At 37.9% G+C, this 144179-nt stretch overlaps 1 protein-coding gene across 1 annotated transcript; it reads left to right on the plus strand.

Annotated features, from left to right (window-relative positions):
• Window positions 1–47257: 47257 nt before the first annotated feature.
• LOC131039408 (WD repeat-containing protein VIP3) lies at window positions 47258–111340 on the plus strand. The gene is made up of 2 exons (XM_057972158.2): window positions 47258–47797; window positions 110386–111340. Exons 1-2 carry the CDS (start codon window positions 47459–47461, stop codon window positions 111013–111015), a joined length of 969 nt encoding a protein of 322 aa, XP_057828141.1. The 5' UTR covers window positions 47258–47458; the 3' UTR covers window positions 111016–111340.
• The last annotated feature ends 32839 nt before the right edge of the window (window positions 111341–144179 follow it).

Consider the following 144179-nt stretch of genomic DNA (forward strand, 5'->3'; position numbering starts at 1 on the left):
ACTCCTTAGCAAAATAATTATACTATTCGCATGCTGCATTTCAGAATGTAGAAGATAGACATATTTCTAGAGAAGTTTCTAAAAATGTTGTTGCCTTGCTTGCAGAGGTTTCAAAATGAAATGCATAGAAGGTGCAGCTAAATTCTAGCATAAGGAGATATGGCTGAAGGTTATAGATGACATGAAGTAAAATAGATTCCAGAGGGTTACTAAATTAGCCAAAGATAACCACTGGGGTTATTAAAAGGCTTGAGTGCAAATGCAGGCTTTGCCTGTACTTGCAAATAATTTCGATCTCTCTGCCAACTGCCATTTTCCCCTTATAATTGGTAGAATCTAGAGAGAAAGTTGGGTGAGGACACAAGAGATGCAGTTTTGGAGTCAATCATCCCTGCTTGATCAAAACTATCAAAGTTCTCCTCTACTAGGAAATGCAATGAGAATCTTGTATCCTGGTATTCTCTACATCAATAACCACAAATGTGTGATAGTGACATGGCTCATAAGGTAGTTGGCATTCATTGAAGATTTTTGTGTCTCGGAACCAAAGCATTCATGTATGTTGGCCTAGTGGTTTTACAACATCCTATACATGCAATATATGCTACACATTATTGTAAATGGCCGGTAGCTTGTTGCATTCCTTATGATTATAAAAGGAATACCAAGGCCATAAAGAAGGATTCTAAAAAATTTTTATCTCTAGAGAGAGTAGAAATAGGGATTTGTCTTTTCTATTTGTGTAGGGTGGTTTCATTGTGAAAGAGATTTGAATGTACACTTTCTCTCAATAGTTTTTTGATTATATTGTTTCTAAGATTGTATCAATTTGTACTTTTAGATGTTACATGAATGACAAATCATAATATTAAGGATGTTTTGTTTTGTTTTGGCAATTTCCTTGTCAATGTGTTAACGTTAGGCATTGATTCTCGAGTGGTTCACTCATTTGAAATGATCTACTTATTAATCTTAGAGGATCCGGTTAATACTGGGAGGGGGGGTGAATCGGTATTAACAAAAACTGAAACTTTCAACACCAAAATAGACTTATCTCAAATCTAAAAACATTCAACACTTAAACCAATTCTTCATAACAAATTCCCTTATCATATCTAGATTACCATTTCCACTTATGCAAACTTCTTAATCAGATTAGCCATCAACTCAATATCAGATCAACAAACACTATTACCAACTTATTAACTGATCAGAATGCTTCATCAACCATTTAACCATCAATACCAGTAACCACTTTAAGATCTCTGATAAACAATCATAAATTGTCTTAACCGGTAATCAAAAATAAAACATGAACATCACAAGAAAAGCATTCCACACATGAACACCATGATTTTCATGTGGAAACCCAAATAAGGAAAAACTGCAGTGGGAATTGGTACCCACAAATATTTTGCAATCTTTCAGAATGCGCCTTGTTAGGAGCCAAGCCCGGTTAGAAGCTTTCAATGATGCCATGTTAGGAGCAGACCCTATTAGGAGTCACCCGGTTAAGGGATTTACCTTAGCCCTAGTAGGAGCTTTGATCTATTAGGATCAACCTCACAAGAGGATTTAGAACTCAGATATTGAGTCACCCTATTAGGGGATTTTACAATGTGAGGCCTGTTAGGACCTACCCGGTTAAGGGATTTTAGCTATTGTAATTGTTAGAGAACAACAATGAATGATCTGTGTATAGCACTCAACTGCTTGCTTGATTAGATCCAATTAAGATCTAAATTTGTATCACTCTAGTAGATCTTCTCACACACCCTGGTTCGGCTTCACACACTTCTCAAAATCAGCGACACTTCAAAACATCAACCTTACCGACATAAATAACCTTTACAACTAGACCGACATAAAAACCTTAAGACTTACTACATAGATCATTATAGATATTTAGAACTCATTACAGATCATCATATGGATCATTAAAATCAATTGCAAATCAATATCAGTTGTTAAATGATCATAAATCATCACAACAAGTTGATCTGGTACAAAGTCAAACCCTTAGCATATTTCACTAAGCACTTTGCACATTCCCAAGAAATTTGCTCTCCAAATGCGCCAAAAAATCTTTCAAACACATCACACAGTTTGTGTCACGTTATCATCAGAATGTGAACTTGATGTAGATCACCACCAAACCAAAAATCATTACTAGTCAAGAGAATTCTTTATCAGTCCTTAAACCCTGGCAAAAACTCAACAAAAATTCAAAACATGCCTTCTAGTAACCATCATAGGATGTGGTTTTGGTTACATACTCAAATCCATCATAAAAGATTATGTTTCAAACCACAAGTCACCAAACATCACCAATCACCCGATTCCATCAAAACTTATTTGCTTTACTAGTTAAGGTCCTAATTCCTAGTCTTGTTGGTAAACCCTGTCAAAGTGTCAAACTCTAACTCTGGTAGACCAAGTCACTTAACCAACAAGTCAATCATTGAAAACCATTTGTAAACATCATCAAACATTAGTTGACCCTAGTTGCCATCAATGACAACACAAATAATTGATCATGCCATCTTTCCTCTACTAGTACAGTCATCCATCATCATCTCATCTTCATCAATTATGCTAAACATGCCAACAATCTCCCTTGTTGGCATTGATGGCAACACTAAACATCAACATACTCAACTCATACTGATGTGCTCTATTTTGGACCTTCTTTGCAACTCTTCTCTTCTCTGCTGCACCTCATATGTCAGTTACACTTTATCTTCAATTACACATCTTCTCCTCCTGATCGTATGTCTTCTCTTATGACTAATCATATTTCTTCTCCCCCTTTGACAAAAATGCCAAAGGTGCATAAGAGATCATCAAATCTGTTGTTGTTGTCTTCAACATGTCTGCAAACTCATCTAAGTTTCTCCCCTTGTGGAGTAGCCTGCGTCTTATCAATCCAAAGTGAAAAATAGTCATGAAGCCCACTGGATTGATGCATCTTGAATTCTAGTTCTTTCTGAGTGGGGTCTGACCCCTAATTTACCTCTGAGATACTCAAAGGTTGTCTTCGGCGATGATTTTGTGAAAATGTCTACTAGCTACTCTTTGATTGTCACATACTCCATTCTGACTGGTTTTTCCAGTACTCTTTCCCTTAGAAAATGATATTTCAATTCTATGTGCTTTGTTCTTGCATGTAACACAGGATTTTTTGAAATATTAATTGCACTAGTATTATCACAGTAAATAGTTACCAATTCAGACATATCAAATCTGAATCCTTCAAGCACATGTCTCATCCAGATTGCCTACATGTAATTCATTGATGTTGCAACACAATCTTCCTTTGTGTTTGACTAAGAAACACAAGTTTGCTTCTTACTTGTCCAAGCAACCAATCTGCCTCCAAGAAGAAAAGCTCCACCGATAGTACTTTTTTGGTCATCAACATTCCTACCCAATTTGCATCAATAAACACATTCAAAGAAAAACTTCCTTTATAAGGATACCATAAACCATAATCTACTATGCCTTTCAGGTACCGAAATATCCTTTTCACCGCTACCCAAGTGAGTCTCCTTGGGATCCTTTTGAAATCTAGCAACCAATCCAACAACATATGCAATATTCGGTCTATTATGAACAACATAATGCAATTTACCAATCATAGACTTGTATTCTTTCTCATCAGCAGATGGTGAATCATCTTGTTTAGACAACTTACAACATGTCACCATCAGAGTACCAACTGGTTTATAATCCTCCTTGCCAAATGTTTTCAACACCTCTTTGACATACTTACTCTGACAGATAAAAATCCCACCATCCAATTGTTGGACCTGCAACCCAATAAAAAATTTAATTTCACCAATAAGAGACATCTCAAATTTCTTTTTCATCTCCTCAGCAAAATCCATGCATAAGTCATCATTGCCACCAAAAATTATGTCATCCATAAATAATTCAGCTATCAATACTTTCTCTCCATTAGTCTTTAGATATATGTTACTGTCCTCACTGGTACGCTGGAATCCTATCTTGATCAGATGTGCATGCAACCTTTCAAACCATGCTCTCGGTGCTTGCTACAATCCATAAAGTGCCTTATGTAGTTTTCAAACCATATCTTTGTCTTCAGACAAAGCAAATCCATCTTGTTGTTTTATGTATACTTCTTCTTCAAGGATACCATTAAGAAAAGTTGATTTAACATCCATTTGATAGACTTTAAATCCTTTAAATGCAGCATAAGCAAGTAGCATTCTTACTCCTTCCAATCTCGCCATAGGTGTAAAGGTTTCACCATAATCTTCTCCATCTTCTTGTGCATAGCCTTTGCAAACCAATCTTGCATTTTTTCTCACAACCTTGCCTTCTTCATTTAACTTGTTTCTAAAGACCCATTTAGTTCCAATCACATTCTTCTCTATCTAATCCAACTCATCATTAATTGCACTAATCCAATCATCATCCTTTAATGCCTCTCTTACTATTTTTGGCTCAATAGTAGAAATCAGATTGGAATTTTCTCTGATTTTCCTCCTTGTTTGTGCTCCTGCATGTTTATCTCCAATTATTTGTTCTTCTGAGTGATTTAACCTGACATACCTTGGAATAACCAGTTCTGGTGTTGTGCTTCCTACTTCATGTTTTTCATCTTCTTCATCTCTCTCTACATTTACCGATTGAATATATATTTCTGCAACATTTTTCTCATCAATCTTCTGCACTTCCAGTTCTATAAACACAAGTCTTTCTTCATCTTTCTCAGGCTTAGATCTGCTAGTCTCTCCAGATTTCTCAAAGAATTCATCTATCTTCACATTAGAACACTCAATGATCTTCCTAGCTCTCTTATTATAACATTTAAATGCCTTACTCTTAGTAGAGTAACCAAGAAAATGCCTTCATCACACTTAGCACCAAACTTTTCAGTGTAATCGTCTCTCTTAATATAAAATTTACTCCCAAAATTTTTGAAATAACTTACACTAGGAGTCTTTCCATGCCATAATTCATAAAATGTTTTGTTATTACCTTTTTTGACAAGTACCCGGTTCAAAGTATAAACAACAGTGCTGACTGCTTCTCTCCAAAAAATCTTTGGTACTTCACCTTGAATTATCATGGTTCTAGCAGCTTCAACAATTGTTCTATTCATTCTCTCTACTATCCCATTCTGTTGTGGAGTTCTAGGAGTTGACATCTGCCTCTTGATTCCTTGTTCATCACAGAACTTCACACACTCATCAAAAGTGAATTCACCTCCCTGGTCAGATCTCAAACATTTTATATTCTTCCTGGTATCTTTCTCAACAAGAGCTTTAAATGCTTTAAACTTACTAAATGCCTCATACTTTTCTCTCAGAAAAGTTACCAACATCATTTTGGAATAATCATCAGTAAAGATCATAAAATACTTATCACCAAAATAGCACTTAGTTCTCATAGGACCACAAAGATCAATATGAACCAAATCAAGAATATTCTCTGAAGAGAAAGACTTACTCTTAAAAGATACAGAGGTCATCTTACCCATCTAAAAATCCTTGCATAACACATTGTTCGGTTTCACAAGCTGGGACAAACCTCTCACAATACTGGACTTACTAGCTTTAATCAAATTGTCAAAATTAACATGACAAAATCTCTTGTGCCACAACCAACTGTCTTCAATCTTTGCCACCAAATGATCATTTACATTAGTATTCAGATGAAATAGATTACCTCTAGTCCACTTCCCAGTAGCAATCAATTCTCCATTATTTCCAAGAATACTGCACACTCCACTTTTGAATTCGAGTAGATATCCCTTATCATTAAGTTTTCCAACACTCAAGAGGTTATGTTTTAGTCCTTCAACCCAAAAGACATCATTTGTGTTACTCTTATCATTTAATTAAATTGATCCTTTACCTTTAACCATACAGGGAGAGTTATTACCAAATCTTACAACACCTCCATCAAACTCTTCAAGGGATAAGAACTTACTTTTGTCACCGGTCATGTGGTGTGAGCAACCACTATCTATTATCCATTCATCGATGTTATCCATGTGAGACACCAAAGCCTTCTCATCAGTCAGATCCTCCTTCACAACAACAAATACTATCTCCTCATTGTCACCTTCTTCTGATTCATCATCGGTCACACCTTCATCCACTACAACATAACAATCTTTCTTGCTTTTTACTCTGAATCTCCTAAACTTCTCTTTCTTATCAGTGTTAAGGAAGTTAGCATATATGTGTCCAATTTTACTACAAGAGAAACATTTCAAGGGTAATTTACCTTTATATTTACCTGTTCCTCTAGGGAATCTTTTAGCCAGTAATGCCTCAAGTTCCATCAGATGATCTTCATCATCACCATTACCTCTGCTACCACCATGACTAGACTTGCAGTCATAATTATGACAAACATCTTTTCATTTTCTTGTTAATGCACCGCTTACAAAAGCCTTAAAAGAAGATTCAGAAGGTTTGGAAACACTATTATCAAAACTGTTAAGTTCAAATGCAGTTAACTTTCGAAATAGAGAATCAACAGTAACTTTATCTTTTGAAATGGATCTCAGTTCTTGAATAGAAGACACTCTGATAGAATACTACGGTAAAAGAGTTCTAAGCATTTTACTAACAACAGTATCATCTTCAATCTTACCTCCGACATTCTTTATACCACCTACAACTTCCTTAATCCTTTGTCCATATTAAGCTATGTTCTCATCGTCAACCATTTTCATATCATCAAATTTTCCTCTCAAACTCTCTTCCTTTTCCCTTTGTACATGTTCATCTCCTCCATAAATTTAATTTAATTTATCCCATACCTCATTTGCAGTTTGTAATCCATGAACATCAATATACTCAGAGTCAAACAAAATACTTACAATTACTTCAAGAGCCTGAATGTTTTCCTGATGTTCTTTGAGTTTATCCATTGTCAAGGGACTGGTAGTAGGAGCAACATACTTGGTTATCACATGATTTCAGTACTGTGAACCCATTCCTTTAATGTATATCTTCATCCGATCAACTCCATATTCGGTAGTTGTCTTTGGTAAACTTGGGACCCTCCTTCTTCATCATCTTTCACAAAATCTTTCCCTCAAGTTGTTAAGCTTTCTGCACATAGAGGACCAATGCTCTGATACCAATTTTTAATCTTAGAGGATCTGGTTAATAATGAGAGGGGGGGTGAATCAGTATTAATGTAAACTGAAACTTTCAACACCGAAAGATAAGCATTTCCACTTATGCAAACTTATTAATCAGATTAACCATCAACTCAATATCAGATCAACAAACACTATTACCAACTTACTAACTGATCAGAATGCTTCATCAACCATTTAACCATCACTACCGATAACCACTTTAAGATCTATAATAAATAATCATAAACTGTCTTAAGCGGTAATCAAAAATTAAATATGAACATCACAAGAAAAGCATTCCACGCATGAACACCATGATTTTCATGTGGAAATCCAAATAGGGAAAAACCACGGTGGGAATCGATACCCACAAATATTTTGCACTCTTTCGGAATGCGCCCTGTTAGGAGCCAAGCCCGGTAAGAAGCTTACAATGATGCCATGTTAGGATAAGAGCCTGTTAGGAGTCACCCGGTTAAGGGATTTGCCTCAACCCTGGTAGGAGATTTGATCTGTTAGGATCAACCTCGCAAGAGGATTTAAAACTCAGATATTGAGTCACCCTGTTAGGGGATTTTACAATATGAGGCATGTTAAGACCTACCTGATTAAGGGATTTTAGCTGATGTAATTGTTAGAGAACAACAATGAATGATCCATGTATAGCACTCAACTGCTTGCTTGATCAAATCCAATTAAGTTCTAAATTTGCATCACTCTGGCAGATCTTCTCACACACCCTGGTTCGGCTTCTCACACTTCTCAAAATCACCGACACTTCAAAACATCAACCTTACCAGCATACATAACCTTTACAACTAGGTCATCATCAAAACCCTAAGACTTACTACATAGATCATTACAGATCTTTACAACTCGATACAAATCATCATATGGATCATTACAATCAATTATAAATCAATATCAGTCGTTTAATGTTCATAAATCATCACAGCAAGTCGATCCGGTACAAAGTCAAACCCTTAGCACATTTTGCTAAGCACTTTGCACATTCCCAAGAAATTTGCTCTCCAAACATGCCAAAACATCTTTCAAACACATCATGCGATTTGTGTCACATTATCATCAACATGTGAACTTGATGTAGATCACAGCCAAACCAAAAATCATTATTGATCAAGAGAATTATTTACCGGTCCTTAAACCCTTCTTAAACCCTGGCAAAAACTCAATATAAATTCAAAATATGCCTTCTAGTAACCATCATAAGATGTGGTTTCAGTTACATACTCAAATCCATCATAAAAGCTTATGTTTCAAACCACAAGTCACCAAACATCACCAATCACTTGATTCCATCAAAACTTATTTGCTTTACCGATTAAGGTCCTAATTCCCAGTCTTGTCGGTAAACCCTATCAAACTATCAAACTCGAACTCCAGTAGACCAAGTCACTTATCCAATAAGTTAATCATCGAAAACCATTTATAAACATCATCAAACATCAGTTGACCCTGGTTTCCATTAATGAAAACACAAATAACTGATCATGTCATCTTTCCTCTACCGGTACAGTCATCCATCATCATCTCATCTTCATTAGTTATGCCAAACATGCCAACACTGCTGATTGGGTTTACATTCTTGATCTCAAATTCAACTTTAAGCCCTGGACATAAGAACTGGTCTGTTGAAGCTACTCACTATTTTTTTGGAAAATAACCCATATAGAAAACACGCCATGATCATTGTAACTTGTATAAAAAATTAGAAAAAAGAAGAAGATATATACTATTAATATATACCGCACAAGGCAACTTATGGTAATTGTGCATTTAATGAGACATTTATGATGAAGCCGATCGAATGCCTTTAAATTGGGCATTGGGGTATTACCGTATTTCCACATTACTTGTTCGAGTTGGAAACGCTAAGGTGGGAGTGATGGACATATCGATTATGCTTAGGGCAACAAAACAACAGACAACGTTTGTAGGTAAAATCATTGATAAATGGTTAGGGGGGGTCTTGGTGAATGATCACCCGTACATAATGCATGTTGTCAAGATAGTATTGGGGTTGGAGTTTCTGATGGCATATCATAGGCATAGGGTGAGTTCAGACATTCTGGCCTTTTTTCTTACCATGGTGTTATATATTAGGGTTTCCAAGGAGTGGCATGGGAGAAAAAACTCACCCAAATGTTGTTCGAGCATGCATATTTTTGCGACATTGGTGCAGTGGTCGATAATATGGATGAGAACCTCCTCATTCCCCTCCCACGGAACTATTACATTGGGAGGGTTTTTTAATTTTTGATTTGCAAACACAAGATGCACAATTGCTACAGGGTCGGAGGATTGATATACTATGTAGTATCAATTTCCTTTGGCATGTAGCCAAAATCAAGGAACTTAAGGAGGCCGATTGGCATTGGGACTACCTGACCACTGACGGGTTACTAGATGAAGTTAAAAATGATGAGGCGGATGCAGTTGAGATTGTAGGGGCGTTGCAGCTGGGGAGAGGAGAGGAATGGATTGAGGATGATAGACATAGTGTGGAGAAAATTGCAGCAGGTGAAGCTCATGCTAACTGCAAACAAGACTTCTCGCTCATCTTACAAGCCAAGAAAGTCAAGCAAGACAGAATGAAGGAGGAATGTGAAGCCACGAAGGTGAAAAGGCAGGCTTAGAATGTTTCCTAGTCTTGAAGTATGGTGCAACTACTTCGTTTTGTTTTGAATTTTGTATTATGGGTTATGGACCTTGTTAAGTACTTGTGCCATCTTTTTTGTCACTATTGGACATATGTAGTGTGATAATTGGAAATGCTACCAAAAATATATTTTTGGCTACAAGCCAAATACTGTTGTATCTTTGTTTTTAATCTGATCTTAATATAGTGGGTGTTGGCCCTACCCAGCTATTAACTTATAAAAAAAAAATTGTTCAAATGATTTATATGAATGTTATTGATGAAGTGATATGTCATATGAGATTTTATTTTAGCTGAAGTGAAGTGTGAGATCAAGTTATTTCATGATAATATCATATCTAGAAATTTTTTATGTCTGGTTTGCTTCATTTTGGAAGTTGGTGAAGCTATATTTGCATGAGACTGGTTTCAATTTTGGTTTTGTTATTGGATTTTTCCCTACTACAATGTTAAACCTTTTTTTGATTTAATATAATGGGTGTTGGCCTTACCCAACAATTTACTTATTAAAAAACAACTATCTAATTAGAATCATGAGATTAAAATTGATATAAAATTTTATTGTTGGCAATTATCAGAGTTAGGATTTATATAAATAGATACAAGTAATAGCAAGGGTTTCAAAATAAAACTTAAAATGATTCACTCTACAACTCTGTTACTGTAGATGATCAATTAGGCTCATAAAATTGAAAGACACAAAGAAAGCAATGATTAATGTAATGAAACTATAGCCCACGCAAACAATCCTAGAGCATAAATCCTTACCATGTTAAATTTAAATTGTAGGCACGTGTAATGGTTTAATGTCTTTAATTTTATTATTTTTTATTTTCCATAGTTTATAAGAAACCTTAGACACTGTGGAGTTAACTTCAACGAGCACTTCTGGATAACTCCACAATCACGTGAAGATCCTAGCCATTGATCTTACAGAAGACAATCACACATCATCACACTTAGGAGATGAGCATGTTGGACCCATGTCCTAGCCATGTTACATGGCTTTCTACATGTCATTCATTTAGTAGTCCAAATGTATGTCGTTACTATTGGTAGGGCCCTTGTGGGTAGAGTTGTGGAGTTAGTTTTGGTGAGCAACTTTGATTAATTGTGCAACTACGCAATGATTTGGGTTGTCGGGTAAACAGGAGGTGATCACTCAATACTGTGGCTTACGAGGAGGATAGATCGGGCCAACCCTTTCTGATGTGTCCTTTGACCTCCAGCATGCAGAATCTTATTGGTCCATTTAAGAAGAGCCTGACGTCAATAGGGCCCATGTGCCATGTATGCGAGCAGGGTTGCAGAGTTAAGGTGGATGAGCATCTTGATCTAACTGTGCAATCACGTGGTAATTTGGACCGTTAATCTCAAAGAAAGTGCACGATGGGTTAAAAACTTGAAATTCAGAGTGACTAAGTGACTAACAAAAGCGGTTGGTTACAATGATGATGAAGGAGACTCAAGTCATAACTAAAAAACTAACTACTTGCTACAACTGGTCAACGAAAAATCTCTGGGGATTGCGGAATAGAGACATGGTCACATGTGTGCATATTGTTTAATTAACTATACTAAATTATATAATTAATTAACTATAAGACTATACTTAATTAATCAATCAATTTAATGACCATTGGATGATCGCAGATCAAAAACATAAGCTCTATTTCAGGCTGAAGTTCTAAAAGACACAGGTTTCTTCAAAAGTCTTTGGAATAGAGACACGTGTGAGCATTATCTAATTATCTATCACAAATTATAATTATTTAACTCTAAGTCTATACTTAATTAATTTTAATAAATTTAATGATTGTTGGATGATCATAGATCAATGACATGGGCTCTTTTTCAAGCCAAAGTTGTGAAGGACACAAGTTTCTTCAAAAAGTCCTCGGAATAGAGACACATGTGAGCACTATAAGAAATGAAAGGTTTTAATAAATGAATGAATGAATGTTTTTAAGAAAAGAAAAAAAGAAAAAGAAATCAATTTTAACCACAGTTTTTTCCTTTGAGGAAGCTCTTGAAATTAAGGGAGATTGGACTTTGGAGTAATCAATTAACCAGGGAGATTCAAAAATTATAATCCAGATTTGGGGATGCAATAAATTTTGTCTGCACCAGTCCGTTTATTCATATTTCAAATTCAAATATTCGGGTAAGTTCCTGAGAGAAATACAAAATACCTACATCCCACATTTTTATTTTTTTCAATCTTGTAGTTTAGATTGTATAATTAGGGGATCAGTCGCTAAAGGTTTACATTTTCAATCTTGTCTACCATCACTATCGTACCAGGCTACCAGCGATGGGGAAATACAAAGAGATACAAAAAATCGACTATGCCCAACTAGTTAAAACCCCAGCTTTCACTGATGAATTCTATGATAGTTATGATCCTGTAATCCATGGTAGGGTAACCACACAACTTAGATTTTCATGTGAGAATGAGGTTGTAGGGGGCATGCCCAACAAGACATGAAACATTGTGTATAATAAAATATTAGGCCAAGAAATAAATAAAATTGTAGCGTGGAATGTTGGATTGGGACACATGATGCTACCTAAGGTTTTTTTTCCCTTGCCCAAAAATTGTCATGGTCTACGCCCAAAATTATGATGAAAATAGATGAGAAATTGTTAATAAAAATATTCAAAAAGAAATTTTATCCATTACCAAGAAAGAATTTAAAAGTATATTGGACCCTTGGAGCAGGATATTTTGGACACTCAAATGTCCACATTCACCTAGAAAAGCTTGCCTGTGATTATGAAGCAATCAACAAAAAGGGGAGAAATAATTATCTCAAAGCGATAATAATGAATGTTAAACAATTAGATCAAAATCATAAGTCTCTTTATAAAAGAGATATTTTTATGACATGGGTTCAGGATACTATTGCCATGCTAACATTTTGCCTGGGATTGGAAAATAATATGGAAGTGGGTACATGCCTCCTTGAAATGGTATTTAATATCCATTGTGTTAGTCAACCTATTAGATATCATTTTGTTGAGCACATCGTTCAATTTATGCATGAAAAATTTGTTTGTAAAGATAAAAGAGGCTTCTCTAAGAAATTTAGGTTTACAACCTACCTGTGCCATTTTCTTCTAGTGACACATAGTAGAACATTCGAATCCAACAAGCTTTAGATTCAGGTGTATAAGGATGATGAGGTGAGAAGAGTGTGCTCAATATATGAATGGACCAGTAAGATAAAGATGCATGATAAGAGAGGGAACTACAACCATTTTGTGTACTTTTTTTTGGCTCCAATGTATCATGCAATTACAAACACTCCAATGCCTAGATTGCCCAAGACTTTAGAGATTGCATTCAAACGGGACTTAAAATACAATTGGCTGACTAGTACCTCATGGAATAATAAACTGTGTTAAGGTTTTATGGATCAGGAGTAAAGCCCTACAAACTTTGAATACATGTGACATAGAGGGTTTTTGGATTGAAATATGTACGACATATGGAGAGTATAGATAAGCTCTACTTTAATGGTCAGCAAAAGAAAGGCATATTTCCTTCATTGCCTTTTTCATGCGAAGGGTATACATGTGAGAGAAAAACATTCAGTGTGGTATATGAAACTTTGAATTTTTTTAATTTTGATGTTGACAATTACTGGTAGTATGATCAATGCAACGTCATTAAAGAAATGGTTGTGGCGAATAAGAACTCTGCAAGTAAAATCCAACATGAAAGTAAACCCTTGTTAGAAATGTTGAAAAACAAGAATTATTGTGATGAGGTCAAAAGAGTGATAGAGGAAATTGTTGCTGAGAAAAGTATTTCTCTAGAAAATTTGTCAGCACAAATTATGACATTGCACCCACAAAGAACAATAGAGAAAGAGATCCAAACTAGGAGGGAACAATAGAGCAAGAGATCCAAACTAGGAGGTTTGACAATTTTTACAAAAGAACTAATGTTCTATATATTATAGATAGTATCCCAAAATCTCTATCAAAGGCTTGTGTAGAGGCAAACTGGACACGAAACAAAATTAAAGATTTTTGGTCTATAAGGAAGAATCTAGGTGATCCAAAGACTATTGCAGATTTGAAGATATCGCAGATGATTCTAAGTTTAGCAAATTGTGGAATATAGAGAATCCCTTTGAAGCATATGATGATAGTGATACGAATAATGATAGAGATCATGATAGTGATAATGAGATACCCTTAGGTCAAACTCCAACAGTTGTTACAGAATCTGCAAAAACATCTATTTTGAGTGAAACCATGTTAGAAAAATGTTCATTATGGGCAGCCATAATGGAAAAATTAGGTTATCAAGGTGGTGGTATGGGGTCCAAAGGACAAGGCTCTTGGACGCCACTGGAGGTAGAGTTACCAAGAAAAGGTACATATTGTCAAGGCATTGGAGTTGTATCAATAGGGAAAGGTGATAATTATACACCTGAACCTAGTTTTGTTATAGCTTCAAATCCTTACACTCAGATTCAACCACAACCAGAACATGGTGGAGAATCAAGTGCTACTGCCACTAGTGGGGATGGTATGGGTACTAGTACTAGTTGTGGACAACAACTGCAAGGACAAAAAGACATTCAGAAGAGGCCAAGAGTAGAAGATAATATACATAATCTCAGTGATCAATGCATGATGAAGAAGCAAAGGCTTATGACAAGAATGACAAGTACAAATCCAACTACATCAAGTTCCACTGTTAAGGTATTGTTTCCAACTCTAGAACAAGCCCTTGGCCCTCAAATGAGTCTGATAACCCCAACTGTAAGTCAAAGTGTCAGTGGAACATGATTAGGAATGGGTTTTGCATTTTTTTCTAGACCTCACAATGAAATAGTTAGAGCCACAGTCATAAGTGGAGGTGCCTACATCACTACAAGTGTTATTTCACCATTCAAACATTCAATTGTGTCAACAACCCCAAATTTTAATTACAATAATTTCATTGATCAATTTAGAGAGAGAGCAAAAAAAATAAAGAAAAAAGGAAGCTAATGATGAAGGTTGCAAGTACTACAGCTGTAGAGGAACAAGTTGCAATGAACATGGTATTTCCCGCATATGACCCAAATAAAACAATGATGGAGTACTTGTTGTTATGCCCCCAATTCCAATCAAAATAAACTAGAGAATCAGATTGATCCCTCCCAATTTCACTTCAGCACCATCCAAATGGATTTCTCAAGAGTTAAGAATGTGGACAAAATTAATGTATCAAGAAAGACCAACGAAGCGATGTACACATCATTGAGAGAGAGAGAGAGAGAGAGAGAGAGAGAAATAAGTTGGAGAGACAAATACAAAATTTACAAAGAGACCTAGAATATGAGAAAGCAAAGAGGAAACCTACAAAGAACAATAGCAATGAATTATAGAAAAGGATAAAAAAATCTACCTCTCCATCTACAAGTGCAGAGAACGAATAGTTAGAGGTGGAACTGAATGAACTGAAGAAAAGCTTAGCTGAAAGCATCAAAAAATTTGAAAGTGAAAGAGCCTCTTTAGTAAAATTATACAAAAATTTGGAGAACACCACTGTCTCATCATAAAATTTGGAGAATGCCACTACCTCAACAAAAAATTTACAAGACCAATTGAACAGTGAGAAGGAAAGAGAAAATCAGTGAGAAGAAAAAGCAGAGGAAGAAAGAAAAAATAATGGAATACTCACACAAGAGCTACAAAAGGAATAAAATGGTATTAACTTTCTCAAAGATAAATTGAGTGAATCTTGGAAACAAAAAATGAGGTTTATAAAACAAAAGATTTGAAGGTTAAATTAGGAGGTGGAGGTGGATTGGCACCACCACCATGTCCTACCATATTGACCTGGTAGACTACAAGTGCAACAAAAGGATTCTCTACTATAGGTTGTTCTGGTGGAGGGAGGAGATTTTCTAAGGCATGATTGTTCAAGTCAACAAAAAGTTGTGCAAAGAGATTACTTTCTGGTTCAATATGTTGGTCCACAACTAGATACTCCTTAGGTTGATCTTGAATTGGAAGGAATCTCCCAAGAGCATCTCTTCTTCTATGCATACAGACATATTTCAAAAATCATTAAGCCTACATAAGTGAAAATGGCATTGATATAACTAAATATAATCTGAAATGGTAAATTCTACTCTAACAATAGTTAACAAATAAAACCTATACTCCCATAAACCCTTAGCTTGACACCATCCTCGACAACGACGCCAAAAATGTTGGTCCTAAATAATGGATGAATAACTAAGTACTATACCCTAACTCAGAGACGTGCATTCTTTATTGAGCAACAATCGAACCCCGTCATTAAGGTTCATTTCAATTATCAACCTGAGAACGTTTAACTTGAAATGGGACAACACAATTTGTGCACTAAGAGCTCCTAAGAGATACTTTCATTCTAAATTTGAGTATTGAAATATTGGAATAAACCTTCACAAAGGGAATACTACTAACTATACTGTTGTGCAAAGAGATCCTACTACTTATTCTAAAATGGAAATTTCTTATTTAAACATAAACAACTACTCTACTCTGTTTGGGATGTAGGAACAACCACACAATTATAGTTCAATGGTTGTGGGAGCAGACAATGAACAGTTTGCTAAAAACATAATTAAAATAACATGGAAGATGAAAGTGTAGAAAGTAAATGCGTCAAATTCTCACCAAGTGGGCTCCCTTGGATGAGTCTTTTGAATTAGTAACTACAAAATTAGATTGATAATCTCTCACAACCACATTAGATAAGGAACCAAATGAAAACTAAACTTTATTCTTCTCAAAAATACTTGATCAGTACAGTAGACATAAACATAGTTCCAACTAACTTATTAAGCAGACCAAGGAGAGTTTATATAATGACTAAATCCTAACAATCTTCCATAACAACCACTTCACTCCTAGTATATAGGAGGAGGAATTTTTTTGAAAGATAAAATTGAAGAAGCAAAGAAGACCAAAACAGAGTAGAAATTTGTTCCGAATTTGCATTCATTACAACCTTTCCTAAATCTACTCCATCAACAAGCATGACAATTAGATGGAAGAGAAAATACCCTCCTAACTAGTCCTTGAAGTCTTTAAACAACACAAACAATTGGTATCTACATTTAACAGTCTTGACTTCTTCCTGCTTCGTTGTTCAAGACTACTTCAAATATCTGCCACCTTTTGTTGATAGATTTAAATCCCACCTTAGAAACATATGACTTCTTTCAACCAATTGCATCATCAAGGTTAATGTACCAAAAATCTAACACATTCATGATTACTTAAAACACAACATTTCATATCATCCAAAGATAAATATATATTTATATTGCATCATTAAATTGTTATAACACCACCATAAGAAGTTTTAGGATATAATGATATGTTCATCATATTGACTCAAAAAGACACAACCACAAAGTATATACACCTAATAATATTAAAACAAAAGTCTTAAAACATCATGAAATGTTTGTAATAAAGATGCATAAAACAAGCCTCATCAAAGACCACCATTGAATGTAAATAGATTTGATAGTAATAATAATTAAATATTGTAACGTCAATAATTGCACCCTATGCAATTCCACGTCACATATGCATCTTCACTTCAAGACGATTGGGAACATTCATCGCTTGTTTGTCCTCTTGTCCACATGGATTGCCTTGTCAGCTTAGAACTTGTCCTTTATCGAGCATGTTGACCAATTGACCTATCGACTCTAGCACGCCATAGAGACGTTTGTGTGCCATGATAGCGTCCCATGAATCTATCATTCTGCAGGTGGCCATTTGAGCATTACGCCTACGTTCGAAAGAGTTTGTAATACCTCAGTTCATGGACATCGACGTCGAGATTCACTTTGGAGGTTATATCTCATGCATTTTTGTAATTTAGGTGGATTCTTGATCATTTTGAGAAGTAACTTGAGCTCTTGGTGTCCACTATTATTACCATACATAAATTTTCTAGCATTTGAAGACTACCAATGTAGCAACTTCTTGGAGAATCTGTGGTGTAATCTTCACAAGTGTTGGAGGGGAGTTCATTCTCTTTCTTAGTTCATTTGCATATCTATGATTTGTCATTTCAACTTATCTATTGTCTTAATTGTCCATTTCTTATCTTTATCATTTTATTTCCTATCGTTGCTACTATTTGGGTTGTCTGTGGAGATGGAAACACCGAAATAGGGGTTTGACTAAGGAAAACCTCTAAACATAACCCCCAACATTTTCTTTTCTTATTCGTGTGCAAGTTCGTGTTCAAAAGGGAAAATATCTATCTTGAGGGAGGCTTCAATTATGGACCGGTTGTAAGCTTCCTCTATTTTTCTCACTTTGTTTTAGTGTCACGTATTCCGTATTACTTAGCTTAGCTTACTATTACATTATTTTCTTCGTAATATAGTCATATCTATCATTTTTCGTATGATTTTTGTACTCTGTCCATACAACTTGACAACGTGTCGTACTGGTGTCCCAATTTTGCGCGCTCATCCCCAAGACAAAGACTTAGTAGGGCCATCTGGGAGCTTTATTTGTTGGTTATTTATCTTATTTTGTACTTAGTATCCCCTAGCTCACCTTTAGTGCCAGTTTAAGTGAGGTAGAGTGGAGGAAGATTTGTCCCTTGAGGTTCATCACCTCGAGGGTGACAAATCCCATCCTCTACATTTTGGTGATCTTGACGTGAACTAGTTGCATTGTCATTTTCTTTAGTATTTATTTCATAATTTCATTTAAAATTTAAAGAAAAGTAAAAAGTGAGAACAAAAAGACAAACACAAATACATTTTTACTTTTAAACACAATTTGATTCAACCTTATTCACCTTTGAGAATCGTAGACTTGCGACATCCTTGTAGTGTGGTTGAAGTGTTGTGGAGCTTGTCCATGAGCTTTACGACCCAAACTGCCACATGAGTTGTTGTAAGAAGGACTACTAGGAGGAGTATTCCTACGAATTGTTACAGTCCTCCTAGGCCATGTTCGATGTTTAATGATTCGTTTCCTTATCATAATGACTTTATGGCCTCTCACCCTATTAGAACTCTTTTGATAGGGGGACAGTCTCCACCTGATTTGTAATCAAATGCTCATAATAATGCTTTGAGGAATTCTCCTTCATCTTCTCCTCCTGCTATTGCTCGTGATTCTGCTGTCACCATTGATTTTGAAGAGATTAACATATTAGAGCAAAATTTGAGAGACTTTGAGGGTTTCTTAAACCGAGAGAATGTCCTCCCCTGGGCTAGAAATGTTGTAAGCGTTATGAGAGACATGTTGATCTTAGATAGAAGAGACCTAGAGATGTTGAGGGAATTATCTATGATTGTCAAGAATCACGTGCCCTTGGCTGGAACCTCTCCCAAGGATAACCAATCTGACACTTGTGGTTCTCAGCTTGGTGTTGACATACCTAGTTTGACGGTACACATAGTTGATCCCACACACACCATCCCTAATATAAATGCTTCTACCATTCCCCTAGGTTATACCGGTATGGCTAGTGTAGACACCTAAAATTGTCATGTCTAATTAAATAAATATTTTATTTATTTAATTATCTAAGCCTAATTCTTCTATTAATTAAATAAATCCTTATTTATTTAATTAATTCATTTATCCTCTTCTAGCCTTATTTCTCATTTAAATAAATACATTTATTTATTTAAATTATCATTTTCCTAAATTAAATAAATATCTTATTTATTTAATTGATCCCACTTCTACTATTAATTAAATAAATCCTTATTTATTTAATTAATTCATTAGCTTTTTCTACACATGACACATGTCATTCATCTCTTAATTCATACACTACCTACCTCTTTCATTATTTTGCTATTTCTTCTACCTACCCTCTAATCCTAGCCGACCTCCTTTTTACACCTCTCAATCTTAACCCTCCATTTCATATTGTGTCTTCTATTTAAGAAGATGCTTTCTTCATTGTCAAACCCTAATGACCCTAATCACTCATGCTAATGATCTTTCATACTACGATCCTACTTGCAACCACATTCCGTTCTTTGTTGAGCTCTTGTGCATACAAAAATCTGAGAGCAAATATATCAAGCAAGATCAATGGAGATAGGAAGAATGGAGATCAAAACCCTATTGGACATGTGATGGTATAATCTTTGTGATTTCATTCGATTTTGCATTGTCTTAGGTAATCTTCATATGTTATGGTGGATCTTTGTTGATTGTTAGGCTAGGGTTTAGTGGTTGAATCCATTTAGCCTTTCAATATTGTTATTATTGTTATCCATTTTCACCATATACATTTTGGCACGCCCAGTGGGACTCTTGTCCCTTTGCATTTAACCTTTTTGTTTTAGATTTTGCGTTTTTGAAGTTGCAGATCGGACATTTTTTTTCGATGACATTTTAGGTATTTCCGCGTCTGCGAGTGTTCGGATCGCGTCTCTGAGTTTCAGGAGCGTCTGCGGAGGCGGGAATCATGTCTGCGTTTTCAACAAATTTTGTTTTGCAGGTCTCAGACAGGGGCGTCTGTGTTACATAATCGCGTTTGAGTTACTTATGATCGCATCTGTGTCCGATACGGGCGTCTGTGTGTTTTGGCCGCGTCTGTGAATCACAGAACCGCGTCTGTGTCATAAAGACGCGTCTGTGTCTGGTATAACTGCGTCTGTGTTTTTACTGTTTCAGAATTTCAAACTTTCTTTGATTCAGTTTTTCGGATTTCGTACTTAGGGTTTTAGATCTGGTTTATTTTTGGACTAACCCTTGCAGATCTAGCTAACCAAGTTTGTGCAGCTTGTTTTGGAAGCAAAAACGTTTTTGTTGAAGGCCCCTTTTTCACAAAGTTTTTTTTTGGGGGTTTTTCTAAAATTCACCTAACTTGTGTGCTTGCAGGAAGGGGTGATCATTTGAAACAACCCAAACTACTAACAAATTTTGTTGCAGGTCCTTGACTAGGGTTTTGTAATTTTGTTGTGTGCCTTGTTTTCATAGATTAGCAAACACTTCCATTGGTGCACTAAAATTGAACCATTGTCTTTTGTGTCTTGAGCAATAGGCTCTTTTTGTTTAATCTTTAGAGGGTCTGTCTTCCCGTGTGGTCATTAGGACTACTAGTGAGAAGAGAACGACCCAAGTGGTAGCGAGGAAAACCCACCTCATCCGAACCACTATAATCAAATGTATTCATGGTGAAAACTATGGATAACGTGTGCTGATTAGTTCATACCGACACTATGTCTCCCCATAAACCCGTTTGATCAAATTTATTTGATCATTTGTAGGGCGTAACCCCTATCGGCTGGGAGCCTTCTGTATTTACAGAGCTGAAAGTGCCGCATGTATGGCCACACGAGCGGATGCCCTTACTAGCACCATTTTGTTTTAGAGGCCCAAATCCTTCTAGTTGTTGGGGCAGGAGGTCGGACCTCTGGTAGCAGCCCACACACATACGGTTCTTAGTAGAGATACAAAGTTCGCCATGGGGAGTTTTCATGGGGACTGATGCTTGGCTGACCCGAGAAGTGAGTGCCGAGGGTGGAGCCAGTGAGGTCAAGCATCTAAGTATCTGCTCTGAATAGCGTAGCCTCGGGGGTAAAACCCTATGTGGGATCAACAACTATTGTCTTGGCCAACCATAAGAATTGTGCTTGACTTATGTTAAACATTCAAACATTCAAGACCAAACAACAAAACATTGTGTCTTTTGTGTCTTCAAGTGTATGCAAAATATTTTACATCAAACAACACACTTTTGAAGTCTAAACACTTGCAAACATTGAGTCCTCATCAACATTGTGTCCTCTTGTCACGAAAAACAGTCAAACAGTCGGATTTGGTCACAACAAAACAATTTCACAGATTGGAAAAATTGCACGAAGTTTACAGAAACGTGTCTGTGTCTGTTTTGACCGCGTCTGAGTTGTCTGAGCGCGTCTGTGAAGGGCAGAATAGCGTCTGTGTGTCTAGCAGCATCTGTGTCTAACAGAGACACGTCTGTGTCTGTAAATCGCGTCTATGAAGTATACAGTCGCGTCTGTGTCCAGAATTGCAAAAACTTTACAGTCCAGCAAACATAAATAAGAAAATCGCAGAAGCGCGTCTGGGTTAAACATAGTAGCGTCTGTGTCCGGAAACCGCGTCTGTGCAGTATATAGGCGCGTCTGTGTTCAAAATTGCAAGAAAAAAAAAATTTCAGAGTCCAACAAACAAGAGAAATCAGTTTCGGAATACTTGAGCTTCCTAGGTTGTTTCTTCAAGTTTCATCTAGCATTCAACCTGTCTTTGGGTCTCATACAGTCCATCATTGCTTTACATCTCATTTTACATTCATACTTGTCCAAACTTGAGTCACAAGGTCACTTGCTTGTCCTCATCATACTTTGTCAACATACTACATACAACTACACTTTGCTAAGTGGTCCCTCATCAAGGTTTCTTACCTTTGGGTCTCATTTGGTCTTACTTAGGGTCAAGGTCAGCTTACCTCATCAAGAGAAACTATCCTCTCTTTGGAAGTCACACCTACTCCACTACATACATACTTGGTCTTACACTTTGGACATTGCAAGTACACCTCAGATTCATTTACACTCCATCCAACTCTTGGTCTTCCATACTCTTTCCATTTTTCATCTAGTCTTACACATCTTGGTCAAACACCTAGTTCATGGTTGAAACCCGTCTTCAAAAATCTAGGAGAAAAGCTAAAGAAGCTCAAGAGTCCACCAACATGAGTTCTTATGAGTATGACAATGATTTATTTTTCAATCCTGAGCACACTACATTACCTGACATGGAGGTTTATAGAAACAATCCAAATGTTGAGAACATAGACACTACAAACAACAATGCTACACACAATGACAATGTGGACAATTTTTCAATACAATCAGCAGATATAGAAGAATCCATAATGAATCCTCATTTCAATAGATTGGTTGAAGAGATAATGAAGAGGGATAGACAATACTTCTTACACATGATGGCACAAAGTGGAGCTAAAATACCTCATGACTTTGACATGTCTCAACTTATGGAAAATCGACCCTCGCAACAAACTCACTCCAACATGGATCAAAGGAGACCCAATAGTGGAGGAAATAGAGGACCGCATATGGTACCTGAATCACCATCAGCTTTGCTTCAAAAACCAGAGGTCTCACATACACAAGCTCAAACATATGATACTTACCTTCGAAGACCATTATGGAAGCCTTATGCAGATAGATATGCTCAATCACATGCTCTAGCTATGGATCAATCAAAACAAGTGGATACTCAAAGGCATCCTCAAAATTTGGACATAAGGAAACCTCATGTCAAATTTGGGGGCAACACAATGGAAAATGAAATGCCTATTGAATATGGTATATATGCACAAAATAGATATGGGGTTCCTCAACATGAAGCTATGCCAAGTGCTCCCTATATGCCGCATCAATATAGACCTCCATATGGACATGTCTATGATCAGTATCATCCATACATGCAACAAGCTCCTCCTCAAATTGGCGTCCCAAACATGGGGTATGCTACAAGAAATAGATCTCCTCCCAAGAGCAATTTGGAGCAACAAATCAGAGATTTACAAAAGAAAATGGAGGACATGAGTACACCAAAACCAACATACACTATGAGAGATATATGTCCTTATCCATTTGATAAGAGCATCCCAATGCTTCCATTTCCTGCACACTTTGTGACACCAAAATTTGACAAGTATAGAGGAAAAGGAGACCCCAAGGCACACATACGACAATTTTTCATAGCTTGCATTGAGGTAGCGACAGAAGAAACATATTTGATGAGGTTGTTCCCGCAGAGCTTAGGCGATCAAGCTATGGAATGGTTTTCTCAATTACCTCCTGGTATTAAGTCATGGGGCGACTTGGCAGAGGCATTCATTCAGCATTTCTCCTACAACATAGAAACAGATATCTCAGTCACTACTCTGTGCAACACCAAGCAAAAGGAAGGAGAATCTTTTGCGTCATTTTTACAAAGATGGAGAAATCTAGCTAGCAGATGCTCTTGCGAAATCCCACAGAAACAAATGGTAGAAATGTTCACTCAAAACATTAACAAGGATATTGGCTATGATCTAAGGAAAGCTTGTTTGTCCACCTTCAAGGATGTTATTGAAAAGGGCTTAGCAACAAAAAAGGTCCTAATTGAACAAGGAGTCATCAAGCTATTCAAGGAAAACAAAGATGACTTTAAAGGAAAAGACAAGCCAAGATTTTGGAATAAAAACAAGAACACAGTCAACGATGGCATTGTTGATGCCAATACAGTGAGACCCAAGTTCATCTTTTCAGGATCAAGTTCTACAAACAATCAAGTGAATACTCAAACAACTTCCAGATCACGAAGGAAGTACACTCCATTGGGAGAACCACTTGAATCAGTCTTCAAAAAGCTAGTGGCAAACAAAGTGATCACAGTTCCAGATTTTCCTCCATATAAACCAAAGGTCAAACCAAATTGGTGGAATGATGATGAGTATTGTGAGTTTCATAAGAGCAAGGGTCATAAGACAGGAAATTGCCATCAACTAAAGAATATTGTGCAAGATCTCATTGATAGAGGTGACATTGAGATTGAGGGACATTCGTCTAATCAAGAACATGAGATGTTTAAGGAACCATTCCCAAAGCATGACAAAGGAAAAGCCCAAGTCACAGATGATCAGGCCAACTATACTAGAGCACCTTACAACTATGACTCAACTATCAATCACATCTCAATGGATAATCATATCTCTACTATTACCATCAAGAACAAAAATCCTGAGAATCCTCCTCAGAGACCCAAGATTGTTCTAAGAGGTGTTGGATCTTCTTCCGAGCCTACCTCTGAATGTCATGTTACAACTCGTCGAGGTAAAATTACTTTGCCAGGTGCCTCCGCTAAAAATACTGCTTCTTCATCAACCAAACCTGAATATGACCTTGTAGAACAATTAGGAAAGACACCTGTGCTCATCTCTATCCTTGAGCTATTACGCATATCTCTCGCTCATAAGGCTATTCTTGACAAAACCTTGAGAGACACCGCCATTCCTACTGATCTGAACGTGGACCAGTTTCAAGCCATGGTGGGATACCTATCCATTCCACATTCCCTTACATTCACAGAAGCCGATGACGCCTCCATAAGTCAGCCACATAATGCACCATTACATATTGAAGCCTTCATACACAAGCATCGAATAAAGTGAGTCCTGATAGATGGAGGAGCTGGTCTAAACATTTGTACATTGAGCACCATTAAACAATTGGGATATTCCGATAAAGCTGTGAATTCAAAGAATCAAATTACCATCAAGGCATATGATGATGAAGAACGCTCATCCAAGGGCACAGTCACCCTACCTCTAAGAATTGGGCCAGTCACAAAGGATGTGGTTTGTCAGGTCCTGGATTTGGATCTCACATACAATATATTGCTAGGACGTCCTTGGATTCATGAAATGAGGGCAGTCCCATCGACATATCACCAATGCATTAAGTTTCCTCATAATGGAGTCGAGGTAATAGTTAACGGTGATCCTAATCCGTTCATATACTGCAATAACCTGAGATCACATACGGAGACCATCATTCCCAGTAATCGTGAAGTTGTTCCTTCTTCGGCATACATTGACCCTGAGTCATTAAAACCTTCGACATCAAAACAAGGTGAACTCAAAGGCAAATTTCAGGACAAAGGCATGGGAGAATACACTTTAAATCAGACCATGTATTTATGACAAGTCATGAGCTCTCCAAAAGAATTTGGAAGGCCACATCCTAACAAGCAAACATTCATCATGACGCTCGAATGGGATCCTACTACCTTTCAAAGATGGGGCGAATTGGAAGAAGAAGATTTATACAAAATGCTCTATAAAGACATTGAAGATGACACACATGATCAGATCAATATACCTTGTGAGAAATATGGCAAAGGCTTCAAGATTCTACAAAAATTTGGGTATGATGGAAAAAGCCCTCTTGGGTTACGCAAAGAAGGCGTCATGGAACCCCTACAACCTGAATTGACTGTAAGAAGAGAACGCTCAAAGGGACTTGGTTTTCTGACTTCCAAAATCCACACAAAAAGGACAGAAGAGGCATCACGAATCAAAATTGCCAAAATTCAACAAGAGGATTGCTATTCCACAGACTCCAATGAATGGGAATGGGGTTCAGACAAATCCTCCAGTGACTACGAGCTCACCGAGACATTCAGAGAGCCAGATGAACCCATAGAAGAGGAGGAGTTTTATAAAAAGTTCAGAGTTGGTCAAGAAACAACCCATAAGGATTCCACACAGTCTTCGTCTCAAGGTTCTAGGTCGAAATCACATAGGATGAGGACACCTGTCCCGGAAGGCGCTACTAGTGACGACAATTTGGATTCGCTTGCGATCGAAACTGACGAGGAGAGTGCCATCGATGACCTCGATGATTGCCTCGATATACCCGAATATAACCACATCTTCACTCTTAGCCCTGCAAACTCTGAAAACATTAAAGGCCTTCCCCTTGTTCATCCCCAACTCATTGACTGGGATTATGAAGGATCAGCACAATTTGACACATTTCAAAATGACGAAGCTATTATCAACTATCTTGGCATACGAGATGATCTTCCCCCTGGAGACCACAAAGCAGGATACATCATAGAACTCAACAACATGGCATATTTTGGTGAGGGTGTCGGACCTTCCAGTCGCAAAAATGTGAAAATAAGAACAAATCAAGGGTCTTATGGCGAAAACCACACTGTGGCGCTATCTGACCCCAAAAAAGTAAAAAGAAAAGACGTATCTGAGGGCAAAAACCTCTCTGAGGCACCCGAAGATGGAAGGCTCGACATTCTCCCATCATCATATGAGGAAAAGTCATCCATGTTGGTAGAGGAGACTATCAAAACATACATTGGTACAGAAGAGGTTCCACACAACATATTTCTAGCTCAATCATTAACAGAGTCTGAAAGATCAAAATTCATAAGCTTCTTCAAAGAACGACAAATCAACTTTGCATGGTCATACGCTGATATGCCTAGACTGGATCCGGATTTGGTAATGCATCATTTGACAGTCAAACCGGGGGCAAAGCCAGTGAAACAGAAATTAAGGAAAATGCATCCACAAGTGGCATTACTAGTCAAAGCAGAGCTGGAGAAATTATTCGATGTCGGATTCATACGCCCAATTGATTATCCCGAATGGATCTCCAATTTAGTACCTGTCAGTAAACCAGACCGCAGCATCAGAATATGTACAGATTTCAGAGACATCAACAAAGCTTGTCTGAAAGATGACTTCCCATTACCAAACATTGACTTGATTGTTGATCTCACAGCAGGTCATGAAATGCTATCTTTAATGGATGGGTTTTCTGGTTATAATCAAATCAGGATTGCACCCGAAGATCAACACAAAACATCATTCACTTGTCCATGGGGAACTTTCTGTTGGAATGTCATGCCCTTTGGGCTGAAAAATGCAGGTGCTACATATCAAAGAGCAATGACTACTATTTTTCATGATCTCATGCATGTAACTGTGGAAGATTATGTTGACGATCTCTTGGTCAAATCAATAGATAGAAATACACATTTGGACATACTTGCAGTTGCCTTTGATCGATTGGAAAAGTACAAGGTAAGATTAAACCCCAAGAAATGTGTCTTTGGAGTAACCTCCGGGAAACTCCTAGGATTCATTGTATCCAAAAGAGGAATTGAAGCGGATCCAGCAAAAGTCAAAGCTATCTTGGAAATGCAACCACCAAGAAATATCAGTCAACTTCGATCCTTACAAGGCAGACTCCAGTCCATCCGAAGATTCATAGCACAACTTGTAGATAAGTGTAACCCTTTTCAGCACCTGCTACATAAAAATATCAAGTTCAAATGGGATAATAACTGTCAACAAGCTTTTCAGACGCTCAAAGATTATCTTTTGAATCCGCCAGTTTTGATGCCACCAATTCCAGATCAGCCTTTGTTTCTATACATATCAGCTACTCCAACAGCACTGGGGGCACTCTTAGCGCAACAAATTGCTGATGGCAAGGAAAAAGCAGTATACTATATCAGTCGCACATTGGTGGGATATAAGCTAAACTACACACCAATCGAGCGGGCATGTCTCGTTGTGGTCTTTGCTTCACATAAATTACGACATTATATGCTCACTCACAAGACTAAGTTGATTGCAAGAATTGATCCATTAAAGTACCTTCTCAACAAAGCTACACTTACTGGGCGGCTGGCCAAATGGGTAATGATATTGAGTGAATTCGACATCGAGTATGTGGACAGAGAAACAATAAAAGGACAAGCCATCGCAGATCAATTAGCAGATGCTCCCATGATAGATGATGTTCCTTTAAATTCAGAATTTCCAGATGAATCCATTTTAACAGTGTCACGTGCAAAGCCATGGCAATTATACTTTGATGGTTCATACACACAGCATGGGGCAGGAGCTGGTATTCTCTTTATAACTCCTCAAGGCGATTCTATACCAAAATCATACCGCTTATCATTTCCTTGCACCAACAATATAGCGGAATATGAGGCATTAACAACAGGATTACGAATTGCAGTTCAATGGAAGATCCAGGAACTTCGTGTTTTTGGAGACTCCCAACTTGTTATCCGTCAAGCAACTGATGATTACCAAACAAAAGATGAAAAATTACTGCCTTATAAACAAATGGTGGATAATCTGAAACAACACTTTACAAAGATAGACTTTGAGCAGATACCAAGAGAGCAGAGTCGTGCTGCAGATGCCATGGCTACAATTGCTTCACTAATTGACCTGCCTCAAAATGAAACCTGCTATGAGTTCCTGATAGACAACCTGTTGGTTCCTTCATATGAGATAATGCCTACTGAGATGATATGCGTTGTTGGTCCTGAATCCCAGTTATATGGTTCCATATTCACATACCTACGAGACAATACCTTACCTCCCGATCTATCAAATAACCAACGTCGCACTTTCATTCGCCAATCCTCTTGATATGTCATTTTAGCTGATATCCTATACCGACGAGGTCTAGATGGCACTCTTCTTAGATGTCTAGAAAGCGATGAAGCTCAAATTGCGTTACGTGAAGTACATGAAGGGATATGTGGTCCGCATGCTAGTGGTCCTACCTTGGCCAAGAAACTCATCAGGACTGGATATTACTGACCCAATATGGAAAAAGACTCATATCAGTTTGTCAAGAAATGTAAGCAATGTCAAATTCATGGAGACCTCATACATGCACCAGCACAAGAACTACAACCACTTGCGTCTCCTTGGCCCTTTTGTCAGTGGGGACTCGATCTCATAGGCAAGATTCACCCTCCTTCTTCTAATGGTCATAAATTCATTATCACAGCCACAGAGTATTTTACAAAATGGATTGAAGCCGTGCCTCTCACACAAGTCACTGGAAAACAAATTGCTACTTTCATCCTGAACTACATCATTTGCCGATATGGTATTCCCAATTCCATTATCACTGATAACGGGCGTCCCTTCAAAAATCAGGATGTTCGTGAACTTTGTGACCGCTTCCATATTTCCCATCGTTTCTCCACACCATATTACCCCCAAGGTAATGGCCAAGTTGAGGCGTCTAATAAAACAATTCTTAAAATCCTCAAAAAGACAGTCGACGACGCTGGCCGTAACTGGCATATCCAACTCAATCCAGCACTTTGGGCCTATCACACAAGTGTTCGCACACCTATAGGAGCTACACCCTACTCACTTGTCTACGGCGCTGAAGCCATCTTGCCTATTGAGGTCGAGTTACCTTCTTTACGGGTCTCTTTGCGAAACATCATCAACGATGAAGATTACAGGGTCTCTCGCTTACAAGAACTAGAACTGCTGGATGAACGGAGACAAACTGCTTTTAATCATCTTAAGGCTTACCAACAGCGAATGAGTCGCAGCTACAATCACAAAGTCAAGCCTCACACATTTGAGGTAGGTGACTTAGTCCTCAGAGAAAACCCCAAGAATCAGCAAGACAGAGATAAGAAGGGCAAGTTCGAACCAAACTGGCTTGGTCCTTACATCATCACAGCGGTATATGGATCTGGGGCATATCAGCTCTCAACTACAGAAGGTGAACCTTTGGAGGATCCTATTAACAACATGCACCTTTGCCAGTTCTACACATAGCTCATCGGAATATCCTAATTTCAAAAATACAAAAAAAATTATAAAACAAAAAAATCGTTACTTGGTGAAAACCTGGCAAACAGGCGCCTTGTGACACAAAAAAATTGAAAAACCGAAAAAAAGTAAAGAGAAATAATTTCGTCCAACGGTGAAAACCACTTCGGTGGCGCTCTGGGCAAGTACCATGGTGAAAACTGGGTCACCAGCGCCATGCGTAGAGACTTTGCTCCTCCCTCCTTCAGGATTCTCTTTCATCATTTCACTTTGCACACACTCACGACCAATTCGTTCATAATAAACTTACCCATTCCCATCATGGCTTGTTATTGATCTACCTAAGATTGGTTAGCCATCCACAATAAACCTCCCTTTCCATCCATAATAAATCAGATCCTATCTGTGGCTAAGGCAATTCCTACGTCTAGTGATGGGTGTGGAACTGAGGACATCACATGTTTCGAGGAGTACAGTTTCTTCCAGCTTCCTTCAGTCTATCCGCGCACAATCCGCAATAAAGCAACATTTGCATCGCAGATCCGCAATAAAGCTTCATCTTCTCCGCAATAAAGTATCAGTTTCATGGATTCAGTCAGTTTCAGACGAGACACAGTAGCAATAATGGGCTTCAACAAATCAAATCTTTCAATAGACTCAGACAACATTATGGTTCAGTGTTAATCTATCCCTTTTGTGAAAGTGAACATTGTGACCACAATCAAACATGACTTATACAAGTGACAAGGGACACTAAACTTGAGGACTACAGTGGATGTTGATGTCGAGTCTTGGTTTTCTTTTGATTTTATCTTTTGGTGACATGTCTTTTAGCTTTTCAAGGATGTCTTTGACTAGAAAGGCGAGGATGGGGTATCGTCACCTATTTGTATTTGTTGTCTGTGGATTGTCTCTTAGTAATGCTATGACTTGTCCAAGGATATGAGGACATTGTGAGTCTAGTATGAACTGGGGCATTCCTTGTTTGTGACTGTCTTATCTCCATGCAAACAGGTACAATGACTTTCTGGGTCGAACTCATGCCTTGATTGTCATAACCTACTTGCCATAATAAAGCTCAATGATGATAACGCACAAGAAGCTCTTTCACTTTCATATCTTCTGTCTTTCATCCCCCCTTTCTTGATTGACTTCCAACGTCCTTCTCGAGTCCGCGTAGCCTGCTATCACATGACTGAGTATAATGACACACCAAAAACATTTGCATTTCATGTAGTTGCACCTGCATTACCACATATAAGTATTTCATACATACATATAGATATCACAACTGCATCAAATCCTGCACACAACACCTGTTAGCACAATTTACACTTACATTATTATATTCATTTGCATTACTTACATTCACATTTGCATCATGCATACACATATAAAACATAAAAGAACAAAAATATATTGCATTGCATCATATACATATTTGCATCCATATCATAAGCATCACATAAGAACATCTCATCACATAAGTACACATGCATATAGCTGTCGCGAAAATGAATCATCTCTCATATATAATCAAAAATGTCATGATACAATGATGTCAAAAAATCATATGGCTACAATCACCCGCAGGTGTCTACAATACAAAAAATGGTACAACTACTGATACAAGGGAGCCCTCTATGGCTATGATGAACTCCCTCCCTCGGAGCCGCCTGGCCTCGACGGAGTCTGAGCTCTAGAAGGACCCGCTCCAGGATCACCCTGCCTATCTGGTGGTGGTGGAGGACCCATGACCCCACCACTAGATGCCTGTCTCCTCCGGCTCCCTCCCATAGCCGTCGTTGTCCACGATGGTCTATGGAAGCTCCTCGCCCGCTGATCTGCTGGCACGACATCATAATACAGGTCCCTCCAGTAGGCGATCTCCTCTCCGGCTCGCAGCACATATGCGTAACCTGCTCCTGTGTCCTCCGCCGCCTGCCTCCTTGCCCTCAGCGCTGTCTCAGCCTCAGTGTAGCGTTGAATCGCCTGATCCCTCTCCCGCTCAGTATCCCTGAGCCAGGTCCTGAGCTGATCCCTCTCCCTCTCCAGATCCTGAATCTCGTCTGCCTGGCCCTGGCAGATCTCCCTCAGATCCAGCAACTCAGCCTCCACTGGGTCAACCCCCTCTGCCTCTGCCTCTGCCCGTGGCTCTCCCTCTGCGGGTGCCTGCCCCTGTACCCCTCCCTGTACCTGTACTGGTGCCTGAACGGGTACCTGTCTCGGTACATGCCTAGGTCCCTGTACCTGTCTCTGTCCCGGTGCCTGTACTGGCACCTGTCCCTGTCTCTATCCTTGTGCTCTAGGACCCTGTGCTGCTGGTACCTGCAGGGGCACTCCACCGCGACCCCTCACCACCTGGGCTTGTCCCTCCTGTCCACCCTCTCTCCGAGGTGCCACCCTCCTCTCTCCAACTACTCCCCTCTGCCGCCGTCGACCTCTACCCCCATCACCCCCACCATCATCATCATCATCTCCTCCTCCATCTCCATCCAGTAGCTCCCCTGGATCTGTTAGTCGAGGGAATGGATGCTCTGCCCAGTAAGCTGTATACTCTGCATCCATACCTGCATCCTCAATCTTAGGCCACATGTCCTAGGGAAGGGGTATCATCTCTGCCAGCTGTGTGACTGCCTGATCATATGATAATAATGGCCCAAACTGCGCCTGATCCCTCACTGTACGAGCATACATACCCGAGCCTCGTGGCATCCTCTGGATCCTGCCAAACTGTCTGCCAACCCTATCCACCAGTTGTCTCTCCAATATATAGGGCGTCCGCCCAATCAAATATCTGCTCCTGAAGGTATAAGGCAGCTCCACTGCGTCATCCTCCCACTCCTCGCACCCCAGGTACAGCCTCCAGATGACTACATCAATGTCATCTATCACACGCCTCCAGTGCTCTAACCTGCCAATCCGAGGCTGCGAAGTAATCATGTCATAAAGATGCACAAAGCTCCGCCCCTGACCTCTGCCCCTGAAGTGTATCGGTCGTGTGATAGGCAGATGCTTCATATGCCCACACCTGTAGCAGTGTCACTCCACAACCCAGTCCCACTGATCCATGGTAGACGAACTGGTGAAGCTCATAATACAGATGTGCCAAGACACATGGACCCCATGCATACCTGGTGTGCTTAGTCAACAATATCTCTAGTGCTCCTCCCCAGCCCACTGCCAACCCCCGTGTTGCCCTGTCCGGACACAGGAACCCACTGATGGCTCCTCCGATCACAGCTGGCAAGGCTAACCCTGTCGCAGTCATGGTATCCCATGCCACGTGCCCTGCTCTCATCTCTAGCCCGGGATCCTGGAACACCCGTCTCAAAGCCTCCCTATCTCCGTCATGATCGTATGGGATCAACTCTCCATCGATCGGTATATGCAATATCCTATAGACATCCTCAAGGGTGACTGTCATCTCACCCATCGGCAAATGAAATGTGCATGTCTCGGAGTGTCATCTCTCCGCCAGCGCAGTCAGCAAACCCATGTTTGCCCGAAACTCAGGCACATATAATACGTGTCTCAATCTCATCTCCTCAATGGCAGCTCTATCCTGAAACGACAACTCTGGTCGCAACCTCTGTGTGGACGGGAATCTCTCCCGTGACTCTAGCATAGGCAGATACTCCTGCAGTCAAACAATCAATCATGTCAGTTATCGTGGCATTCCCTGTTCATCACAAAATGTTACTCGCTATCCAAATGCATATGGTTATCTATCCTAGTGACACTCACTGTTCATCACAAAGTGTTGCTATCTATCCTAGTAGTGCTCCCTGTTCATCACAAAGTACTACGTGTCTGACATTCCCTGTTCATCACAAAGTGTTACTCACATTTAACACTCCCTGTTCATCACAAAGTGTTGCTCATCCTTTGGGTACTCCCTGTTCATCACAAAGTACTCTATCTTGGTGCTCCCTGTTCATCACAAAGTGCCTTGATCTATCCTATTCTTCCTAGAGGATCTGCTTGAGTGTATCCTCTCAGCAGCTTATCCAATCGACAGCGTATGTTCATCACAGAACTGCCGATTTGACCTAGAAGACTAAAACCGTGCATTTTTTTGACATATACGCACTTTAAACTCACAAACGCGCCTGAAGACTGCATAGGCGCGCCTGAACAACACAGATGCGCCTGTTTGACATAAACGTGCCTACATTTGTCACAGATGCGACTTTGGAACATAAATGCCCCTACAGGACATAAACGCGCCTGCATCAAGCACAAACGCGGTTCCAGACGCAGACGCGCTTGACACCGACACAGACGTGCCTGGCGGACACAGACGCGCCTGGCATCGACACAGACACGGTTGCACGTTTTTGCACTTTTTTGTGCCCTATTCCTAAGCGCATTTATTGCTAAACTACCATGCATTAATGACAAAATTGAAATGCGTCAAAGTACGAGGAGGTTTGGTGGTACTTACCGGCTATCCTGCCTCTGCTGGTCTCTGAAATCGACGAACGCGGTCGAATCTGTGAACCAAAGCCATTGCTACTGACTGCTCTTGCTCTTTTCTCGCTCTGCACTGTGATCTCGTGAGGGTGTAGATGACAATGAGGATGTCTTTTGCCCGTGGTCTATCTTATAGCCTACCCTAGCCCTCGCATTCATTTTCCCGAGTCAGTCTTCTTCATCCCGTGACTCTGTCACTTTATCCGATCTAGCCATTCTAGCCTTTCTTTCTTATCGAGAGATTGTCTGCAATCTTTTCAGACTTTTTCATCCAATCTCTCGAGGGGGCATATCATTCCCATGCTGGGGCAACTCTGTATCAGTTCATCTTATCTTCTTTGAAACAACGCGACAAACCGCATTGTCTCAAAGAGGGGCAAAATGTAGACACCTAAAATTGTCATGTCTAATTAAATAAATATTTTATTTATTTAATTATCTAAGCCTAATTCTTCTATTAATTAAATAAATCCTTATTTATTTAATTAATTCATTTATCCTCTTCTAGCCTTATTTCTCATTTAAATAAATACATTTATTTATTTAAATTATCATTTTCCTAAATTAAATAAACATCTTATTTATTTAATTGATCCCACTTCTACTATTAATTAAATAAATCCTTATTTATTTAATTAATTCATTAGTTTTTTCTACACATGACACATGTCATTCATCTCTTAATTCATACACTACCTACCTCTTTCATTATTTTGCTATTTCTTCTACCTACCCTCTAATCCTAGCCGACCTCCTTTTTACACCTCTCAATCTTAACCCTCCATTTCATATTGTGTCTTCTATTTAAGAAGATGCTTTCTTCATTGTCAAACCCTAATGACCCTAATCACTCATGCTAATGATCTTTCATACTACGATCCTACTTGCAACCACATTTCGTTCTTTGTTGAGCTCTTGTGCATACAAAAATCTGAGAGCAAATATATCAAGCAAGATCAATGGAGATAGGAAGAATGGAGATCAAAACCCTATTGGACATGTGATGGTATAATCTTTGTGATTTCATTTGATTTTGCATTGTCTTAGGTAATCTTCATATGTTATGGTGGATCTTTGTTGATTGTTAGGCTAGGGTTTAGTGGTTGAATCCATTTAGCCTTTCAATATTGTTATTATTGTTATCCATTTTCACCATATACAGCTAGTAGTTCCACAATCACTTTCGATGCAAGACACACTGCTTCTATTAGTGTTGGTCCAAGTGTTGGTGCTATCCCTAGTGGTAGTATCGATCCTCATGCTAGTGCCGGTGGAGGCGATGGTGCACATGGTGCTCCTCCTCCTCTACCACCTGCTAATCCTGTCTTGAATACAATATTGCAGAACATGGGGCAGTTGCAATTGCAACTGACGAATATTGCATCCTCCTCTAGCTAGTCTTCAATGCTTGTCTATTATCATAAGAGCCCGCTTGACATCACCATCCTTAATATCATCCTTCCCCAGGGGGTTGGGTCGCTAAAGTTTGATCGATTTAATGGTGATGGAGATCCCAATGTGCACATTGATTCATTCATGACCACGTGCAATGATTACCATAGTCTGGGTTTTTTCTTACTCAAACTATTATCTCGTTCTCTTAAGGGGACCTCGTTAGAATGGTATAGTTCATTACTTGATCACTCTATCCAAACATTTGACCAGCTTATGGATCTATTCCTCAAATGGTTCTAGGCTAACATTGGTAGCAGGATCACCATCGCTTACCTTGTTTATTGTAAGCAAAATATGAATGAGAGAGTTATAGACTTTATCTCGTGATACCAATCTATCTCACCAGGATCCCCTTTGCCCCACCAGATAGTGATTTGCAAAGGATGTTCATTGAAAATCTGTAGTCAACGTTGAGGGAGAAATTATCCCTTAATCACTATCAAAACTTTGCCAATCTGTGTTTTGTGCTCACTAACTACTAGCATATGATGATCTAGTTTGGAGAGTCCTCTTTGAACTCTCGTACTGGTACTTTCACATGCATGCACATGGAAGGGTCCCGAAAGAACAAAGTTGTGGCTAATGTCATAGCTACTCCTCTGATAGCTGTTGCACAAGAACCACAAGGCAATAGGGTCTTCACCAAATCAAATCACTACTATTTGAGCATAATCCAAAGGTTATTAAAATATAATATCATAACCCTTTTGGAGATTAGACCTTTACCTGATAATAGACTATACCCTCATTGGTGTGATGGTTCAATTTTTTTCCAATATCACCATGTGCTTGGTCATGACATTGAGAGATGCTATCATCTTAGACACATAGTCCAAGACCACGTTGACAATGGAGCTATAAAGGTCAGTGATAAAAAAACATAAATCTAACAAGTCCATTGATAAACCAAACAGTGAGTTACATATATACACATATATGTTCCCTTCACATTCATCTAACTTTATCTCTACATCAGATTCAGTGCTAGATGATGGCCATTATATTAATATGGTTACTATCACTCTAATCTTGCCTCCTAGTCAGAAGGTGCAAGTATTTGATATATCATTCACCCTTCTAGATGTCCCATATTGTGGAGATCCTGCTCCTCTGTACATCCCTGCGAAGCTCAATGGTCAAACTATTACAGGTGTGATGGTTGACCCTTTGAGTAGAGTCGATGTCATCATAGAGGAAACCTTGTTTGTCATTGGATGGTATAGGTTGATATATGATGAGTGTTATGCAAATTTAAGAATGCATAATGGGTTGTCCCTTTCTCCTTTGGGCAATATCACCTTGACAGTCCTTGTGGGACCCAAGGCTATGTTGTCTACATTTGTGATCATTCCTGAATCGAACCTTTTTTGACTTAAACTAAGTATTCATTAGTTGATTGCTATGGATGCGATCCCTTCGGTGAATCATAAGTGCCTGAGGTTTCCTCATGAGGGTTCGGTGCATGTCGTCCAGGATACTAGATATTGACCCCTGGTTGCCCGTGGGGACTTTTCATCGGTTCATTTTTGGCCTGCTCTGATGGGGCCTATGCTTCCTTGTGGTGACTTAATTCCAAACATATTATCAGTACAAGATGAGGGAGTCAGTCCCTAAATCGGTTTAGCCTAGCTATTCATTGTCTCTTCCTGCATCGACCTTTGCTTCGTCTATTCTTATGTTGGAGCGGGTATCGCCTTATGTCCCTTCATCATCAAGGGATAAAGTTAAGCCTGTTTCTCCAAATAGATCTCCTCATTTGCCCAAGACTAATATCCCTTGGCCTTCTTGATATGAAAAGGGGAAGTGTTCTTCACATGCTCATTCGTCATTTTTCTCCTACTTCACAGCCTGTGTTGGCACACTCTATTCCTCCAGCTGATCCTCGAGCAAAGAGAGGTAGGGTGCCCATTGCTATGAATGTAGTGCCTATCTTAGATGCACCTCTTGTTCCATTGGTCAGGCCTTCTCCTATCCCAGACAAGGTTTCAGAGGCCTCTCCTATGGAGCATGATGCTCCTGATTCTTCCTAGGCTTCGACTCCTAGTCGTCATCTTCATCACAATTAGCGTGTGCATGAACATAAGTGCTATCGATGGAACATAGCTCAGGAATGTGATGCTACTCTTCAGCCTATCAGTGCACCTTTGACACTCATTCTTGTTGCATCAGATCTTGTCTCTTTGGATGTTCCAGTTTCTGCATCATCTCCAATGTTGCTTCCAGTTGTTTTGGGGCCTATCTATGAGCCTCCACCTAAATGGGTGCAAGTCTTCATTGCTCCTTCATTGGAACCACCCCTTATCAACTCATTATCGGACGTACCTCCATTGTCCCACCCTTTGGATATGTTGTACACATAGGTGGTGTCTAGTGCAACTTTGTTTGACCCTCCTATTTTACAACCCCTTCTTCATCAGATTTTTCTTGGGGTCCTCCAACCTACTATAGTTGATAGGCAGCCTGTGCCTCCTGCACAATCTAAATGCAAGTTCAAACATGGCTCCGCTCCAAAGTTTCATAGGCACAAATCAACTCAGGTATGCTCCTCACTTATCCCTTTGTCTACTTTAGTGCATGTTTCTGTGTCTATCTTTATTTGTGTTGTTGAGAAGGCCTCACCTTCTCCTACATTTGTCACTGCCCCTCTCATCGAGATTGGTAGTCCAACTCTTGCCTCACCTCCTGGGCCCGAGTCACCTACTTCTTCTATGGAGGCATGCTTGTTCGACTCTTTAGAGGATATCCTAGCTCTATCTACGATCTTTACACGATCATTGACTCTTGCCTCTTTTGAGCTTGTGGACGTGGATGTTGTCATAGTCTCTTCCCTTGCCCTCGCTACTGGTGAGGCATCTAGTGTTTCCCTTGCAATTGTTTCACTTCGGTCTTGCCCTCCTTCCCCGTATGATCAAGATTGGGAGGACTATGACCTAATCATTGAGGGATCTAGGGAACTACCTTTCTTTATCTTGTAGCATAGCGTGCGTGCATGATTGTGTTCCCTTGTGCTTGCTTTACATGTTTGTTCCCTCCTGGTGGACCTAGGTTACTCTGTAGGTGCTTGGAAATGAGGGGTTGACTGTCTTTATTTGTTGTGCTCTCCTGGAGGACTAGGTTTACTACGTAGGTGCTCGAATACAAGAGATTTTCTGTCATATAACTTCTTCTATTTGTTATCTACTTCTTCTATCTATTGTATCTTGTTTTTCAATATTCATGGATGATGCAAAGCGTTGGGGAATTTAGGTCTTCTTCCATGTTGACCCAAATTTTTATTTTCTCTTTGTCTTCGTGTGCTCTTCTTTAGATCCGAGAGCTTTGGCATTATGATGAAACACCCATCTGTAACTACATTACATATTTTATCTCTTTGCTTTGGGTTCTAATGCTAAATAATCAGATCTCCCTATGATCTTTCCTTTTTTGATGTTGTGGGTCTTATGTGTCATCCACCGACAATGGCATTTCATAGAAACATCTCACTATGTTGACATGCCACAATATTTCTTCTCCTTAGAATGACATGCCTTTCATACATACCATTCCGACGTTTGCATCTGTTTATCTTACCATTCTTGTTTTCTTTGGTGGGGCCAAGCCACTCGATCTATTTTATTTACCTTGTCGCCTTTTGTGGGGGCCAATCCATTACTTTCTATGATCGCCCAATCACATGACTATCTAGCATTTTACTACTCATGTCAGCACAATCTCACCCAATCACATGACTATCTAGCATTTTTCTATTCATGCTAACACAATCTCGCCCATTCGCATGACTATCTAGCATCTTGCTATTCATGTCGGTGAAGTCTCGCCCTATCGTATGACTATCTAGCATAACACACTTGCTACCCATATCAGCGAAATCTTGCAAATCGTTGCCCTATCATATGTCTATCTAGCATAACACACTTTGCTACCCATATCAACACCATTGCTTCTATCATGGCAGTTATTATTTCTTATCTTTTGTAATAGGGGTTTTCCTCCATTAAGAAAGGTTTTTCTCTATTATGTTATCTTAACTATCTTATCTATTCATTATCCGATTGTTTTTTGTCTAACACATGGGACTATAGCTGGCATGTTTGTCACAAAATAAATTAGCAAAATCTAGCTATACCTCAAGTTTATCTAGCTAGGGGTAGCTTTGCTTGATCAATGAATTTTGCTTCCTCTTCATGGATCTCAATAATATCTATCTACTTTAGCTTCACATTTCTCGATAAAAATATGCTCGCTAAAGTGAGGGAAAAATGTAACATTGTAAATTGCACCCTGTGCAATTCCACGTCACATATGCATCTTCACTTCAAGCTGATTATAAACATTCGCCGCTTGTTTGTCCTCTTTCCCACATGGATTGCCTTGTCACCTTAGAACTTGTCTTTTATCGAGCATGTTGACCTGTTGACCTATGGACTCTAGCAGACTGCAGAGACGTTTGTGCACCGCGCTTGCATCCCGCAAATCTATCAGTTTGCAGGTGGTCGTTTGAGTTTTATACTTGCGACCAAAAGAGTTTGTAATGCCTCTATCCGCGACCACCGATGTTGGGATTCGCTTTGGGGGCTATATCTCATGCATTTTTGTAATTTGGGGGGATTCTTATTCATTTTGAGAATTAACTTGAGCTCTTGGCATCCATTATTCTTGCCATTCATAGTTTTTCTAGCATTTGAAGACCAGGATTGTTGCAGCTTCTTGGAGAACCCGTGGTGTCGTCTTCAAAAATGTTGGAGGGGAGTTCATTCTCTTTCTTAGTTCATTTTCATATCTATAATCTCTCATTTCAACTTATCTATTATCTTAATTGTCCATTTCTTATCTTTATCATTTTAATTCCTTTTGTTGCTACTATTTGGGTTGTCCATGGAGGTGGAAACACCGAAACATGGGTCTGACTCAGGCAGACCTCTAAACGCAACCCCTAACATTTTCTTTTCTTATTCCTATTTAGGTTCGTGCTTGAAAGGGAAAATATCTATCTTGCGAGAGGCTTCAATCATGGACCGGTTGTAAGCTTCCTCTTTTCTCACTTTGTTTTAGTGGCATGCATTCCGTATTACTTAGCTTAGCTCATTATTACATTATTGCTTAGTAGTATAGTTGTATTTGTCATTTCGTATGGTCTTTGTACTCCGTCCGTACAGGATGACAACATGCTGCACTGGTGCCCTAATTTTGTGCACTTGTCCCCAAGATAAAGACTTAGCAGGGCCTTGTAGGAGCTTTATTTGTTGGTTATTTACCTTATTTTGTACTTGACATCCCCTAGCTAACCTTTAGCACTAGTTTAAGTGAGGTAGAGCGAAGGAAGATTTGTCCCTTGAGGTTCATCACGTTGAGGGTGACAAATCCCGTCCTCTACAAATATATTTCAATGTAAAGATGCCATTTTACAAGATGCAAAACAATAACAACACACAAAGGTATTACTGGAAGTTTGGGCCCCCTTATGATATTCACGACTAATTTGGTAATAGAGTATTATCTTGGAAGCTTTGATTGTTTCCAGAAAGAGATCAAAATGACCAAGAGCACTTGTTTGAAGATTACAGTAATGGTGGTAGTTTTTTTGATAGAGTTCCCCCAACTGAAGGAGAGAGAGTTTTCTTGCTTGAGAGAGTAAAGATCTAGATGCCAAAATGGTGAAAAAGTGGTTTTGTTTTCTCAAATGGGAGAAAAGAATTACTACTTTCTCATTTGGGCATTACAACACTTCTTGTATATGGTCCACACAAAAAGTGTGCTTTTAAATTTTGAATAGTTGTTGGATGCTAGTGTGTTGTGCAAACATCTATGCATTGTGCTACCATTTAGGAGAATTTTAGGCTACACATTGGTAATAATTTGTGTTTGTTAATTGTAGAATAAAATCCTTCATATTTAAATATAAAAAAAATATCATTAATTTTCAAATCTAGGTGGTTTCAAGTTGTAAGTGTGAAATTGCAGCAATATACAATTCTTAACACTACAATTGTCCATAGATTCATCAATTTTAGTGAACTCCCTATATTTAGATGATCTAAATGAAGAAAAATAAAAGTATTAGCCATTTGATTCACTCTTTGATTTTTATTTTTACTTTTGAAACTCAATAGGGTAAGAACATTTTTGTTTGAAGATCCATATTTAAACTCATTCTATGCTAAAAAAATTATACCAAACTTGACATAGGCACATAATTCCATAAAAAAGAATCTATTATGATACACATTGTCTTGAATTGGTTTAATAAGCTCCTTGATAAAAATATTTTGGATTTATAAGTCATGCAAAGTGGTATTCAACTTGAAGCACATTTATGAAAATCTCATGGCATAACCATTGGTGTACTCATTATATTATTGAGCACATTTAAATAAATTAGTAATAGCGAAACTCTAGGACCCATATTAACTTTGGTTTGCTTGAGGAACAACATTTAAAGATCACTAAATGAATGTATAGATCATTGAGCTAGTGTATACAGTGACCTAATAATATAGTCCTTAAGTATAACTAGAAATAACTTTAACATTCTATCCTCATAAAGAAATTTCACACATATAGTTGTATAAGATCTCAAATGAGTGTTAGGATCACCTTTTCCATCACATATTAGAAATCAAGGTGCCACAAAACCCATAGGCAATATATGTTGGAATGACAATGTTAGAGGTGTATAGTTAGGATCTAAAAGTTTATTATCACTTTGTTTGCTAGGCTTTGCATCCACTTTCTTTTCTACTTGATCAATCTTTAGGAGTAGTGCATCTAGAGTAGAAGTTTATATGGGGACTAAGAATCAGTCATGACTACTATAATGTGTATAAGAATGAGATAAAAAATGAATAGATGAGTTAATGTTTTGGGTTAAGGGTATCAAATAATCGAGGTATTAAGGGGATAAATGGTGTGTGTTGTGGAAATAGTATAAGTGAATTGGATAAGTGGGGTAAGAAAAGGATTATTAATGCTAAATGATAGGAGTATGGAAAAAGGTGTACCAAAGGGTGGAATACTAGTAGTAGTGGTAGAAGTAGAAATGGTAATGCCACTTCTATGATAGAGGTATTAATGGAGGTAAATGCACTAACCTCAATAAATGAAGCAAGTTTAGAATAAATAATGTAGACACCTAAAATTGTCTAGTCTAATTAAATAAATATTTTATTTATTTAATTACTTTAGCCTAATTCTTCTATTAATTAAATAAATCTTTATTTATTTAATTAATTCATTTATCCTCTTCTAGCCTTATTTCTCATTTAAATAAATACATTTATTTATTTAAATTGTCCTTTTCCTAAATTAAATAAATATCTTATTTATTTAATTGATCCTTATTCTTCTATTAATTAAATAAATCTTTATTTATTTAATTAATTCATTAACCCTTTCTACCCATGACACATGTCATTCATCTCTTAATTCATACATTACCTACCCTCTCATTATTTTATTATTTCTTTTACCTACCCTCTAATCATAGCCGACCTCTTTTACACCTCTCAATCTTATCCCTCCATTTCTTGCTGTGTCTTCTATATAAGGAGATGCTTCCTTCATTATCAAACCCTGGCTAATCAATTTATGCACTTGACTACACTACGCTTTTCATATGAGATCCTACTTGCAACCACATTTCCATTCTTTGTTGAGCTCTTGTGCACATAAAATCTGAGAGCAAATATATCAAGCAAGGTCAATGGAGATAGGAAGAATGGAGATTCAAACCCTATTGGATATGTGATGGTATAATCTTTGTGATTTCATTTGATTTGCATTGTCTTAGGTAATCTTCATATGTTATGGTGGATCTTTGTTGTTGTTAGGCTAGGGTTTTGTGGTTGAATCTATTTAGTCTTTCAACATTGTTGTATCCACTTTTCACCATATACAAATAACTTGTAAAGTATTTAGATCATATTATTGATTTACAAACACATCATAAAAATACATCCTTTAGTTGTGTAGGATTGTTCTTATCAGCCACATTAACAAGTTATTTAACAAAATATAGCTTGTTTACATAAATTTATCTATTTATCTCAGTGCTTGGATGTCCTTAAAGATATAACCATATTAGAATTTAGGTAAGGGCTTCCTCTTGAAAGACAACAAAAACCATGTGAAGCCCCTAGCATAAATAATAATATGTCATAGTACACAATTACATTAAAAAATTAAGTGTAAATCAAATTTGAAGGTAGGTGAACCTTGAGACCAAACAAGGGTAGATAGAGCAAGCAAAAAAAGATACGTAGTAAAAACGAACACTAACTAAAAATAAAAATATATAAATTAAATATAAAGACATAAGGAAATGAGATTTGGAAGATGATATGATTATATATAAATACAAATCTAAACACCTTATTATACATAATTGAACCCTAGGTTCTATAAGACTTTGTTAGGATCACCAAAATTAAAGGAAAATAGATAGTACGTAGAGTTTAGTCCAAGCCAATCAATGCATTTAATGCACCTAAGCACAATCAACCTAAACTAAACATAGAGGGGAAAGAGTTAGACATAATATGCAATAGTAATTTTTTTTATAAATATAAATAGGAGAATAGTTTGCTTAGCTTTATGATTGAAGAAAAAACACCAATTAAATGACTATGAAATTATTTAACCTTAAGATAAAAAAATACTCATAGAAATTATTTGTATGTATAAAAATCATAATATTGATTTTTTCTTTGCTTCAAGTAAACTTTACGATTAGGGACATAATCACGACCACAAACTTTTCATGTGTTGATGAACAAAACCTTTGATATTGTGTTAATTCTACCCTTTGTCAGATCTAAAGATGATTTTTGGATCTCTCACATTTATTTTTAAATATGGGTTGGTATGTAGTTTGTACTAATTGGGAAAATTGCTCCATTATGCTAGATTATATAGAGATGTTGATTCAACAACTTTGACAAAATAATTGCAGATAAAAAACAATATGCATATAGTGTAGATTTATTGCTCCTTTTAAGCATCAACTTTAAATGTGTTGCTATCGTTCGCTTCTTTAATGCTCTAAGATGAGTGAGGGATATCTTGATTTTTAGATGTCCTAAATGAATGCAAGTGAAACTCTTTATATATAAGAAAATGATATCAAATCACATAAAATATGCATTTAGTCAACTTTAGCTAAGAAAGGTAGAGATGATCAATCAACTAAATTTTGGGTTTTTGCATAAAAACTTAGGTAGATCATTTTTTATGTTTATGAAGATGATCTTGCAACCACAACATTGACTAGGATCGAAAGAAAAGAAATGATTGCGATAGATAGAGAAGGATTAGGATTAGCATAGGGTGCATGGGGGATACTATACACATGAGCATGAATAATAATTAGGTTAGCTAAATGTATATGATCATGTTATACTTTTCTTAACATTGTCAAATTTTTATTTGATCTTTATAAGTCTGGGTTTAGTGGGTCAAATCTCTTTAGACTTACCAAGACATTATAAGTTAGGGTTTAATGGGTTGAAGTTCTTTTAGAATTACTGAGATATTATAAGTTAGGATTTAGTGGGTTTAAGCTCTTTATAATTATCAATATATTAATTCTTATAAGTTTTCCAAGGTTGAAGGAAGCAATGACAAGCCTTTTATACTCAGTGATCTCCATAAAGTAGTGTTCAATATAACTAACAATAAATGCTTCACCCTTAACAAGATCTTCTATGAATTTTATAGAGTATGTGAGATAAGGTTTGTCCTAACTTATAAAAGATGTACATAGGGGTAATTTATTTATGTATTTTAAAATAAAATTAGAATTTACTAATGAATTATGTTGTGAAAGTTTAAAAAGAGGCAAAATATTTAATAAGAAAAATAAAAGGAATGCAATATTAAAATGGGTCTTGTAAGTAAATAGACTAGTTTACATTGAGCACCTTTCCAATAAAAGGTTAACTCTTTAGAACCTAACCAAAATTTATCTTCATTTGAGAAAAAAATATAAGGACAACTCCTTGAAAATAACAAAAAATGTTGAGGTGGGGAAAATTATAGAAACAATATTTATTATGTTGAAGGCATTCTCTTTAGTAAGAGGGAGTGAGCTACTTTGGAAGATCAATGTTCAAAATTTTATGAGAAGGATGCAAGATAATTGAACGCATCCTTGTTGCACATGCGTTATCTGAAATCATCGGGTAGATATTGGGAACAAGGATTGTTCTAGGTTACCATTTTGAGTCGCACCTTTCTACCATGTTGCATGGGAGAAATGATTTTCCACGACCTTCCAATTCCTTGGTAATGGAAGTTAATGGAGAAGAATAGCTTTTGATACTCTTCTCCTTCTCTTCCCACGATATTTTATCCTCTATAATTTTTTTTACACTTTGATATTTTCATGGAATGAACATTTATAGGAGATGCAAAGAATAATATCATTGGGAAATTCTATGGACATAAAGGAACATTATGTCCATGTGGATATAACTAAGAAACAAAGAAAATTAAGTTGGGAGGCTTGCAAGCACCATATGGCATAATAAGATACATGAAATCATAACATGCATGATGTAGATACACATGCAAATTATACTTTACAAAGATACTTTGAAAGACTGTCTAAACACTTGTTTGATGAAGCGAGTTTGAGAAAAGCTTGGACTTTTACATTATATATTCAATATATAGATGATTTGACATCAAGATAGGTTTACAACCTTTATAAGATTTTGACGCCATTGTGTCTTGGGGTGGGGTTTGTATGTTGCTATTTTGTTATAAGTTACGATGGTCTTATGGACATCATTGTTTATATTTTGAGTTTACTCCTCTAACCAATTTAATAACTTATTTTTAATTGTAAATTTAAATATTTTTCAATTAATTATTTTTGATATAATTATTTTTTATAATATTAATAATACATAAAATTAAAATAATTGATTATATATAAATATTATGATATATTCTAAAAAAATATATACAACACATACGATTTCTTATATACAACCTTTTCATATTCTATTTCTCATATTTATAGATTAAATATCATGACAATAGAAAAAATATGAACTTTTGAAATTAGTGGACATTGCTACACCTTGATATAATCAAATGATAGTGGTGGTGAGAGAGAGGTAGGCACACATAGAATGAAAGATGAGAAAGATACTCACTTTCAATCACCTATTTCATGTCCATGACATTTACTTAAAGACTCCATAATTCACTTTGTAGACCTGTTCGAGAGACCATTCCACACTAATTATAGAAACATCCTTGGAAATGGGAAATGGGAAATGGGAAATGGGAAATGGGAGTTACCATGTCCAATAAAAAAAAAAAAATGAAAAATGATATCATGTGAGCTTATACGCTAGAAATACGCACTATTTATCAAAGCTGCAGTAGAGCCTGTTGTGTATCGAGGGTAGAGGAAGAGGAAGAGGAAGAGAGAGGAAGAATAATTATTGGGAAGCAAGAGTAGCAAGAAGCATTAGAGCCTGTTGCGTATCCTGTGGAAAATCGGAGGAAGAGAAAAAGGAATTATTGGGAAAGTGGAATTGGAATGAAGCTTGCAGGTCTGAAAACTGTGCAAAATGCGCACGGGGAGTCCATTTGGGCGGTGACGTGGGTGCCTGGAACAGATTCGAGCCCACCTTTGCTTCTGAGTGGATCAGTGGATGAGAGCGTAAAGATATGGCGGGGCGACGAATTGGAGGAGGAGGCGTGCAACACTGGGCACTCGCTGGGAGTGGTGGCGGTGGCGGCACATCCAGCGGGCTCAATTGCGGCCTCCACCTCCCTCGACAGTTTCGTTCGCGTCTTCGACGTCCACTCCAACTCCACCATCTCCATCCTCGATTCGCCCCCATCAGAGGCCTGGAACATGCACTTCCATCCCAAGGTATACTTTTTACAAACCCCGCTTCTCTGTATTTTAATTCCAAACGGGTCTTGGGTGGGAGGACTCGTATTAGTATTAGAAACTGTAATCCAAACTAATGGTGTAGCATTAAGAAAAATTTACAAAATAATTCCCAGGCTCTGAAGTGATAGGACTTGGGATTAGAATTAGAAATTTTGCAACCATAAAATGCAAATTCTTTATGTCCTCAAATGTAAGCTCACAATTTGATCTTTGTGAGTGATGAAGAACATTCTAGAAATGTGGTTAGAATCTATCCATGCTGGATATCTCACAGTGTGAATTTCACGAATATCTGATTCTCTGAATGATGCTTATTATTTTTATCAGCCTAAAGTCGTGCATCAAATATATCCCCAACAACCTGCCAGCCCCCTTCGATGCACAAAAGAACTCAGAGAAAATCTCTGTCAAATCATGTATGTTTATGAAGTTGATTTTCCACGGTTTATTTAATGTGATAATCAGCTCAAAACCTTACACTCATATGATGATACAGTGTCAGTGTCCCTTATTAATCTGAAAAGGCCTATACCTACGAATGTGATTTGAGCATGTTGAAAAATGCTATAATTGCTTTATCTGACTTGACATGTCACACCTAAAATTTATAGGCCTCTATAATCAAAGTTAGCATAGATCAAAAGATGATCTATGTCTTCTCCATTGCTGGATAAAAGCGGGGGAAGTCTAAATAATCGTTAATTTTACCTACCAACTATTTACAGTCAGATTGCCCTCTGGTGGTGAAGATTGTCTCTTGTCATATCATGTATACTATCATCCTGTTCAATAACTACACTACTTTCCTCCTTATGAAGACTTCCTATTGCGAAGACTGTGCTGGAGATCAAAACACCGACTTTCTGTATGTTTAATCTAGCAGCAATTCTAGTACCTATCATCAAAAAGAGATTCAGCGACTTGAGCATCTATCTCCAACAGTTTGAATGCACCCTCCACTAACAAACTTGGGAGTTGTGAATAATCAGGGATATGGAAATTTTTGTCCTCACTGCAAATCATTTTGTTCCTATTGAAGTTTAAGTATTCCTTGGTCTGTAAATTGATTAATTTCTGAAATAATACACTTAGACAACTCAACAACTTTGCCTATGTGTGAATGTGGAGGGTGATACCTGCCCCTCTGAGATTTAGGAAGTCTACTTTGCAAGGAATTTAGTTATGCAAATGTTTTCTTCATGGTAATGATGTAAATAAGTATCAAACATGTAACAAGGTAAATTCATCGAATGCCAACCAAGAATACTGAATACCTTGAAAACTTTTCTGTTGAACTAGGAACAGAAACTCATAAAATCTATTGAGTAAAGCACCTTCACCATGAACTAGATGGAGCTGAGGTCAGTTCGTAGGCTTTGCACTTGACCTTGCAGTAGTTCCCTACCCAAATTAAAAGAGGGCATATCCAATATGTAGATGTTGATGCAGTGTTGAATTGCTGAATAATTAAAAGAGGACATATAATTAAAACAGTAATCTAACAATAATTTGCCTCGATTTGAACAGATAGTTAAAAGAGGACATATCCAATATGTAGATATCTGTCTGATGCCAATAATGCTGAATAATGGAAATTGAATAAGAGATTCACTTTAAGGGGGAAACCTCCAAGAAGCAGCAATTTGATTACCAAATAGGAGAATTTCAACTACCCATGCCATGCAATTGACTGCCTAGCTTTTGTTCCTATATAATATTAGGTTTGGGCAACCTCAAAACTCTAATGAAGCTGTCTGGATAAAAAAATAGCAGATCTAAAAACTAGTATATGATTACTAAAATGTTTGTAGGCCATAGCTTGGCTGTTTAATAACCCGACAATACATATAAAAGATACTTTTGGAAGATTAAAGGGGTCTTGTGTTAAATGTAATGAATCCATGACATTGTAAACAATAGATTCTAAACTTGGCAAGTTTCTAGTTCTACAAGCATTGTTTTTTGCTTTCTAAAAAATTTTGAAAATGGTGTGTGCCATGAAGGCTTGTGTGGTTTTGAAAATGGTGTGCTGTCCCCAAACCCTTGTGAGGGGTGCTGCCCCTTGACCCTGCTGGGAGAAAACCACGGTGTGAGTAGGAACTCACAAACTTTGTACTCTTCTGGAGTACGCCCAATGAGGAGCCATTCCTGTTAGGAGATTACAAGGACACTATTAGGTGCCACCCGGTTAAGGGATTTTGATTCAGGCCTGTTAGAACCTTTACCCTGTTAAAGGTAGCCTTGTTAAAGGTCTTAAGATCATCAATTAAGATGACACCCGGTTAAGGGATTTTACTATGGGACCTGTTAAAGTCCACCCCTATTAAGGGATTTTAATTGCAATGGTTAGAAAGCAATATAAAGATGATCTGCTGAAGTGGCTATTGATAGCTTGATCAGATCACACTGAAACTCATGCTATATCTGCATCGGTTGTGTGTGCTCTGCACAACACCGGTTTCTTGAATATACCTTCGGCTCTGCACTCTGCTGGTCTTCTGATCCTTGACTCTACATTTTGCCGGTCCTCTGACCTTCGGCTCTGCACTATGCCAGTCCTTGACCTTGGGCTCTACACTATGCTTTGCTCCCCCTGTGTTCATACTTTTTCACATCACCTTTCACATTAACAACGACCTTCTCAAGAATGAATTATGTGAATTTATTAGCCTATCAATCTGTTGCCAACTTTCCCTCCAAAACATCCTATTCAAAATTCTGTTACCGCGCCATAAATCACTCTCCAAAAATCATTCCATAAATCTCTGTCAAGACAGTCATTCATGCCGATAAATCCGCCGGTTGACTGGAGAAGACTGCCGGTTTAACTGGATGTTAACTGAACATTACCTGTCCGTCAGTTACAGACTCTACTGATATACCGATCAAAATCTACCTAGCCGATTACCTTCTGTATATCGATCTGTCTCTTCTGTGCCGGTCTACTCACTGCTTGCCGGTTGATATCCTGTGTGCCGGTCTACTCACTGCTTGTTGGTTGATCTCTTGTCTACACACTGCTTAACCGGTTAACCTCAGTTTACCGGTCAACTTACTGCCGATAGACTGTGAAAACTTGGGAGATGATGTTGCCAACAATGACAACCATATCATTCACTGGTCATACTAAAATGCACCAGACTGCCAACAGACACACCATGGATTCAGATATAATATGGAAAACTTATTTGTGCCGAAATTGAGCAATCATTATATTGGTGCATCAATAAATATAGAAGTTATGAAAGAGAATCAAGGTGCATTGTGCTTCAGCGCATATGTGCTCACCATCTCCCTACTTTCAACAACATCCTTAAAGGTGCCTAAGTGGTGGGGCTTTGTCCTAACTGTTAAATTTTCAGATCATGATAAGTAGATTCTGCACTAATCTAATTAAATCTAATTGCAAAGTAGCTTAAAACAAAAACTCCAATCAAAACAGCAGATCTGATTATGCAAATCGACAAACGCATACTGCTGAAATTATGAACAGCAAATACTCACAAATTGGAACTCTCAACAAGGCATCTATTTATTTAGTAAAACTGAAAAAATTACGCTGCACTTGTTCAACACTAAAAAATGCACAGTCTTTCTCTGCTCTCTCTCTCTCTCTCTCTCTTATTTCAGTGGTGTGCCCTAGGTTTCTTTTATAAAACAAGAGAATTCTGAGATTTACAAATAGAAATCTCCTACTGGGGTGCCTAGACTAATAAAGAATTAAAGCAGAAGAGCAATCAAATAAAAAAGGGGCTTGTGTTACAATAAGGACAACACTTTTTCTCGGAATTTAGAACCCAGTCTAAATATATAAAAGCAAACAGCATTCTTTTATTAAAAAAAAACATAAGGGATCTGTGCTCAGATAAAGATAGAAAAAGCTAAAAATCTGAGTGCACCCTGCAGAAGGAGAACATCTGCCAAGTGACAGTTACAGAAAACTGACACTAACATTTCTGGTGGGGTTAGTGTTTTCTTTCAACTTCAATGCTTTCATTTTTGGGGCCTGTAGATCGGCACCCACAACTCTGATATCAATGCAAGATTGGAACAAAATAATACGTATATAAAACAATATGGACGAGATGCTTATACTTTTATTTGGTATACACATGAGTACAACCATTGCAAGGAAACTTGTTAATTAATCACCGGATTAGATTCCACTGATTAATCTAATCCTAAACTAAGATATAATACAGGTATAAAATACGATGTAATTCTTGCATCCCTAGGTGGTGGGACTTGGGGATGACTTTAGGGATTATGCAATATCAAGACCCAAAATTTTTTCTCCGTGTGGCTGCACTAGGGGTTCTAGCAATGAGAAATACAATTGTGCTTATCATGAAATTAATGAGTCATATATTAAACTTAAAGAAGGCCAAGTCCCTTCTAGTTGAGCAAAAATTGCAACCTGAAGTTGAGAGGTCCATGTTTTCATCTTAACACATAATCCTTGGTTAATTCTTATGGTCAATGAATATTCACCCTAACACTAACTGGCAAACTAAAGACAAATTGGTTGATTTGATCCTTGATAATGGTGGCCAAAGGACCTTAATCTCAAAAGTTGTTGGATAATCTATATTTGTGAATTTCAGGGCATCCATGCATATGCTAGTGGAGATGGGTTAAGATGGAGGCACAATTATCTCATCAGTCGCATATGCTCTGTTACTTTTTCCATTAAGTCATTCTAGGACACAATTTACTGTGATGTCCCTCCATTGGATTGCCACAATTTGATGCTTGGAGTTCCATATATTTATAGTTGCATGATTGTATGATGGCTTAACCATAGCTATTAGTTGCAAATGGACAGGACATTTATTTCTTCTTGTAGGCCTTTTCTTTCTGGTAATTTGAATATTCCCATCATTTGGGAAGCTAAGGCAAATGATGTCCAAAAGCTCCATGCACCGTCAAGTTCCTTGTGGGTGGATATTTTGATGTTTGTGATGAACCTAAAGGGCTTCCTTCTATGGGGTCGATCAAACATTCAATTGAGCTTGTGCCACAATCTTAGGTGACCAATCAGCCGTGGTATCATGTCACATCCATTAAATGTGTTAAAATAGAGTGCTGAATCATGCAATTGTTTGGGGAAAGCAAGATTCAGCCTATCAGTTCTCCCTGGGGATTGTCTACTCTTGTATTGCCAAATAAAGATCTTATTTAGAGGCATATAGTCAATTATTGGGCTCTTGACAAAATCTCTATGAGAAATTGCTATCCACTTCCTTGTGTCAAGAATGGTCTATATTAGCTTTACAGAGCAAAGTACTTCACTAATCTCAAATTGGCATTTGTATATCACAAAGTCTGCATGGAGCTTCACAATGTTTGGAAAACAGACTTTGTTTGGAAAATAGGCTTCACGACAAATTTTGGGGCTTCATTGATGCACTTGCAATGTTCATACATGTCATCAATAATATTTTAGGCCTCATCTTGGCAAATTTGTGGTCATCTGTTTTGATGACATATGTGTCTATGGTAAGACTTGGGTTTACTACTTGGTCTGTCTACAACTTGTGTTGGATTTACCAACACCAAGCAAAGATAAATATCTACAAGTCCTTTGGGCAAACTTGAGTCAAGTACTTGGGCTTCCTTGTTGATTAATATGGACTGCATGCAAATCTAGATAAGTCATCATGCAAGAGATGCCCACTACATTCTGCCTTTCAGATTTAAAGGTTTTTAAGGGAGGTATGAACTTCTATAGAAATTTCGTTTGTATCAACTACCTTTCCCTGCCCTTTCCTCAACTTAACCATTGTAAATGTAAACTCTTACTCAGAGTCCAGAAAATGCTCAAACATCTAGCTGTTTGAAGGTTTTCTTTACATTGCATATGTGCTTGCTTTCCCTGACCTACAACATTTGAGCTTGATATTGTTGGCACACTCCTTTAGCATGGGCGATGTCCATTGGCATGTCATCTTAAAGTCTTATTGCAATCAGACTCAATTATACTACTTACAAGGAATTTTAAGCTTTAGTCCAATTTAATGTCCCTTCTAGGGATATTCTTGATTTTTGCTCTGAAACAACAATTCCAACTTAAGATGAGAATCAGAATATATTTATAAATATAATTTTATCAAAACTGAAGACATTTCATTATAATATTCAACTTATAATTCTAAGAATAATTCAGAAGATAGAACTTATCTTGAATATCTCCTTCCGGCTGTCTTGTTAAAGATCAATAATACTCAGATCAATAAATCACGACATCATTAATATTAGGATGAATACATCATAGCATATTCCTCATAGCAAATCATAGTGTGAATTTCTTAGAAATACTTGCAAATAGCAATATTAAGGTGGGTCATTCTCAATATTACCAAGATCATGTAAGGGGGGCCATCCTTGCAACTCGTAGTCCATCTTGGAGGGGGGGCATCGTCCTTGATTAAGCCCAAGATCATGGAAGTCTGGTCATCCTTTCCACCTCTAGCCCATGAGCATGGTAGGCTGGTTGTCCATTCCATCTTTGGGTGGTGTACTTGATAAAAGCATGAGAGGGGGGCCATCCTCTAAGCTCTCGTGGACTTGGAAGGGGGGCTATCCTTCCTATTTGCAAGACACTTCCTCAAATCCAAGAATTATTGCTCAAGGAGTTTTCTAGAGTATTGTTGATTCCTTCATTTCTCGTAATTGTCATTTCTTGAAGGATTGATGAATGGATGCTTAAATGATGCTTGAATCATTGATGTCTAAGTTATTGATATTTGTATGATTTGAAGCTTGAATAGTTTATGTTGGAATGATGGATGTTTGTATATTTGATTGATTGAATGAATTGATAATTTATGATGATGATTTGCTGATTGGATTGTTTGCTTGATTTGATACTTGATGATTACTTTTGATGGATTCATGAGTGACGATTTGATGTATTGGTGAGTGATGGTTAATAAGTGATCCTTGAATGCTTGGAATAATTTCTCCTTTATACTTCATTGGTGAAAGGGTCACCGCCTTTTATAAGACTCGAGTCACCACCCTCCATTGCTGCCTTTTGACAATAATAAGTTATTTTCCAAGTTTATCTCTCTTGCATGTCCTCCTCAAATGAAACCTTCTTCCCTTTATATCTTCCAATGTGAGGGAGAAGTCACACCTCTTCATCATATCTGCCCCTTACAAGAGTCACAACCTTTCACAGTTACCTACCTTTGAAAGAGTACAACCTTTCATAATTTCTGCCCTTTGAAATAGTCACTTCCTTATTTTCTTCCCTCTCCTTTCTATTAATCCTTCCTTGATTCATATGCTCCACTGTTTCTTCCTTATATACCTTTAATCCTTCAATAGTCATAACTCTTTATTTCATGCCTTTTGACCATTCGTTAAACTTAATTAAATTTCAATTATATTATATCATATTTTTTATTGTTTAGAATTTTTAATTTACTATTACATCCCATTTAAAAAAGGGGACATGTTGTGCATTCTGCACACACGCCCCTATTTCAAGGGACCCCCATTGGCCGGTAAGAAGAGAGAAGAAACTATGGTTAAGATCATGCCAGTTAGGTCCCAACGGGAATTCAAAACAAAATCTCCTTGGCAACAAAGCTTGGCGAAATGCATATCTTGTAGTTTGGCTTGAAAGAAGTGAAATGTTTGCATTCTCTCTGGAAATCCCGAAATTTGCAAACTAGGAGAAACATCACCTTGAATCCAAAGCAGTGCATTTTTACTAAAAAAAATCGAAATTGCTAGGGCATGGGGCATTTAAAAGATGCTAAGGTAAAAGTTTGGCCAAATGAATTAAACACAAAATCCCACCTTTTCATTGAAATAGCCAAAGTTTGGCAAGGGGTGTTTAAGTATGAAATTCTGCATATTTTGCAGAAGAGAACCAAGTTTAGAAATCAAGCAAACTCAGTCAAAAACCCGAATTTGCAAGCAACAAAGAGCCAAATAAAAAATCGCTCACTTTTTTGTGAATCGCCGAGCTTCCAAATAGAGGGCGGACAAATAAAGTTCGTGCATTTTTATGAAAAATCGTGCATTTCGTCTAAGGCAAAAGTTCGCACATTTTGGTGCAAAAGGCCGAAGTTTCATTAAGACAAAGTTAGGCATTTGAAGCTCACCAAAAATCGCACCTTTTGTCAAGAAATCCCGAACTTCATAAGATGAAAGGCAATGAAGTTAAAATCGTGCATTTCGAGTCAAATACCCTAGTTTTATCATTAAGGCCAAAACAAGGTTTGTGCAATTAAGTCAAAAAGCCCGGTTTTATTAAGAAAGGGGGGCAAAATGAAAATCGCACATTTTGTGTGAAAGTTGCGTGTTTCTTCGGAGAAAAAAAAAGAGCGATTAAATGAGGGTTCTACAATTTTCGCCCAGTGTCTGTAAAATACCCGAGTTTCCATGTGACATGGGGCGTTTAAAGTAAAAACCTAGACTATAAGTTTGTTGGAAATCGCATCTAGTTAGGGAGGCGTGATTGAAGTTAGGTGTTTTGTTTGAAAATTCCAAAGCAAGAGTTCACCATTTTCCTCCTGAATGTCGAGTTTCATCATCAGAAGCAAAGGCATAGCATGCAGTTTGCGCATTTTAATAAGAATACTCAAGTTTGCAACTAAGGAGTTAGGTGTTTGAATAGACGAGTCTTACAAGTTTCTCATGAAAGGCAAGGAATTGCATTCTTTTGCAAACTCGACCCTTTTTCATATTTTGTGAGAAAGAAGGCAAAGTCGCACATTTCCTTTTTCCCCGAATTTCATTGTCAAAAAGGTGTTTAAAACAACAAAGCTCGACATTGCCTTGATAATTTAACATCAGTTAAATTTATTTAATTTTTCGAGATGATTGTTTCAGGTTGAAATCGATTGTTTGTAGATTGCGATTGACGTCCGAAAGTGAAGATGCAGGAGCGCAGGATCAAAACGACAAAGCATGGAGATACCAACTGGACAACAAATTGAAATCCACTCTCAAGACCGAAGACAAAGAACACTCAGAATGCTACAAGTGTATGCATTCTCAGAAATGCACAGCTGGAATTAATTCTAGAAAATCAGTTTAAAAACTGAACTGCTTTATTCTAAAAGGATTCCCTGTGGGCCCTGTTTAATGCATCTAAAATAGGGGGGTGCACAGGTCTGTTATTTCCAACTACCAAATTGACCGAATTGATGCCAAACAGTTGTCGGTAGCTGGAAAAGTGGTTGGGAGGACAACTGAAGAGTAACTAGGCATGGGTTAAAGCTGCCAAGTTTCTAGAAGGCAAGTTGCAGCCCTTGGATGCAGTCAATCCTGGTCTTCGATTCAAATTGTAAAATCTATAAAAGGCAGGGGCCTTTCTCTTGTAAAGGGTTAGATTTTTAGACAGATGTTTTTATAGACAGTTAGATTTTAGTAGTTAGAAGTAGTTAAATTATTAGGAGTAGAATAGAACTACTATAGAAATTGTTGTAATGATAGCTAAAATCAATATATGAACATTGAATTTGGTGTTTGTTATTTTTGGTTTTATTATGTTTGCTTGGTTTCCTTCCAGCTGGTTAGAAGTAGAGTTCAATGGTTTTAATGGTGAATTGTAGGGGGGTATTTGATTTATTTTAGGTTCATACCATTGGGGATCTGCTGATTGTAGGTCACCGTGCATGGTTAGTCTGAACCCAAAAATGTGCCTAGTTCAACTGTGAGTATTTGTCTCAGGCTGCGCCAAAATTGGGTGGCTGGATGAATCCCCATAGTCTGAAAATCCTTCATCCCCTTGGAGATTGCACTGTTCTTGTCAAGTTGTGAGGGTGTCTCTGTCAAAACAAGAATTGGTTTATGGAAATCTGTCCACCTGCAGCACTAGTCATTCCAATCATTGCACTTAGGATCCCTAAACCCTTCTCTTTTGCTTTTATTTTTCGCAATTTGAGAATCGCAGCATCGTTGGATGCAGACCAGCTTGTTGTAAACGTAAGTCCCTTTGTATTACCAGCAAAACACATCAAACCGTTGAGCTATCCTGTAGTCATGACCTGACATTTGGAACCTTGAGGTTGTCCCCTTTGATCACTTAAAACAGCATTAGGGATTCCTTATACAAGAGAGGATAGGATTCACAATGAATTCTATTCTGCGTTGACCAGAGAGAGTTGGTAATCTGACTTTAGCCACGTCAACAGGACACACTTAAGCAGTGGTTCCATTCAGCTTCTTGATAAGGTCATGCTACACATGGCTTCCCAATCCCTTAACTATTGAATTCTTAATCCAAGATTCAAGAACATCACTGTTTGAAATGACAATCATATATACATTAGATTCATTTGGTGATCAAGTACAAGAAAGGCTGATGCAGGAGCATCTCGGGGCTTGAGCTATCAACATCACCAAAAAATATTATTTTGCTTCTAATTTTTGGTTTGTTTGTTCTAATCTTGTTTTCCTTGGTGTAGATGAGTACTCCACATTCAAATCACTTTCCCACCCAATTTGGAGCATCCACCTTGGAGATAATCTTGTTGAACCCTCCTTGGAAGTTGAAGAGTCACATTTTCTGATAAGGGCACTTGGGATGATGGGCTTCTTAGATGTCGTTTATTTAATTTTCATGTATGATCTTTTTTCACATGCCTTTGTCTCATAATGAAGTGCCCATGTGGAGGGGAGTGAGTGGAGAATCTTGTATAATGAACTTTCATGAGGTGATCTTAATGGAAGAGTTACATAGTCTCCTTGATTCTTGCTTTGACTTTTTTGGGGGATGGCACCACTTGTATAGGAGGTTTTATGAGCTACATGTTAATGTCCCCAATCAGAGAACCCTAGGAAACAGATGAATTTTCAAACATGTGCAAGCTGAAGTAATGAATCAATGTTAAATGTAGGTTCCAAAGCCTACTAAAATTAATGCTGATCAGCAATCTGTCAATATTGTAAATTCCTTATCAATCAAAATGCATGTTATGAACAATAAATTCAACCATTCTCAATGCTGCTTATGAATTATAACCCTCAAAAGCCGAAAATAATCTATTTACTAATGCATGAAAGGTAAAAATATATATGAAACTTTTGATTATACTTCCACATGCACCATGAATATTTTATGAAGGTAGATCTGACTGTTATGACAGCAAATAATCCTTTGAACAGCAATTTAAGGAAGCAAAAGTATTTATTTTACCAGCAATTTTACTTACAGCCATCTGTACAGCTTTCAGATCGGTACAAACCCTTGAAATGATGCCAAACATGCAATAATGGAGCTGAAATTGTATGACAGCGGTTGGTGCATGAACAGGTTTGAAACCCTTTGATGACAGCAGCTGTTCTATCAGCGAAACCCTTAGAATCAGAAATTGTTTGAAGGTGCAGCAGACGGAAAACATGTATGACAGCAGATCCAATGTCTGAAAGGTCTCACAATAGTAGCATTTAATTCAAAACCCTGGGCACAACACTTGTTAGGGCTGGAAACATCAACCAAATGCAGGGCACAACCATTATTATTACGCAAGTAATTGGTAAAAAATTTGATGTATTAACAATGAGCAAGAACGCTCAATAAATAAACTACGAGGATTTACAAAATAGAAAGTTTCTAACAAGAAACTAAAATTACAATATATTACATGATTGAGCTTTAATTATTAACTTAGGAAAATATAATATCAATACCCTCCCTTAATGCTCAATCTGTCAACGACACCAAGCTGCCCCCTGAATTTGACAAACTTATCTGGACTGAGCGACTTGGTGAGAATATCTGCTGTCTGCTCTGCTGTTGGAACATACAACAATTGAACCAAACCATCTTCAACAAGCTTTCTGATGAAATGTCAGTGAGTTTCCACGTGCTTGGTTCTTTCATGGAAGACAGGATTCTTGGCAAGTTTGAGTACTCCTTGATTATCACAGAACAAGGGAGTCGGACCTGCTTGAGATATCTGCATATCCGCAAGCATCCGGCGAAGCCAAACTGCCCAATCTGAATCTGTGAATCCACTGAGTCTAGGATCTTGACTTCTAGTTTAAAGAAGTTCATAATCAGGGGTGCCCTTCACATAACGCAACACACGCGTCGTTGCTACCGAATGATCAGCCTTGGGGGCTGTCATGAAGCGTGAAATGTAGCTCGTTGCAAAATTGAGATCATGTCTAGTAGCAGTAAAATAGATGAGATTGCCCACTAGTTGCCTGAATTGTGTTTCATCTACAAGAGGAGAATCAAACTTGGCTGACAACTTCAGTCCTGTCTCCATCGGTGTGGAAGCAGGTTTGCAATCCTGCATTTGAAATCTGTCAAGCAAGTTCTTGGCATACTTAGACTGAGAAATAAAAATGCTACTATTAGTCTGCCAGACCTCAACACCTAAACAATAATGGAGAAGCCCCAAATCTGTCATATCAAATGCCTTGCACATGTCCCATTTGATTTCTGCAATCAAATGTGTTGAATTGCCAATAATGATCAAGTCATCCACATAGACAACAAGAAAGAGAATATCATCACCAGAGTGTTTGATATACAGATTATTGTCAGAAGGACAACGCTAAAAACCATGAGCAACCAAGTACTAATCAATCTTGATGTACCATGCTCGAGGAGCCTGTTTGAGTCCATAGAGTGCTTTAACGAGTCTACATACTTGATGTTCTTTGCCGACAACCTTGAAACCAGGAGGCTGCGTCATGTAGACTTCTTCCTACAACTCCCCATTGAGGAAGGCACTCTTAACATCCATCTGATGGACTTTCCATCCAAACTGAGCTGCAATAGCGAGAAGAAGACAAATTGTACTCGTCTTGGCAGTAGGAGCAAACTTTCCTCATAGTCAATGCCTCCCATTGTGTGAATCCTCGAGCAACTAATCTGGCCTTGTATTTATCTAAAGTACCATCTGCATGATACTTGACCTTATACACCCATTTGCAACTAATGGGCTTCTTCCCTGGAGGAAGATCAGAGAGAACCCAGGTGTTGTTCTTCAGAAGGCTCTGGTATTCTGCGTCCATTGCCTGTTCCCACTTTGGAATCCCTTTTGCCTCTGAATAGGTCTGGGGCTCATAAATACTATGAATGTTGGCCATGAGAGCAAAGTTAACTGTAGTTTGCTGCTTGCTCTTATTTCTGGAAGATCTACCCTCAATGAGCTCATCAGGATGAAGATCACTGATTGTCTTAGCCCACCACTTAGGCCGGAGAGTAGAAGTGCCATGATCAGATGGAGGAATAATTGGAACTGGAGGTGGAAGAGGATCTGGAATAGGTGGAAGATTAACATCATCCAAAGGAAATTCAGGTAGTGCATCATCAAATACAGAATCTACATCATCCCTCCCATCAGGTGAACAAAATGGAAGACGAATACCTAAATCAGAGGCCTTCAAGGGCTGATCCTTAGAATTCTGCTCAGACGAGGAAAGCTGAAATGGTCCTCGGTCTTCATCAAAGACAACATCACGACTGAAGATGAGACGATCAATGTCTACATCAATCAGCCGGTAGGCCTTATGGTTGTCACTGTATCCTGTAAACATAAGCTTCTGACTTTTGGAATCCATCTTAGAGCGCTTGGCATCTGGAATCCATACATATGCTAAAGAGCCAAAAACTTTCAGATGGCTGATCCTAGGTTTGTGACCAGTCCATGCTTCCTCAGGAGTCTTCCCCTTAACAACATGAGTGGGAGACCTATTAAAAAGATAGACTGCAATAAACACTGCTTCTACTGAATACTTCTTAGGAACATTTCTATGTTCCAACATAGACCTAGCCATTTTTGTAATGGTGCGATTGCAACGTTCTACAACGCCGTTTTGTTGAGGGGTGTATGGTGTGGTTAACTGACGTTTTATGCCATGTGTATCACAAAAAGTGGAGAAAGCAGTGGAACAAAACTCCCCCCATTATCAGACCTAAGAGTAATAATAGAACAACCAGACTCTTTTTCTACTAAGGCCTTAAATTTTTGAAATACAGTAAACACATCTGATTTCTGTCTAAGGAAGTACACCCACATCTTACGACTGAAATCATCAACAAAAAGTAAGAAATACCTACACCTAGTAACAAAAGTAGTATTCATTGGACCACATACATCAGCGTGGACCAACTGTAGTACCTTAGATGCTCGCCATGAGTCACCATCCTTGAACGGTTTTTCTGTGTTGCTTCCCAGTCTGACAAGCTTCACAAACTCGTTGATTCTGAGTTTGAATTTCAGGTAGGCCATGTACTAAATCTTCCCGAACAAGCTAAGCAAGGTAATGAATGTTCAGGTTACCATATTGCTGATGCCATAGACGGGTGATAGAGGAGGATTTTGCTGCGAAGGCATGCTCAAGAGAATCATCTTTATCCACAAGTCTATAAAGACCATGATCCTCAATACCAACAACAACAATAGTGCGTGTCGCACGATCAACAATCGAACACTTATGTGCACTGAAGATGACATCAAGCTGAGGAGAATGTCGCATAATCTGACTCAAAGAGAGAAGATTCAGTTCCATGCCAGGAACGTAGTATACATTGAGGAATATGAGATTCCTCCCACCAAATTGTTTCTGAACGTTGCCCTTGCCGACAACGGTATACTTTTCACCTCCTCCAAAAATAACTGAATTAGTATTGGGAGAAAATTCTATAAACCAATCACGCTTGTGAGTGAAATGCCAAGAAGCACCATAAGCTATATACCAAGTAGAAGATTTCGCATGGTCTGCAGGTCTTTTAGCCATGAAGGCGTAAAAGGCAGACTCTTTTTGCTCTGTGTGCTTAGCGACATTGGCTTTAGGTTGAGACCCCCCTGCTTCCGCTGTTTGGAAGCTATGCGATTGTGACAATCCTTAATCATATGGCCATATTTGTGACAATAATTGCATTAAACCTTCTTCTTTGAACCATCGTGAGACTGACTGGAGCCCTTCTGCTGAGAGGACTGAGATGACTAAGATTTGCCTTTATCCTTGTAAAAGGATTTGGTTGCAAATGCTTCCTTTGAGGAGGATGAAGTGGCACCGCTACCAAACTGTTGTTTCCAACGATCCCGTTGCAGAAGTTTGGTGCACAACTCTGAAAATTTCAAATCAACATTCGTAGACGTAATGTTGAGAGTCTCTATGAAGTGCTCGTAGGATTTTGGTAGACTCTTTAGGGTTATGACTACCATATCCTCTTCCTCCATTTTCCGACCAATAGCTTCGAGCTGATCTCAAATGTCTTTAATCTTTTGTGAGATGCTCCTGTAAGGACATGCGTTCATCCATCATGATGAAGAACAACTGGTTCTTCAGGAAGAACGCTCGACTTTTGTTGGATGTCTCATGCAACTCCTTCAGATGCTTCCAAATTTTTGAGGCTGATTTACCAGAAGGAATCTGAGGTAACTGGTCATTTGTGACAGAGAGCTTAAGAAGCATGACAGCTTCTCGATTGCGATCATCAAATTTGTCCTGATTTGATTCGACTGCTGTAGGACGAGATTCTTTGTCCAAAACAAGATCATCAAGGCGGCGATATTCAAAGATTGTCAGCATGTGCTGCTTGTAGGTGTTATAATTTTTACCGTTGAATCTCTGACTGCCTTCCAACATTAAGTTGGTCAATGACGCCATCTTGCACGTTTCCCAATGCACAAAAAATGAAAAACAAAGAAGTGATAGCATAGAGTACAAAGCATGAATCCCAATGCAAAAAAATTAGGGGCAGATGCAAGTACAAACTTCAAAAAAATGAAGTACGACTTACACGAATTTCGAGAAAAAATTCCAGTTGACCCAAAAAAATTTGACGACGACCCAGAAAAGAGAATAAAAAATCCAGAAGGAATCTGGTGTCTGATTTTCAAAGGCAGCAATGAACAGAGGGTTTTTGTCAAAATCCTAGCCGTAGGTCAAATGACGAAAAAATTGCAGAATGTCATTGCAAAGAAGGTGAAACGTGAGAGAAATAATCTCGTTGCTGAAAATTGCAGATATGTCGCGTGGAGCAGAGAAGTTACGAAATAAAAAAAAAACGTGGGCCGAAGAAAGTCGCGACCAGAGGAAATGCCGTCGCGCAGAGGTCTGGAGATGACGCGAAATTGCGTCTCGTTGTAGTAGGCAGGTCGCGAAATGCAAGTCGCAGGTGGACTGAAAGAGAAAATCGCGTCGAAGGTTGTGAAAATGAACCAAGCGACCACGATTCCATACAGGCTGTTGCACACAAGAGGGCCGTCGGGAATAAAAACTTTGCGCAATAAGAAAATCGGGACGGGTAACAAAAAAGTTCTTTGTTCCAAAATTGTGTGCAGAGAGAAATGACGACGTGTCGATGCAGCAAACCCTCGACACTAAGGAAGAAATCACAAAAAAATGTCAAACTCGACTCTGCAAAATTGCCCAGGAAGATTTTGAAAAACTTTTGAAATTTTTCTAAAAAAATTCCTTTCGGAAATTTTCAGAATAACAGAAAATCTCAAAATTTTTATTTTTTCGGTTCAGAATAACATAAATACCATATTATGCAAGTAATTGGTAAAAGATTTGATGTATTAACAATGAGCAAGAACGCTCAATAAATAAATTACAAGGATTTACAAAATAGAAAGTTTCTAACAAGAAACTAAAATTACAATATATTACATGATTGAGCATTAATAATTAACTTAGGAAAATATAATATTAATAATTATGAGGGCTGGAAATCTTGATCAATGGCTAGAAACCTCAACAAAACAGCAGATCTAAACCCTATGTCAGCAACAACAGCAAACCTCCCTCAAAATGGTGGCTGGGAAATGAATTATAGCTGATCCAATGACTGGAGTATCCCACAAACAGCAGCAATGGTCTGAAAAAAACCCTTCAAAATCAGCAAATCTAACTGTAGCAATTGAAAATGATTTCAAATCCTTAATCAATCTTTAACAATTTAATACAATTGTGATTCCCAAATGGATTCACTTCCAATGGATAAGAGACTTTTCGTCCTCGAGATCTCCTATAACAAGGGTTTTGTCCTCAAATGCTTCAAAACTCCAATTTGTAAGGAAAATGAAAAATGACAAAATGGATGCTTTTATGTGAGCCTTGATCTCTCTTTATGGGTGCCTACTTGAGCCCTTCATTTTATTTTGTTTTATTTACTTCTTCCCTCCAAGTATTTAAACAAATACCTTTTGAATTACAAAACGACACTTGCTGTATTACACCATATTAAAGTGTTAATAACACTTTTTAAAGATTACATAGACCTGATAATAATATTTAAGTTACTCTTTGGCCCCACTTATAATATTATTATTATTTCCTTTATTTTATCCCTTGGCATATGAGAAATATAATAGGCTACAGATCATGACTCACCAATTTACGCCTTGGTGACTCATTCTTTGCTTGCTATCCCTGCATTCAATATTTAATAATATATACACTTGCATAGGAGTTTGTATGAGTTACACCAACTTACTCCTTGTTGAGTGCTATTGATTCTCTGATTGCCATTGCTGTCTTTAATATTTGATATTATTATAATACAAAATATGATTTGTTTATATATGGTATGTTAAATGTAGGCATGGAGACCACTCCCCTTTTATGTATAATATTGTAGAGTATAAACATGAATGTTTTGGTATCACCTTATTAATAGGGGTGCGAATTACAAAAACTTCACCCATTATGATTGGGAAGACCCTGCAATCTATAAAAAATCCGACATACAGTGGCTAAACAAAATAAGCTCCATACTCAAAATTTCCTTGCTGCAGTAGCCAAGTGACCAAAATAAACACGAACTGCCTAAATGCTAACTAACTGCCTGATAAACCCGCCTTTGAAGCTGCATTCTTTCTAACCTTCTTACCAGAGCTGCTTGATATTTTCAGAAATGATACATAAGGGATTGCAAAAATCCTTTCCCTTTCCTTTTGGCCATAGCCCTGCACCTAAAAGCCCTTCATGTTCACAACTCTTTTCAGCACCCCTATGAACCTCCAAGAAAACATTTCTAAGCTAGTGATTTTGCTAGAATTCACATAGTCTCTATATCCTCTCCAAGATCCACTAACACTGCAACAAACATGGATGCTAGTCTGCATTAACACAATAGCGATGGTCAACAACCATGAATTCTTTCCTCAACACCATTTTCAACACATGCCTTATTACAATCAACTTTCCCTGAAAGAGCATCATTCTCATCTCTGAGACAAAACTCAGGAAGGCTATTTGCCCCTCATTTTGGAGATCAAGCAAACATTAAGATCCATGCTTGTCTGTCATGACACCACTGAAAATACAACCAAAAATATGATTGTTGATCAACAATTGTTTCCAAGCCAAATAACATTAACTTGCATAGTGTGCCTCATGCCCATGATGCTAAATTCATCTCATTTCATTTATTTCAGTTTGCTTGGTATGAATCCTAGCTGTCCTTTCACACATATGAGTGAGCCACCATGTGAAGAAATAATGAATCGAGGCAGTCATATTTGTTCAAGCCTCATTAACACGTTTCATACAAAAGGTGGCCTTACAAAGATGATGATCCTTGGAGAGTGGACATCAAACCGAACAATGCATAAAATATTAGGTGTTTAAATATGAATTTGTTCCTAAGGTCTGCTCATGCATTAGCCAGTCAATCAAAATAATAAATTCTTCCTTCATATCAATGACATAATTTGTCAGGGAGTTTGCATCATTTATATCCGTGTAGGCATGCCGAATTGAGAAAAACACCACGGGATCCATCAATGGTCAAACACTTTGCAGGATATTGTCTATTTGTCAATTGGCAAAATTTCTGTTTTTGATTGCAGCAACTGTAAACGTTGAGTCACCTTCTTGCACTAGTAAACAGAAACCATATTGCTTGCATTATTGAAGGCCTTAAAGAAGTGCATGGGCTTTTGTCTTATTTGCTTATTCTCCATCTTTAATTTCTTAAAGGCTTCACATAACATCTTGCTTGCTTCGTTTTCAACCACACATTTGGCTCTTGAAGAACCTGGTTTCCCTTTTGAAGCCCCATTGAAAGTTAGTTTCATTAATCTGTTCGGTTGTAGAGATAATTGCAAAACTTGTGAGCACTCGCAAACCGAATCACTAGGTGAGTTACTCACCCAAAAACTTGTCGACGACTTTTTGTAAAACTCGTGGGGACTTTTCTCTCTAAAATTTGTGAGTTTTTGGTTAATAAATCGTTTGTTTCTTGCCTACAGTTAAAAAATGTGATTTTTTCTTCATTTTTACACATGATTGTATTACCGAGAGGTAATTGGTAAAAAATGATTGTTGTATTTACGAATGATCATGAAGATCATTATAAAGAATCTCAAAATAGAAAGATTCTAATAAGAAACTAAAATTACAATATCTTACAATATCTTACATTATTGAGCATTAATAACTTAGGAAAATATAATATTAATACCCTCCCTTAATGCTCAATCTATCAACTACACCAATACACCCCTTTAATTTTACAAATTATTTGGACTGAGGGGCTTGGTGAGAATATCGGCTTGCTGCTCCGCTGTAGGAACATACAACAACTGAATGGATCCGTCTTCAACCATCTGTCGAATGTAATGACAATGAAGCTCTACATGTTTGGTTCTTTCATGGAAGATTGGATTCTTGGCAAGTTTGAGAACTCCCTGATTGTTAGAGAACAAGGGAGTCGGACCTGCTTGAGATATTTGCATATCCGCAAGCATCCGACGAAGCCAAACTGCCTCACAAGCTGCCTTAACTGCTCCCCGATATTCTGCTTCGGTCGAGGAGAGAGCCACTGCTTACTGCTTCTTACTAGTCCAAGTGACTGCACTGGATCCCAAACTGAACCCATATCCAGAGGTTGATTTCTTGTCATCAACTGAGCCTGCCCAATCTGAATCTATGAACCCACAGAGTCTAGGATCATGACTCTTGGTGTAAAGAAGTCCATAATCAGAGGTGCCTTTCACATAACGCAGCACACGCTTCACTGCTACCCAATGATCAGCGTTGGGGGTTGTCATGAAGTGTGAAATGTAGCTCACTGCAAAACTGAGATCAAGTCTAGTTGCAGTAAGATAGATGAGACTGCCCACTAGTTGCCTGAATTGTGTTTCATTTACAGGAGGAGAATCAGACTTGGCTGACAACTTCAAGCTAGTCTCCATAGGTGTGGAAGCAGGTTTGCAATCCTGCATTCGAAACCTGTCAAGCAAGTTCCTGGCATACTTAGACTGAGAAATAAAAATACTACCATCAGTCTGCCAAACCTCAACACCTAAACAATAATGTCGAAGCCCCAAATCTGTCATATCAAAATCCTGGCACAGATCCTGTTTAATTTCTGCAATCAAATGTGCTGAACTGCCAGTAATGATCAAGTCATCCACATAGACAATAAGAAAGAGAATATCATCACCAAAGTGTTTGATATACAAATTACTGTCTTAAGGGCAACGCTGAAAACCATGAGCAACCAAGTACTGATCAATCTTAATGTACCATGCTCGAGGAGCTTGTTTAAGTCCATAGAGTGCTTTAACGAGTCTACATACTTGATGTTCTTTGCCCGCAACCTTGAAACCAGGAGGTTGCGTCATGTAGACTTCTTCTTGCAACTCACCGTTGAGGAAGGCACTCTTAACATCCATCTGATAGACTTTCCATCGAAACTGAGCTGCAATAGCGAGAAGAAGACGAATGGTACTCATCTTGGCAATAGGAGCAAATATCTCCTCATAATCAATGCCGTCCCGCTGTGCGAATCCCCAAGCAACTAATCTAGCCTTGTATTTATCTAAGGTACCATCTGCATGATACTTGACCTTATAGACCAATTTGCAGCTAATGGGTTTTTTTCTTGGAGGAAAATCAGAGAGAACCCAGGTGTTGTTCTTCAGAAGGCTTTGGTATTCAACATCCATTGCCTGTTCCCACTCTGGAATCCCTTTTGCTTCAGTATAAGTCTGAGGCTCATAAATACTATGAATGTTGGCCATGAGAGCAAAGTTAACTGTATTTTGCTGCTTGCCCTTATTTCAAGAAGATCTACCCTCAATGAGCTCTCATCAGGACGAAGATCATTGATTGTCTTAGCCCACCACTTAGGCCAGAGAGTAGATGTGCCAACATCCGATGGAGGAGGAATAATTGGAACTAGAGGTGGAAGAGGATCTGGAACAGGTGGAAGATTGGCATCATCAGGAGGAAATTCAGGTAGTGCATCATCAAATACAGAATCTGCATCATCCCTCCCATTAGGTGAACCAAATGGAAGACGAACACCTAAATTAGAGCTTTCAAAGGCTGGTCCTCAAAATTTTGCTCAGACAAAGAAAGCTGAAATGGTCCTCGATCTTCATCAAAGACAACATCGTGACTGAAGATGAGACGATCAGTGTCTACATCAATCAGCTAGTAGGCCTTATGGTTGTCACTGTAACCTGTAAACATGAGCTTCTGACTCTTGGAATCCAACTTAGAGCGCTTGGCATCTGGAATCCAAACATATGCAAGAGAGCCAAAAACTTTCAAATGGCTGATCCTGGGTTTGCGACTAGTCCAGGCTTCCTCAGGAGTCTTCCCTTTAACAACATGAGTGGGAGAACTATTAAGGAGATAGACTGCAGTAAACACTGCTTCTGCCCAATACTTCTTAGGAACATTTTTGTGTTCCAACATAGACCTAGCCATTTCTGTAACGGTGCGGTTACGACGTTTTGTTGAGGGGTGTATGGTGTGGTTAACTGATGTTTTATGCCATGTGTATCACAAAAAGTGGAGAAAGCAGTAGAACAAAACTCCCCCCCATTATCAGACCTAAGAGTAATAATAGAACAACCAGATTCTTTTTCTACCAAGGCCTTACATTTCTGAAATACAGGAAACACATTTGATTTCTGTCTAAGAAAGTACACCCACATCTTACGACTGTAATCATCAACAAAAAGTAAGAAATACTTGCACCCAGTAACAGAAGTAGTATTCATAGGACCACATACATTAGCGTGGACCAATTGCAGTACCTTAGAGGCTCGCCATGAGTTACCATCCTTGAACGGTGTCCTGTGCTGTTTCCCAGCCTGACAAGCTTCACAAACTCGTTGATTCTGAGTTTGAATTTAGGTAGGCCATGTACTAAATCTTCCCGAACAAGATGAGGAAGATAATGAATGTTCAGGTGATCATATCGCTGATGCCATAGATAGGAAATAGAGGAGGATTTTGCTGCGAAGGCATGCTCAAGAGAATCACCTTATCCACAATTCTATAAAGACCATGATCCTCAATACCAACAACAATTGTAGTGCGTGTCGCACGATCAACAATAGAACACTTATGTGCACTAAAGATGACATCAAGTTGAGGAGAATGCCACATAATCTGACTCATGGAGAGAAGGTTCAGTTCCATGCCAGGTTTGTAGTACACATTGACGAATATGAGATTCCTCCCACCAGATTGTATCTGAATGTTGCCCTTGCTGACAACTGTATACTCCTCACCTCCTCCAAAAATAACTGAATCAGTATAGAGAGAGAATTCTGTAAACCAATCACGCTGGTGAGTGAAATGCCGGGAAGCACCAAAATCAATATACCAAGCATAAGATTTCACATGGTTTGCAAGTCTTTTAGCCATGAAAGCATTAAAGGCAGACTCTTTCTGCTTTGTGTGCTCAGCGACATTGGCTTTAGGCTGAGACCCTCCCCGCTTCCGTTGTTCGAAAGCTATCCGGTTGCGACAATCCTTAATCAGATGGCCATATGTGTGACAATAATTGCATTGAACCTTCTTCTTTTTCGAGCCTTCCTGTGATTGACTAGAGCCCTGCGATTGAGAGAACTGAGATGACTGAAATTTGCCTTTATCCTTGTGAAAGGATTTGGCTGCAAAGGCTTGCTCAGAGGAGGATGAAGTGGCACCGCTACCAAACTGTTGTTTCCAACGATACTGCTGCAAAAGTTTGGTGCATAACTCTGGAAATTTCAGATTGACATTCATAGACGTAATGTTGAGAGTCTTTATGAAGTGCTTGTAGGATTTTGTTAGACTTTTGAGGGTTATGACTACCATATCCTCTTCCTCCATTTTTCGACCAATAGCGTCGAGCTGATCTCGAATGTCCTTAATCTTCGTGAGATGCTCTTGTAAGGACATGCGTTCATCCATCATGATGGAGAACAACTGGTTTTTCAAGAACGCTCGGCTTTTGTCGGATGTCTCATGCAACTCCTTCAGATGCTTCCAAATTTCTGAGGCTGATTGACCAGAAGGAATCTGAGGTAGCTGGTCATCTGTGACAGAGAGCTTGAGAAGCATGACAACTTCCCTATTGCGGTCATCAAATTTGTCTTGATCGGCTTTGGCTGTAGAAGGACGAGATTCTTTTCCCAAGACAAGATCATCTAGGCAGTGATATTCGAAGATTGTCAGCATGCGCTGTTTCTAGGTGTTATAATTTTTGCCGTTGAATCGTTGATTGCCTTCCAACATCAAGTTGGTCAATGACGCCATCTTGCACATTTCCCAATGCACAGAAAACGAAAATCAAAGAAGAGGCGATAGCATGGAATACAAAGCACAAATCCCAATGCAAAAAATAGAGGCAGATACAAGTACAAACTTCAAAAAACAGATAAAGTACGGCTGACATAGATTTCGAGAAAATTTTCCGGCTGACCCAGAAAAATCCGAAGACAACCCAGAAACCCTTGCAAAAAACCCAAAAAGAATCTGAAATTTGAATTGAAATCCGCTGGCACAAAATTCAAGGCACAGAAAACAATGCACCCAAAAAATTCTAACGACAACCCAGTTGAGATCTCGAAAAACCCAGAAGGAATTTGTAATTGAAAAAAATTTCTGACTTGAAACAAGGGTATAAACCCTAGCCGAAAAACAAAAACCCTAGGTCATTGTGAAAATTGCAGGTTTTGAAGGTTGCAGAAAAACAAATGAGAATGGCCACCACGGAAATCAAAAAACATGGAAAAAAACCCGTTGCGCGCGAAAAAAGAGGATGAAATCCGTAGTCAAAACGCGAAATCACGTCGCGGATTTAGCCAAAATCGCCAAAAAAAACCTTGTTGTCGGGCACAAGCACGTCATGATTTTTTGTTTGCAGAGAAAATCACGAAATCGTAGGTAAAAAATCACCGAAAGACATAGGTCCGTTGCACAGGGAGAAAGATAGGTCGTGCAGGGATACAAGCCGCGAAAAAATTCGTGAACAAGAACAAAACCCTCGTCACGCTACAATATGCCAGAAAAATCGCGATAGGCACAGAAAAATAATGGCGGAAGTTGTAGAGAATTTTGTTACAGAAGAAGCCGCGATTTTTCAGAAAGTCTTACAAAAATTCTTTTCGATTGCTCTGATACCATATTACCGAGAGGTAATTGGTAGAAAACGATTGTTGTATTTATGAATGATCATGAAGATCATTATATAAATAATTACAAAGAATCTCAAAATAGAAAGATTCTAATAAGAAACTAAAATTAGAATATCTTACAATATATTACATTATTGAGCATTAATAACCTAGGAAAATATAATATTAATAGATTGATGATTTAGGGCACGCGGTGATGCGGGGATTGGCAATGACTGTCTCTATGGTTTTGTTGGCCTTAACTTGGGCTTGGCGGGGGGAGGGTAGGGGGCTTGCAATATACTTTAGTATCATACAAGTTGCCAAAAATCTCTTTAGATGAGGCAACTTCTACATGTGACATGGCTGGTGGAAGTGGCATTGTAAATCATTTAGAGGTCGAAGTTGTTTGTTGGTCTATGATATGTATCAAACTCAAGTTTTGATTTATATATGATGGAAATTGGTAATATGCTCTGCAAATTTAGCAATTTTTGCGTTTTTGAAGAATTTTAAAAAAAATTATGTATTTTAAACAGTTTGGTAAAATTACCAACTTATTGTTGAGTCCAAGTTTTTCAACTATGGAGCCCCACTAGGGACCTATTTGTTTGTTGGGTTCAGTTGTTGTACCATGAACGAGGGGAAGCTTAAAGCCATGCCAATTTCACATCATCTCACTGTTCCAAGAGGAAAAAGATTTATTCTTATCTGATTGGTGCTGAACCTTTGTACTTACAACTTCCCATATAGCTCTTTCTGGTTTTGTCATAATTGTCGATTTACTCAAAAATTTATCTTCAAAAATGTCTCTTCCTCTCCTTCCCTAATTGGCATATTAGGATTGAAGGGTAAATAGTCCAAAAGCATCAGAAGGTGGATCACTTCTGGATTTTGAAGGCCATGAAGTAAAGAGTGCCAGGTCATTTGGCAAAGTTCTAGGCCTTTCTAAACTCACAAAGAGCCTTTTCCAACATTTGACTGAGAAGTGGCAGGTAACCAATAAGTGATCTACCGTTTTCTCTGAATTGTAACAGAGAATGCATATGGAAGGACCATCATAACCAAGTTTCTTCAATCTTTCAGTTGTTAGGATCTTCTTGTGTTTTGCTGACCATCCAAAAGCACTCATCTTGGGAAGACATTTTACATTCTAGCACAAATTTGCAGGGCAATTCTCTGTTGGTGGGGAAGGGTCAGCAACTTTATGCTTAATTGAGTGATTCACAAATTTAGAACAGCTTCATTTTATTGTATCCTGCTGAACCTTGATAACAACTTTTCTGGGAGTGAATTCTGCTTCAAGCAGATTAATTTGAATTATTTGCTCTTCAGGAATACCTGGACCTTTCACTTCTATCTCTGTGTTCACTTCTTTCATTTAGTACCAAATAATCTCTTACTTTGAACCCCCAAATCAAGGATTAAAATTCACCAGCCTCTTCTAAATTTTCTGTCAGCTAGTTGTGGGTAACCATTCCATGAATCTTCCCAGAAAATAGCAGAACAACCATCCTGAATTATCCATGTCAAATGATTTGTGATTATTTGTATACATGAGAGAAAATTCCAGATACGTTGGGGGGCAGAGGGATTGCAACTCAAAGGATTTGGGCAAGGCTGGAAGAGTCCAAATACTTGCGTTGCAGTATTCTGCTCTGCTTTAGATCAAGTTTTTTGAACATTCCCCATATCAATTTTTCTCCCAATGCTTTGTTTTTGTAGGGCGTTGTGCCTAAGCTCCACTACTCTCTTGTCTTTAGAAGAATAAACTGTGTCCCAAGGCAATATGAGGAAATTTCTTTTCTTTGGAAGAATAAATCTTGTCCTAGGCAATATAAGAATTTTTCCTTCGTTTGAGCTTCCTTGCCACATAAGTCCTCATTGATTATTCAAGGATCTTCATTGTTTTTGTAAGCATTTTGAGACACAACATTAAGTATATCAGAATGGCAGATATGACTGATCTCAACATTAATATTTTGCCTGCAAAGGAAATCTATTTCCCTTTCCAAGACATCATCTGATTTTTGCAACTCTCCATAGGTTCTCCCACAAAGAAGGTTTGCGAGCCCCCTCAAATAATGGTACTCTTAAATATTTGTTTGGAAGGACACCCACTTTATACCTTAAAATGTTTGTAATTTGTGTCTGTGCACAAGGGCTTACATTAAAGAAGAAAGCTTCAGATTTATGATTTATCTATGTTAATAAGTTGACCAGAAGCAATAGAGTACTTTCCCAAAGTATTTCAAATTAACTCATCCTCTTCCTTACATTCTTTGGCACTTTGCCAAACAGAACTGTGTCATCAATGAATTGCTGATGTTAGACTGCACTTACTCTATGAGCAGTCTGAATTCCTTTCCAAACACCACTCTCATATAAAGCCTAAATAGAGTGCCAAATAGCTTCTACCATTAAATGAAGAGAAAAGGGAAATTGGATCTCCTTGCTAGAGTCCCAGTGATGGTTCATAAAAGTCGGCGGGGCTTACACTTGCCAAGACCAAAAATCTTGGATTGGAGATGCATTTACATACCCACTTTTCCATTCCTGCAAAAGCTGAATTTCTCCAAAATTTTCATCAAGAAGCTCCAATCTACTATGACATATGCTTTGCTTATATCCAACTTCAAAATCATATTCTTTTCTTCTTTGCCTATATTAAATGTAAAATTATTCCTTTCATAATGGATCTTCCAGGGCCAAATTTGCTTTGCTTCTCAGTGATTGTGTCTAGCAAAAGAAGTTACAGTCTGTTTGCTATGGCCTTGGAAATCATTTTATACCTATATTGCACAAGGCAATCTGACGTAAATCAGCAAAGGTAGAAAGATCCTTCTTCCGAACTAGGGCTATAAATTTGTTGTTTAGATCTTTCAGCATTGTTTTGTGTTTTCTTGATTCTTCAGCTGTCGCATGCACATCCTTTTATACAATCCCCCAGCTTTTTTGAAAGAAATCTGCTGGGAAGCCATTTGGTCCTGGTGCCTTGTCTAGGTGTAACTGAGATCGAGCTAACTTTTTTTCTTCTTCCACAAAAGATTCCATCAACCGGTTCAGGTATGAGTACAGGTACAGGTTTGCGGGTATGGCAAATTTTTTTTTCCTTGGGTTCGGGTACAGGTACATCCGTACATATACAAACACATACACACACACACACATGCACATGCACATGCACATGCACAAACACATACACATACACATGTTCAAACATCAAAATTATGATTATTAAAATCCATACAATGTAACATTCCCATACATAAATCCATAATTGCCAATAAATATTCATAATATTGTAATATCATATTCATAATTTGAAAAAATGATAATATTCGACTTTCAAGTCTCAAAATGTCACGACACAATGAAAATTCAAATTACAAGTCATATGGGATTTAATCTCCATATTCATCTTCATTAGAAGTGTCAAGCCCAAGGTCATCATTTGTTTCAACTTCAGAATCACAATCCATTGGATTGCCACTCCACTAGCTACGTTTGTGTCAACTTCCAGAGCTGCCTCATCTATAGAGACTTGGCAAGCTATGCAACTGTAGCATCTAAATCATCACACTCAGGGGCTAGATCCCAATTCCTTGTCGCACCTGCATTATATTTAGGTTTCTTATGTGACAACAGATGAAGGTTGGAGTGTATGTAGACCAAATCTTCTGCTTTTTTTGCACCCAAACGATTGTGCTTGACCGAGTGGATGGAGTATGTACTCCAATTCTGCTCAGCTGAAGAAGAACTTGCAACTTGTTGAGTTTGCATACAATATTTGGTTAAAAACTTAAAAGTTAAAACATAATTATAATTTATAAAATAAAAATATTTGAATATGATAGCATTGAATCGATAAAAATAAAAAATAAAAAGATACATACTTAAGAGAGAATTTTAATTGCAGGCTGCAAGTAAATGTAGCCTCGACCATGTACTTACCGCCAATCATCAACATCCATCCCATATCTGGCATGAAGAGCTACAATATCATGATATTTTGTATATACGAATTGGCCAAACTTTCTCAAGACAATATTTCTAGTTTCATCATTTCAATATATCTTTATAAATGCAAACCTATAGCCAGTAGCAACCTCCGCATCTCTATATGGTGGCACCCTCCTTGGCAATGCAAACCGTTAAGATATAGCCCTCATGAATCTAACTAATGGTAAATCGGTTATTATCTGGAGAGTGATATATTAACAGAGCATACAGTTTGGAAATTAAACATAAACAAACTAATTGTTATGAACGGTTGCCTCCATTGCCACGTATGGACATGTCCCTACGTAGGCAACCTTACCTCTTGTATTTAAACCGGATTCAATGATGGAGACGATCAATAACTCACGGCAATCAGTCTTCCAAAATCGCTGCCACGTATGGACATGTCCCTACGGAGGCAACCTTACCTCTTGTATTTAAACCGGATTCAATGATGGAGACGATCAATAACTCACGGCAATCAGTCTTCCAGAATCACTGTCATTTTTCTTCGATCCATATTTCACAACATGGTATCAGAGCCAGGTTATTAAGAGAATAAATTAGACAGCCATATTACTCATAAGCATTTATCGGAAGTAAATAACAAATCAACGCAGAGGCTATATACGCAGAGGATATATCCGACTAAGAAAATATTCAAAATGTCAAGTAATATGAGAGTGGAAGATAGACTCGAAGGAGCCTCCAACTTCGTTTCCTGGAAGATACGAATCATTGCCATTCTTGAAGAACTAGAATTAGAGTCTTACATAGAAGAAAATCTAGACATGCCAAATGATGAACCAGAGAAATCTACCTGGAAAAGGCGTAATAATAAAGCAAAGAAAATAATTATTGACTCAGTCAAAGATCATATTCTTCCATCTATAGCCAGACTGCCTAAAGCATATGAAGTATTTAAAACCATTAAAAATACATATGAAGTTAACAATGCGAGCAGAATGTTAACCTTGAAACAACAACTTTTAAACATAAAGATGAATAAAGATGATACAATATCTAAATACTTTTCAAGGATATCTGAAGTAAAAGACCAATTACAAACTATTGGAAATGAGGTAGATGATCAAGAAATCTCTCTCATAGCCCTAAGAGGATTACCAATTTCATGGGAATCCTACATTCAATGTATTAGCAGAACACCCCCCTTACCCAAATTTGAACAACTTAAGAATGAGTGCTTTCAAGAGGAATCTCGACTAATCTCAAGAGGATTAGGGACAAATAAAGAAGGAGAAATCCAAGCACTTAATACAAATACCTTCAACAAAAAGAAAAAGTTATCCAAACGGAAGAGAGGAAATAAAAACCATCAGAAAAGAGATATGTCTAAAATTCAGTGTTACAAATGCGACAAATATGGGCACACTCACAGGAATTGTCCAGAAAGGAAGAAAACACAAGCTACTCTAGCCGAAGTCAAAGGAGAAAACTCACTTTTCTTCTTAGCCCTATCAAGCTAAATAAATACAAATAAAAACACCTGGATCGTAGACAGTGGAGCATCAAGGCATATAACTGGATTCAGAAATCAGTTTGAAACACTTAACGGGCACTCAAGTGAAGAGGTTACTATTGGAGATAAGTCCACATATCCTGTGAAAGGAATTGGGACCTGTACTATCAAACTAAGAAATGGAGTATCTCTACAATTAAAGGATGTTCTGTTTGTACCTGGAATAAAAAGAAATCTAGTCTCAATCTTAGGCCTAGCTGATCAAGGATATCGGGTTACCTTCAATGAAGATAAAGTTCTACTCTGGCCTAAAAATACAAATATCAAAAATGTCATAACAGTAGGTTCAAGAGATGGTAGCCTATACAAACTATGCAGTGATCAAAAGGAAGCACTAAATCTTGAAGTTTCAAATAATAATGAATTATGGCACAAAAGATTAGGACACCTAAGATATAGTGCTCTATCCAACATAAAGAAGATTACTTCAGGACTGCCCCAACTAAAATCTGAACACACAGGCATTTGCAAAGGATGTGCCTTGGGAAAGAATGTGAAAGTTTCTTTTCCCTCAAGTGAGTACAAATCAAAAGTTATTTTAGAACTAATTCACTCAGACCTATGCGGTCCCATGTCAACACCATCCCTAACTGGATCCTTATACTACATAATCTTTGTTGACGACTACTCTCGAAAAACATGGATATATTTTCTGAAGTGCAAAGACTCAAATGAAGTACTATCTAAGTTCAAAGAATTCAAGGCACTAGTAGAAAACCAGTCAGGGAAGAAAATTAAGGTGTTAAGATCCGACAATGGGGGAGAATATACATCTGACAACTTCAAAGACTTTTGTAATTCTGTTGGGATTAAGAGGGAGTATACTGTACCATATAATCCACAACAGAATGGAGTAGCAGAAAGAAAGAACAAAACCATAATTGAAGCAGCAAAAGCCATGATGCATGACCAAAACTTACACACTTCATTCTGGGCAGAAGCTTCAAATACAACAGTCTACATTCAAAACAAGATGTCTGCACTCAGTTCTAGAAAACATAACTCCTGAAGAAGCTTTTACAGGGAACAAACCAGACTTAACTCATTTAAGGATATTTGGCTGTCCCGTATATATACATGTTCCTAAAGAAAAGAGGACAAAACTAGAACCATCCGAAAAAAGAGGTATCTTCATTGGCTATAGTGAAAATACTAAAGGATATCGCATTTACATTCCAGGAAAAAAATCTGTTGAGATAAGTAGAGATGTAAAGTTTGAAGAAAACACTACACTCAAAGAACCTGAGGATGATAACATTACTAAAGAAGAAGAAGATCACATAACTGAGATTGAGAGGGAGAATATCATAGAAAATTCCAAACCTTCAGACACTGAGAGGGAGGACATCATAAGAGCTTCTGAACCTCTTGTTGATGAAAATATTGAAACACTCAATAACAAGAAAAGACCTCTATGGGCAAGGAAAATGATTGAAGAGAATAATGTAGAACCAAATGAAATTTCCAAAGAAAATAAGAGAACAAGAACTCTAAAATGTTATGCTGCACTTCTAACCGAACTCACAAATTCTGAACCAACAAATGTCAGAGAAGCCTTATCAAAACAGGCTTGGAAAGATGCTATGGTTGAAGAATATCAATCTATACTAAAGAATGATGTTTGGGATATAGTGCCTAGACCAAAAGACAAATCAGTTGTCTCATCCAAGTGGTTATTCAAGATCAAATATGCATCTGATGGCAGCATTGAAAAACATAAAGCTCGCTTTGTGGCCAGGGGATTCTCTCAGAAAGCAGGAATTGATTATGAAGAGACATTTGCCCCAGTTGCCCGGTATATGTCAGTAAGAACAATCATTGCAATTGCAGCATCCAAAGGATGGAAAATTCACCAAATGGACGTAAAGACTGCCTTCCTAAATGGTTCAATTGAAGAAGAAGTATATATAGAACAACCAAAAGGATTCACCATACGTGATAAAAATTGCTATGTTTGTAAACTAAAGAAAGCGCTCTATGGGTTAAAACAAGCACCTAGGGCCTGGTATGCAAGGATAGACAACTATCTCTCCAAACTAGGGTACTCCAAGAACCTAGCAGATCCCAACATCTACTTCAAGGCTTCAAATGGCAATATGATTATATTGGTCCTTTACGTGGATGATCTTTTGATAACAAGAGAGGATAATCTCATTGAGAAATGTAAGCAAGATCTAGCAGTAGAATTCGATATGAAGGATCTAGGGCTTCTACATTATTTTCTGGGATTAGAAGTATGGCAGAAGAAAAACCACATCTTCCTAAATCAAGGAAAGTACACCACATATATTCTAACTAGATTTGGGATGATGGAGTGTAAGCCATTAGCTACACCAATGGAAACTAATTTGCACAAGCTGAAAATTGAGGCAGAAGATTCAGAACCTACAGATCCCACACTCTACAGACAAATCGTCTGTTCACTCATGTATTTGGTAAATACTTGTCCTGATATCTGCTATGCTACAAATGTATTAAGTCACTTCATGTGTGAACCTAAGAAGATACATCTAATGGCTGCTAAACACATTCTAAGATATTTACGAGGCACAATCGGACTTGGCTTAAAGTATGAAAATGTTGAGATTCAACTTGAAGGATATTCTGATTCTGATTGGGCCGGAAGTACCACTGACTGTAAAAGTACTACAAGGTGTTGCTTCAGTCTTGGTTCTGCTATGATATCTTGGTTCAGCAGAAAACAGTCAGCAGTTGCACAAAGCTCCACCGAAGCAGAATATATGGCAGCCTCCATGGGAGCTCGTGAAGCGGTATGGCTAAGAAAGTTATTATTTGGATTATTTGGAAAAACTCTGAATTCAACAATAATTCACTGTGATAATCAGAGCTGTATCAAGCTCTCAGTAAATCCAGTTTTTCACAATCGATCCAAACATATTGAGATCCCTTATCACTACATAAGAGATATGGTAGATCGAAACATCATAAAACTAGTGTACATCAGTACTGAAGAACAAAATGCTGATATCTTCACCAAGCCACTTGCAAGATTGAAGATAGAATACTTCAGAAGTAAACTTGGTATGACTGGATTATAATTGAGATTATTAGGATGAAATTCCTACCATGTGTAATTTGTTCATGAATAAATAAATAAAATGTATATTGCAATATTCTAACTGTGGTCAAGAAGATGACGATCTTCTTATGTTTAAGGTTACTATTTCAAGGTGACGATCTTGACAATAGTTGACCAAGTGTCGAGATTGACTACATTAAGTTGTTGTCCCGGACTGTGCCGGATATCTTGATCCTAAAGTATGTGATCATCTCATGATTGACTTCTTAATTGATTGTCCCGGACTGAGCCGGATATCATGATATTGAGTTTATTGTCATGACAAGACTATATTAAATGTTGTCCCAAATTGTGTCGGAAGTCATGACAGAATATGCTCCCAAGAAAATTACTTAGATCCACTTCTGCTAAGAGGGAGTGTTAAGATATAGCCCTCATGAATCTAACTAATGGTAAATCGGTTATTATCTGGAGAGTGATATATTAACAGAGCATACAGTTTGGAAATTAAACATAAACAAACTAATTGTTATGAACGGTTGCCTCCGTAGGGACATGTCCATACGTGGCAACTGCCACGTATAGACATGTCCCTACGTAGGCAACCTTTCCTCTTGTATTTAAACCGGATTCAATGGTGGAGACGATCAATAACTCACGGCAATCAGTCTTCCAGAATCGCTGTCATTTTTCTTCGATCCATATTTCACAACACAAACATCTTTGTGCTATAAAACTTTGGCATCCAAGCAAATGCTAAGAGATGTAAGGGGGTGGTCATCTTGTTCCAACGGTCAACAACAATTTGTTGCACATTTTTGAAAAATGTTTCCATTGGGTCATGTTCCTTGGCCTTTGTTATTGCTCTTATTTTCTCCACCATGCAGTCCATGCCATCATAAATTTCACCCAAACATGGGTGATCAGTATCAGCATACCTAATCATGCTCATGATGGGCGCGATGAAACTCAAAACATATTCCACACGATCCCACCAATCATCATCAAGGATCAATGCTCTTACTTTTTGGGCTCTTTCTGTGTTTGATTGCTTGCATACACTCCACAAGGTGTTAATGACCATTGCACTCAAGGCCTCTCGCACCTTCACAAGTCGTCTTAAGACAAGTGTGTGAGATGCAAATCGTGTTTCGACAACCTAACATGGCACAAATAAATATATCAACTATAAAAACTTAAATCTTTTAGGAAAAAAATAATTTTAGTAAAAAATTTTGAAATTTTTTGAAAATTTGAAAAAAATGAGGAATCACTCACCTTTGATGGCTAAATTTGCCTTCGCCAACGATTCCTGAGCCTTTGATCTATGTTTCACACCTCCGTAGCCTTCACCTTTGAAGAAAAATGCAACCACCTTCAAAACAAGCTTGGAAGAAGAAAATGGTGAAAAATGCAAGTATGGAGCAATGAAATCAGTTAATGAGCAAATAGAAGGTGAAAAATGTCTCATATGGGCAAAATTAGGGTTTCAATGGCTTTTGCGAGCTTTAAGAATTGTGTTTTAATGTTGGTGGGGCCGTTTTTGGTTGCCCACGCAGCCAGGTACACTCAAGTTTGGCCCGGGTTTGCCCCTAGCACCCGGATTCTCTGTGGGTATGGCTAAGCTGGACCATAGAGAACCTAGGCATTGAGGAGGCACCTGGTATGAACCCAAGTGCGAACCTGTACCGTACCTATACTGGAATTTGGCCCTCTGTAGGAGAACCCAATAACTTAGGTTTTGATCCTTTGTTGCCAGCTGTAGGATATAGTTAAGGAAGTTATTCTGGTTTCTTAAGTCTGATCCATCTAAATTACTTACCAATTTTGTTATTGGCCATCATTAGAAGAAATTGAGGAAATCCTATTAATGCTTCTTTTGGCTTTTATTGAGTTATGAAAGAATTTTGTATTTTTATCTTTTTCCTTGAGCCAACATTTTGTTGACTTTTTCTTCCAAAATATATCCTTCCTGTCTAGTAACTTTGCATGTTGGGCCATAAGCTATTTTTCTTTTTGGTAGGCACTTTGATCCATCTCTTGAGACAATATCTCTTCATTAAGTTTTGTTGCTTCTCATTCCACAACTTTTTCATCAAAAATGTTTTGGAATGATTTCCATTGCTTCAAGCAACCTTTGAGATGTATAAGTTTCCTATTAAGAGAATACATTTTTTATCCCTTTAGCTTAGGAGGATTTGCTGACCATTCTTGCACCAAGTCTAAAAAGTTTGGATCTTTAAACTACCTTTTCTCAAACTTAAAGGGGCACCTTGCTGCAAATGGTCCTTCACAATAGAGAGTTGAATTAGATAGTGATCCAATTCAGAAATTGGTAGTTGAACTCTCAAAAAGGAAAGAATAGTTAAACCAATTGTTGCTACACAAAAACCAATCAAGTTTTTTGATAGCATTTTAATTAGCACCTTTTAGTTTGACACAAAGCATAATAGATATGCAATGGAATCACTTGTTGAATTAGAAGGTGAAGTTCCTTGTAAATAAAAGATAATCTAATCTACACAATATATATTTTCTATTTACAATCTTTACAATGTTTTATGTAGTGTTTTAATGTCATGATGAATAAAAATAAATGTATTTGTGTTGAATTTGCCTAGGGCAATAATTTTGACTAAAAAACAGTTAAAACTACATGGTTATGTTGTTTAGCTAAAAGAAAAAATTGAGCAATGCAAGTGCACATAAAGATTGGATAGGTGAAAATGCAAGGATGTTATAAGCTAAACAAGATAGTTGCATTTAAAGCTACCCAACATTGTTTGAAAACTTGACAAACTCAACATAAATCACAAATCTCGTTGCGAAATACATTAAGCTAACACGACTTGTGTGTTGAGTCGTTTGTGAGTAATCACCAAGAACTCACAATTTTTAGAAGGATACTTGGCCGAGTACTAAGAAAAACTTGCATGCTTTTGGTGCAATCTTGCCTAATGGAAAGGCAAAAATAACCCATGCTATTTTGTCCTTCGTTCAGTTAATTTTGACAATTTATGCTTTGATTTTACCTAGTCGAAGACATGTTTAGCATCGAAGTGACCAATCCCCTCTCTCAGGGTGGTTTTAAAGATTCAAACCAATATGTATTTATTTCTTTTTTTGAATTTTAAATTACAAAATTTGAAAATGTAGGGAAAACTTTGCCCATTCCTCCCCCTTCCTCCATTTCCTAATGTTTTTTTCTTATATTTTCATTTTATTTTCTCTTACAAATGTTTTTCACGTTGCTCACTTATTTGTTTTTTTGAAACCCCACTTTGTTTTTTTGTATGTTAAAATCAACAATATCAAGTTCATAACAAGGTAGTAGTGGAAAAGAACCTACATGAAAGTATCGGACATCGGGTGATATCAAGGACCAAGTTGTTCTTGCAAGATTTTTATAACACGAGGAATCAATTTATTAAAATATCACCTTGCTTGAATACTTCGATATGATGTGAAGGTGTGCCCTGAAGTGCTCGAAGCGGTTAGGAGATAATTAATGCCCTACTTATCAATTTTTATGTGAAAAAAATTGGAAAAGAAAAGGGCAAAATAAGCAATGGTAGCGGTGATGAATTCCAATTGTAATTCATCTACTAATTATTTTGTTGCCTCTATGGGTGATATTTTTGAGGGTGCTACTTTAGCCATCTTCCTTCAAAACACCATAAGGCTAGGAAGGCAATGACAAACTTTTGGTACTACAATAATTTACCTTTCAATGTAGTGAGTAAAATATATTGGAAAAGGTTGGTAAATGCTTTGGCAGTTGTTGGTAGGAGGTTTAAGACTCAAATAGCTAAGGATTTGAGTGGGCCATCGCTAGAGGAAGTCGTGAAAAATACACAGCTTGTGGTCGATGATTAGAACAAAGTATGGTAGAAAAAGGGCTGCAGCTTCTAATCAAATGGATGAACAAATGGCCAAAATAGAACTCTCTTTAACATTTTAGTAGCTCGTAATGACACATTGATGTTATTGAAGTTCATTAACGCCTCACATGAAGTCATAAATTTTAAGACTTTGAGCAATCTATTTGATGGGGTGATCCAAGAGGTTGGGGTTTAAAATGTTTTCCAAATTATTAGGGACAACACAACATTATATGTATTTGTAGGGAGACTTAATATGGGGAGGTATCCTTGGGATTTGAGGTTGGAGGACATTGGGAAAACTGGATGGGTCAAAAGTGTGGTTGAAAATGCTAAACATGACTTGGGCCCTTTCTTTGATGAATGATCACATGGATTAATAGGAGATTTTGCCATTGGAAGTGACATAATTTGCCACTTGCTTCCTCATTTTGCAGAGCATTGTAGTTGCAATTCCTTCTCTCTAGCAAATGTTTGTATCCAATGCCTAGATGGAGCCTCCAAATGCCAAAAAATTGAAGGGTAGAAGGCTGCAAGAACAATTTTTAATGAGTTCATAAAAAATGCAAAGGAATTACATAGGGCAAGTGACAAATGCAAACATAAATTTGTATGAAATTATCTATTTTCTTTTTGGGTTATTTTTGTAACAAGTTAAAATTTATTTTTAATTTTTTAGGTGATAGGACTTTTGGTCAATGTTTTGCATTTGATGGATGGAGATGGCATACCGATGGTTTACCTCTATGAGGCCATGGATAGGGCTAAAAAGATCATTTTGTGTTATTATAGTGGAAACAAAAGAAAATACAATAGAGCATTGTTGTTGCAATTCTTTCTCTCAAGCAAATGTTCGTTTCCAATACCTAGATGAGTCTCCATATGCAACAAAAATTGAAAAGGAGAAGGCTGCAAGAACAATTTTTAATGAGTTCATAAAAAAAATACATGAATTACTTAGGGTAAGCAACAAATACAAACATAAATTTATATGAAATTATCTATTTGCTTTTTGGAACATAAATTTTTTATAAAATTATCTTTTTTCTTTTTGGTTAATTTTGTAGTAAGTTAAAATTTATTTTGAATTTTTTAGATGACAAAACCTTTGGTGGTCATTGTTGTGTTTGATGGATGGGGATGGCACATTGATGGGTTACGTCTAAGTGGCCATGGATGGGGCCAAAGAGGCCGTTTTGAATTACTATGGTGGGAACAAAAGAAAATATGAGATCATTTGGCATGATATATGCCTTGGCCTACCACTTTTATCCAACGTCCTACTTCTTTGATACATTTAAGGCTGATGAGCAGGTCATGACAAATATCGTTTCATGCATTGATAAGATCGTACCATATAATAAATCTAAAGACAATATATGACAAGTTGGAGGTCCACAAAGGCGTGTAGGGGAGGCTTTTTCTTTAGCTCTTGCAATTCAAAGGAGGAAAAAGCAACAGCCAGGTAAAACAATAATCCATCAATTTTGAGCTTAATACTTGTAGTTCAAACTAGAAACTAGAAACTTGAAAAGCTTGAACGAGATCTAATTTTTTTACATAATTATTATGATTTTTAAAATGTTTAATTTGTAGATTTTTGGTGGGAGAATTGTGGTGCTAGCACAAATCTTTGAAGGTTTGCTACACATGTTTTGTCCCGACCTTGTAGTGCGTTTGGGTGTGAACACAATTGGAGCCTATTTGAGAGCATTCACTTGAAGAAGAGAAACAAGTTAACCTAGGAGCGCCTTATTGTCCACGACTAGTAGAACCTTTGCCTTTGAACCAAAAAGGTGGAGGATTCTCATGATGGCATCAACTTGGATGACATCGATCCTTTTGCTAGATGGATTATCGAACAAGAACATAGTGATGTCATGCTTACTGATGACAATCTCTTTTGACTTGGAGAGAGCAGAAATAAAGTAGTAGAGTTGGATACATTGGAGGAAAATGAAGACATTTTTGAGGAAACAATCAATCCTTATTTTGATACCAATTTACCTTATAGTTCAAGGCCCAAAAATTAAGTTACAGTAGGAGGGGGAAGAGGTAGATGTAGATTGTCTTTGGGCTTTTTTTGTGATATGCAAACAATTGTATTTATTTATAATTTTGTTGTAATACAATGTATTGTCTGACTTTGAAACTTTGAAATTTTAAATTTTGAGCATTTGAGGGTCATATTACATGTAATGTTTGGAATATGACAAATTGTTAATCAAATTAGGCTTGTGTTCTCTCAATGCATTGATTTATGTATTTTTTGCCGTGTTTTATCTACTCTGTGCTGAGTCTCAAGTTTGAATCAAATTTTTGGTCTGTTGACTTCACACTTTCAAAACTAGCGACTTAATGCCCGCTGTAGTACAAAGCATTTAGTAATTAGTTAAGTGATCGTAATAACACATAAAGAGAAACACTTCAATAACTTAAAGAAAATTAGGCATACTAATTTCTATTGAATGAATAACAAATTTTGGAACAACAATAATGAATAATTGATGAGCATCAATTTCAGCAACAAGTAGGTATAAAATTTACCATTCAGAAATATAGTTCAAAAAGACACTAATTTATAATGTTTACAAAGCTATTGTTTGAAAACAAATAAAAAACTATCAGCTACTTCTACTCTTAAGAACAACTTGGTGCATGCAGTTTTCATTACAGAATTTTATCCACTCAAATTAAAACTAAAATCAAGTGACTACCAGTCAGATTGATGATAGGAATTATTACAAACTACCACTTAGAAGCCACATATTTTGCATGACAAGAGTTCCAAAGATACATGATTTAAAACTAATTGTCTTTGAGCTAAAAATAGTGCAAACTAAAAATAACAAGGTCTATAAATAGCATCAATGAAAAATAGCAAATTTCATAATATCATCTTATGTTTCTTATCTATAAAAATGGTGATGGCTAAAAGCAGACTTTTTGATAGGCAGCTTTGGAGGACTTTTGTAGCTTTTTCTTTGATCATGGCCAACCCTCTGAAGACAACTAAAAAACTTTGAAAATCCCATTTGACGTTTTGAATCCCTTCGATAGCTGTGTACTTTTGCTTGACATGCATCGATACACAATAAAATGGACTTTGAACTTGTATTTTTTATTTCCTTTGGATAGGTCTGCACTTTATCATTAGGAGCACACTTGATAAGTGGATTTGAAAGCTAGGTTTGAAATTATATTTTTTTAAGTTAGGTGCACACTTGGCAGTTGAGGTGTGCACTTCTCTAGGTGCACCCATGTCAATGCAAAATTGAAGACTTTTAATCTCCACTATTAGGTGCCAAGCTGATGCTCTCATAGACACTTGTACATTGCGATTTTTAGACATTTGATTTTTCCTTTATGTGGGTGCACACTACATACTTTCATGTGCACTTGATGTGAGTTTTTTTTTGGTTGAGGTGCATGCTTGCACTCTAGATGCACACTGTTGGATATTCCATCGTTACTCGTGTGGTTTGTCCTGTTTGTTGTTTGTTTTATGGTGGTTGTTGTTATTTTGTGAATTTAGCATCTTTGGTTAGTTTGTTAGTAATTTGTTGAACCTATTGTTGCATGGGATTCATCGTATCTTCTTGTATAAATATATCATTCCAATGCAATGTAATCTGATTTGAGTTTAATGCACTTACACACACATAAGTGGATTTGAATATTCTCTTGATGAGGTGCACCCTTTAATCTCAGGCAAACTCTTATGTATTGATCACCGAGATTGCTTTTAAAAACCTCCATTATGAGGCATGCATTTAGGAGTTAGGCATGCATCTCTACACTCTAGGTATGCACTAATGTGTCAGATTGACCAGAATCTCATAATAGAATGCTAGGACCAGCAAGCTAAGAGATTGATAAAAAACACAGAATATGCAAGCAATAGCTGAATGGATTAGCTAACTAGATTAATCAAATTTACAATAGATGAACATATATATATAGAAGAGAAACTACTACCTACAATAGCAACTGCTATCTAGAATTGTGGCAAGAAAGAACACCTAAGAAAGCTTATCCTAGAAGATATTATCCATAGGCTCTCAATTTTGAGATGTGAACCAAAATGCGTGAAGTTATGAGCAAGATGTGACCAAAAGAAACTAGACAATCTAGATACAACTCAAGAAGGTCTCGTGAAGACTTAGTCTTTGAATGTTGTTCAATTGCTCTAGGTGATGTTCCACTAGAAAGAATCTCTAAGTGCTCTGGGAGAAGCATCTTTGGAATTTCATGGAGCAAGAGGTGTAAGAACAAAAGAATTGTCAGAAGAGTAAGATGAGCTTGCTGTAGAGAATTACCAGAAGCTGTCAGAGAAGCGACTCTAGATGTAGCAACAGGCATTGGAGTGTCCTCAACTGTAGATGTGGCAAGTAGACTGATCATCCCACACAAGATGGACCAATAGAAGTCTCAGTATCATCCATATGAGTCTGGTCCTCTAAGGAAACATCACTTTCAGATGAAGATCAATTTATCCATACAACTGCTGGATGAGAAATACATATCTACTTGGAGATTAAAAATCTTCAATTTTGCATTGACATGGGTGCACCTAGAGAAGTGCACACCTCAACTGCCAAGTGTGCACCTAACTTAGAAAAATATAATTTCAAACCTAGCTTTCAAATCCACTTATCAAGTGTGCTCCTAATGATAAAGTGCAGACCTATCCAAAGGAAATAAAAAATACAAGTTCAAAGTCCATTTTATTGTGTATTGATGCATGTCAAGCAAAAGTACACAGCTATCGAAGGGATTCAAAACGTCAAATGGGATTTTCAAAGTTTTTTAGTTGTCTTCAGAGGGTTGGCCATGATCAAAGAAAAAGCTACACAAGTCATCCAAAGCTGCCTATCAAAAAGTCTGCTTTTAGCCATCACCATTTTTATAGATAAGAAACATAAGATGATATTATGAAATATGCTATTTTTCATTGATGCTATTTATAGACCTTGTTATTTTTAGCTACCTTTGTTTTTAGTTCGCACTATTTTTAGCTCAAAGACAATTAGTTTAAAATCATGTATCTTTGGAACTCTTGTCATGCAAAATATGTGGCTTCTAAGTGGTAGTTTGTAATAATTCCTATCATCAATCTGACTGGTAGTCACTTGATTTTAGTTTTAATTTGAGTGGATAAAATTCTGTAATGAAAACTGTATGCACCAAGTTGTTCTTAAGAGTAGAAGTAGCTGATAGTTTTTTAATTTGTTTTCAAACAATAGCTTTGTAAACATTATAAATTAGTGTCTTTTTGCACTATATTTCTGAATGGTAAATTTTATACCTACTTGTTGCTGAAATTGTTGCTCGTCAATTATTCATTATTGTTGTTCCAAAATTTGTTCTTCATTCAATAGAAATTAGTATGCCTATTTTTCTTTTAAGTTATTGAAGTGTTTCTCTTTATGTGTTATTACGATCACTTAACTAATTACTAAATGCTTTGTACTACAGCAGGCATTAAGTCGCTAGTTTTGGAAGTGCAGAGTCAACAGACCAAAAATTTGATTCAAACTTGAGACTAAGCACAGAGTAGATAAAACACGGCAAAAAATACATAAATCAATGCATTGAGAGAACACAAGCCTAATTTGATTAACAATTTGTCATATTCCAAACATTACATGTAATATGACCCTCAAATGCTCAAAATTTAAAATTTTAAAGTTTCAAAGTCAAACAATACATTGTATTACAACAAAATTATAAATAAATACAATTGTTTGCATATCACAAAAACAGCCCAAAGACAATCTACATCTACCTCTTCCCCCTCCTACTGTAACTTAATTTTTTGGGCCTTGAACTATAAGGTAAATTGGTATCAAAATAAGGATTGATTGTTTCCTCAAAAATGTCTTCATTTTCCTCCAATGTATCCAACTCTACTACTTTACTTCTGCTCTCTCCAAGTCAAAAGAGATTGTCATCAGTAAGCATGACATCACTATGTTCTTGTTCGATAATCCATCTAGCAAAAGGATCGATGTCATCCAAGTTGATGGCATCATGAGAATCCTCCACCTTTTTGGTTCAAAGGCAAAGGTTCTACTAGTTGTAGACAATAAGGCACTCCTAGGTTAACTTGTTTCTCTTCTTCAAGTGAATGCTCTCAAAATTAATTAAGGGAGAATAAAAATCCATGGTGTTACATGCAAAGTCCAAGAAAAGCATGCAAAAAGGCAATTCCCCTTCATACATGCAAAGGGAAAAGCATTCATGGAAAATAGCTCACAACCTGCACTGTCAAGAACAACTTGGATCGCTTTCTATCAAATGAAAGCTGGAAAAAACTTCAAGATTATGCCTGGATCACACAGTGCACAAAGGATACTCTTTTTGTCTTTCAACACCTTCTCACAAGGTTGATGATAGTTTGCAAAGAAGTAGAATGTGTCCTTACACCAATAGTCTGCCCTCAAAGGAGAATAACATTGGCAAAAGATAGAACATCAACACAATGCAGACCTTTGCTAAATGCTCGCATGGCTAGGAAAAGACTTTGGCCTTGCAAAGATAGGTAAAAGATTCCCTTTGCTATAATCGACTTCCAAACGCCCCTGCATTTAGCAGATACGACACTCAAAAGTTATGACAAGGACCATGAAACAAGGTAGTCTGCAAGAAGATAGGTGAGTGGCTTACAAAATGGAAAATCAATGCAGATCACAGGTGAAATCAAAACTTTCATGGTTTTGCAAATCCTTGGTCAAAAGCTTGCTCTGCTTGCAGCCTTGACAGATCGCCCACAATCAAATGCTTTAAATGACCTCCACAAAAGCAAACTGACTTGCAACAGCTTACATAGATGTCTTCCAACTAGGGAAAATAAATATTTCTTTTCAACAAGATAAATACTGGTAGAATGGATTTGGGCCATCCCCAACACTCATTTAGGGCCTCCCTTGTTTGTTTGCCTATGGATTCAAATAGCTATTGACAAGTTCTTCCTACATGCCCACATAGAGGAAAGTGAATGCTTTGATATGCCTCCTTTCACGAGTCACACGACTTGCATGCATGCCTTGCAGATTGTCTATTATGCACAAAAGACCAGATTTGTGCAGGTTGATCCCTTCAATTGTTGCTCAAAATGCTTCACAATGTAGAACAGCTTGCAAAGGAAAAACAAAGACGTATTCCTCCCATGCACAAAAAAAGACTTGCCTCTACATGCAAAAAGCAGCCTGCAAAAAACTTTCCGTGGTTTGTGCCAAACATAAATCAAAGCAGGCAGGAAAAATAGTCTCTCCAAAACCTCATGCATGTAGAAAAAGAGCACCTTTTTTTATAGCACGCATGGGAAACTCCTCACACCAACAACAAAAATGACAAGAAAAGGCAAACAAGCCACCACAGAGGGCAAACTGCAGCCTCTACTAGAAGCTCTAAGTCACCATCTCTTTCAGAGCTTTGAAAGAAATTGGATGCTGACAAACAGCCTTTGATCAAGCCTTCACTACCAATTCAGCATGTCCTTCAGTTGGCCTTTCTTTAGTAACACTTGAATGGCCTCGAATAAAGAACACACAACAAACCCAAGATTGCATGCAACATTATTTAAAAAAATACAAACTCAACAAATAATGCCAGAGTAGCATTCAAAGTAGAAAGTGCTCTGATACCATGTCAGAATGGCCAGAAGCTTAGAATAGAATGCTGGTACCAGCAAGCTAAGAGATTAATAGAAATAACAGAATATGCAAGCAATTGTTGAATGGATTAGCTAACTAGATTAATCATACTCATAATAGATGAACATGTATATAGCAAAGAGCAACTACCACATAGAATAGCAACTGCTATCTAGAATTGTAGTATATGATCTCTATGCAAGAAAGTACACCTAAGAAAGCTTATCCTAGAAGATATTATCCACTAGCAGGCTTATCTATAAGGAATATTCTACACTAACATAATGCTCTAGGTGCACACCTCTACACTATTCTCTGATTGTGAAGGCAAACCCTCTTCATGGAAGTGCACCTCTAAACCCTTGCATGCACCTATATTCCAGACTTTGATTGCAATTTGAATTTTCTTCTTCCAGGTGCACCCGAATCCTATATGTGACTCTGCTTTTGCTTTGGTGGACACACCCATCATAATTAGAGATGTACCTATATGCAATTTTTTTTAACTATACTTCCACCTTTATCAAGTGTGCACTTCTTCACACACCTCTAAATGCTTTCTCTATTTTTTGCTCACTATGTCCAAGTGTATTCTTGATCTCAGCATAACAAATTTCTCATTTAAGAACTTCTTTTCTTCACTGTGATGGATGTTTTCAAGAGCTTCATTCCATGATCTTGCAAACATTCATAAAAAGACAACATGAAGTATAGACTAGACAAGACTTGGTCATGACTTGTGGGAAAACAATATACTTCAATTTAAAAACTTGACACAATACGAAAGTTTCATAAGACCACAACTCTTTTGTAGTAATAATATAAAAACCAAACCTTCTATTTGTTCAGGTAAAAAGTTGTTTTTGGTAACTTTTTTGGTAACTTTTCATGCAAGACCAATCTCTTCAAATTCTAAGAAATTCATTTGTGATTATGTTTTTTCCCCTAAGATGGCATTGAAGTTACTACCAAGGATAATCAACTCTTCATCAAGTGTGTTAAGGGTGACATAAATTTGCTTCTTTGCTCTCGTTTTGAGAATACATCCTATTGGTCCATAAACATTAATAAGAAAAAAATATAGATTCAACGAGAAACTTGCCATTCTAAAAAGTTACCAGCATTGTAGTATCCCAATAATGTTGATTTTAGTAGAGGAGGACAAGCATAGAATCATAAGCCTCACCTTATGCTCCATTAGCTTCTATAAGTTTTACCATTCCAATGCTTTTTATTCTCATAATTGTACCTTATGTTCCACATTATTCAATTTTGATTCTTGGAAGGAAACTCTATCCACATTGTATATGTGCGAATGACACTTTATAAAGCATCTTTTGTGAAATGATCTTAGTTGACTTGTAGGAGAGGTTTTTCCCTCCTGTAGATCCCACATTCATTCCAAGAGTTTTTCAGTTGTTTACTAGATCTTGCCTTAGTCTCTCCTTTCCCCTTGTTGAATTCTTGCCTTTCTTCTTATGTCATTGACAATTGGCCTTTGTTTTAAGGGAAGAAGATTGGCTTATTGTTTTGTATTCAATGGAGAGAATTTCCTCATTTTTTCAAAGAATATTCTTCATAATCTTCAAACTCCTACCTCCAAAGGGACAATTCCTTGTTCATTCAAAATTGTTACACCTACCGAGGGAGGTGGATTTTCTCCTTGATGTTGGTTTTCTTCCCTTAACACCTCAAGGTCCTCAGTTGAAAAATTTCTTATAGATTCAAAATCAAGCATTTGTGTTCCCATTGGTTGAGTTCATGGACCAGCTAGGGCTCAAATCTAGGACCTTCCATTTACCGTTGGAGTGCTCTATTAACTGAGCTACTGGCCCCTATAGGAACAACCCATCTTTGGTCTGGGTTCAGCTTATTACCGATACCTCCCGTTAAGCCACTCTTATAGAATGCTTGGGTTTCCTAGCCTGGCTTGGATCTTATACCATGTTGAGCTTTCATGGACCAGCCAGGGCTCAAACCTAGGACCTTCCATTTGTTGTTGAAGTGCTCTACTGAGTTACTGGCCCCAATAGTTACAACCCATCTTTGGTCCAGGTTTTTGGCTTATTACCAACATGTTTACACCCTGGGGCCCTCAACTAAATAATTTCTTATAGGTTCAAAATTAAGCATTTGTGTTTACATTAGATGATTTCCTTCTTGATCCAAAATTTCTCTCGTACATTTCTTTTTAATTTTCCGAATCCTTACCTCGTTTGAGTGGGTTTTAGTTTCCACCCAACACCTTTTTCCCTTTTTCGCAAGTAGAAGAAAAGTATTCTAGTTTTTGATTGTCATTGCCGAAAACTTGTGGGACTTCCAATTCAATTTGTTGTAATTGTGAGCCCTTCAATGATTTTAACTCAAGGTTTTCAATAAGAGAGAGACATATCTACTTGAATAGAAATACATATCTACTTGGACACATATGTAGACATAAATGCTAGCTTCTCCTTTCTTAAGATTCTCAAGGAATTTCCAAAATTTGAAAGTATTAACAAATCCAAGTATTCCATTGGAAGATTATAAAGGCAAACCACAATAGGGCTTTCAAGATTTTATGGTTGATCAGATGAAAATTGGTTATCCAACCTTGATGATATGATCTCATCCCATGCACCTGTAATGTCCCCTTTTCGCTCTAGTTTGTTTTGGGGACTGTTGGCCAATTTTGAGACCCGTTGGTCAGTCAGAGGCAAAAATTAGGGTATCCTTTTTTCTAGGAGGATGCTTTGGTGGCTTACATGTTGGAATTTTACAGTTCTAACTTTGGATTCTTTCTGGGTTTTCAGAGAGCTTCGCGATGGTGTGACATACAATTGAATTTGAGGACTTTTCTGAACTTACTATTTTTAGTAAGTGGGGGCAAGAACATCTTATTTTTCTGGGAGCCTTGTGGTGTGACATGCATGTTGGCATTTCTGATGTTCATGTTGTGATTGTCATTGATGGACACACACTTGCATTAAGATCCTCTTCATATGTGTGAGTTAGAGCAAAACCGGTATTTGTTCCAACCGGTATGTTGTATTATAGTCTTTAGACTATTGATGTTTTGCAGAATGTGTTTACCGGTCTGAAGCGGCATGTCGACCCCAAGCGGTTCGTGGATACCAAGCGGTACGAGGGATTAAAGCGGCATAACACATTTTTACCAGTCTTCATTTTGACAAACTGGCAACCGGTATTTTGTATGAATCGGTAATACTCTGTGATGAGTTACCAATCGGCATCTTGTGATGAGTTACCATCCACCTATCGTTTGACAGTGTCGACTCTCTGGCGGTGCTTTTTGTGTCGTGTTACCAGATATGTCCAGATGCATTGAACCTAGGAAATTGTATTGTAATCCTATTGGACCTACATGAAATCAGATTCCTTTATAAGGACATCATGTCTAGGATTCTAAGGTTGTTGTTGTTGAGGTTGATGTTGTTGCTAGGGTTCAAGGTAACTGAAGAGTTAGAGAGAGTATGAATGTGTAGAAGACTGAAGTAATGCTGTAATGCATTAAGATCGAGCTATCAAGGATCTAACCAAGCAATCTGTGCTATTTGCTAGATCACTCACTTGTTGATTATTCACATCTTCGACAAGTCTGTAGCCCTTAACCGGGTAGGCCCAAAAGCCTCTTGTAAATCCTCTAACAAGGTGGTTCACATCTGTGGATCTAAAATCCTCTAGCAAGGTAGTCTTTAATCGGACTTATCTCCTAACAGAAATTGAGATTCCTAACAGGACCTGTTCTAGTAAAGAACGTTGTAAGACCTTAACCGGTCTGGTTTCTATTCTGCAGATAGTTACTTGTGAGTTCCATCTCACCGTGGTTTTTCCCATTTGGGTTTCCATGTCAAAATCTCGTGTTATGGTGTTTGTGCTTCTGTGGGTGAATGCATTATTAGCTATTTGGTTTGCATGTTTGTTAACCGGTTTGTCTGCTAAATTGTTTTACTGGTTTATTGTCAGTCTGACAAAGTGTTTAAGTGCAAAGATTTTTGGCATACTAATTCACCCCCCCCTCTTAGTATTCATCAATTGGTATCAAAGCCTACCTTTCTATAAGTTTAACCAGTTGGAAAGAGATATGGGGGAATACACCTTGAGGGAACTTACTCAACGGCTCACTCAGTCTGAGCAAGCCTATGATGATCTTATGGTCAAATACAAGGCATCTCAAGCAAAAAGGAGAGAACATGCAGAAAAGCTAATGGAGCTATTTGAAAATAGTTCTGCAGATGAAGCAGACATGGAAGCCCTAATTGCAAAAGTAAACAAGTTGAATGAATCAAACTCCAACCTGAGAAAGGAGTTGGAAGGACTGACTATCCGGATGTGTCAAGAGCTTGAGAACCGGAGGAAAGCTGAAAATCTGATGAAAGAAAGAGATCATGAGATCTCCAAGTTGAAACAAGAGATCAGTGCCCTAACTGCTCAACTCCATGCTAGCAAAGTGGAAAAGGACGACATGCAAGGTGAACTGAACAGTGCCATCTCTGAGAATGAAAACCTGATGGAAGCAAATGCTGCTATTTCCAAAGAACTCTCTGAGTCAAAGGAAATACTTGCTAAGTTCAACAAGAGTACTGTCAAGCTTGAGCAAAAGCTTGAATCTGCCAAACCGGTCAAGAATACCAATGGACTTGGTTATTCCGGTCATGAGGAAGGTGAGACCTCTGGTACAAATGCTGGAGCATCAAAGAAACAACCGGCATCAAAGGATAAAGGTAAGCAAAAGTTTAAACCTGTTTGCTTTAATTGTCTTAAAGGACATACTGCAAATGTGTGTAGGAGTAAGGCTTACAACAATTTTCCTTATTTCCTAAATGATAAGCCTAGATCCTATAGATTCAATGGTAACTGTTATGCATGCAACAAGTATGGGCATAGAGCATTTGAATGTAGGTCTGTCATGAATGACACTGGAAGATATCCTCAGAGGACCCAAGGAGTTGGTCTCGAACCTTTTTTGAACTGGAATCACAACCGGTTTAATGTCTTCAATCATCAACCAAGAAGCGGTGGCTATCAAGCGGCAACCGGATGGAGAGCAAATTGTATGATCTGTCATGGTCATGGTCACACTGGTGCAACATGCAAAAGGAAGAATGGAAACATGAACAATGGACCTTGGAGAGCACCTGGATTGGTCTACTATCTTTGCAACAAACCGGGTCACATTGCCAGACTCTGTAGATCAAGAAAGAACATATCTGATGATATACCGGTCACTCCGGAAGGAGACATTGATGTTAACACCGTTCAAGCGGATATGAACAAAACTTGGAAGAAGAAACCAGTGGTGTTACAAGAGGAATTGGTTTCTGCACCTAGTGTGGAAATATCGGAACCGGCAAACTAAGCCTCAGAAAAGCTTAGGGGGAGCAAACGGCGAAATGTTTCGAACCCCTAGTTTACACCAGTAAAAGCCCTTAACCGGTATGTGATACCTGTCGCTTGGCAGAAGACCGGAAACGGTAAAAAGGCAAATTAGGGTTTACACCCTAATAGAGGAGCATTAATGGCGGTAGGTGAGAGATATGTTTAAAGGCATTTTTCAAATCATTTCTCACTATCTGTTTTCGAGCGAAGAAAAGTTTTTCAAAGAGCAGAGCGACGGAAAGGCGATTTGAGTTGAGATCTTGAGAAATTGACAAACCGCGAAGGAGATTCAAATTCAAACTGCAAACGGTCAAGTGGAGAACACAAAGCGGTGATTCAGCAACTGACGGAGTGTGGAGTGAAGGAGAATCGGAAAGCCCTAAATTCACGTGTTTTAAAAAAAAGGTATTTCTCGATGTTCTTAAAGTTTCTATCATGGCTTCCGCATCTCATACCAGTTCTAGTGCATCTATTGAATCTGAAAGTTTTATTCAACGAAAGTCCAAGTATAATGCTCTATCACAAGTTCCAACTGGTGTGATAGTAGAAGAGGGAATTTCTGACTACATAGACTGCAAGATTGAAGACCTAGGGTCTCTAGCTATCCACTCTAGTTAGGTTTGTTTTGTGGCAAGGATAAGAAAATCAAACCGGAGTATAATATCTTGGAGAAGAAGAAACTCCAGAATGCTGTCTACTTCTTGGAAGATTTTACAGAAGATCACATAAGGATCATTTTGAGCAAAGTCCACGGTGACAAGATGTACCTGGAGAGGACGCATGATATTACGCCGCAGGCAATTCATGCAGTCACCGGTTTCTGCAACACAGGGGAAGTGCCAGCCCTAAGGACAATAAGCAAAACTAAAATGACAAGGCTCACCGGTTCAGTGAGCGACTCACGAGGCATGACAGTCAACTCCATCAAGGATGATCTAGTTAAGTATGCCTGCATGGTGATAGGCTACCGGACATTCTCTGCCAGTAGAATTAACTCTGTATCTGCTGTAGCGGTAAATGCCGCTTACCGGATGATTAAGGAGGACGCATCATTTGACCTGTGCACCGGTATGCAGAGGCAACTCCTGTCAAACCTGAAGTCGATCAAACAGGATAATGCACAAAGGTTTAAGTTCGGACAACTACTGGTCGGGTTGTTCTTTTATTTTTAAGGATACTTTCCAAGAGTAGGAGATGTCCAGTGGTCTCCTGACCAACCGGTAACCAAGCAAATCAAGGAGAGCATTCAAGCAATTGGAACCGGTTACCCTGATGTTCTGAACAAGTATTTTGATGAGTTCAGACGAAAAATGAGCCAAAGGATGAGGATCTCAGGTGATATCGTCAAGAAATATGAAGATGACATCTGCTTCACCATCCAAGTAGATAAATGCATAATGGAGGCTGTTGAGCCTAGACAGGAAGAAGTAGAGCCAATGGGCTATGAGGTGATGTACGATATGCTGGAAGGGTATGCCTCTACCCTTATTGCCTCACTGCTTGATCCTAAGGCGAAGAGAACCGGCACCTACCTAGAGAGGATAGCACCGGTTGAGGAACCACCAGCAATGAAAGAAAAGGAACCGACAGTGAAGAAGGCAAAGGCAGTGCCTATAGCATCTGCACCGGTTACTACTGGAACTCCAAAAGTGACCAAGCGGTCACCAGCCAAGAGGAAACCGGAAGCTGCATTGGCTAAAGTGTTCCAGAGAAAGAGGAAGACAAGGAACACCTCTCCAGACTCAGAAGAAACCTTGTCTGAGGAAAAGCCAAAGAAAACACGTCAAGCAAAGAGGAAGACAAAGGATGAACCAGCATCATCTGCACTAGTAAATATAGATATCTCTTCCTATAAACCTTTGACACATTTTCAAAGAACAATAAAGAATATTAGGAGAAAAGTGCTAAATGACTTACTTGAGTGTTTTGATGACTTCAATGAGGATGAAAAGGAAGCGGTTGAAAAGGAAATAATTCAGTATTTATGACCGGTCGCCCTCAAAGATCAAATCTCAGACACCAGATTCTCTATATATGTCATTAGATAATAGATGGCGAATTGCCATAGAGAAAGAACAGGAAATTAGGGAGAAGGTTTTTGCACAGTACTTTCCCGACCTGTCAAATTCTGAGTTGTATGATGTTATTGACCAAAACAAAGGACTCTTCTTCACTAGAAAAAGAAGACTCTGGCTGTTAGAAGGTAGAGTTGCTGATGTCGAAAAAGACACCCATTTGTATATGAAAACAGCTGTCCAGACTCACAAAGTGCGTCTCGCCAACCGGCAAGCTGAGAAAGAACCGGTTATATCCAAACCGGATGAAGCATTTGATGATGAAGGAAATCTGGTTGTTGAACCAATCGACACCATTGATGTCGATGCTTTGGATGCTGAGGATGTTACCCAAGAGATACCATTTGAGGCAATAGGACATGAGCATCAGGCTAAACAGGAGAAGAAAGCCGAGGATAGAAAGGAAGCGGCGAAGGAAGAGGCCGAGAAGCGGAAAAATGAAGAAGAGAAGCGGAAAAAGGATGAAGAGGAGAAAAAGAAGAAAGATGAAGAGGAGAAGAAGAAGAAGGAAGAAGAAGAAAAGAAGAAAAAGGATGAAGAGGAGAAAAAGAAGAAGGAAGAAGAAGAAAAGAAGAAAAAGTATGAAGAGGAGAAAAAGAAGAAAGATGAAGAAGAGAAAAAGGAGGAGGAAGCAAAGAGGAAAAAGAAGGAAGAAGAAGATAAGGAACAAGAGAAGACAAAGGAAGCAGAAAAGAAAAAGGCTGAGGAAGACAAGTAAGCAGAGAAGAGGAGAGAAGCGGAGAAGAAGAAAGCGGAAGAGGACAAGGTAGGAGAAGCGGCGAAGAGCACCCAGATGGAGACTCCGAAGACAACCGAGAGTCAAGCTAAACCGGCTGATCTCACCAGTCTTATAGATCTCCAGTCTGCAAGTGAAACGGAGCTAATGCAGAGCATCAAGGTAGCTCAAGAGCGCCTTGAAATCATTCGACGGAAGAAGGAGCAGGATGTAATCCAAGCAGCTGTGGATACGCTTACCGGTTTGATAGTCGGTACAACTCTTCCAAACACCGATTCATCACTAGCTAGATTTAAGCTCCTATGCACAGTAGTAGATGATCAGGTGCAGAGCCTTGAAGAGGCAGCAGAGGCTAATGTCAAGAAGGAGCATCAAAAAGCTCTTAATATAGCTCTGGCAAAGAAGTTGAATGAGCTCCGGACTGAACTGAAGAAAGAACAAAAGGATATAAGGGATGCTTTGGATGAGGGAAATCTGCTACTTAGCAAAATCTGTCAACCCCATATGTTCTATGATGATGTGCTAGCTCAGAAGCAAAAGCTTCAAACAGACTTACAGTCCTACATGAGCACATTCAAGATGCCTTATGATTCCTTTGCAACTTATGGGCAAACCGTTCACCAGTTTCACATCCAGTCAGCCAAAATGGAGCAAGAGATCAGCACACGGTCTAGAGATTTGCAGGAGCTACAATTGGTTCTACTCCCATGTCAGCAAATTCTTCAGAAGTGTTATCTGAACCTGGATGCCTTGACAGTTACACAGGAGATGAACACAGTTGATGCCATGGAAGAACAGGTCTCCCAGATGCAAACAAAGAAAGAAGTAGCCACATCCCTACTTGAGTCCTGGTCTCTATCGATGAAACAATTCTTGCAGGACTATAAATCTGTTTTTGACAAGTATTATCCCTTGTTGTCATAAACTTTTATTATTTTAATATCAAATGGAAACAGGGTTGTTCAGCGGCACTTTGTCATTGTTGGCAAAGGGGAGAAGTATCTAGATTTAAAATTTTGCTATATGCTTTGATATATGCTCTGATATCTCAATGTTTATGCTCTATATGCAAAATTGTTATACATCGTATTATTAAAGGGATAGTGTATATGCTTAGGGGGAGCAATTTTGCTAATGGCATGTTTTTGTTGTAAAACACTTGGATGTCAAAATTTTATTTTCCTAAGTGTTGCCATCAATGCCAAAGGGGGAGATTGTTGGCATTTCTAATGTTCATGTTGTGATTGTCATTGATGGACACACACTTGCATTAAGATCCTCTTCATATGTGTGAGTTAGAGCACAACCGATATTTGTTCCAACCGGTATGTTGTATTATAGTCTTTAGACTATTGATGTTTTGCAGAATGTGTTTACCGGTTTGAAGCAGCATGTTGACCCCAAGTGGTTCGTGGATACCAAGCGGTACGAGGGATTAAAGCGGCATAACACATTTTTACCAGTCTTCATTTTGACAAACCAGCAACCGATATTTTTTATGAACCGGTAATACTCTGTGATGAGTTACCAATCGGCATCTTGTGATGAGTTACCATCCACCGATCGTTTGACGGTGCCGACTCTCTGATGGTGCTTTTTGTGTTGTGTTACCAGATATGTCCAGATGCATTGAACCTAGGAAATTGTATTGTAATCCTATTGGACCTACATGAAATCAGATTCCTTTATAAGGACATCATGTCTAGGATTCTAAGGTTGTTGTTGTTGAGGTTGATGTTGTTGCTAGGGTTCAAGGTAACTGAAGAGTTAGAGAGAGTATGAATTTGTAGAAGACTGAAGTAATGCTGTAATGCATTAAGATCGAGCTATCAAGGATCTAACCAAGCAATCTGTGCTATTTGCTAGATCACTCACTTGTTGATTATTCACATCTTCGACAAGTCCGTAGCCCTTAACCAGGTAGGCCCAAAAGCCTCTTGTAAATCCTCTAACAAGGTGGTTCACATCTGTGGATCTAAAATCCTCTAGCAAGGTAGTCTTTAATCGAACTTATCTCCTAACAGAGATTGAGATTCCTAACAGGATCTGTTCTGGTCTGGTTTGTATTCTGCAGATAGTTACTTGTGAGTTCCATCTCACCGTGGTTTTTCCCATTTGGGTTTCCACGTCAAAATCTCTTAGTGTTATGGTGTTTGTGCTTCTGTGGGTGAATGCATTATTAGCTATTTGGTTTGCATGTTTGTTAACCGGTTTGTCTGCTAAATTGTTTTACCGGTTTACTGTCAGTCTGGCAAAGTGTTTAAGTGCAAAGATTTTTGGCATACTAATTCACCCCCCCCTCTTAGTATTCATCAATGCAAACGAATCTGAAGACTTTTCCGGACTTACTATTTTTAGTAAGTTGTGACGGCTGCTCGGAATGTGGTTGAAATGCATTTGAACACACTTAACTATTTTTATCAGTATGCTATTTATAGTAAGTACTATTTTTGGCAGGTTTCGGTGGTCTAGTTCAGAGGCTATTTCTGGCAGTGCAATTTTCAGTATTTTTGGGCTTTCAGCTCACTTTGGCAATTGTTCAGTACATGGAAAAAGTATTTTGAATATTTTTTAATGCCCTCCCTTGGCCTAGGTGTATGACTTATGTATTTTTGGTTATGACTTAAGGGGACGACTTGAGGTAATAAAGTATTATTTTATATAAGGTTTGGGTGATTTATTGTTGAGGGAAAATATTTTATAAAGTGAAATATTAATAAGGCAAGATGGACGCCTTATGGAGAAACAAGTTAATTTTATAATATATTTCATTTATCTACCTTGGGCACCACATTATTATTTTATTGTCATTTTTATAAAGTATATTCGCTTCTATGTGAAGGTTGAGTTGGAAAGGAAGGGAAATGAAATGTAATTTCAAAATAATGTGAAGTGAATGTGCATTTGGGTTTGGCGTCCATTTGGAGGAAATGTGAATTTGAATTTGGAGACTTAGAGTCTATAAATAAGAGTGCTGGGCTCTTGTTTTGGTATCCATGAATGTTTGATAACAAAGTACTGCTGAATTGATTTCAGAGTCTTGGCTTCGGGGTTGTGTGCCCTTCTAGCTCATCTTCAGTTTCGAGTTTGAAATATAACTCCTAGCAGACAGAGTGATCTCATTCAGAGATTACCAGTGGATTTCAAGAAGTTTGGTGTGATAACTTGGTGAAGAAACCTTACAGCTGATCCGCTTTTCGAATTTTGTGGGTATGGATTCAAAAGTTTTGTATGCTCTTGGCGCCCATTTGTTCAGACTTTGGTGGATTTTGGTAGAGTGGTTGATTTCATATTTCAAATCGAACTTGCTGCTGTTTGCCCTAGTTCGATTTTCTGTTTTGGAGTGTTCCCTTGCTAAGACCCCTTTGGTGGCGTGTTTCCTTGTCCCTCCTTGGCCGCCTAGCTTTTGTGCTTCATCTACACTTCACTGGAGCTCATTCAGAGGTGTTTTGATGGGCTTCACAGTGCTGCTGGTCTGATTTTTGGTAATGCTGATATGCTATATCAGATTTGGTAAAGTGTTCTTTTTGGCTTGTGTTTTCCAGTATTCTTGTTTGGGGCTTCTTGGAGTACTTCTTGCATCCATTAGAGGTTAGAGCTTCAATGTACTGACGGTATCTTGCAGAGTTTGCTTATTGCAAGACTGTATTCAACAGTCCATTTTCATACTGCATTATACTTCCTTGTATTGCCCATTGCATAAGTGGAAGAGGCTGGCTTCGCCACCTATCTCTATTTCATTTTGTATTCCTGTCCTCCCACTGAATAAGTGGTTGAGTGATTGTCTTTATTCAATTTTAGTTTTCTTGGATTTGTAACTGGCTGGTTACTAAGTCACAAAATACGGCGATTTTCAAGGATGAGGTTGGAATTTAATTGAATTTCAAACATTTATAAAAAAATCGTTCAAATTCGACCATTAATTCGTACGGACAAGGACTACATTTTTTTTTACTGAAGGAAAAATCTGAGAAGCATTTTTTTAGGGTTTCTGAGTCTACGGCGGGTCTGCGGCAACGATTTCTAAGTCTACGGCGGGTTCTTTGTGTTTGTGGCAGGTTATCTCTGTGTTTGCTGGCGCTATCGTGCGTACCTCCTCCATCATTGCCGTGCATACCTCCTCCATCGTTGCCAACAACCGTGTTTAGGAAGGCTTCTTCAATTATTAATGTTTTGGTTTGCCCGACGGTATTCATATAATGTTTTGGTTTGCCCCAATTTTTAATGTTTAATGTTTTGTTTAATGTTTTGGTATTCATATAATCTGTATTCAGTATTGCCCAACAATATAATGACTTCAAATCTATAATGTTAAGCAATGTTAAGCAATTATATAATGTTAAGCAATTACATAATGACAATATAATGTTTTGTTTAATGTTTTTATAATGTATTTACAATGTAAAGCAATTATATAATGATAATATAATGTTTTGTTTAATGATTTCACATGTTTCTTATATAATGATAATATAATGTTTTGTTAAATGATTTCACATGTTTCTTATGGTTTATATTTTATAAATGTGTCATCTTTTTATAATGACTTCAGCAATGTTATGCTATTTTGATAGTTTATAAGAAGTATACATATATTTAAAAATAAACGAAATTATATAAGGCGAATTTTATCCGATTTTTTTTTTCCAATTTTTCCCTTGCCGAATTTCATCCGAATTTCTTGGCTGTCGAATTTGAATTCGAACCTTGTGACTTAGGCTGGTTATACCGCCAAGTAGTTGTTAATTTCCAGCATTTCTCTATCTTGCTGAAAAGTGGAAGTGGCTGGTCTAATCACCAATATGTATTGCTCTCAGTATTTCATTTTGCTAACGCTAATGGGTGAAATTATTGTATTGAAAAATTGAAAAAAAACTAAGTGGGACATTTCAGCACCATCCCAGTTTTGTTGGCTAGACTTTTTTTTTGCTTCTATATCTACGCACTCAATCATGAAGGAACCTTTTGGGAGTGACAACACAAAACTTTGTATTCCAAGTACCATTTATCCATTTCCTAATTTTCTCATTGGGAGATTAGTAATTAGTAAATTGTGGAAAAAAGCTTAATTAAAGCATATAGATCATTCTAGATTTGTGTCCTCTAGATTTATTGCAGATGACACTACACTATCTAGTATAATATCCAGTTTAGGATTTATGAAAAGAATTCAATTTTTTTTTTGTTGCAAAAATAAATAAAATATTTAAAAAGTTATACACATTTATAACAATGTTCCATAGAGATGTCCTTGGGGATTGGGATAACATCCCAAATGTCCAAGGGACTCGGGGACTTGGAGAGGATGTCCTATTTTTTCAAGATTGAGCAAAAATAAAAAGGTAACTTTTTAAAGGGGAAAAAATGCTAAAAATTGTAGTGTAGAGAGTTGGAGTCAATACAGACTGGGCAAGCCATTTTTTGCCTCAGACTTAAATAGAGACGATACACCTTGATCTGACATGGATATTTGATCCAAACATATCCATAAATGAGCTTATATTTGCACCATATCCAATACATTTGGATAATGGCATCACACTATCTAGTGTCATATCCGATTTAGGATTTATGAAGAGGATTCAATTTGTGAAAATAAATAAAATATTAAAAAAATTATGCACCCATTTACACAATGTTTCATAGAGATGTGTCCTTGGGGATTGGAATTACATCCTGAATGTCCAAGGGGCTTGGAAACTTTGGAGAGGAGGCCTCCTTTTTTCAAGATTGCACAACCTACTTCATTTAGTGCATAACAGGTAACATTTTAAGGGGTAAAAAGTGCTAAAGCCCATAGTGTAGAGACTTGAAGTCAACATATACTTAGCAAGCCATTTTCTGCCTAAGACTCAAATTCAGCTCTAAAACCTGGCACAAACTCATGAAACTCAGCAAATTGAAAAACATTGAAAACTAACAAATTTAAGGGAAAAAATAAATATCTTGCATCTTCTTTTCAAATAACTTTTAATAGAAACATAAACTAATTAACTAGATCTATCATACACATGTTTAGACAATAAAATAAATAAAAAGTGCATCAAATTTTATACTTGAACCCCAATACAAAACAAAATCTGTTTTAATATACTTAATATTGCTTTTTGTAGACTAATCAGTGGATTTCAAAATCCATGTACATGTACTGGAAAAACTAAAAATATACATATAAAAGTCAAACCAATCTTGAGAGGAGACACATCTTCCAACATTAGCTCCAAGCTGTTGGATCCTGTGCCTATGAGTATATCAAAGAAGCAGCTGCAACCATTATATTTGCAGAAGAGCTAGCTTCATTCTTTTGGAAAACTTCGTTGTCTCTAGCTGCATGGCTTAAAGATCCTCCACCCCCATTGATACAAGATCCACCTCCCAATCAGCCTATTCAACCCATGCATGAAGATTTTCAACTGACCTGCACTTGATGCTTGAAGTTGGAAGTTGGAAATGTGTCACTCAAATCCAATGCCTTATATCAGCTCTTCGACTCAATCCCTTATTAGCTGAACCCTATGAGCTCCTTTGAAGATAAAAAAGTTATCCAACTAGAGTGAAAACAGTTTTAAATAAATAGGCTGGACTTGGCTGGTCTGTGAGTCTGACCCACTGAAACGCTGGGGTTACCTTGGACCCAGACTCATGAGTTTGGGCGAGAACCTGACGAGATGCATACTGTTCTAAAGACTCTGAGAATCTGAAAGGGGGAGTGTTGTCATTGCAAACTTATCACATCACATGGTATTTAGTTATAAAAATTTCTGCTGCTTTTAGTTTGTTATGGTTATTTTAACAGCTATTCTCGCACACATGAAAATTCAAGAAAATTTTTGCTCTCCTTAACCTTGTCCCCACATCCCACAATCCCAGAAACTTGGAGAAACACTGGATGTATATCTATCACTAAAGACAAACATATTATAGCAAAATAAATATTATAAATTAAATTATAAAATCCCCTATATGGACATACATAAATATTCTTGAAGTTATATATATTTATATATATATTCCTATATATATTCCAATAGTTGTCATACCTAGCCATATCTATGTCAGGGGATCTTGAAAATTTGTCGCATCCATATTTGATACCTTATCCGTTTCCATGCAACTTAGAATATACATATATACATGTGTATATGTGTGTGTGTGTGCACATGGGCGTGCATGCATGTGCATGTTTGTGTGTGTATCCGTTTCCACGCAACTTCAATATATATATACGTGTCTAAATGTGTATATGTGTGTGTGCGCGCATGTGTGTGCGTGTGCATGTGCATGTGTTTTTGTGCATGTGCATGTGTGTTTGTACATGTGTGTGTGTGCGTGCATGTGTGTTTGTACATGTGTGTGTGTGTGTGTGTGTGTGTGTGTGGGTGTGTTTGTGTGTGTGTGTGTGCGCGTGCGCGCTCGTGTGCTTGTGTGCATTGTATTTCTGTTTTTTGCAACAAGTTTTACTATGCCACTCTGTGTGTGTGTGCGCTTGTGTGCATCGGATTTCTGTTTTTTGCAACAAGTTTTACTATGCCACGTAATTCATTATTTGCATTAGTTTCAGAAGTGATACGGTATTGTAGTCTCTTTGGTCATTGGGTTCTACCACATTAACTTTATTCTTTGCAATTTCGCTCCTTTTTTTTGTCTAATTCGTGCAAACATAACCTATTTTGTGCAAGCATTGGTTTCGTCATCCTAAGTGATCTTTATAGATCTAAAGCTCCTCTTGCTCATGTAGTTCCATAACTCTTAAATTTTAGGCAACGAGAACCAGACCACCTTATTAGGCTTGGGTTTCTTCCTATTGTCATTCTTAGAAATGATCTCTGTACTTTGTTTAGTTCTCCTCAAGCTTTTTTACCGTCCTTGGCATGTCAATTATTTATTATATTAGAACTTTGGACCTCAGATCTTTGTTAAGACTAATGACAATCAAAATGGTGAGTCCAGACTGATTCCTAGACCAATGGTTTCTGTTAATTGCTTTTGATTCCTGTTAGTGGTATAATTTTATCAATCCATCAGTCTCTAAGACATTCCTTGGGATGATCCTTGTTCAGATCCTGCCTTCATGATTCAGTAGCTTGCAACCTTGCGCAACTGGTCTCTTCTCTGGAAGCAGCATTTGTCACTGGTGTCAATCTTTGAATTATCGTGATTTCCTTTGCCAGCTTGCTCTTCATGCCATACTTATTACAACTCTTTTGAGTCTTATTCAGCCAAAGCAGGAGAGAGTATTATCTCTGGAATGCCCTCATGACAATTTCTGTCCAACTTATTGCAGGATCCAGACAAGGATTTATGCCTGGATTGTGTGGGAAATCTTGTTCTGTGGTAAATCCACTCTGCATATCTTTGTCCTGGAAGCGAGCATATCCAATTACTAATGTGCTTTGCATGTCTCCATGAAAATGCCATTGTTCTATGTTCTTTAGTTCTCTTCATTACTCTATGCAATCCAAACACATTTCTTTGACAAGCCTGATACTTGGGCACTCTTTCTAAAATAACAAGCTCAATGTGTCTTTTGACTCTTTTCAAACAGTATCGCTTCGTTTTACCCATTATTTGTCTAGGCATTTTGGGTTCAATATTTCTTCTGATATGTGATCCCTACCCTTGCCTTGATGGTACTGGCTCAATGTGGTTAAATTACAGAGGTAATACTGTTGCTTGCAGTTGGTCAATGCTGGTTTGATATTTCTGTTTTTTGGAGTCAATACATTTATAGCTATGCTTCAACGTTACATTAATGTATTTGTTTGCAAGTACACGATAGATAAAAGGTGATGTGATATAATATTATGATATGTAAGAAAAACTGACCCATAGAGAACAAATATTAATCTGTCTAATTGGTAACCTTTGAGGGAAATATAGCTGGTTTGGGAGGTAAATGAAAATATTAGACAATTTGATTGTGGGATATTTCTTTGGAGAGCTATAGAAGCGGAAGAGCTGTGCAACTTGAGAAGCTAAGTGATCATTAATAAAGCATTCGTTGCAGGTGGATCAGCATAAAGTTGGTTTCCTCATGAGCATTGTCATGAGGCTGAAGTTAAAGGTACACAATTACAAAAATATTTGGATAAAGTCCCCTTTTCCGTGCATGGGCCTCCCATCCACCATATCCCTTTCACGGTGGCTATGCTGGGACCTAGAAAGTCCTTATTATCTTTTTCTTAGCTTGTCATAGCTCCTTTTGAGGATACAAATAAAATTAGGGAATGAATAACAGATTTAGCCTAGGAAATAATAAATTTCAATGCTGATAATATTGTTTATTTGGAGATTTCTTTTCCAATCTACATATATTTTTTACTTCAAGAAACATTTTCCCATCTGCTATGTTTGCTTCAAGAATGATTTCCGAATCTGCTATGTTTTCTTCAAGATAGAATCTCCAAGAGTTAATATCTATCTGTCATGAAAGAGAGATCTGCTGATCAATCAGTTTGAAATAGATTTTAATTTGAATTGGTGTGGTTATTATCCTCTATAGTTTGTTGGAACTTACATTATGGCTGCACAAAAAACCTTGCTTTGTATGAAGAAGTTAAGAACTTAAACGTTTTCACTATTTTGTATCTTTAAGTGCCATCCTGCAGATTAATTAATGGTCATACCAATGTTATTTGAAATCGTTCTCTTTTTGAGTGTTTTATGTATGATTATCTGCGGCACTCTTTCTCAAGTGGGGCAGAATAATTGCTAATTGAAGGCAAGGGCAGATGCTTTGTGATAGGGAGTGCCAAAGAGGTTTGGTAGTATATAAAAAGCTGCTTACAGACCAAAGAAGAGGAAAAGATTACAGACAAGGATATTATGAAGCTGATCTAAGTTTGTTTTTGGTTTTTTATGTTTTATTTTCTTCTGGTAGAGTTCTGAAATTACTTTTCATTTTACTATTAGGGTGACTTATTGGCTGTTGCTGGAGGAGGCAGTGCTTCTGTGAAGCTATGGGATACTGCTACATGGCGGACAGATGTTTCTCTTGCAGTTCCCAGAGGAGAGGGTGCCAATGGAAAGTCATCAGACAAGTCTGGAGGAAAATTTGTTCTGGCTGTTGCATGGAGCTCTGATGGCAGAAGACTTGCATGCAGCACAATGGATGGAACGATAGCTGTGTTTGATGTGGCACGTGGCAAATTTTTATACAATTTGGAGGGTCACTATATGCCTGTGCGATCTCTTGTGTTTTCTCCCACTAATTCACGGATCCTATACACTGCTTCAGATGATACACATATTCACTGCTATGATGTAGAAAACAAGAGCCTCATCTGTGCCATGTCTGGACATACAAATTGGGTTCTGAGCATTGATGTGAGTCCCGATGGTCAAGCCATTGCCTCCGGATCTAGTGACAGGACAGTTAGACTTTGGGACCTTTCCATGAGGGCGTCTGTTCAAACAATGACCAACCATACTGATCAAGTGTGGGGTGTAGCATTTCGTCCACCTGGGGCTCAAGATGTGAGAACAGGCAGACTTGCAAGTGTTTCTGATGACAAAAGCATATCATTGTATGACTTCACTTGAGCTTTGTTGTCTGCAGGTTTTTGAGGGTTTTGGTCTTTTAATGTGATCTTTATGATTTCTGTTTGTCTACCCAGTTAATGGTTGAGCCCATGACTTCTACTTCCACCTTAGAGAAAATGGTTTTTTTTGTAAATTTATGTCACATTGCATAAAGTATCTTGCTCATCCTTCATTGATCTCAGTTACAATTTATAAGCTTCTTACAAAAGTCTGGAATTGATTTTTCAGAGGACAGAAAAATTACAGATTCCATTATTCAGCCTAATGAAGAATATGAAATATGTTTTCCAGAAATACTTAACACTATTGGACTTTTCAGGGTTTATCTTTTTTGGTCTAGATTGGTGGTACAATATAATTAGTATGACCTGTTTTTTTCAAGTTTTTACCATTTTTCCTGAACAGGGGACAGCCACACTACCAATCCCTTGAACTGTAGATGAACAATATTCATTACACTTCCAAGGGAGGTCAATTTCATTTTGTATGTTGTTTGTAAGAGTGGTCCATAACTGACGGATGGCTATTAGCTGCTACCCTTCAAGATGGTCTATTTTTGGCAAATCTTGGCTACTTAGTTACTAACTCTCTCATAACTGTTGAGCTTCATCTTTCTTATTTTTGTCATGCATTTCAACAGTTGATTCTATTATGCTTATTCCTAGCTTTGATAAACTGCAGTTTCAAAAGTTCTTTGCTCTTGGTGGTACGAGTGTCAGCTTTCTTACAGTTGGACAAATATTGTTTTCTGAAATTTTCATTTACTATTGATAAAGAGAATGATTTCCAAGTTTAATGGGTTTTGGAATTGAATGCCACATGTATACTTGTCACAACCAGCAATGACTTGCTCCCCTGACTATAATACTCCTTTACATCCACTAAAGAATTTTGCTACTGGATACAGTCAGTATATGGAACAGATAAGGATCATAAGTCGTTGTGGAAGAGCCCTTGCAACTTCACAAGCAGTAATGAATTGCTACCCTAACTGTACTACTTTGTTCCATCTACTAAAGAAGTCTGTCACTAGATGGCAGTCAATATATGAAACTGATAAAGGATCATGCGAGTGCTAGTGGAAGAAGCCTTGCAAACACTTAAAACAAGTAGAAGACTTCTAGTAAGGATAATAGATCTGGGGAGTCCAACATCATACTATACAACACATTAGGAGGATGGTGGTTGAGTCTAGCGAGTGTAGAAGCCATTTTCAAAACAATGGTGAAAATGTGCCACTCAATTAGATGTTTAACAGTGGTGGTGTTCACCTCCACCAGACATATTCATTTAGGTCATCTTCTGGAACATCTAGGTGTCAAACATTAAATGTTAAAAAAGAGTCCTCACCTCTACAAATCACTACGAAAAACCATAGTACTGGTGCAAGATACTGAAACTAAGCACATGGTTAGTTGATCATCATTTGTTCAGAGTCTTGCTGGAGATATGAGCAGCTAATCAAAATATCTAAGAGATGGAACTGAATGGGAGCAGCCAATAGATAACAAAAATATTCCATTTGTTGCAGGCTCTGTTATGTGCTATGCACATACACATCTAGCAAGGATTTGGACCATCCAGACCAAACATGACCTTTATACTACTACAACATAAGCTTCAGTCAGTAAAAAAGTCAGGGGAACAGAGGCCCTTAAGTTTAGTTTGGTGGAGAACCAAATGCTCAACTACTTGCATAGAAAACAGAGCAACCCAACGCCTTCTGAAAAGATGTCTCAAATAACATATATCAGAAAAAATAAACTTAGCGTCAAATCAGCAAATTATCCCCGAAAACTGCAAGACCACTGTAGAATAGGAGTATGGGTGGCTTGTAGCCTCGAGGTGGCACACCCAACCTGTGGAGGACAAGAGGTTGATCGAGCTACTTTGTTTTATTTACATAAGTTTTTCTCCAAAAAAATGTTGAATCGATAATAAAATTTGAAATTTATGACATACATTACTTTTATTATTTATATCATGTATAATTCATGAAGTAAATATAATTTAATATATTATACCTGTTATAATACAATATTTAATATAAAGTGAAGATACATTGTTCACACGTTAGGCATTGTATGTTAATAATATATCCAGAAAAGTACGTATATTTTATAATATATATAAAATATAAAGTCACATATAAGTATATAAATTTGAACAATATAGTATATATTTTATTATAAAATATGAAGTCACATATTAATATATGTAGAAGTTTACATAAGTTAAGACATACATTAAACATATTATATATTATTATTTTTCTTTGTGAGGCTGGGGGCCCACACCTTTTTATACTATGTAAGAAACGTAAGCATATCAGACCTATAAAGCTTAGATCAACTTGAAAATTTAGGGAGGCTAATCAAACCATGAGTTCATACTAATTAAAAGCACAGACAATCACATCTAGCATAACAATAGCTTATCTACTTCTATAATCTTTGGTCTGATGAAAGTGGGATTGAATAAACCATGTAGATGCTTGGTGAGACCTGCCTTGCGTATGAAGAATTTAGTTGCCTTAACTGGCATGTTCACATTGTGGCGATCCTGCTGGGGAATGATTTTGAAAGGAGCCACTAGCGAAATGACTTTTGGATTAAAAGTGTATTCTTCATCTTTGTCAGTCAATAGTTTTGTGTCTTACCCACCTTGCCACTAATTCATGAAACGTTCCATTGAAAGGTCATGGAATTCATTGCAATTGGGAAACCATTAACTCAACTACATTCCTAGTACTACATGAGCTTCTCCTAAATATATTGCTCGGCTAATGCAATCACCATTTGTCTGTCGTTGATTAAATCCAAGAGATTAGGAATGATCGTTGATGAGATGTTTGCATGAACTTATGCCCCTCGACACCCTCAATGGAAATATGTATCCAAGAGCTCTTTTATCATTGATTCAAATTCTCCTTGTATGATGAATACTTTACCAAGCCACAGGTCAAAAATTTCCCCTATAGAAGGATGTCTTTTTTGTCTCCAACCAAGCAAATTTTGGGCTCCATAACAAATGAAAGAGAGGCAACACATCAAAGGAAGCTGTGTTAGCATGAGCTAAAACCTTTTCCAGAACACACAGATTTTTGAGGTAACGTCACGACAAGAATTCATTTTTCTTTAACAAGCGATCTACATGTGTGATGTGCTAGCAAGATGTGACATGAGCTCATTCTTTATACAGTGATCAATAATCTTTAGCGAGGAAATAGTGTATCCCACCCCAAATGTAAGTGTAGCTTATGACGATTTCTTCTTTATTGTCATGGGTTTAATAACGTGATCAACCACTCTATTGGGCTCCATATAAAGTGTTGTAGGGTGAAGTATGCTACGGAATCTAGTAATGGATATGCCTCTCTTGTAATATTAGCATTTTTTCTCTGTTTGAGTGCAAACAATATGATGATCGAGTCTCCTTTCATAATAATGGAGTTAAAGTCACCATCTTCATAAGATTAAGAACTTAAACATTGAAATATAATGAAACTCGTTCAATCAATTAAGGTTTCTAAGACTATACATTTTCGAGTGCAAAAAAAAAGGAAGACTGATCTCTTCTAGATCATTTTTAACGTAAAATACATATCTTATTTTTTTTACAAGAATTTTACATTATATATATATATATATATATATTTTCAAACATCCCTTCAAGGATACTACCAAAATGAAACAATTATATGAACACAAATTTTCATTTCTCCACATAATATACTCCTCAACTACATCTCGACATAGGGTAGCCTCAACTACGTAGCCCATAACTTTGAGAGCTCGCCTAAGAATTGGGTACATATTTTTGATGCCTATAAACATGCACAAGAAAACACACACACACACACACACAACACAACACATAATTATAACTCAGGGATAATTTTCTCACAATAAGAACCATTACATGTTTCTTGAAGGAGAAAATAAGAGACCATTTCATGTTCTTGAAGGAGAAAATAAGAGCACTCCTTTGTGGTCAATTTGAAAATCTATTTATGCATGGAGTTTTCTCTATTACCAAGATCAATTCCTCTTTAATACAAATGCTAAGACATGCAAGGGCTAAACAATGGATTCACATAGCTAAAAGATCCCAAACTTTTAACATCATCTAAAATTCTAACATATTAGGTTTACAAATACTAAAAATATATACTGATATAATACATTTAATTTAAGCTTGCACTAAAACAAACATAAAAACCATTTTTCATTTTTTTTCCTTTTGGAAACATGTGAAAATATAAAAGGTATAAGGAGCCCATTTCATACTTCTAGCCAAAGCTGTGAAGAAAACATTTATTTTCTTGTTAATGTCTCCTAAAAGGCTCCAAAATCTCAAGTGTGCTCTCTAAATTCTACCACTTTAAAATACAAAAATGACCAAAAAAAACCTTTGAAGCCAAAGGGGAGGGTATATAAATGTTATCACTTCTTCCCATCCATTGGGATCAAGCCACCAGACAACCCAAAATTTGAGGCACTCAATCTCTTTACAAAGATTGAAGGAGCCTTACATACTCCATGTGAACCCACATGGATTAATTGGGTTCATCTTCCAAGACCAAGAGAAGTGGAGTGTAGTTCTTTCCACAAACACATTGGGAAGGCAAACAAGTTGACTTGGGAAATTTCACTCATCCCATACTCTTTCCAAGACCCCAAAAGCACACAAACCCACTTCTACACCCTAAACACCTCCCAAAATATCCTACCCCAAATACCACCCACAAGATTATAAAAATGCATAAAATAGGAAAAGGTATATTTCAAAATTACTTTAGATCTTAAATTGAAATTCTAAATTTAAGTTGAAAATAAACCATAATAAATACGAAGAACACCTTCCCTACTAAAATAATTAAATATACAAAGGGCTATATTATGAAAAATAACACAAGGTTAGCAAAAGAGTTCTAGTCACAAATGCCAAAGACAATTGGGGTCACAAGTTTACTCATGGTCAAATCTCATTGCTCCCTTGATTTGATTCTTAGATGAAATGATTGATCTTGTAAATTATCTAGTAGTGCCTCAAGGTCATATAATATGCAATGGAAATAGGTATGCATAGAAAAGACATATTTGAGATGCAAGATGCTTTTGGTATATATGCTACTTCTATTTGGACAGAACAAGTGAAATCTCAAAAGGTTTGAATGAGAATCTATGTATTCCTCTTCTAACTATACAAGATGTACAAATGATATATTTCTACACAATAGTATATGTGGGTTGCTAACTAGGGTACATGTAGATGATGACAAGTCTCCAATGTGTGGATGCATGTATGCGTACTGTCAAACCCATATGGTGCTAGTTGTTTTCTTGAAATATGTAGGGTATATGACATAATGTGTTGGATGCATATGGTGCCAATTATATATAATGTTTTATGGCATAGTGGCCTCCAAGTGACACATGTATAGAAGAATAACATGAGGACGACGATGTTTATGTGTCACACACAATTTGATTAGGTACCGACATGTGCAACCATGTGCAGGGCCATACTGTTTCTCATAAGAAAAGTTGCATACCTGCAACTTATGGCTATACATAGAGTTTTGTGAACCATGTTTACACAAAGATGTACAACAGTGGGTACATAAAGTGATGTTAAGTGTGTTGATGAAGTAGCATAATGCTACACTCACATCATCTCATAACATTATATCAATAATACAAGTCAAATAAGGGTATTGTAATGTTGGGAAAAATGAGCGAATGAGAGATCTAGAGGAAAGTTTTTCTTCCCTCCGAGGAGATGAAAGTTTCACTTCAGATTTCCCTTCAAACATTTTTCACACATTACATTAGAAGAGGGGAGAAAATGCACTGTATTCAACCTCCAGAGGAGGAGATTGAATTCTGAGTGATATAAGAATGGTAAGTTAATCCCCTCTTCTGGAATGAGATTTGAATTGATTGAATTGTGTATTTATGACCAAGTGAAAAAGCGACAAAGATCTGATTATAACTCGAGATAGAAGTGTAGGATGAAGCTGTGCACCCGGATCTAGCAATAATATGTCGAGACAAAGCTTCCCTGCGAATTTGAGAAAAAGTTGCTCGGACCGTGGCGAAAGTGTACATGGTCCTCCAAAAAATTTGCAAAACGAAAAGGGTTTTCCGCCTCTACAAATGAAGTCCAAATCCGAAATTACAGCTGCGCACCTGCAACCTACACACAGAAAAGAGAGGAAAAGGGGTTGGGATTGGGGGTTTGCCTTCAAGTCAAACCCTAGTTTTGGAATTAACCAAATGATGAAAGAAAGTACTTGCAAGTACATGTAAATGAAAGACTGAAATGTAAATCACCTCAAGGGAGGTTGTGATAGAATTGCTTGTATGAAGTTGAATGTTGAAATAAATCTCCCCTTCAATGGTTGAATCCTTGACTTCAATGCAACACCTAGCCTTGAAAGGAGACTTGAGATGCTCAATGCTTGAAAGGGATGCTTGAATGCTTGAATGTGTGATCTTATGAACTTACAAATGCTTTTCTTGTTTTTTCCTCCCACAAATGGGAAGGTGAATGCAACTTATATACTTGTCAATTAGGGTTAACTGACCAATTTTCCGTCACAGGTCGACATTGGGGGATTTTTCTCACTCAATGCACAACCACCAAAGCACAATTGGAAAGGGTCCTGCCCAAAAATAGGGCAGGGACAGGGGCGCCACGCCCCTATCCTGCCCTTTTTTCCACGAAAGGATGCAGTTCGGGTAGTGCGGAGGGCAAGAAAGATGCGGTTTTCAAGTGTCGAGCAAGTCTCCAGTCTCCGATCAGGCTTAAGGATTCGATTCGCATGCGTGAGGACCTTAATGTGGTCGAAAATTGCAAGGGTCACAATTTTATGACGCTACAGATATGTATTCTATTATTAGAAGACTTACTCGATTTTGAAAAATCAAGCAATTGAAGGAATCAACAAAGAACTCTAATTATAAGGATACTAATACCCACTCAATAATTCATAATTATGCAAATCATTTTAATAGTGATAAATTAGATTACTATAATCAAATCATGCATTAGGGTTAAACATGAACTATTATTAATTAACGACTATCAACACAATAATCCCTGAATCATAATAAGTTACCAACCAAAGGGTTTACTACCCGATAACATTATAATTAATATATGTTAATTTAAGTGTTAAAATATTTACATGTAATGTCTAAAACTACTTAGTACCATAAGAAACTAGGTAAGGAGAGTGTGACTAGGGTCACAAAATATTTGTGCCTTCTAGAAGTTTAGAAAGGACTTGGGTCTTGATGAGGTTTGCTTTTTCAAAATCTTTTATAGATTTAATTGCAACTTGAGCATGTATTTCTACACAATAGTACATGTGGGTTGTTAACTAGATTCCATGTATATGATGTTGAAAAGTGCCTAATGTGTATGACACGTGGTTGAGATGTTGCTAAGTGTCATGCCCATATGATGCTATTTGAATTTTTGTAACATGTAGGACAAATGACATAATATATTCGATGTGTATGATGCCAATTGTATGATCATGTTTTATGGCATAGAGACCTCTGAGTGACACATGTATGGAAGAAAAACATGTGGGTGATGATGTTCATGTGTAGTGCACACATGGTTTGATTAGGCATCAACATGTGCAACCATGTGTAGGGCCACACTATGTGCATAAGCAAAGTTGTATAGTTGCAATCTATGACTATACATATAGTTGTGTGAACCATGTTTGCACAAATATGTACACGCACAACATGGGGTACATTGAGTGATGTTGAGTGTGTTGATAAAGTAGCATAAGGCTACACTTAGATTATCTATGATATGAGGCAAGATAGTCGGTTGGTTCCTAACAACCCTCAACCTCATTGGCCAAGTCTATAGTTATATGCTCACTCAATTTACATGTTATATCCACCATGGTAATATATTATAATCAATATCTAACATACATGATCAATAGCACACTCAACATCTTATAACATTGTATTATAAAATGATGTATAGACAAAATACCTCATTGACCAACTTGTCATATTCATAATTTATTAAAATTCATTATCTAAATAAAATTTAATACATAGTAAAGATCAACATTTCAATTTGTTGACTCTAAATTTTACCTTGGAAACAAACAACCTTATGGGAAATTCAGTGATGGGGGACCAATTGCGCAGGGTTCACTGAATGACCTCCGGGATTAAGAAACTGACTCTTCTTTGTTGTTTTGAGGAAAGGGAAAGAAGGAAACACTTAAGACAGTAAAACTAAACTACTGATGCAATGTGCCAAAACATATTTTAAGAAGACATAAGCATACAAAAACCCAAATGCATATGTTTTTTGAGCCCATTTGACCATCTACAAGTCTGATTCAGAAGCACAACCAAGATACAATCAAATTTCCTTGCAACATAAAGAAATATTTATCATGCATTCACTAGATAACAAGTGCAAAACATAGTTTAATCGACAAAGTCTTAGATATATATATTCCCAAAGTTATCAGAATTCTAATAAAAAGCACTGATAAAACTATCAAAGCATACTGAGAGAAGCATCACAAAGGCCATAGGCACAGTTTGATTGACCTTCTTCAGAAACACAGTCACAGCTTCAAAGGCTGAAATTACTACTTAGAAACTTAATTGTTTTTTTTGAAAAGTTCTGAACCCCCACTACAGGGAAAAAACTCAACTAAATAGAGCCTCAGGCTCCCTAACAACTTGGACTCCAATGCCTTTTCATTGTATGTCATGGCATGCCTGCATGTCATACCAGACAAACCACTCCTGAAGTTGTTAGTCCCATGATGCTCTGCTCCGCAAACATATGACAAGAGAGTCGCGATAAAAAATGGCGGGCGGAGAGACCGAAGAGATGCTGCTACATGAGAACCCACGCCACTTGGCAGCTCGACGCTATTGCAAAGACAAAAAGGAAAAGTGAGCAAACGGAACCTCTGTCGAGCTGACAACTGTCTCGCCTGATCCATGCAAGAGGGAAGAACAAAAAGAGGTGGGGCAAGATAGAAAAATGCCGCTCGCGGACAACCTCGAAATAATGTTAACATTTCTTGGCGACTAAAAGGGGAATTATGCCTGCAGAAAGCTAGAACCCAAAAACTCTGGTTCACAGACCAGGCCTCATGTTGAAACAGGGCGGAGCAGGTCGAAAGCCTGCTGTAACGACAACCATTCATCTTCAAGGGACAACACCTGCGCTTCTAAATTCTGGAAATTATGATCCAAAAAAATCACTTCGTCAAAAGGCAAGGGTGCTGGCTCGTCCTGGCCTAGTTTTAGGAGAGCGAAGAGTTGGGCCAGAGGGTGTAAAAGGTGTTCGACCTCATCCGTTGAAATAGGATTGCCTAGGCGTTGCAGGAAATTTCTATCTTGCTGTAAATGCTCAACCTGGCTCAATATTTGCTCAATCCCTAGCACAATACCATCTGCGAGAAAAGGAGAAGGCATGCCCAATGAAACAAACATCTCTATACGCTGCTTGATGTCCGGAATTGAAAATTGTAGAGGCACAAGAGCTACCGAAGCCTGCATGGTTTCTTTGTGCCGGTTGATGAAAACATTCGTTCTTTTGATCAATTGTCGATGGTCCGCAATCCCTTTTCCCTTTAATTCCTCCTCTTGAGTAGAGTACAGTAAATGGATAAGATCCCGGGCCACTGGGAGTTTAGGACCAATGACAAGCATAGAATTGCTAATGAGGGCATTGGCATTGACATGGAGGGATTGTGCGTCATTGAGGAATCTTAGCACAGGTTGCAGCGAAGGGCAGTACTGCTTTACCTTTTCCCAATGAGAAACATATAAATCCGTTAAAATATGAGAAAAGTTTTGAGAAATCTCCACAGAGGGAGGAATGTTTAGCAATCACGAGACGCCGTCATTCTTAGCTGTTACTTCACTTTGTAGCTCTCTGCACCTATTTTTTTCAGTGACCACCTGGCTCTCTAGCACGAGAATCTTTGCATCACCATCCTGTGTTACTTGCCGGAGTTGCGCAACACCATCCTGCTCTTGACGCAACAAAAACTCCATATCTTGCAATTTCTTCTCGGCTAGCTCTAGGCTAGCTCCTTTTTCACGCAACTCTACTTCAAAATTTGATTTGCCTTCTAAGAGCATAACCTAGGCGTCGCTCAATTGCTGAGCATATTCCTCTTTTAGGCGGATCTCCTCACGCAGTTGTGCCTGTATTTGCATGGCATCTCTAGAAACTGCTTTCAGCTGCTGAATTTCTTGATCTTTTTCTTGCAATTCTTTCAAGGCCACATTTCTGGTTACTTCCTGACCTTTCAGCTGCGAACTCACATTATTGCGGGTGGACTGCAACTTTCATTTTTCGGCGTTGGTCTATGTCAGCAATCCTTGCAAACGATTGATCTCGACACTTCGAGCTTTATCTTCTCTTTTCTGCTGGGTTAGAGATTCTCGAAGTTTAGCATTTTCTTCTTGGGCTTTCTCGAAGCGACGACTCTTTTTGATGAAATATGAAGAGACGACCTTTGATGTCTCCTCCATTTCAACCTTATCGGACGCTGTAGCATTCAAAAGGTTAACACCGATAGCGTGTAGATCATAATCATTGGGCCTCATTTTTGACTCTGGTTTGTTGACCTTGGGGGACCTACTTGCAAAGAACATACTATCCTTTTTCTCACTGAAATGAGTTTGCAGGTGCGGGCGGGCTGACCTAGCACCTTCTTTTTCTTTTCTTTTAACCGTTTTGCCAACGCGGGCGGTCTTGGAATAAGTAACTTCTTGTTGGTAGGCATCCGGGTTGGCAATAGCTTGACCTGCAAATGCAGCACCAGGGGGAATTGCAAAGGGAAACTAGGAAATGGGGCCACCAAAAGCGGTTTGGATAGGGCGCGACAGTGTCGTGGGAGAAAATAATGGGATGAAGGGAGAGGCTCCTAAGAAAAAAGGATCAACAGACGTTGTTCCAACATTTTGGGGAGGAGTGGACTCTCGAAAACCAAGCTTGCGTGAGATGGTGGCTTCTTGAGGCATCTCGGTGGAAAAAGTTGCGGGTACAAAGACTGGGGCTTGAAGCGGGGCCGAAACCTGCAGGAGTGTATCATAGGGACCAACTAGGGTCCTGACTGGTGCTAGGGTAAGGGTAATGGGAATCTGAGCATGCATTTCTGCGACGTGGGCAACATAAGAAATATCAGCTTGAGAAGAGGAAAACGGTGAAGAAGAGCGTACCTGGACCGCACGGGTCGTCGACCTCGGAGGGTCTGAGGGCTTGTTTGGGACTTGAGAGGATGAACCCTTCGTTCCAGAAACCAAATACTGCTTTTTGCTAGGAGGGTCCTGAAAATTCTTCTCAGCTTGTCTTTTAACCATTTGGGAGCGGGGCCTCCGAGCAGAAACACCGAGAGGGAGAAGAGTATTAGGCTCACTATCCCTCCCTTCAATACTTATAATCTCAACATCTCGCTGCTGGGCGACCTTGGGAGATGAATACCCACGTGGCGAGCTATCGCCTATCCCCTCGTTAGATCCGTTGCGCTGGCGCCATTCAAAATCAAAATGCTCATCCAAAGGAGCATTTCCAATGTTTGCTTTGGGCTGATTTACTTCCTGTTGGTAGACCCAGAAATCCTCCCGTTTTCTCTGCAGCCATGCGTTTGCTGCCATGGTCTCGCGCATAGCTCGAGGAATGGGCTTTGTGGGGTTGTATCTTTGTAAAATAGAGTAAAAACTCAACTAGGGAGGCTTTCGAGCATGGGAAAATCATTGAGACCCACATACAAGCTTGGGTCGTCTGCCTCTGGATTAGCATGTTCTTCCATTACACTCTGTGACTCATGTTTAACTGCATTCTTCCTACGAGACAGGCACCCATCTGGGTCATAAATCCAAAAGTCGTCAGTCACCAACAACCCAAGCTGCATCAACTTTGATGTCAGGATGTTCTCCGCAATACCCGGCTGAACTAGGGTGATGGGACCGATAACCTTGTTGTCTTCGGTGATTGAGGTGTCGTGCTTTCCGAATCCTATAGCTTTCTCCACCCTTACCAGCTGGCGAGCAATCTCAAGAGCAAGAGTCCTCTCTATGACATATGTAGGTAGATGAAAAGGTTCCTCAGAGAAACCGTGGACTCAGACAAAAGAGAAACCACTGCCTATGAACCAGTCATAGGGGGGCCATTCGTTGCTCATCCAGTTCATTTGGACCTGTGAAAGACGGGAGAGTGGCTCACTGGGAATGGTACCAAAATCCTTCAAGGCAGGAGTTAGGAAACAGTCAGAAAATTGATAAGCATCATAGGAGGACAAAATAATGGGCGTCCAGACTGAAATTGGCGTTCTATTTCCCGCTTCATCGTTGCTATCCAGCTTCATAAACTAGCTGAAGAAGGCTTCGTTCTGATGTAGGAGCAGGTGAACCAAGACTAAGGAGAACTTAAAACGCCGAAGCTGGTGGAACTCAGATAATTGCTTCACCATTTCGCTGGCTATTAGGACAGAGAAGTCGAAGTGGAAAGGTTATTTCTGTTTTCTGCATTTAAACAGAAAACCCATCATTGCAGCTGTAATCTCTCGGTCATTTTCATGACCGCACAACCAGGCGAGAATGGATGATATGTCTTTAAGGTCTTCATGCCTTAAGTTGCTATAAGACACTGGTAGCTTTGGGAGGCCTACTGACTAGCCCCGGTTCAGGGCGTTGTTACATAAAGGGATTACATCTCTTCTTGAGTTCTAGTATTCCTCCATGATAACATTTGAGAAGACTTCCGTCGCTTCAAAAATAGGACAGCACATCATGTCCCTTATGGCGACTGGTGATATGACCACCCTTAAAGAAAAACCACTGGTAGAATAGGAAATGGGGTCGAAACAGCTAGCAATAGCCGCCACAAGCTTTGGGTAGTGTGGGACCATCGAGACTATGAATTAAGGAGCTCCACTTTGCCAAAAATGGACTGCAGTGGAAAATGGCTCCGCTCTGTGGTGAATCATCCTGTTGTATGCAGCCTCCCTCAGGTTCTTGGGCTACTTGTGGAGCTCTGGTTCCATGACATCTTCAAACGAATATATTACTACTGCGGTATTGGGGGTAACTGTCTTTGATTTGGCTTTGGTTCTTGGATATTCTGACTTGGGCGGAAAAGCATGAGAGGCGTATGAGAGTTCGCTAAAGACATCGACCCATATTGCTCCCTGAGTAGGGACCGAAGAGGTAGCTTCAACTTCCATCTCTTACTTGTGAAAATTTGTTTTTTGAATTCTCTGCCCAGCTCTGACTGAAGGATGAGTTGATAGAATGAAAGTAAATCTGGCGGACCTTTCTCTTTAATGCATGGCATGCCTAGATCATCGTGAAAGAAAATTACTTAGGAATGGACGCCCACTTCGCACGTATGCCAACTCATTTTAGGGTTGAGAATACCTATGAGGAGGATTGGCACCGTCATTTGCGATTACCAAGAGAATGCTTGCACCACCCACCATTAGTCGAAGCCACTTGAGACGATTTGCTTGTACGAATGACTTCTCCCTTAATTAAGAAAATCTCGTGACAACCGGGCTGGCACAAGGTGAAGAAGTCCTGCGGGGATTTTGCTTTAACAATGATGTACCTTTAACAAAATGCGTGGCACTCAGGTATATATCCATTTCAATCGAGGTACTGGCCTAATAGCTTGCCATTTATGAAGACCTGTCAGTAGGTACCATTTTACTTGTACCAATTTATGCAGAAAGGCGGGTGCGTTGGAGATCGAGAGTACTGACATTGTCATCTGTCGTCACCTAGAGCTGAGAATTTTTATAAATATGTCTTTTCGAACATTCCTGTTTATATCACCAGCTTCAATGACGGAGTTTCTCAGAGATGGATACTCCTGTTTGACTCATCAGCAGTAAGGCGCAGGTTGCTTTTATTGGCAACATTTCCGATCAGAGGCTGCGAAGGATGACGAAGAGGAAGAATCCTTTGATCATCACCACCATCAAATGGGTACTGAGCGAGGATTTCATAGATAATGTAGACCGCTATTGAGTAAACTCGGACATTTGCTCGTGTTTCGTGACTTCTTTGCTTGATGTTGGGATTGGTGGATACGAGGCCTCAAAGCTTATGAGAGCTCTCTTCTCGGGAGATTATCTTGGAGGTTTGGAGGAGGTTGTAGCCTACTACATTCCTTTTCGGGGTTTACCTCTGGCATCAGACCTGCAGAGGTTCCTCACATCTGGGGAAGAGGTGCCTTGGCATCCACTCGTCGGTGGACTGCGGACCATGTCGCTATATTCTCATCGCTTACGGACAAAGCTCGCTGTTGAGTTCCTCCTCCGCATCTACCTGATCATACCTGTTCCAGCTGGGACTGAATGGTATATAGACTTCAGGGATTATATATTCCCGTGGGTTCTAATGCCAAACGTTCTTCCTGACTTGGTCCTCATGATCACGGCTGAAGAATCTGGCATTGCTTCAGACCAGGAGTGGTTGAGAGGGGAGGACGCAGAGGACGATACTGATGACTTTGAATTCCTCATGGGGGAGCAAGAAGACGAAGCTGATTCTGTTGCGACATAGCCTCCATTCTTCTTGTTCTGCTTCTTGCTTAGATATAGCCTCGACTTCTCTCTGTTTTGATTTTGACAAATGTGGCCGAAGGCCTTTCTCTATACTTTGTAAATTTCTGTAGACATATTCGAAATATGATAATCTTTCCTTTTCCTTAAAAATGACATATTTGAGCATCTCTTTCTTTTCCTTAATAATGGCATATTTGAGCATCTCTTTCTTTTCCTTAATAATGGCATATTTGAGCTGGCAACTTACCCGAAGAGAAAGCAATAAAATAAAATAAAAAAGTTTTAAGTGGAACCTGTTAACCGAGATTGCAAGAAGATCTCCCTGCATATCTTCAAGATTGAAAGCATTGTAACCTTTGCAACTCGCTATACGGAAAGGGCCCTCCCCTAGCCCGTCGAATTTAGCATGCTGACCGGGTTTGACATCCCTTTCATTGAACTTTAGAACCAGGTCGCCCTGTTGGAATTGCGGGGCATAACTTTTTTGTTGTTGTCAAACCACCTTTTTACAGTTTGCTGACGTGTCTAGAGAGAGGCAAACGTAGCTTCGCTTGCTTCCTCTAGTTCCATAATTTCAGCCAACCTCATGTCCATGGGGCCGTTCTCCACTATCTCAAAATACTTAAGCAGTTGGAAGGCTGGGATCTCCAAGGATGCAGGGAACAATGCGTCCTTCTCGTAAACTAGCTTATATGGGGGGGTTTTTAAAACCTGCTTTGGTGTTATCCGGTCTGCCCAAAGCCTGCTCCTCAAATGGTGATGCCAATCCCTTTTGTGTTCTGAGCCTATCTGCTTGATGAGTCTGATAAGATTCTTGTTGGTAGACTCCGCGAGTCCGTTTCCTTGCGGATAATAGTTTGAGGAGGTCTTTAGATAAATACCTTTGCTGAGGGTGAAGTGGGTGAGTTGTGAGCCCACGAACGCACGCGCGTTATCTGAAATTATGGTCTTTGGAGGACCACAACGACATACTAGATCTCCCAGGAAAGCTAAGATTTCAGACTCGGACGAATTTTTTAAGGGGACGACCTCGGACCATCGGGTGAAGTAATCGGTAGCGGTCAAGATCCACTTGTGTCCAGCCGAGCTTGGGGGATTGATCATCCCTATGAAGTTGAGTCCCCATTGTGCAAAAGGTTCCTCGACGACTATGGATTGAAGTGGCATCACTGCTTTCCTGCATCTGCCAGTATAATACTGGCATTCCTTACACGTTCTCACCATGGCGTGAGCCTCTTTAAACATAGATGGCCAGAAATATCCGACACGTGTGATTTTGATAATGGTAGTTGACGCCAAAAAGTGACCTCCTGATGAACCGTGATGAAATTCATGTAAAATTTTGTCAGCTTGACTTTGATTCACACAGCGGAGCAAGACTCCATCAAAATTTCTTTTAAAAAGGACATCAACTATCAATCGAAAATCGCTATTCTGTAACCTATAGAACCTCCTTTTTTCGCGGGGGAGACCCTCAGGAAAAATTCCTGTCTTCATGAAATGTCCCCACTCCTCTAACCAGCATGCCTCCCTTGGCTCTGAAACGACCATGATAGATTCGTTTGTGGCTATCTCGGGATCCTGGGGACTGAGATCCTGAGCTAAGTACTCACACAAACCTCTGCTGCGGACTGTCTTGGTAGGCCTGACGTCAACATCATACACCAAGATTTTGGTGATCCAATTTGCTCTCTTCTCAGTGATGTCGCCCTCCATGATATACTCTTTGACTGAAGGGTGAGCGACATACACTATGGTCTTGTTGCAGGCGATGAAATGCCTAAATTTCTTGAGGCCCTTGACTACAACCAGAGCTTGTTTTTCGATGAAGTTGTACTTTGCCTCATATTCCTTTAGAGTCTTGGAGTGGAAAGGTATAGGGTGATCTCCCCCTGTCCTCGCCTCTTTCTGGGTTAGGACCACAACAATGCTATATGGACTAGAGAAAACATACATAATGAAGTCTTTAGCCATATCGGGGTTGGATAGTACAGGAGCTAAGCAAATCGCTTCTTTAATTTTCTCGAAGGCGTCTTTTCCATCAGAAGTCCATTTGAAATGTATGTCTTTTTTAAACATCACGGTGATGGGCCTCACCATTCCTACGAAATTTGGAATAAAGCGGCTGACAAAGTTAACCTTGCCTAGGAAAGACTGGACTCCCTTCTTACTTACAGGGAGGGGAAGCTATTTTATCGCCTTGACCCAATCAGGATCGATGGAGATTCCTTCCTTGGATACAACATGCCCTAGCAATTTGCCTTGCAGGACACCAAAAATACATTTCTTCGGGTTCAAAGAGATTCCAAGCTCTAAACACTTTCGGAAAACCAACTCTAAATGATCGAAAATGGTCTTCTTTGCGCTTTGAAAACACAGTGAGGTCATCCAGATAGATAAGGATGATTTTGTTAATGAGCTCCTTGAAAGCTAGGTCCATTGCCCTTTGAAAAGTTGCACCGACATTCGACAATCCGAACAACATCTTTTGATAGGCGAACGTTCCCCATTTGGTTGTAAAGGTCGTCTTATGTTGGTCTTCCCCTTTTACTAGAACTTGCTTGTAACCCGAGAAACCATCCAACATCGAGAACATTTCTGATCCTACCACTGTGCTTAACAACTGTTCCATTGATGGCAAAGGGTAGTGATCTTTTAAAGATGCTTGGTTTAAGTCCCTAAAATCCACGCATAGTCGGATATCTCCATTCTTTTTCCTCACGGGGACTAGATTGGATACCCACGTACTATGTTTGATGGGATAGATGATTCTTGATTCTATCAGCTTCTTTAGGTCTTGTGCCATGACTGACTCAACTTTTGGATTAACAGGTCTCTACTTTTGTCGGATTGGTTTGGCTCCTTCTGTGAGTTCGATAGTATGCTGAATGATATCAGGATTGTATCCCTTCAATTCCTCATAAGACCATGCTAGCATGCCCACATATTTATCACAGTATCGAGCCAACTTTTTTCGGTCTTGGGTGGAAATCTCCTTTCCGACTTTGAGTACCTTACCAGGACCTACCGACATGTCGGTATAGTCTCCTTTGTTAGCCGTAAGCTTCCGCTTATCACTTTTGGCGTAGTTGTGGTCGAAAAGGTTTTCTAAGGTGATTAACCCATTGGGGAGCTTATTTGACCTCAATTGTATGATTTGATCTCCGTAAGCTTCTTTAACCTTAGGCTGTAATTGATCTGCAAATTCTCCTGAATTCTGAATGAACAGAGCAATATGCTCATCACTCTCAAAAACCTGCCAGTGAGTATCATTATCAGGGATAGCTAGTCGTACGATGACGCCAATTGCTTGGGGGTTGATTAGCAAATCTACCGCGGGGTCAAAATGCGACCCAATAGTGGCCATTCGGTCAGCAGATGCATTTACCTTGCGCGAAATTCTTTGGATGTTGAAAACATCGAAGCTTTCGATCAGATCCCAAGCTCTGCGACGATAAGACCTCATACAGACATGTTTTGCACTGGAGATTCCTTAAATCTAATGAACAACAAGTCTGAGTCACCCAAAACTTTCAATTTCTTTATACCCATCTTCTCCGCCAACATCAGGCCCTGAATCAATCCTTCATATTCTGCTTCATTGTTGGAACACTCGAACTGCAAGCAAAAAGACTTTAGGATCTGCTCGCCCGAAGGTGAAGTAAAACAAATCCCAGTGCCTAAGCCTACTTTGCATTTTTCACCATCAAAATGTAGGGTCCAGAGTCCAGAGGATAGATCTTCTTGGGTAGAGGGATCTTTAACTAGTTTTGGGATAACCTGACCTTCATAAAAAATGCAGTAAGTACCAAGACCGGTGGCATGGTAGTTAGAAAAAGGGTTTGAATCGATGAACTCATTCAGGAAGACTTCTTGCTTAGGTGAAATTTCCCTGGTTACTTCCTCATCTTCTAAAAACTCTACCACTTTTTGTTCATCATTTGATATGGAGGTGTGCGTAGGCTCAAAATTGATCAAGGCCTGATCAACCATATGTTCAACATGGAGGGGTTCTGAGAGAATCTTCAGCTTGGCACCATGTTGGGTATGGAGGATGAGGTGCGACCAATCTAAGGACATATAGCCTCCTATTTTAGCAGTGAAGTCTCGGGAAAGACAGAGCCCAAAGACAGGCGGGATGCCGATGACCACTACTTCTTGAGATACCGTAACGCTTAGACATGCGAACAACGTCAGGGGAAGGATTTTAATAATACCTACCGTCTAAACCTTGTTCCCGTCAAGCTGTATAACTCCCCTATTCAAAGGCTCGTACCTGATGTTTAATACCTCGACGATTTGCTTAGGCATGACGGTGGTGCTAGCTCCAGAATCTATCATAGAGTTATGCAATAGTTTATCCCCAACTATAAGGGTGAGGTAGAAAGGATTTGGCTTAGGCTTACCTGTTCCGTGGGCAACAGGGGGTGAGTCTTCATTTGTCAATACGGTCGGAGATCCGTTCCGTCGGTCTGAAGAGATTGTGGAGCTATCATACTTGTATCTTTTCCGCCATGAGACATGGCTTCTCTTAGTCTGTTCTTTTGCTCCGGAATGCTCAAGAGATCCCACAGAGAGATATGAGCCGGGGCCTTCTTCAATTGTTCCACCACATCTAACCCTTGAGGTGTTAGAATCTTCGGCTCCTTCGGCTTATAAGGGATGAAATCTTTTCTCGGATAAGTAGGGTTGACAACTGGTTGTTCAGAGGTTCTGTCCACGGGCATTGCTCTCGAATTGCTGGCACTTTCCCCGGCCAAACGCCTTTTAGAGCGGAGGTTGTAATCTGAGTGCACAAGAGGGGCTCCATCTTTAGAGGCGATTGCACCGTTGGTCAACACCGCATCCTCATCTTTCATCCATGAAAAAAGCGCATAATCAGGGGCGATCTCCGCTTCTTATTGCAATGACATTCCTTGCATCTAAGAGGCAAAAGTCGCATTATCCATACCCGAAGATATGTATGCAGACTCATCCAGCGTTATGCCTGAATTTCTTTGTTTTGCAACCTTCTGCTGCAAATTTCCTCTCGGGCAATTTCTCAGAGTATGAGCATTGTTGCACAGAAAACACCAAGAGTTGGTGTCATCCGCTAGGTTATTTTGGCCCACTGTGAGTTCCCTACCAGTGGTTGGGTAAACAACTTGCAACGGATTCAGAAATGGGACTATTTGGCCATTCGACTGAGGAGGCTTATCAGCTTGGTGATTAGTATGCTGGTATGGAGGCCGGTTGCCTTGGAAATTTTGCTGAAAAGGGGGCTTGGCAGGCGAGACTTGGGCTCTTTTTAGGTTGACAATCTCATTTGAGAAGGACCTTAGGAGATTTTTCATATCACTTACTTCAGTAGCCAGAGAGGAGGTTTGGGCAGTAGGAAAAGAATACATGGATTGCGGGGTGGACGTACTGGGGGTAGCCTCTTCTAAGACCTGAGTGTATATTTCAGGGAATACTGGCATTGTGGGATGAGGGGCTAACTTCCTGGCATCGATAAGGTTATTCTCCGCTTGGACTGCTATGTCAAATGCTTGTGGAAGAGTATTGCCTCCTAAAGATTGAATCATCACTGATATATCAGAGTTGAAAGCTTTAAAAAAAATACAAAGGCCATGTCCGCCGGAGGGCGGGCCGACGAAGTTATCCTTTGCCAGGTTCGCTGAAACCTCAAATTAAAATCAGTTATTGCCTCTGCTGGAGCTCTCTTTATTGGGATCAATTGGTGCATCAAAGATGACCTGTCAGCCTTATCCGAGAATCTCTGAAAGAAACGATCTCCCAACTAGTCCTAATCTCCTATGGTGCTGGGGCCTAAGGACCTGAACCAATCCAAAGCTCTGCCTTTGAAAGAGGCTATGAGCAGTCTTAAGGCCACATTCTGCTCAGTAATCCCATGGACAGTGCAGACAGTGGCTGCATCTTGCAAATGTTTCCCGGGAGTTTTCTGATATTCTCTTGTGAACTTGAGTATGACTTTGAGCGCAGCTACAGGTATGGCTCCCCAAACCACAGGTGGAGTTGGCAGAATGAGAGGGCTACTGTTATCCCAGGTCACAAAATTCCTAGGGGGAACCTGTGCCATTGCAGCGTGGATGACTGTGGGAAAAATCTGTGAGGATGAAGCTGTGGCTGAATGAACGGTCACCAGAGGTGGAAAAAGAAGGTGAGGATTTACCCTTGTTTCTCTTGAATGCAAACAAATGATAAACTTGCATAGTTGTCTTGTTTTATTGATGCTTCTATATACAATAGCAGGAATTTTGCAAATGCAATGCACTTGAAAAAGAAACTATATGTGATGTAATGCTTTGAATAAAATGAGATGCAATGCGGAAAACAAAACCTAAACTAACCCAACCCTTAGATATAATATTGTTTAAGGTGCATGTTGTTCACAGGGTCAGGGAGTTTTGTGTAGGTATTTCATTGGTCTTTGTTTGAAGAGTCGGATAAAGATGTCTTTTCCAATTCCCACCGAGCGTGCCAGAGAAAGAACTTTTGACTCTAAATTTTACCTTGGAAACAAAAAGCCTTATGGGAAATTCAGTGATGGGGGACCAATTGCGCAGGGTTCACTGAATGACCTCGGGGATTGAGAAGCCGACTCTTCTTTGTTGTTTTGAGGAAAGGGAAAGAAGGAAACACTTAAGACAATAAAACTAAACTACCGAGGCGATGCACCAAAGCATATTTTAAGAAGACATAAGCATACAAAAACCCAAATGCATATGATTTTTGAGCCCATTCAACCATCTACAAGTCTGATTCAGAAGAACAACCAAGATACAATCAAATTTCCTTGCAACATAAAGAAATATTTATCATGCATTCACCAGTTAACAAGTGCAAAACATAGTTTAATCGGCGAAGTCTTAGATATATATATTCCCAAAGTTATCAGAATTCTAATAAGAAGCACATATAAAACTATCAAAGCATACTAAGAGAAGCATCACAAAGGCCATAGGCACAGTTTGATTGACCTTCTTCAGAAATATAGTCACAGCTTCAAAGGCTGAAATTACTACTTAGAAACTTAATTGTTTTCTTTGAAAAGTTCTGAACCCCCACTACAGGGAAAAAACTCAACTAAATAGAGCCTCAGGCTCCCTAACAACTTGGACTCCAACGCCTTTTCATTGTATGTCATGGCATGCCTACATGTCATACCAGACAAACCGCTCCTGAAGTTGTTAGTCCCATGATGCTCTGCTCCGCAAACATATGACAAGAGATTCGCAATAAAAAATGGCGGGTGGAGAGACTGAAGAGATGCCGCTACATGAGAACACATGCCACGTGGCAGCTCGGTGCTACTGCAAAGGCAAAAAGGAAAAGCGAGCAAACAGAACCCTCGCCGAGCTGACAACTCTCTCACCTGATGCATGCGAGAGGGAAGAACAAAAAGAGGTGGGGCCACCAAAAGATAGAAAAATGCCGCTCGCGGACAACCTCGAAATAATGTTAACACAATTCATAGAGAGAGATCAATAGGTTGTAATGTCTTTGATTAAAAACTCAAAATCACATCTAACGAGGACTAGATTAAATTATATAAGAAATATAGAAGTACCATTTGAGTATGTCTTTTATATTCTATGTCAAATGAATGTGTTAAAAGACCCTTCTACTCATTTGTTGTAGAGGAAGATAGGGTCCTTGTATTAGTCTAAGAGTCTTGATAACAAACTTTTCTTGAAGAGGAAGTTGTATTACTTAAATGTTAAAGATGGAGACTTGGTGAATGGTCATCTTGACACCTCAAATTTGATCATTAGCTAGTTAGTTAAATATAAGTTCTTTGATAGAAGAAGATGATAAATTCTTTTGTTGTTGTTGTTGTTGTCGTTGTAGTCCTTACCCAATCCATGAGATAATATGAGAATGAAAATTACTAGTAATTCTACTTGAATTGGAATAAATCGTTGGGTTCTTATTAAGTTAAGAGGTTAGGAAAAATTTCATGGATGGTTCCTCTAGTGATAATTTGGTTGTGAAGGGTAGGTCTAATGGTAGAGGGGGTAGGAAAAAAGGTGGTAGAGGTAATAAATTCAAGAGGGATAGATCTAAGTCTCTTGCTAAGCTAAAAGTGAAATGCTAGAATTGTGGAAAGAGATGTCACATAAAGAAGAAATGAAATCCTGGAGAAGGCTAACTCTTTTGATAGGTCCTCTAACAATGATGAGTAGTCTAGTGATGTATTTGTTAATAACATTATTAGTGATGATTTATAGTTGATTGGATTAGGTGTGTCATACCACATGAATCCTCACAAGAAATGGTACTCTAATTACAAGGAGTGTGATGGAGGACAATTTTTATTTGGTGATAATAACTCTTTGTAGATTCATAGATTGAATGTGTCTTTCATGGATGGGATACTAAGGACACTCTCTAATATATTACATCTACAAGATTTGGGTAGAATTTTGGTTTTCTCTCTAATATGATTGAAACAATTATTTATGTAATTTTGGATAAAAAAATGATGCAGATTGACTAGAGAAAATATAGTTCTAAGTAAAGGTGTGAGACTTGGTACTCTTTTTAGGTTGGAAGCATCAATATTTTGTAGCTTTGTCAATTTGTGTTCTTAATTAAAACGGTTTTGATGAGACCATAAATCTTGTACATAAGAAGAACTTGAATATAGGAGAAACTCCCAAATGGTAGAATTACATAACTATAACCAAGTTTCCAGTCAAGAATAAAAATAAAATAAACCAAGTTGCAAAGTTGCAAGGCACAAAAGAGTGTCCAAGAATCCATCATAAACAATCCCAAACCCTAATGTGTGATTGGGAGACAAATTTGGGAAGAACTTTCTTCGTCAAGTTTGAATAACTGTCTAGCTTATGTTATTATCCAAGTCCTCAAACCTAGGAGAAGGGATGGTAATTTGCCTCAAAGGGATCATCCATTGGCACAAAATAAATGAAATATGATTTTGGTGATGTTTCTAATAATTGAACAACTACCTCAAGAGTAGGTGTATGTAGCACTGAAGCCAATGATATGGTAGGAGAAGAGGAGGCAAGATATTGAGTAATCGACAATGGGTGAGACTCACCAATGTGAGCCAATAAAGCTAAAAGAGTAGGACTTGCCAAAGATACATCATCTACATGAGAAATCCCCTCAAGAATATGATTTGTCATAGGGGGAACATGAAGAGAAGATCCAACATCCTAAGAAGGCTCATCATCTTGAGAAGCACCATTAAATAGGGAATTGAAAGAATTAATAGTCAAGTGATCTTCATGGGCATTTCTTCACAATGTAGTCAAGCCCTTATGTTGAGAGTGTGGATAAGATATAAATAGATGTTTGATTGAAAAATATCATCTACATCTATGGGGGATACCCTCATATTCAAGTAGTGGAGTCCAATTCCTATCCTTTGACATCAAAACAATATCCCCATGCAAATACTTAAAGATATCAATGTCAATAGAACTATGAGAAAACATAAAGTGACCTATATATGAAGTAGTAGATTCAACATTCAAGAAATGGAATTGCTTTGCTAATGGCCTCATAAGAATCTTCCTAGAACTTGAGAGGAAGATTCAAAAGTTGAACAAAAACAAGTCTAATATTGAGAGGTTCAAAGAGGGGATTGTGGATATAGACCAAATCTTGACCTATATACACAACTTGTTGTCAAGCACCCAATCCCTATCCTTTGAAGATGCAAAATTCATTATGAAGAATCCCCTAGCAATGAAAATAGATTGATATTGCCATCAATGAGAGGCTTCAATAATCGATAGTGATAAACTTGAATCAAGTTTGTTATGAAATCATCTCTTGGGTCATATTCTAGAGAAGTTGTTGAATTTTTTGTGAGCAAGAATATGATGGAAGGCGTGCTATATTTTTTGTTGTTGATTTTGAATGCTTTCAATATTATGCATTTAGTAAGCAAACTAGGGCTTGTTTGACTTTAGGGAGTTCTAGAGTAAGTGATATGTTCTAAGTGTTTCATAGTGATATCTTTGGTCTTGTGGATATATACTCAATTTTTAAGTCTTGTTATTATGTCTCTTTAACTAATGATTATTCTAAGCATGCTTGGGCATATTTTCTTAGGAAAAATTTCGGCTTTTCTCAAATTCAAGGAGTTCAAATTTGTAGTTGAGTATTAGTCCAATAACAAAATCATGGTACTTAGGAGAGATAATGGTGGGAAGCATTTATCTAAATGATTGGAGGTGTATTAAAGTATCATATTGGTATTATTAGGCAAAGGAAAATTCCTTAAGCACCACAACAAAATGAAGTGTCTAAGATGTTGAATGAAACCTTGTTAGATCAAGCTTGAATCTTGTTAAGCAATGCCAATGTAGGGCAAGAGTTTTGAGTTGAAGTAGTTGACACTACTTGTTACTTGAAAATAAGTCTTGTACTTTTATTCTTGAGGATAATCTGACATATTAAATGTGGATTGTTAAGAAACTCATGATAAGACATTTAAGTATTTGGTTGTGATGCTTTTGTGTATGTTCCTAATGAAAAATGATCTATTTGTACTCCAAGGTAAAAAAGTGTATCCTAGTGAGATATGGAAAGAATGAAAATGGTTATAAGATTTGGAATCTAGTAACCTAGAAGGTTGTCTACTCAAGAGATGTTATATTCTACAAACTTAAAAAAATAGTCAAATAAAAATGAGAAAATGATTTGTTTTGAATACAAATTAGAGTAATAGGATTTAACTAATGATGAACATTTAATAAGACATAAAAATATGGATGGAGAGGAAGTAAGTACACCTAGCGCAAACCTTGAACAAAAATAAGGTGCAGACGTGGCGAGAAAGTTTTCAATACTGATAATTGTGAGGAGCTCTACATAATAGCGAAAGTTACTTGAAACTTATAGTCCACTAGTATTTTGTTGAGTTTTTTCTCTTTTATTGATGGAGAACTAAAGGTTTATAGGAGAATCCATCTCTCCTTAGGAGAAAAAGTCGTGGATAAATGGCATGGAAGAGAAGATGCTAACGTTGCAACAAAATAGGCTGTTGACACCAGAATCACAGTGCCCCACATAAAAAATGAATACCCTGAGTGTTGGTGCATTGATTCTGAACTCTTAGGCTTGGTTTTTGTCTTCAACTGTAGCAAGGTTGAAAGCGCCATCCAGCTGGCTTTTGGGGACGACGATATTCACTTTTCCCTCACAAAAGCTAGCCTCCTGCTTTCTTTCGAATGCCATGGACCTATCTGTCAATTGGCAGTTGAGTATGTCAAAGACTTCCTCATTCTAGGTATGACTTTTCATAATGCAGTAAAGGATTACAATCTTCACTCTGGCAAAACTAATGTAGGTGGATAAAGAAGAAAATAGACTTCCTTGTGGTTTATATCAGCCTAAAGAAAGCCATGAAAGGGTGTTGCTGAAGGCTCTAGGTAATGCATTCATACTTTCTAGGCCTTCATTCTCCTGCTTAACCACAAAGTTCATTCACCTTGCTCCTGTCAACGTGTAGCCACAATGGAAATTGAGGATGCTGCCTCAAGTGTTCAAGGTTGATTCAGTATCAATACTCCAGTTTGGTTTTTTGGGATCTTTATAGGACGTATATTAAATTTATCTATGACATTCCTATAGACGATAATCGCTGACTATATCATACCCTTACTCATGGATATATTGTACACACTTGTAATTGTTTTAAGCTGCAGTACAAGTATAGGCAAGTATAGGCTCATGCCTTTTATTAAAAAAAAGCAAAATAGGACTCAGGATTTGGTTGATCTATGTGAAAGTAGGAATCCGATTGATTGTAGATGGGTATTCAAGAATAAATTCAGAGTAGATGGTAAATTGGAGAGATACAAGACATACTTGGTGGCAAAGACGTATTCTTTGGGTAAAGGGAATACACTTTGGAAATATTCTCCCTTTTGCCATTATCCCCCTCTCTTGGTTCCATTTCTTTTCTCACCCTCCCTCTTCCCGTGCTTTGCCATTTGTTCCTCTATCCCCACTTTGTAATTTTTTTGGTTCATTAGCTTTTCCCTTTATGCCTTGCATTATTAATTTTAAGGTTTCATCTCTATGTCCTTTTTTTTCATTTTTGAGTATTTGATCTATGCTAATAATGGTTCTGATTTGTTTCCTATTCCTTTTTGTCTTCCTTTTTGTATCTTATTTTTGTTGTGTCATATTTTATTCTTGTAGGATTTTCCTCTATTTCTTTTTAATACCCAAATGATCTCCTTTGCCCTAGTTTCCCAAAACACATAATTAATAAGCATATATTCACCATTTTTCAATTTTAGCATAAAATGATTATTTTAAAACCATGGAGCATTTTTCAATTTAAATTTACGAAAATATGAAATTGTATAAAATGCCCAAACACTTATTTATTAGTCATCTACACAAGGATTAGGGTATTTGGAATGCTACCAACTATTGTATATGGGGTAATTACTAAACAAAATAATGGGAAACTATACATGAACCAAGCATAATGGTTAGTGCTAAACAATTACGACCAATTTTACATCTCCCATATAACCATCGTTGGGGTATAAATCAGACCTCTAGAGCTAGGTGAAGAAATACCCCGTACTTGTAATCTCTCCACAAGCGCCAAGTGTACATGTGCAAGTACATAATAGCAAAAGCATAGAAAAATCACCCAACTAGATTAATGATCGTAATCATAATCTCATTGCATTTAATTGATCTAAATAACATTATCATTTAATTTCAACATACACATTAATGCCTGAAAACATCTTATGTTCAAAATCACATTTAAACAATATCATGTACATCGTTAACTTGAACCATTATAACTATCCAATACTCTATCATCTCATATGCATTAGGCAATATCACCACAAAAGAATGCATCAAGTCCTCAAAAGGAACTTGGCACAATGACATACATGTATCAAAATGCAACAACACCAACAAATGACATGTTGAGAAACACCATCTTGAACACGTGAGTGGTCCATACACACCCATGAATCATAGGGACACCAAAAAAACACTGCAATAGAGCCTAGAATAATCACTTAGTAGCAAAAAATGACCACAACCTATGCATCCATAGATCTATTGTCAAACTACTGCCAAGATCTACACATCTCCAAGCTACAAATGAGAAGGGCATTGCGCAATATAGCTAGCACTAGTATAGTTATAAGAAAGAAAAATTAATAGGGTTTATCCTTAGTGAGTATATTTGACTTTGGGACCCCTTCATTATTTTATATTTTATATCAAAAGGGAATGCATTTTCAAATTGAATAAAAGTGAAGCATCATGAGTTTTAACAAGAGCCAATAAAGACAAACATATGGCCTTTAATATCCAAAGGTTGCAAAATATCTAGTACAACTAGAATTTCAAAGGTGGTGGTAGATTTAAATAAAGACGAAGAAAGGAAAGGGAAAAGTTCGTTTGAAGTTGATAACATTGCCAAAGGAGAAAGGGAAAGAGGTAGCTTTGGATTCAACTTTGTTCTCTTCCTTCACATCCATGTATCCCAATGAACTAGTTTCTAAATGAAGTAATCCCAGGCTCTCCCATTATTTAATTTAGAAAAAAATTGTGGAGGATTATATATATTTTATTTGTACCATAATTTATCAAATACCACCACATCCCTTAGGGAAGGAGCTCATAATGTAATGTTCACTCATATTAAAAATATTCTAGTAGGGTGAAGATACTTGTGCATTTAAAATTTAGACAACTTCCCTAGCTAGATACATGGTCTCTATTATCCACCATTATCTATGACTCATCCTAGCATATGCTAAGAACTATAATAAAAAATAGAACCATTAGAGTGATAGAAAAATATAACAATTTTTAATGCCAAATCAATGCTAAGAATATTAAAAATATTTTAGGTCTTCATCTAGGATTCATCCACATAAAATCCAAAGAACTCCACTCCCACTATAAAACTTATGTCCCTTACAAATTTAATTTACTAAGTGAGATCTCTCTGAATCTCCCTAGTAGACTATCATGTTCCTTATTCCCTTAAATTCCTTCAAAAGTGACATCGTAAATCTATTCAACATGATGGCCTTCATATTTGGCATGCACGATGATTAATGTTTATTGGGAGAAATTAACTATTATCCTACAAGCTAATTAAGAATCCTAGAAGTAAGGTCTTAAATGTTGTTTTCTTTAAGTATTTTGAGGACCACACTCATTAATAGTTATCCTTTTCCACCAACAAGGTTTTCAATTACTCCTTCATATGATATTGCATCAATGTTATAACTTCTACCCAGACCTAAAGCCCAAGCTAGGACACAACCCCAAAGGATACAATGTAGTAACAATTTGTCTCACCACCTTGCATAGGAATTCTTCATATTATTAATTTATTGAGAATTTTGCAATTCCCACCATCATCTTTGTAATAGGGGAACCCATCTATAGGATCTCAATATTGATTGTAAAAATTATTAAGAATTGGTGAGTCATTGACACTTTGGGAAGACTAGTACCACAATTAAAATACATGGCTACTCAAAAGAAGTTTATAAGTTCCCTATATATAGAGAGAGTACATGAGCTAAGAGGATAATATTGATGTCCTATTTAGTAATAGTAGGGGAAAAGTGGTCTATACTATTCAATGCCTAGTCCCTTCAATACCATAATTATAATAAAAAAGAAATCCATGGATTATCTAGAATTCAAATTATAAGATCTACAAGTAGGGCTAGTAGATGATAAGTGAAGTTAATGACCTCATGTGGTATTTTATTAAGTGGCCAAAAAATATTTGTAATAGTGAAATGGGCAAGTTTTCTCATGATTGAAGAAAAGAGAATCCTTGAGGAACAAGAAATGGAAAAATACATAGACTCTTAGGATATTATTTCTTTAGTCCTCAAGGCCTCCATGCCTTATGATACTTTTTTATTATGACCAAGACAATCATATCTAGTGAACTAAGTAAAGCATCCATTCATTAATAAAATCAAGATACAATCTACTCAAGCTTTTAAATATATCTCATTCTTAGGATCAAGTAAATAAAGACTATTTTATCTCATGTATGTAAGTTCAATGCACATTAATCACTATCAACAAGGCATTCTATATATGTCAACAATCAAGGTTATTCACAACTAATATGCTTCACTATTTCTCAAATACTTCACTTAATATATATATATATATATATATATAGCTAAATAAATAATTTCATTCAATAGAGCTCTACAAATGTCAATAATGAGCATATTCTTTGCAATCTACTCCCTTATACAAACTATCAGAGGCCCTTCATAGGCATGACAAAAAACAACATTACATGATACATGGTGTGTAATCAACACACACACACAAACAAAAATAAATAAATTACAATTTCAACAATAAATCAATTGCTCAATTTTGACGCACGCACGCGCGCGCGCATACACGCACATAATTTCAACAATAAATCAATTGCTCAACTTTGAGAGCCTCATGGTGCCTGAATCCCCCAAGAAGAGCACCCCATCATAGGCATGATAGAAAACAACATTACATGATACATGGCGTGTAATAGACACACACAAATTTTTTTTTTATAAAAAAATTACAATTTCAACAATTAATCAATTGCTCAATTTTGACTCGCGTACGCACACACACACACACACAAGACTATTAGAATTATTGAAACCCCTATGTCGAGGTATCTGGAAATTATTTTATTTTTCCAATCCAAATCTAAATTTTTTGGATATTAATTAAAAATGCCATCCAACTATATTTCCATTATTTAAGATCCCATTCCATGATTATACATTTTCAAGTCAAAATCTCCATAGTTGATTGTCATATTCCAAGATACATCCCTTCTAAATTACCTAATTTCAATATAACTAAAATATTTTAGGTAAATTTTTCCTCAATCAAATTACCAAAATATTCAATATGTCAAAATAGATCATAGTAATAGTTATTGAAATAATGTATTATCTTCATAAATCTTAGAAGTCCTTTGAATCAACCCAAAGGATTCAATATAAATTATGTTTGTCACCTTCCCTCAAATGGCAATTTTGAAATACTACACTGTTAATGTTCACTTTTTTTTTTAGCTATACACTATTAAAAAATATTATTTCACAAAAATCATAGCAAGCTCATAGGATTAATATTTTTACCCAATGCTCATATATTTCATTAATTATTCTAGGATACTTCTTATCATACCATCACATGTTATTTCAATGTGTGTGGCCAGCAACTCAACATGTATAGTTACTATAGCATGATCATTCGTACTTAAGTCTAGATGTTCATAGGTACAAGTCATTTTATTTGTCTTTCTCTAACTAAGACAATTATCTCAAAAATTAGTAACTACTACTAATAATTTTCGAAAATAACTCATAATTTTTGAATGTCCAAAATATAGTAGGCTCTTAAGCTTAATGTCTGAACCAAGTGCTTTGATACCTTATAAAGAACACTCAAATAATACCCCAATAATTTTCACAAATGTCTCTTTCATTTTTTTCTTAACCCAAATTTATCTTATGTCCATGTAGGATAGACATCATTCAAATGAGATATGCATATTTAAAAACCCACTTAGTCTAATAGAAAATTTCATACTGATTTTGTTCATAAAGAATAATAAATGATAACTTATTTTATTTATCATTTTAAGTGGCTTTTTTAATGTTAGGCAGTTTTAACTAAATATTTACAAAATATAAATAGTAAGTACAAACCACCTTGTCTAATTTCTTTTACAATATGAGCACTTTTATCCATTAGATTTACTTTTCTATACATGATTATTAGAAAACATGTACAATTAAACCAATCTTCTACTCAATAGGTAACTTAGTAATCCATATGGGCATACAAGGATAGACAATATTAATAATTGATCTCTTGCAAAAGACTTAGACTCATCAAGTCATCAATCACTCACAATAAAATCACTATATGCCCATAATATTGCATCATGATTTTTTTGCAAGTTTATTAATATCCTATAGGGCTCATGTTTTAGGCCATCATTCAAATACAAGATAAATCCACTTCAAGGATTCTTTTGAGTATCAGTGACTATCACCTACTCAAGTTGTATTAATATAGAGTCAAACATAACTTATAAATGATATATTTGAACAATAATTGCTCCTAAATATGAAAATAGCATGCAATGACAATTAGATTTGGGCATATAAATAATAAATTGAAGAAGTTGAGAAAGTACAACTTCTGAGATCCCAAGAGCATCTGCAAGAAAAATACCTATCACAAGAGAAGATTGGAGACAGAACACAAAAAAGGCTCTGAAGAAAAGATTATCATTTCAAAGAGGGAATTGAAAAAGAAAAGTTACAATACAATCCTTATGATAGGAGAATAGAAACCCTAAAGATATGCAACCCTAAAGAAACCCTAAAGGGATAAAGAGTATTTAATAATTAGAATAATTATTAAATACCTACAATGTTATTAAATACCTAAGTTTAGCTTAAGCGTAGAGTATAATAGACTAATAATTAAATAAATAATTATTAGCTAATACAAGATAACTCTAACACCCCCCCTTAAGATGAACTTAGGGAGTAGCTAAAAACACTAAATGCAGGAAAGCAAAATGCAACTACAAGAAGAAGGCAAATTTGGGTCCTGAAAACAAGGCCCGATGAGGTACCCAATCACAACCAAATCTCTATGAAACGGAGAAATAGAGAAAACCACATGGGAAAATCTACTCCTAAAAGAGATGGGAAAAAGCATGTAAAGAAAAAAAATATGAAGGAAGGAAAGCCTCAATGAGACCCCCCTAGGATAGCTTCCTTCACCCCAAGCATAGGGCACAACTAAAGATAGCGTGGAGATGCAAAAGGTTTAGTGGAGATGTTAGCAACCTGCTCCTTTGTAGGAATGTACTCCAAGATGAGAAAGCCATCCTGAATCAACTGTCTGATGAAGTGCATGTGAAGCTCAATGTGTTTAGACCTCTGGTGCTCCACTGGGTTGCAGGAAAGGTGAATGGCACTCTGATTGTCACACCAAAGAATAGTGGGACTATTAGGAGGAAACCCAAACTCAGTCATCAACTGTCGAAGCCATAAAAACCTCCTGTCTAGCTAACACCGTTGCTCGGTACTCAGCCTCTGTAGATGATAATGCAATAGCAGACTGCTTCTTGCAAGACCATGTGATAGGACCAAAACCAAGGCAAAAAAAAAAGCCAGAAGTAGACTTCCGATCTTGAGCATCACAAGCCCAATCTAAGTCAGTGAAGCCAACAATATGAGGAGATCCTGAAGTATAGTGAATGCCAAACTGTGTAGTGCCCTGAATGTACCTCAAAATATGTTTGGCTGCTTACCAATGAATCTCATGAGGATCATGGGAGAACCGAGAGACAAGACCAACCGAAAAAGAAAGATCCGGGCGTGTATGTGTCAGGTACAACAAACTGCCAACCAATTGCCTATATAAGGTAGAATCCACATAAGGTGTAGAACAAGTGGTAGACAAAACAACACCTGACTGAAATGGTGTGGGTGCAGGCTTGCAAGTAAGCATGTCAAATCTGTGAAGCATA

This window comes from Cryptomeria japonica, chromosome 10 (assembly GCF_030272615.1).
Source record: "Cryptomeria japonica chromosome 10, Sugi_1.0, whole genome shotgun sequence".
Lineage (NCBI taxonomy): Eukaryota > Viridiplantae > Streptophyta > Pinopsida > Cupressales > Cupressaceae > Cryptomeria > Cryptomeria japonica.

Excerpts from the sequence above, each read along its gene's own strand:
- LOC131039408 (XM_057972158.2), top strand. The coding sequence starts at position 47,459 with ATGAAGCTTGCAGGTCTGAAAACTGTGCAAAATGCGCACGGGGAGTCC. Across the intron at positions 47,798-110,385 it reads ACATGCACTTCCATCCCAAG|GGTGACTTATTGGCTGTTGC; the intron begins GTATACTTTTTA and ends TTTTACTATTAG.